Genomic DNA, 114,497 nt, shown 5'->3' on the forward strand with positions numbered 1-114,497 from the left:
ATGCTGAAGTAATGCCAGAAAAGGAAACATTTCATGACACCGGTAAGCAACGTAAGATTGTTTACTATTTAAAGTGTGCAGTGTTTTGTTTTAAGTCGATACTTGAAGTGTGATGGCATATATTTTGTGAATGTTTTTACTCCTAAGTTGTAATTTAAGTTATGTTTATCCAGTCTTATTTGTTCTTTACTTAATCGATTGCTAGACGAGGCAAAGCAACCAGTTCTTATCGAGATATGCATATCTTAAAACTCCTTGTTTCAACTGAGTTGAAATGGAGGATTTTTTCATATTTTTCTGAAAATATGAAGCAAATATTAAGGACAGAGCTGTATTGAAATCAAATGCAGTGCAGGATTAATTAGTGAGCTCTTTGGTACATGTCGTACAATAAAAAATACCTGTATTAAACAGCAAACCTGGACAATTTGACAGATTATGGACAATCATAATGATGGTGTGTAAAGGTTTGCTTTATGCTAAAAGTTTTATAAATCCAGCCATCTGGTGTTTCTGTAAATGAATTGTTTGCTACATAGTGTAGTAAACAGGTTAGTACATCAAAATCAAGATAAAAACTACTTTGTTCAATAATGTGCCAAATTTTGCTCCTACCTTGAAATATTTGCTCAAGAAAAGCTTATCATGACATGCATGAAACATTAAATACAGTACTGCATCATCTGACAAAGTCCACATGTTTTTCAATTCCAGGTGATTAAAAATTCACATAAGATGCATCGGTTGCAATGAAGTTGAATGTGGAAGAAGCAAAAATTGATGGCAAAGAACTTTTTATGTCTTTTGAAGAATTACGATATCATTTAAAAGAATAAGAGTAGCAATCTAGTAAAAGAAGCGACATCTGTCTTCAACATGAGACTTTTGCAATTATGTTTAGTTACTATATACAAAATACTATTTTAGATAAACTTGATTTTTAAGTCATTCACTGATATTTTTACCAAAAGACAAAAAGAACAATTCAAAGGCATAATGTAAAATTCAAAAATTTGTCAAGTTGTTTGAACCTAGAAAAAATTAGTATAGGTACTAGTAATTTGTAAGGACACAAGAGAAAATAGTGCAAGAAGGTTAGCATTTTTGAGAATTAATAAGTTCTTGACATACATTACACAAAGCCATAATATTATAAATAATGTCTGTATAATAACAATTATACAACATGCTAAATATCTTCACCTACATTATAATTATTTAAACAGGTTTGCCTTCATGCAGCAATAAGAAAAGTGTTATGTCAGAGAAACCAATGCACTTTGATTTAAGAAATAGTATTTTCAATGGGAAATTAATGTAGTTCTGTTCAGTAGTAGATCCATGGTTGTCAATAAAAATCCATTTTCTAATATCTTGGCTCAAAACAGAACCAGCAACATGATTATAGAATTTCTGAATTTCGTTCTTTTGCTCTCCTAGTTCAAGATATTTTCCTCATAAGTTCTCAGTAGATTTATCAGAATATCATAATACTTTATAAGACACCCAGAATCAATCCTACCAAAAAACTCAAAAAAATTACATACCTACTTATAATATATTTCCAGTCGACTTAAGTCGTAGGGGTAAGCTAACTTTTCTAACTCCTTTTTGGACATTTTAACTAAGATTTACCCATCTATTCAAGAAAGACAGTTGCACCAAGCTGTTCACAAACAGTCAAAAACACAAGTCATGCGCATGGGATTATGCATTAAAGCTTAACAACACATTGACAGTGTAAAGATTGCCGTTTGATATTTATTTCTAATATAGCTAAAGCATTACTTGACAAAATATACGTTATTTTACAGTAGATTTACCTCATTTAAATGTGTGTGTCTATTTCACAAAAACCTGAAGCATTATTTTCCATATTTTATGCTTACGGTATCGTGGTTGTCATTATTATGAGCAGTAACAGAGATCCGTTTCGGGAGGGAGCGAATGTTAAAAATTTTTCTCAAAGTGGAAGTTTTGACAACCAAAATCCGCCATTACCGCCATGTTTTTGACCACGGGGTCCAGGCCCCTTTGCCCCTCCAGGTCTTTTAGAGCTCAATGGGCGGAACGCATAAGGAACTCTGATTGGCACATGATTGGCCATATTCGCACGTGGGATATATTTTTGAATTTGATTATTTATATTTATTTACACTTTGAAATTGCTACCATTCCGAAGGCTGTTTCTCTAAACTATGTCAAAACGAAATTTCAAAGAGTATTTTGCAAAGTTTAAGGAGCGAATCTCAAAAAAGAGAAGAAAAAAGTTCCAAGTCGGACATGGACTATATCACAGTTCAAAGATTGTCGTCTCATGTCGAAGGAAGGTATCAAAAATACGCAAGGATTGGGCCGTTAGCAAGTGTTCCTTTTGGTGGAGAACCAACAATCGAAAATATTAAAGAGGCATGCAAGCGCTATTTCAACGTGGAAGACGGGTCGTGCTGTGATGTACTAGCTGGGGAGAGAGGGCCATCTTGGACTGAAACGAGTCAGATAAATAACTGGAAGGTAATCCATGTTCGTTTTATTGAGGGAAGTGATGAGAGCCAATTGTGTCATGAAAAGCCAATAGAAATCAGTTTCAATCAACGGTGGAAATCTCATGAGACCCCAACGAAAAAGCCTCCATCAATGTTCACGAAAGTTGCAGCCTCTGTTCCTCTGAGTGCTATGCTTAAACTTGGTAAAATAATTCAACCAACAGAGGAAATAGTTACACTATATATTGAAGAATTCAAAATACGTGATAAAACATGGGCTCAGCCGTTTGAAGTTACACTCTCTATTTCCAAACAGAAATTTGCAAGTGGAGGTTGCAGAGATGCATACATTGCCACCCCCATATCAGGGTTGCAGCCAGGAAAATATGTGCTAAAAAGAGTTTGAGAAGAAAAAGTTGGGGAAATTAAGCAGCTGTTTAAATCAATTGAGGAGCACACAAGAAAAGCAGTGCAAATGAATGCACTAGTTAGGAACTTTGCCATAACATTAGCAAGTGAGGCTCCCGTTGAGTATGGTCATGTTCTAAATTACACAAATGTTTACTTTGGAAGGCTTTATAGTGAGTTTGTAACATTGGAAAATTATATAGAGGGTGAATTTCAAAAGTATGTGAACAACACTGGTGAAGTTTGTGGGAGTTGTGAGGTAACACTCAAGGCAGAATCATTCTATCACTATACCTATGAGAAGTCTGGACAACAGCTAATGGTTTTGGACATCCAGGGAGTAGATCATAGTTTGTTTGATCCAGAGGTTGCAAGTTCAACTCTTATTGATGAGATTGACAGGACAATTTTCTTTTGCTGTGGCAACCTTTAGACAGATGCCATTGATAGGTTTAAGGTAGAGCATGTTTGCAACAAATTTTGCCTTATGCTTAAGCTCAAAGAAATGTAGATAATATAGTTAAGTTTTGACTGACATTTTAAATCAAGTTTGATTGACAGTAATAATGTTTTTGTTCAAATTACTTGATTAAGTTCAGTTTTCAAAATACGATTTTAATAAAGCGAGTTTCTATTGTGTCTTAAAAAATATTCACATCAACATGACTCTTTAAGTATAAATAAGCTTCCTTAGCATCATTGGGATTAATTTCATGTATTTGGGGCAAATGCTTCTTACACTCTTCACGAACAGCTGGTCTTAAATAATCATCATTGTCTTCCAAAACATTTGATAACTCAGAAACCTCAAGCAGTTGTTCTTCTGTAATATCAATTCCACATTGTTCACCACCATACTTCTCTGGAAAATGGAATATGTGTTCTGGAATTCCTGCTGGCAGTTCTTTTCCTCTCTGTTTACGTGTTCTGTGGTTATTCCAAACACACTCACGAAAAATATCTAGTTCCTTTTGAATTATTGGGATGTATACATAAGCCAGTAAGTCTCTTTAAGAAACAAGTAGAGTGTTTGCATGTTGTCAAATATATTGTATCAGTACATACAAAGATATAATACATTTCTCCGGATTTTACCATTTAAATTTACAATTAATTTCTACAATTTACACAAAAGCACTAACATCAGGCATGACTTGAAATAAAATGCATGCAATTATCATAAGTACCTGTCATTTTGATCACTGGAATCATAATCTCCACTTTCAACCAAGCATTTAAGTTGTTCCTTAAAAAACCTTTCCATTCTCTCAAGAAGATCCCTCCACCACCTTTCAATCTTGTTTTGAGTGGAAGGTCCATAAATTATAGCATCTAAAGCGTTATGCAAATCACCTCGTAGGAAGCAATGAATTGTTGCCATGACATCAGTTTCTGTCCCTCTGTCTAACCTTAATGTTTGTGGCAAAACTGGACAAAAAAGATAATACAGACTTTAAAATTTTGATTGTATTCTCACTATTTTCATCCAGAAAACATATGGAACATAAAAAAGTGAACAATATAAAATTGAAATTCAAAATATCTTACCCCTAGCCTTAAACAGATATTCAAAATAGAATCGTCCAATAACCAATGGGTTGTTGTTAGTTGTCCACACTTTCAGAAAGTTAACCCTGCCACTGTATACATCAAGTCCACCATAGATGCACAAAGGAAACATAGATTTCTGATAGCCACAAAGCTTATCATGCCCATCTAAGGACATTGTAGAGTTTGATCCCTGTTATAATTTAATAAAATGAAGGCTCAAGTTAGCAGTTTTCAGAAGTGGCATTGCTAAGGGGAGATACATGCCTCAATAAAATTTTGTTGTCCACCCTCAAGTGCTCCCCCTCCTTTAAACTTTGAAAATCAAATTTGCATGGTGATTTTTTACTACAAACTTTTTCTCCACCCACATAGTGCAAATTGTTGTGCACAGAAATTTCTTTTAGCTTGTTCCTTACACCACTCATCAAATGGTAGAAACAAAATACTGGTTTTTAGAATAAAGCTTAAGATGATGTAAATTTTCATCACAAAAAAGCCGCATAGTTTTAAAGAAATACTAGGAATATCCTGAAACAAAGCAATTAATACTTTACTTATCGCAACACAAATAAAATAAGATGGCTGACTTACTCGACTAACAAACGCGTTTGTCCTACGTGGTCGTTTCGGTTTTCCAATTCCACCTCGTGATTGCAGTCCTTCTGGGTCAGCTTCACCCATTACAGCGTAAACTAAGTCGCGTGAGACATTGAGTCCATGCACCTCTCTTACCTTTTGCTGAATTGCCCGATAACCTAGAAGAACGCCAGGACCGTTCAACTCCTTTTTGACAGCTGTTTTAACGTCTTCCAATGCAATGTCGTAGTTTGTGTATTTAATATTAAAATGTTGAAGCCTGCGACTTAAAGTGCGAATGCTCCATGCATACATGGGATAATCTGCAGACATAAAGTCTAGAATCTCTTTTCGTTTTAAATTTCGCTGTACATATTTTTCAAGATCATGTCTCATCTCTTCATCATTTTCCCAATCAGAGTTCCTTATGCGTTCCGCCATATTTATAAAGTATAGAGCCCACTTCATGTAATATGGAAATATAGGGTTTATGATGTAAGAATTACAGGGAATTGTGGGCTATGGCACTCATAGGCCATGGCATTTGATTGATTCAGTTTATTTTTGGAAAACTGAACTGATTTGGAGAAAAAGCCAAACTTAAACAAAACAAAACTGGAACAAAACTATAATTGAACTGTTAAAAAAATAATTAAACAAAACAAGACTGAAACAAAACTATAATTGAACTGTTAAAAAAATAATTAAACAAAACAAAACTGAAACAAAACTATAATTGAACTGTTAAAAAAATAATTAAACAAAACAAAACTGAAACAAAACTATAATTGAACTGTTAAAAAAATAATTAAACAAAACAAAACTGAAACAAAACTATAATTGAACTGTTAGAAAAATAATTAAACAAAACAAAACTGAAACAAAACTATAATTGAACTGTTAAAAAAATAATTAAACAAAACAAAACTGAAACAAAACTATAATTGAACTGTTAAAAAAATAAATAAACAAAACAAAACTGAAACAAAACTATAATTGTAAAATAATAGAAATGAAATAATACCAATAATGGAGTGGAAACACTAGAAATTACTATGGCACTCATAGGCCACCATAGATATCTTTTGAAATTGTGAGGAATCTTCTTCAAGCATTGATATACTTTCTTGCTGAATTTGCTGAATTTATCTCCTCATAAAAAATGCAAAAGTCAGGATAAATCACTCTCCGACACAAACACGCACTTTTTGAAACGGATTTGCGTCATTCAACGGATTTGAGAATTTCACAGCACGTTCTTGAAGACATTTACGTAGAAAAAATTCCCCAAAGACAATGTGATTGGTAAAATTCAATTTTCGGTAATTTTCACAACTAATAGCAATGCAGTAAAGGTATTTAAATATTAAAATCACCCGTCTTAAATTATTTTGAGTTGCTCTTTCTCCGCTACAGAGTTAAGACCACTTGCATTGAGGAAGTTAGAAAAAAATCTAAAGGTTTTTGTTGCTTGTTCATCGTCTCTACCAAAACCTAAATCATTGGCGAAAACGATATTGGAAAATTTTAATTTGGGCACTTTAAGCGCTTACAACAGACTGTATTTTCTTTTAGTGGCACATTGAACAGTTTTAATTTCATAGTTTTTACAACAATCCCTATATGTAACTTTTGTTTGATAGGATATCTGTTGAAATTGTGAGGAATCTTCTTCAAGCATTGATATACTTTCTTGCTGAATTTGCTGAATTAGCCTCCTCATAAAAAATGCAAAAGTCAGGATAAATCACTCTCCGACACAAACACGCACTTTTTAAAACGGATTTGCGTCATTCAACGGATTTGAGAATTTCACAGCACGTTCTTGAAGACATTTACGTAGAAAAAATTCCCCAAGGACAATGTGATTGGTAAAATTCAATTTTCGGTAATTTTCACAACCAATAGCAATGCAGTAAAGGTATTTAAATATTAAAATTACACCTCTTAAATTATTTTGAGTTGCTCTTTCTCCGCTACAGAGTTTAGACCACTTGCATTGAGGAAGTTAGAAAAAAATCTAAAGGTTTTTGTTGCTTGTTCATCGTCTCTACCAAAACCTAAATCATTGGCGAAAATGGTGATGACAAGAAGTACTGCGATTGGGTCCATTGTGACAGGATCGATTATGCTTGGTTTTGCTATCATCGCTATTATTTGTGGTGCGATTTCGGCCAGCAAACTCTCCGGAAGAGCCGCAGCGAACGCTGGCCTATGGTCGCTTTACGTAAGTGTATTTTAAAAGTAAGATAAGTGAGCAGTTTTATGGTTATTCTTGCACTTAAATGCATTCAATTGCCTCTTACCATCGCAAAATTTGCTTTCGTTCGTTGAAATGTGGCTAGGTTGCTTTGTTTCTATCTACACACTATAAGATAGGCTTTCTTTGTACAGTGACGCCCTACATGTCAAGTGTGTGCTATTTCCTCATAGCTACAGTTTGAAACTTTTTCAACGTAGAGCTAAGCATGAAAGACAAGGCCTCTCCACGCGGTAAACACCTTAAAAACTTACGAAAATAGAAAGACTTACGGAATGAAAATCACTTTAGAGCGACGAATTTATCATGAAATTTTGGACTTTTTTGTTTCATTATACTCAAATTAATTATTGATTGAAACCAAGGGACACAATGTGTTTGCTTATTGTTGTCATCACATTTTGATTTACTATTCTAAAAAGTGTCGGAAATGAATAACTATACTTTTTCAATAATTCTTGCTCGCGAAATGAGCGCCAAAGAGTGTTCTTTTGTAAATTACAGCGTGCTTGATGTCAAAATCAGTAATAATCTCGACTAAAGAAGATTCTCCACATATTTTCTAAAGGAATGGCGACGATTGGTGCGGTCGAGTTTAATTGTCAATTTTTGAAATAGTTTTAAAAAAACGACAATAGTTATTGTGAAAGTGATCTTATATTCTAAGGATTAGTTTTATTAATGGCATTTGTGGTTGTGTTTCCATGGGGATATTAAAAGTCAAGTATGTGGAAATTCTGCATTGGGCCCCTGCGTATTGTCAACGTTTTAATTAATGCAAACGTTTGTATAAAATACTTCAATTAAATTAACGACGAAACGTTTTGGTATAGTTTCTGCGAATATTGAAAGTTTAGTTAACTGATGTTGTAAAGTTGAAAACTTTTTCAGATAAACGACAATTCTTAACTGCGAGAAATGAAGAAATACTTTACCTGTAGATGTATTTCACGTAGAAAAAGGACCTGCTGTGCAACAAGGATATTATTATTAAAAATGCGGAAAATAATTACAATGAGTATTTGTGCATGTTTGAATAATGAGTTATTTTCAAAGTATCGACGGAGATTATAGGTCCAGTCCGGTATGACACGAATATGTTATTATGATAATATTTCAAACCAAAAGTCTGTCAAGGTCTGGTTTGTCTTTAATGTGTAAACTTGCCATGAACTATCGTGAATTTGCCAGTGTTTTTGTGAAATTGCGTGAGCTTAGGTAAACTTGCGTGAGTTTGTGCGAACATGCGTGTAAATAGACGCGTGAACTTGCGCAAACTAGTTTAAATTGCCATAAAAAGTAGATGTAGTGTTTTGGTTCGTAGAATTTATTTCTAAATTTTGTTATCTATTTCCATAATCGAAGTTCCAGATGTAAATCGTCTTTTCTAAGTTCTGTGTCTTTGTATGCTCGTGTCCATATCTAATTATACAATGCTCCTACGTCAAACATATTATTCTGAAACAACTATTTACGTAATAATACTCATTAAACTTTTTATCATGCTCTAACTATTTTACTACATTTCTTATACTAATTCTCTATAGATTAATTACTATACTACAGTAGATCACGTGTAAATAATCAGTAGATCACTTTCATATCGTAGCTAACATACACGTTTGCCGATTGGTGGGTTCCAACCATCCCCTGGAAGTAAGAGAAGAATGGAATGTTCGCCATGTTCGATGAAATTTGCATTTTAAATAAGGAAAATACTTTGTTAAATCATCCAACATGGCTGCTATGACGTAGCTTGCTAACCAAGAAACATGTTTACATTTTATGACAAACATTACTTTTTTGATTTTTATGATCATCGAAATTGTTTTTTATTTTGTCTTTTTACATCATCAGAAGATTGCTTAGTACTTCCTTTTCCATTTTGAGAGGGATAGTTGGTGTGGGTGTTGACTGATGTTTAGACATCCTTACAGGTAGTCATCTTCACATCAACACCAACATTAACACCAACCGTCCTTATCAGTGCTGCCCTAACGTGGACGATCCATATCAACAAATATCTTACAATGCTCATTTTCGTTTTGTTAGTTTACCGTACCTGGAATCTTGAGTATTGTGGCAGGGGTTAAGAAAAATAGCCTTGTGGTAAGTTTGAGCTAACCGGAGTTCGGTGTAAAACATCGGATAGATTTAGTCGACTGTCGGAGATACTTTGTCAGGTAGTAGAAGACTATCGCATGCACAGCACTTTTCAAAATGACGAAGAAAAATTAATGAAATAGTTGCTTTCAAATTTCTCCATTCTTTAAAAATGCTTTCGAAAACAATACATGACATTGCACAACATTTCAATTTGATTTGTGTATTTAGTAATGGATTTTTTACGATTGAATGTAGTAAAGGGTATGTAGAATATGTTTGGTATGCAAGACGTGTGGGGTATGTTTGTCATGTGGGATATGTGGGGTATGTTTGTCATGTGTGATATTTGGGGTATATTTGTCATGTGGGATATGTGGGATACATCTTTCTAAGCGTTTCTCAAACAAAAGTATAGAGAATTTCGAATGGAAAACCTTTTTCTTATAACCATGATTGTTTTGAATCCTAAATGCATAACAATCTCAACATTTCGAACATATTTCATATGAGGGTGTTTGAAAAGTCTTAATTGGTTTCTCAAAAATGGAACGCTACCTGAAGAAAATAATTGAAGCCAAATCTTATATCAGACACGCGAGATTTACCCAAGACACGCGTGTGTAGTGTTTCGTGATTCTCTCGCGGAGTAATAATTGATTTACTACACACGCGTGTCTGGGGTAAAATCACGGCTTCAAAAAATTATTAGGGTTTTGTATTACGCAGTAATTTTGAACTCTAGTGATTTGGACGTGACGTGTGACATGCTACATCCAGGTGATTGATATATAGGTCAGTTTATCGACGCTTGGGGAATGCAACCCAAAGAATGGAGAAAACAATTTCACGAGACATAACTTGCAAAAGCAGATAATTCAGAAAGTTGCATGTAACTTGGGTTCATTTGTTTTTTATTCAAAAGCTCATTTTTTGTGTTTTTCAGATGGCGTTTGCTCTTTTCTTCAACATCATCGCCGTTATTGTTTCCAGCGTAGCAAGTGTTATTCTGATAATAATAGTAGTCCTTATGAACGAAGTGAGGTCATCCGGACATTATACTTGCAGCGACGTGGGTGATCAGTGTTATTGTACATCAACATCTATCTACTCTGATTATAATTCAGTAAGATGTAAGGCGTGTTTTGTTGCTTTCATATTTAACATTGAACGTTCTTCGGTATGGAAGAAAACTTAATGCTATGTAGAGCAAAGTCGTGCGTTGCTAAGCCCTTCTACTAACCAAGCTTGAGGTCTTAACGGAGAAATATGGCACCGAGGTGTTTTTGTACATATCGAGGCCATAGGGCGAGGTTAGTACTTAGAGAGAGAGGTGCGATATTTATTTTTAAAGGCCGAGCAAGCGAGGTTAATGAAAGGTTTATTATACGGCTTTAATTAACCTGAACTCAAATATTTCTTTCTTTTTTCCCTATTGATGACAAGTGCATTTAGCACATGACAGAGCGACCCTTTTTAAATAAAGATTTCCATTCATTGATTCATTCATTCTCGGTGTTTGGCAAAGAGTTTCATTTCTCTAGTTTTTTTCAGTAGAAAATAAATCATTTGATACTATGTTCCTCCAGATAACAAAACCCGCTTTCCGAGTGTTCTTCCATCATCTAGCATTTGTACGTGATTTTCTGTTTTGTTTTTGCGTTTTCAAAACTTTGCTTACGTGATTTTCTGTTTCGTTTTTCTTGCGTTTTCAAAACTTTGCTTTACGTGATTTTCTGTTTTGTTTTTGCGTTTTCAAAACTTTGCTGACATTTGCTTATAAAATTACGTGTAATGGAAGCTCAAAAATTTTTAATTCATATGTTGCCATTGATAATCACTGCATTTTACATGAATGTTATATTTTCTGAAATTATTGCCTGGTAAAGGACAATATGGGTCATCGAAGGATAACATAATCAAAAGATGTATAAACTTCGCCTTTTAATGATTCTGACAGTCGTTGACATTTGTTATTATTTACATATTTTCTTTCAGGGAACATGAAATGCGACGATATTGACACGGTTTACTCTGTTTTTGTCGCTGTTCTTGTCGTCTACATCATTCTCACTATTGTTACATTCACTGCGTCCATATTTGGATGTATGGGAACATGTTGCGCACCACGTGTAAGTATTTTAATCTGTGACTTCATAGCTTAGCCACCACATGAGTCACGTGAGGATTCCTGGAGAATGTGCTCTCAGTGAAAAAGTAGATTCACTGTATCTGTATTTTGATGCACGGATTGGAAAATGTGGTGCTCCGCTTGTTCTCAGATCTTCCAGCTTCCAGTGCATATTTGAGCGTGAAGTGCAAATCGTGTAGTGTAACATGAAGTCCTTGCCGTTTACCGCCATGATAGTTTGATTACGTTTAAAGTTAAACACATCGTGTAACCGTTTCCACTTTTCAAAGACCGTTTTTTAATGAAAAACATCAACTGGCAAGTTCTATATAAACTTTGTGCGTTTAACAACGCTAAGGTATTCAAAACAGCGGGAGATTATTTTTTAATAGCGTACATAGGTAGCCTCGGTTATTGTTGGATCCATATTCATGTATTTTAAATTTACTGTGATTCGCCAAAATGTATTGTCCTTCTCTCGCCAATCACACTTGACATTTTTACTGTAGGATCCTGTCGTGGTCATGACCACTGGTGTACCCGTTCATAACGCAGGCGCCGTAGTCGTGACGTCCAACCAATCTTCAATCCAACAAGGTTATGCCCATGGCTATGTCGCGCAGCCAATGCCGTCCCAGGCCCCAGGGTATGGTTATGGCGCTCAACCACCTCCAGTCTATGCTACGCATGAGAACAAGGTGGCCTTGGCGAATTAAGAAATCCATTCAGCTAATCATTATTTTGCTACTCCTTTTCATGCTTGATGTTTACGTTTAATTAGTAATTAATATTCATTTTTAAGTTCAAACTAATCAATTTACCCAGATGGCTTTGTCCGAACTACTTATTAGTTAAAATAGTCTACTACAAGAGAGCTGACAGGTGATTTGTGAATATTCTATCTATTTAACTACAAAACACGTCGCTCAAACTTAAATACGTTTACGTAAAATACGTAGAAATAGTGTCATAATTTAGCACGAAAAAGCTTGTTTTAAAGTGCACAATAACACTTTTTTTAAGTTCTCTTTGAACTGGAATAACTTGCTCTTTTCTCTTTGTTTTTCTTTTCTGATTTTACTTTCCGGAGTGTAGGAAGCTGTATTCAAGGAAGTTGGAAAGTATCACTTACAATCACTGATATGTATATTTCACTGGATAACGCATCCCATGTAGAAAATATAGTAAGATAATTGAAGCCGGAAGTTGGCTCATCTGATTATGACCCTCGTGGGGGGTATCGGTCCCCCACTTTACTATACTTTTGTATTACAAAATCACAGTTTTTGCGTTTTTATCCGTTCTACAAACTTTTGATTCGAGCAGAATTTTTGTGAAAGGGACAGAACAACCGGCAAAGATATTTAATCCTAAAAAGTTCGTCTTCTTAGCTTTATAATGGCAGAAAATTGAGATGGTACAAGGTCGACCTGCATTGTTTTAAAACACACTGGAGATTATATGATGCTGCTGCTTCTTAAATAATGTAGAAATATTACAGAATCCTACTACTGCTTCCAAAATTTCAACTGGAATGACGTTTATAGAAGATTGCTACAAATTTACTGAATTAATAACACTTTGTTATTCACATCGCTAATATCATAATAATTTCAAATTACGTCTTTATTATATCAGTGAAGAAACAAAACAAATCGACATAGAAAAATAATCAGAAAGACATTTTGATGAACAATAGTAAGTTGCATTAAAATATGCGAATTAATGTACCTCTGTTGTCATTAAGCAAAGCAAAGTTTTCAACCAATTCCTATGTGAACAACTTCAATATCGATGAATATGTTGAAGATATGAATACCTTTGTTCTTATTTTGTTGTAAATTTGTAATTTCAGTATTCACCTTCTAAAAATGCCTCGCACGGCTGAAATTGTCCTCGTCACTTTCAACTTTCAAATTTAAATACAATTTGCCATCTTATTTTTCCGTCGTTACCAAGCCAAAAAATCAGAGCTTCAGGGTTAAAACTCTCTACCGGTTTTCCTCTAAATATCATAGAAATTTGCCTTAATCAGAAGTTTGTAAAAGGAATAAAAACGCGAAAACTGTGATTTTGTAATACAAAAGTATAGTAAAGTGGGACCGATACCCCCCATGAAGCCAGTAGCAAATGATTGATCTTCCGGCTTCAATTTTCGTAAGAGATGCGTTATCCAGTCTAATTAATATACATATAGTGGTAACTACGGAAATGTCTGTTTGATGGTGGTCATTTCTATTGCGGAAAATTACTTAATGGGGAGGGGAGGGTGGGAAGGCACTCACCTAAAAGGTCGTATGTAAGCTTATAGCAACAGTATAAGGATTATTAAGTTAGGATCACATTATTGTACAACTTGTTGCCACCACGTTGCTAACGTTTACTGTTTTACAATAGAGTTACCAAGAAAACACTCGAGAAATTTCCAATGCGCATTTTCGCAACAGGGGAGAGGAGAGAGAGAAGTAATTTTTGTATTACGTCACTCACGTTATTTGTTATTTGTGATTGGAATTCCGGTGTATTGGCTTCGACTCCGAATCTTAACAGTTCGACCACGACTCTGGGCGTTCGAAAGACCTGTTCTTAACTGAAGACTCTCTTGTGAATATTTGATTTTCGTTGTGTGTACAAGAGCCTTAACTTTCAAAATGGTGATGACAAGAAGCACTGCGATTGGATCCATTGTGACAGGATCGATTTTGCTTGGTTTTGCCATCATCTCTGTTATTTGTGGCGCGATTTCAGCTAGTAAAATGTCCGGCGCAGCCGCCGCGAGTGCTGGTCTTTGGTCGCTTTTTGTAAGTGTATTTTGAAAATTTTAGGCTGTTAAAACAACAATTGTTTATCGCAATGTAGACGACATTAAAACTAACGCATTATAAATCGAGCGAACTGGGTTGTACATAAAAAACCATGACCAGCCGACAATTTAAAGAAATATAATGTAAAACAAATTCCGAAGAAGGAAGACATCTTGAGATTGCAAAATATGAATCAAAACAAGACGAGAAGTGAAATGTAAATTTGTGACCGACTATATTTCAAGTTTGTATATGATTATGAAATGTGTTGAACAACCTCGAAATCCCAAGCGCGTTAGCTGAAAACAGCAAAGATTTATGACGTAATTTACTAAGGATTTATGTTGAAAATAAAGTCGTAAATAGGCAATAAATGCTCGTTTGCTGTCATTAAAAATGTGACGTGCCAAGAAATTCCACTTAGCTTATTGTCATTTCAAAGCCAATATATTAAATTAATGTGTGACGAGTGAACAGAAATTTTGTTTCCCTGACTATTTGTTTCTATGGTCAAATACCATTTGATGTATGAACTTGCAATGCTTTTACAGATGATTCACAATATTTCGTCTGGGAAAATTGTTCTCTACACGTATTGCCGAACATAAATTACTTTCAACGCGTTCAGCCATCCATGTCAATTTTATGCGACGTTGTAATTTCTATTCACATGCGACGAACGCAGGCTAGATTAATATTTTAGACAATGAATATTTAATTATTTTACTTAAGAATAATCTTTCTAAAAATTCAGGTCGTTATAAACGTACATTTTTTCTTTCTAGTTTGCAGTTCCTGGAATCTTAAGTATTGTTGCTGGTGCAACTAAAAATGGCATAGTGGTAAGGCTTTCTTTTGTATATTATGTCATTTTTTAATTTTCCTGGTAACCATATAAGCTGGCCTTACTTAAGAGAGATCCAAATTTCCTTAACATTGTTTCGAAGCTGTTTCTGCATTAATTGTTTATACATATAAGTATGTTTAAAGATTGGTAATCCAGGCATTATATTGTTTACAAATAAGAGTTTCTCCGGATTTTATAAATAATTTTATTGAGCTTTCGACTCGTTGCTTCGAGCCTTCATCAGAATGAGGATATTATTTATTTACACGTGCTTTTAGCTTGTAGACGCTTAGAGCGTCTAGTTGGATAAGCATGTGGATTAATTTAATTGGATGGGGTGAAATGCGTTGCCATGGGTTTTGGTGTATTGTGAATGTGATCGGTGTTAATATGTGTTACCTGATTTCTTGTGATTTCTCACCCTAAAGAGTGAGAAATCACGAGACGAAACAGGCTTGTCGGGATGAATCTTTTTTCAACATCAATACATATACATATAAATATATACACAACACACATGTCACTGACAATACCAAATATGGTACTACAGGAAGTATATCTTGAATATAACTCTATTATATGATAATTATTCTGACATTTCAGAGAGTTTCAAAAATATTCAAATCCACGCCGGCTATTTCACTGAAAAAGCAATCTGTTAGCATTTTTTGCAAACTTTTTTTACTTGACGCCAATTGAACAGTTTTTAGTGTAGTATTTAGAACGGAAAGTTAAAATGATAAGTATGCAAAAAAGTATGCCCGTTCTGCTTTAGTTGGAATGAATGGATTTCTTCTGTATATTGGAAAGAGAACCTGTATGAAAAATTGCGCTCCGTTATTTTCTTTCAGATGGGATTTGCTTTGTTTTTCAACATCATCGCTGTGATTGTATCGAGCATTGCAACCCTCGTTCTTATCTTGGCCACCATACTTTTTGCTAGTCTAAAATCGAAATGGGAATCGAATGAGTGCTCGTCATCGGGAGAAGGTGGATGTTCTTGCGGCGACGAAACATGTAGGTTCACTATTTATCAAACTTATATTTTCTTGTATAACCAAAAAAGCATTATTTGCTACACATGGGGACATTTATTGCTAATCTGTTGATGTTTCCTCACTTCTATTGCCCTGTTTTTCTACAGTTAATTGATCGCTAACGGTGGCCCAGGCAGTTCTCAATCTGATTCTGAGCCATCCCGTTTTTAAATGAAATGTGTTTCTGACTGTGCTAAGTGAACAAACTTAGGGCAATATTTTCTGGTGAAAATCGTTCACTAGCTAACTTTTTCCGTCCGCTTCTCATTTTCCAAAGCTGTTTTTTTTGGGAGGCGGAGGTTTCAAACAGTTCTTGTTTGAAAATTGGTCATCTCGTCTAATCGAAAAAAGAAAAATGAAGAAATTGTTATGTTCACAGCCTCGAAAAAACACGAGCTATTTTTTTCCAAGTTTCGTCATTTTCAAAATCGAAACATTGAAGATACGCTCTTCGGCATAACTATATATTTTTTTTATTTTATCTTTAAGTGATGTTTTTACAATGTTTTTACATCCTAGATACTATGGACTGTGGTGACATCAACACCATTTTCATTGTTTTTATCGCTGTTCTTGTCCTCTACATCATTCTCACCATTACAACGTTCAGTGCGTCAATCTTTGGATGCCTGGGAACATGTTGTGCTCCACATGTGAGTATCTGTAATGACGTCAACAGGATGCATTTGAATTCTTTCAACGAGATCGTTAAAGTAGTGCTTCTGCATGTACGCTATATAACTACAGTGCTTGTTAATCAGAGAAATTTTTTTTCATAAAAGGATCCAGTATTTGTGGTGAGCGCTGGTGTGCCTGCTCAACCCGCGGGTACAGTTGTGGTGACATCAAATCAATCTTCACTTCAGCAAGGCTATTTCCCTCAGCCAAATGTCTCCCAACCACCTCCTCCTGTGTACGGTTATGGCGCTCCACCTCCATTTGATCATGATAAGGCGGGCTTGCTCAAACATGAAGCCATGTAGCTAACATGGCCAAAGTTTTGCCCTTATTTCATTGGTTTTGTGTAGAAGTTCATTAAAAATAATCTTTTGTTTTACTTGAACTTATGTATCGTAGTGTTTTTAGCATATTAAACTTTGTGAAACGTTCGTGAATGTACTTGTTTTTACTCTCTCATTAAAGGAAGATCTCAAAAGACATGCCTAATGCCCGTCCAATCTCTCAGGGCAAGAAATAAAACTGAGGCGAATTTCCTACTTAATGCGTGAATACCTCTCACAAGGAGAGCGTATTTTTCCGGAAGAAAAAAAAACGAGTTGTATTTTATTTAAGAAATAAAAAATGTTTGCAGTGATTGCACAGGCTTTTTTATTTCTTTTATAAATGTCAATGTTGCCAAACAGGTAAAACTGAAGCAAATGTTTCTGTTTTTCATCTTACATGCATTGTTGCCAATGAAGTGCCAGGCGGGAAACGGATTCTCAATATAAATATTAGAGCCCAACAAATAATTTTGAACATAGTCATAAACAATTTGGTTTTATGAAATTTATTAAAATAGTGACGTTTACATGTATTGATGAGTGATTTGCAAATTCTCTTTAGTTGATATTATTGATTGAGCTCAAAACGGGTTTGCATCAGAAACATTTGCCAAAAAACTTCCTCAAAAATACTTCCCCATAAATTTGCATTCCCGCTGACACCATGAGAGATGTTTATCGTATAAACAACATACAGGAAGTTATTAAATTTCATTTGTATTGAGATATCGTGTTCGTGTTGATTTACGTATTATGAATCCACGTTTTATTCTTTGTTTTCGGAATTCCGTGTTTTCTTGCCCAGAGTCAATTTCCGACATTTGCAGTATTTCTATTCGTATTTGATGGCCAAAATTACCCAGCTCTTAGATGAGTATGATTGCGTTTGTTTTGAAAATACTAAACCCATGCACAACATCTTGAAATAACGATTAAACTGAAATAACAGAGATTTAGTTGGACCACGACAACATTAAATAAATGTCACGAAAGCGTTGAGTTAGCGAGACGAACACTAAATGTATAAGACAAACATGGCGAAGATAAATGCATTCACAATTACCATTGGATATTACGTTGGAACACCATTTATATTACTGGCATTTGATGATGATGTTTTTGGCGAAGAAGATGCTGTCAGTTAATAATAACGCTAAAACCACCAATTACAAGGTTTTCAATGACTTCATTTCACATTGAAAAGCTATTCATAGCGACTTCCAAAAACAAGCTGCTTTCAGGAGTGGCGACTTTCATTACTCGTTTTTTCGTAAGCAAAACGCATGCGCTTTACATTTTTTAGCATTGGTATTTGTATAAACACAATCACTATCTACACTCTATATATTACTCTCTATTACTCTTTAATTACAAAATTACTCTTAATCAAAATGAAACTTAAACCCTCTGTTATTAATACAACGGTTTGCTACAGCTAATTTACGTATGTAGCCAACTGTAATACTTTTTTTTGAACGATTTGTGTTCGATTAAAAATGCGAAAAAGGCCGTCATATCCAAATTTATGAACTAATTCACGATGTGCAAGGGGAAATGAAGCGACGTACATCTTCGTTTACCCTCGTAGATATGAAAACTCAAAAGGTCCGTGCTAATATCCAGTCTTTAGTCCTTTCGAAACAGCTGTATCCCGTCTAATTTTAATCAGGTGACTCGGCCCAGGGACACTATATCTGTGAATTTGAAGTCTCTCTGTCTCTGACGCATTTGTAAGAGGAAGCCTTCGCTTGGAGCAAGAAGACGCGTTGAAATTTTAAGTTCACGAAAACCTAAATCATTGGCGAAAATGGTGATGACAAGAAGTACTGCGGTTGGATCCATTGTGACAGGATCGATGATGCTTGGTTTTGCTCTCATCGCTGTTATTTGTGGCGCGATTTCAGGCAGTAAACTGTCTGGAAGAGCCGCTTCACACGCTGGTCTATGGTCGCTTTATGTAAGTGTTCTTCGATGTGAAATCGTCAAAATTTTTACTGGTTTTGACTGAAAACTATGTGACTATGAACTGATGAAAACTTGTGTTAAGCTATGGAAAAAGAATTGTGCTAAACTCTGTTTCTATTGAGACCAAAAACCATGACCAGCCGACAATTAGAAGTATAATATAAATCAAATTCCGAAGAAACAAGACATCTTGAGATTGCAAAATATGAATCAAAACAAGACGAGAAGTAAACTGTAAATTTTCGACTTTATTTCAAAGTCATCCTCAGACAGAATGAGGAATTTGTCTTATATTATACTGTTTCTATTGATCCGTCCAGTTAAACATACTTCTTGTTTGTCTAAAATATACAATTTATCAACATTATCTTACTTGTAGCTATCCATCAGGACTCTAACAGCTATTTCATGCAGTTTGTATAAAGACATACGTGGATTATAATGCATTTACATGCAAGTTAATTTAAATAAATTGTGATCGAAGTTGGGCGGGACGCTGGAATGTGCTAACATCAGCTGTTGCGACCAGCGTCCAGCCGTGTAACTTGATATTTCTTTTATTTTTTTATAAACCCTGCTATTTATCACACTTTGCAAAACAACTCTTATTTTCTATTATAAATATTTATTTGTAATAATGTATAAACAGAATTTACTTTATAGTTGCCTAAAAGTGTTGGAGTTTGTTGGTTTTCACATTTCATGAAATTATTCTGCCAGAAACGGTTTAAGAACAGTAATAAAAGTTTATACTTACTGTGTTTTAACTGTTTCGTCATTTTATTAGCTTGGTGTTCCTGGAATCCTGAGTATTGTGGCTGGAGCTACGAAGAATGGCATTGTGGTAGGATTCAATATTTTACATCGAGCGACTACGATGACGTAATTTATTGCTATTTATTAAGCCACTGGATTGCTGGAACATTGCTGTTTATAGACTTCTGAGTTATAAAAACATGATGAAATTCACCCCCCGGGTTATTCAAAGCAATTTTTTGGTAAAATTCAGCAAATCTTTGGGTCGATCTTTATTCACGTAAAAATTGGAAGAATTATACTCGTTGAATCATATTTTCCCAGTGCCTTAATTAATGGACATTTTCTTTTAGATGGCCTTTGCTTTGTTCTTTAATATTCTTGCTGTTATCGTAACAAGCATTGCTAGCGTTGTCGTTCTCCTCCTTACGATCGTTTTTAACGAGTTCCAGAAAGTCGATTGCCATCTAACTGATGATAACAAATGCTCTTGCTATAAAGGCGAGGAATCAGGTTAGTGTGGAATAATGAAAATGGGGGTTAGTAGCTTCAAGCAGTCTTTGGCGACACTAGAGGAGGGGGGGATATTCATATACTCAGCTCTGCCCTGCGGATTTCTTTTTTTTGCGATTTTAATATCAAAAGAAATCAGCAGGGCAGAGCTGAATATAGGAATATTCCCTCCCCCTCCACTAATTAACGTCCTAGTTTCGCCCCTGCGCGCAGTGTCCAATCTAAGAATGTAAAAAATATTCTGTTTTAGGGACCTTTGACATGAAGTGCGATGATCTTGAAACAGTTCACTCTGTTTTGGTCGCTCTTCTTATCGTCTTCATCATTCTCACCATAGTAACGTTCACTGCATCAATCTTTGGATGTATGGGAACATGTTGTGCACCACATGTGAGTATTCTAATCTTTGACGTCATAGCTTAATCACTATATCACGTGGTCAATGTGAACTACGATGGAAAATGTGCTCTAACTACTTGAATTAATTCCCTAACATCACTCTTCTCTTCATTGAAATCATGGTGTTTACACTTCATTCTCTCGTAGACCTATTTCCATTCTACATTTTTTATAACAAATATGAACTTTTTATTTCTGATTTATCACAAATTATTTTCTTCAATCATCTTCAATTGTTATTATCATAATTTATGCCTAAACATATTCTTATTAGGATCCAGTTGTGGTAGTAACTGCTAATGCACCTGCTCAGTCACAAAATACTATTGTCGTGACGTCCAACCAATCATCAGCCCAACAAGGCTATTTTGGCCAACCCATGGTCCAACCTGTGTCTCCCCAGTCCCCTCCATATGGCTATGGTGCGCAACCTCCAATGTACAACGAAAAGGGTGGCTTCGAAAATCCGATGAGTTCTTAAAATGGGAAGGAATTCCGTCTTTTTTTCTTGTGTCTATTTTGAAAACCTCCATATATTCTTTTTTTATGATTTGAAACTGACTAGCGTAAGACTTGTTTTTGAGAGATTAGGAATGCAATGATATATAACAATAACGCGAGATTGCTTTGAAAGTGGCATATGTGTGTCATTTTTATTTGCCTAAACAATCTAATAAATTTATATTTGAAGCTTTATATTAATTAGTGCAATAAAATCAAGTTAATCAACCGCTTGAACCCTGTAGTATTGTTATTATTCATCTTTTCAACGTTCTTTGTCTACCTTCATGTCTACTTTTTCGTCCTCCTTCATATCAACATTAATGTCTACCTTTATGTCTACCTTTATATCTATCTTTGCGTCTACTTTTTATATGTCTATCTTTATGTCTATCTTTGTGTCTTTCTTTGTGAATTTGTGTCCACAGAAAAAATCCAAACAGAAGACGTGTCCTATAAAGCAAAAATAGAGAACGTGGTGGCGTGTGTGGGGGATTGGAGGTGGAGTTCATGGTGGATTCGTTGAATTAAAACCTAGACTGGGTGTCCCTTGGAGTCCATTAGTGGCTATCTTCCTAGACCCAGATCTCTCGCGAAATATTGACGACACCATTCAAAATGGCGTTGGAAGTAGAAAGTGCAGAGTAAGTGTTTAGCATTGTTTCTTCAATTATTCCACATGTTTTCTTGACGTTAAAAGACTTATGTTGCGTTGATTGTGTACCATAGTGTTGTTAGATTGATCGAGCAGTACCTAAAAGAAAATAACCTGTCAAGAACATTGGCTGTTTTGCAGGTAAACTTTTAGTAAGTTCGACGTTCAATCACATTCTATTGTCAGAACTCCGTGCTTTCTTTCCTAGAGAATGGGTTTAGTAAGTGTATTTCTCTAGCAATGCTGGGGTTTTTGATAAGAAATTTGTATTCATTTTTCAACAGGAAGAGTCTGGCATAACGTTGAATACTGTTGACAGCGTTGAAGGATTTGTAACAGAAATCAATAATGGACATTGGGATACTGTACTTCAAGCTGTGCAACCTTTAAAGTTACCAGACAAAACTCTCATTGAGCTCTATGAACAGGTAAAAAATTGATTTGAGAACTGTCAGGCAAAGTACTGTATGGAAAATGTTAAAAATTTAACAGTCTACTTTTAATGAGCAAGACGAAAGAGTTTTCAAATATTATTCTATCTTATCACCATCATAAATTGATGATATAATCTAAAACCATACTTTTTCGAAAAATGTATCGGCTTGATATTCCTATAGCATCAAATATTCTGAATAATATTGCAGATTGTATTGGAATTGATCGAGCTCCGTGAGCTTGGTGCTGCAAGATCATTGTTACGACAGACGGATCCAATGATCATGTTGAAAGCACAACAACCTGACAGATATTTGCACTTGGAAAATCTTTTGGCAAGGTCTTATTTTGATCCAAGAGAGGTATTATGACCCGAGTACATACCTACAGTGTGCGAATTAGTTCAGAAAAAACGATGTGCAATTTTTTTGACAAAAGTGTTTCTTTAGAGGCGTAATCAAAGCAATATTATGTTAATTATAATATAGCGCTAATTGCTAAATTAATATTTTTAAACTTGAACAAATTCATATGATTTACAACAGTGTTTTTGGTTAAAACCGCTGATTTTTGCTCAACATTTGAAAAAGTGATGTACAATTGCTTTCATTTTAGCTAAAACGATGTGCAAATTTCACATTGCACAAATTCGCACACTGCATACCTAGTTTATTTTTAGTACAAAGTAACCAGGCAGCTTTGCTGTGTTGTTATGTGTAGTGCCATAAATATAAGAAGGATGCATGTCGGACAGCATTAATTTTTTCAGACTTGAGTGTCGGACATTTTCCATGTAGTTTATGTTTTTCATGTAAATGTATGCTTTGAGATTGCAATCCTTTGCCTACGGAGGGTTCTATTATTTGATAATTTATACAATCTAGCTATACTATTGCTTTGATTCTTTCATATATTTCGTTGATTGATTTGAATAAGAATTTTTATTTAGGGCCTTTTCATATAAACCAGGCTGGCCTGGAAGTAGCGAGATCTCACCTCTTACAGTATTTGCATATAATTTCAAATTTTGATTCACATGAGAGGGCAGGCTGGCCCGTCTTGCCTGGATCTTGCTTGAGCAAAGTGGGATCTTCGCATAAACAGGTTTATGTGAATGCGCAAGGCATGGTATACCTCAGCATGCTGAGACAAACAATGTACTAGTGCCCATGCTCATGAAACTCCATTCGATGTAAAATGGTAGGCAAGCAAAAGAATAACTTTTGGTGGACCATAAGAATGGTATATAGTACATAATCTCGTTCAGTTTCTTTCAGTGGATAAAATTGACATGAAGTATCGGAATTTAGACTTTTATACTGCATGTGTGATTAATTATTTTTGTATTTGCCAGGCCAGCCTGCTTCTTGTAGGTCAAATAATAAACTGGTCCAGCAAAGCAAGCCAGCTTGCTGAAGCGGGTCAGCCAGGCTCATATGAACAGGCCTTTAGATATGTATGTAAGTATGTTTGAAACACATAATGAACAAATGCAACCATATTGACATAATCTTTTAATGACCTCTTCTGTCATTGGAATGCAATTTACATCTGAATATTTGCAATATCCTACTGTCAATTGAAACATCAAAGCAACCTTGATAACAATATATGTTGATGCGAAGTTGTAAACTTGTCAAATTCAATGAAAATTAATGTTGTAACACTTGCTCTGCAAAAGGTAGACATAAAGGTAGACATAAAGGTAGACATAAAGGTAGAAATAAAGGTAGACATAAAGGTAGACACAAAGGTTGACATAAAGGTAAACATAAAGGTAGACATAAAGGTAGACACAAAGATAGACATGAAGGTAGACATAAAGGTAGACATAAAGGTAAACATAAAGGTAGACATAAAGGTAGACACAAAGATAGACATGAAGGTAGACATAAAGGTAGACATAAAGATAGACATGAAGGTAGACATAAAGGTAGACATAAAGGTAGAAATAAAGGTAGACATAAAGGTAGACAAAGGTTGACACAAAGGTAAACATAAAGGTAGACATAAAGGTGAACAAAGATAGACATGAAGGTAGACATAAAGGTAGACATAAAGGTAGACATAAAGGTAGACATAAAGGTTGACACAAAGGTAAACATAAAGGTAAACACAAAGGTTGACACAAAGGTAAACATAAAGGTAGACATAAAGGTGAACATAAAGGTAGAAATAAAGGGTAGAGAAGACATAAAGGTAGACATAAAGGTAGACACAAAGGTGACATAAAGGTGAACAAAGGTTGACACAAAGGTAAACATAAAGGTAGAACAAAGGTGAACAAAGTTAGACAAAAGGTAAACATAAAGGTAGAAATAAAGTAGACATAAAGGTGAACACAAAGGTATACAAAGGTAAACATAAAGGTAGACATAAAGGTAGAAATAAAGGTGAACATAAAGGTGAACAAAGGTGAACAAAGGTAAACATAAAGGTGAACATAAAGGTAGAAATAAAGGTAGACATAAAGGTACACATAAAGGTAGACATAAAGGTAAACATAAAGGTAGACATAAAGGTAGACATAAAAGTAGACATAAAGGTAAACATAAAGGTACACATAAAGGTACACATAAAGGTACACATAAAGGTACACATACATAAAGGTAAACATAAAGGTAGACATAAAAGTAGACACAAAGGTAGACATAAAGGTAGACAGTACTTACTCAGACAATTTTTCTGTGATTAAAACTGCATGGATAAGAGGGAATAGCCTGAAGTGATAAGTGAAATTTGACGTAGTACCTTGTATCAATGAAGAAAAGTGGAATGGATAGTAATGTATCACAATGGATAAAATGGGTAAGGTGTAAAATAATCTTTATCGCAGCTTCATGATATTTTAGGCATATCCCGAGGGCAGCAGCAAAGAGAGGAGAAGAGCAGCCATTGCCCAAGCTTTATCTGGAGAGGTTTCTGTTGTACCACCTTCTCGGCTGTTAGCCTTGTTGGGCCAGGCATTAAAATGGCAGCAATATCAAGGCCTTCTCCCCCCCGGAACCTCCATTGATGTCTTCCGTGGTAAAGCTGCCGTGAGAGACGAGGAAGAGGAGAAGTATCCAACACAACTCAGCAGGACCATAAAGGTATTAAACTACGATAAAATTGCCTAAAACACACCTGCTAAAAATATTCCGTTAATTTTGCAACGTCAGCAAATCAATAATTATTGTAAATACACTCTACGTGCATAATTTCTAACGTCACTCGATAAATTACATCCTCTAAATTATATCCTAGTAGACTACGCAGCATAATGCGGTTAGTATAGCAACTGCTAAGTTAATGATTTATGTATTTAAACTTATATAATAAAATACCCTGCGAAATTCAACCTGTCACTACTACAACAGCTGCATGTTACGAACTGATCATCGACGTGTTTGGATCAGATCATCTGGATGTTTGGATCAGATCATCTGCATGTTACGATCTGATCATCCACATGTTTGGATCCGATCATCTGCATGTTTGGATCATATCATCTGCATGTTTGGATCAGATCATCTGCATGTTACGATCTGATCATCCACATGTTTGGATCAGATCATCTGCATGTTTGGATCATATCATCTGCATGTTACGATCAGATCATCTGGATGTTTTGATCAGATGATGTAGGAAAATTGTTTAATCACAAGAGTACGAGTGTACGCCTGAGCTTGCGTCTCGTTTGTCTTTCAGTTTGGCACAAAATCTCATGCAGAATGTGCATTGTTCTCTCCTGACGGTCAATATCTTGTGTCTGGTAGCGTGGATGGTTTCATTGAGGTTTGGAATTTTACTACAGGAAAGATTCGAAAAGATTTAAAATATCAAGCTCAGGATAATTTTATGATGATGGACGACGCTGTGCTGTGTTTGACGTTCAGTCGAGATAGCGAAATGTTAGCATCCGGTGGTCAAGATGGAAAGATTAAGGTAGTTACGTGTACAAAGACTGATCGTTCAACTAGTGGATATAAGATGTCAATAACTGTTAACGCCTTACCATAAATGTCTGGATCTATCAATATGAATGTATTAATTACGCAACACGTATTATCGAACTATTCATGTAAAGAAAAAGGTTTTTCTAGGCTTTAGAGTTTGGTTACTGAAGCCTTCAACCGGAAGTTGGTTACTGAAGCCTTCAACCGGAAGTTGGTTACTGTAGGCTTCAACCAGAAGTTGGTTACTCAAGGCTTCAACCAAAATTTAGTTACTGTAGTCAGAAATCAGACGTTGGTTATTTTAGTCTTCAACCACAAGTCGACAACAACATTTGTGTTTTTTTTATGTTTTTTAGGTTTGGAAAATGCAAACTGGACAGTGTCTACGACGTTTTGAAAGAGCTCATGCAAAAGGTGTCACGTGTATAAATTTCTCCCGTGATGCAAGTCAACTTCTCAGTGGTTCATTCGACATGACCATAAGGTTTTTTGTTTTTACAGTGTTTCTTATGGAAAGTCAAATAAAGAAGAACCAAATAGGTCTTTTTCATTTGATTAATAAATTTGTCATCATCGTGTTGTCGCATTATCCTCCCTTTCATTGAATTAAAGTAACCTCTTCTTCCCTGGAGTAGAGTAAGGTATTCTCCCCTTCATTTGGGTAAGATTTTCTCCCCCTTCATATGGGTACGGTGTTCTCCCCCTTCACTTGGGTAATGTATTCTCCCCTTCATATGAGTAATTTATTCTCCCCTTCATATTGGTACGGTATTCTCCCCCTTTATTTTGGTAAGGTATTCTCCCCATTCATATGGGTAAGGTATTCTCCCCCTTCATTTGGGTAAGGTATTCTCCCCTATCATTTGGGTAAGGTATTCTCCCTTCATTTTGGTACGGTATTCTCCCCCTTCATTTGGGTAAGGTATTCTCCCCTATCATTTGGGTAAGGTATTCTCCCCTTCATATTGGTAAGGTATTCTCCCCTATCATTTGGGTAAGGTATTCTCCCATTCATATGGGGTGTTCTCCCCTTTGGGTAAGGTATTCTCCCCTATCATTTGGGTAAGGTATTCTCTCGTTCATATTGGTAAGGTATTCTCCCCCTTCATTTGGGTAAGGTATCTCCTATCATTTGGGTATATTCTCCCTTCATATTGGTAAGGTATTCTCCCCCTTCATTTGGGTAAGGTATTATCCCCATTCATATGGGTAAGGTATTCTCCCCTTCATTTGGGTAGGTATTCTCCCCTATCATTTGGGTAAGGTATTCTCTCCTTTATTTGGGTAAGGTATTCTCCCCCTTCATTTGGGTAAGGTATTCTCCCCCTTCATATGGGTAAGGTATTCTCCCCTTTCATTTGGGTAAGGTATTCTCCCCCTTCATATAGATAATGTAATGTTCCCTTTCATTAGATTAAGATAATCTTCCTCTTCAATTGGGTAATGTATCCCCTTTCAGTGGATCACAGTGTTCTTGCCCTTCATTAAAATAATGCTTAATTCATATGACTTTCTACTTTCACTTTCAGAATGCACGGTTTAAAGTCTGGTAAAACGCTGAAGGAATTTCGCGGTCACATTTCGTTTGTTAATGACGTCGTTTTTACCGTAGATGGACATAATATCATTAGTGGCAGCAGTGATGGCACGGTTAAGGTTCGTGAGATTGCTTCACGTTAGTCTTGATATGCGCTGTATGATTGGTTGGCAAAATATAGTCTGACGACATCACTGTCTAGCTGTGACGTAGCCAGCCTCTAACTTTGCTTGGGCTATGTAAATTTCTCTTGCTGTGTATGAAAATTGGCATTTTTCATTTCTTTGTTTGTAATTCCATCGTTTTTACAATGAGTGAAATTTACATACATAGCACGAGACAACTGGGAGCAAAACCCGGGTCCTTCACCCCGGGGCTTTGTACATCAACCTATTAACAATGTGTGTATGGAAATATATGCATGACTTGATTAAAATTTCATGCTGGTTTTGTCACTGCAATCTGCTTTTGCATTCTCTTTTCACCTTTAAAGGACACGGTAGATCATATTTATGATTACACTTTTGAAAAATCACAAAAAGTTTTATAAATCATGTGTAGGACTGCGTTAGTGATTTATCTTTGATTTAATATATTTTGATATGTTAGGTTTGGAATGTAAAAACGACTGAGTGTATACACACATTTAAGCCAGCGGTTGGCAGCGTGGCTACAGATATCGCAGTCAACTCTGTTCACCCGATACCGAAGAACATGGAGCAGTTTGTCGTCTGCAACAGATCAAATACCGCTGTCATCATGAACATGCAGGGACAAGTATGTGATTGACTATATCAAGCAGGGATAAAATGAGATTGTTCGTCCTGACTTTATGGATATTTTAGATCGTTCGCAGTTTCACAACCGGTAAACGCGAAGGCGGCGATTTTGCGTGTTGTTCTCTGTCACCGCGAGGCGAATGGATCTACTGTGTCGGTGAAGATATGATGTTGTACTGCTTTAGTACGGATACTGGCAAACTGGAACAGTCATTACAGGTATTATTTGCAGTCAAATGTGTTTAATGATTTGAGCGTTATTTACTGCAATATGAGATTAATTTTCTTAATGCATATCAGGTCCATGAAAAAGATGTTATTGGTGTAAAACACCATCCTCACAATAATCTCATCGCAACCTTCAGTGAGGATGGCCAACTGAAGTTATGGAAACCGTGACGTCATTTGCGTGGAAGAATTCATCTGGAAATCATCGCTCGTATGGCTGTTGCGTCACTTTCTCACGGTTTCAATATCTCGAAGTTGGCTTTTCTATCATAAAGTATATAAAGACGACTTTCTCGTTCCCTTGGAACGTGTCAATATTTTGCATGATATTTCAGTGCTCAAATGCTCTGTGTCCGGTTGCATTAAGTCTGGATACGTAGCGTTATCAATTTGATAGCAAAAATTGTTAAACTTGGAGAAAAGGTGTTTATGTTTGTTTTTAAAAGGTTTGTAAAAGTTCAAAAAAACCTGCTATCCAATATATAACGCTATCCTCGCTTCGTGCAACCGGCCCCAGGCTGTTATGTCATTAATCATAACGAAAAATTGTGTTTTATACAACATGAAGTAAGTTTCCCAAAAAAATTTTCCTTGAAAAAAATTAAAGTAATGAAATGCTATATGGCACTCTGTGTGCTTAGCATGTCTGGCATTGTATGAAGTGTTTTTTAAGTACACTGTAATTTATTAAGTAAGATTGTTTTCTCGACAAATAAGACAATCAAGCATGGGGGTTTTGAAAGAAAGTTTTTCTGGCGAACGTCGGCTGGTGCCAGTAATGGCTTAATTAAAACAATGAGACCACCAACATTCCAAAGGCCAAACCAAATCAAGAATTTGAATAACCACTTATGCGCCCGCTGTGTGTGCGATAAGCCCGTACAGCGAACGTTATACCACAGAATAAACACGTGTTATTTATTTTCACCATATAACTTACGCTCGTTAAAAGACAGTTACAAATATTTCTTTTCTGTTGAGACACATTTCAAAATTTAATGAATACCCCTCCGAGAGCCTTTGGTCGAGGTCGCCGAGGGAGGGCAACTGCTTTGCCGAGTGCTGGCCAACAGGTTGCCACGAAATACGTGCCTTTGAAACCGTCAGAAAGCCAAGTTGTTGATTCTTACAAAGGTGTTAAAGAAGCAATCGAGACAACTCTACGAAACGTTTCTGATGATAATCTGAAACGTTGCTTACGGGAGGCAGAAAAATATGCAACAGACGACGAGAACATGGAAAAGGTTGTTGCAGAGCTTTTTAAAAAATCTTTAGAAGATAAAAATATGGCTTACAATTGTGGCCTCGTTGCTGCAGCCATGTTTTCTTTAGAATCGAATGGTAATAATTTCAGGGGTAAATTCTTCAAAAAGGTGAGCACCTTGACTTTGTATCGATTTGTTTGGATGGCGTCTTTGTATCATCAAAATAATAATGCGTAAGTGTGGGTTTCTACAAAAACGTTTTCTACAAAACGTAAAAAATTTGTTTTAAAAATCGGCCCTGCATCTAAATCTGAAAGTTCATATTCTTTGTGTTAGATACAGGATACTTATAAAAGTCGCGAGGCTATGAAGAAAAAAGCTTTCGACAAGTATATTGCCTACACTTGTCTGATGACTTCCATATTCAAATATGTAAAGATCAAACATGAACCGATCAAAATACTTGTAAAACCCATGTACACGATGCTTTGTGAACTTGTCGAGTCAAAAACAGAAAATGAGTTGGAAAGAGAGCAAGAAGTGTTTGCGTTTCGCGATAATCTGTTGCATGTTGCGATGCTTCTTCAATCCTCAGACAGGGTCAGTGTGTTAAACTTTTTTGCTTTGGATGTTTTTGGATTTAAAATGTATTCATGATGTGTCACTTTGTGTCTCTTTCCCTCAGGAGGAAATGGATGCCCTTTTCAAAACAGTCCGATGCAGTATAATAAGCGAAACAGTTCCCAAGATATCTTGTGTGCTTCTTGAGATGTTCGAATTATATTGTTGTGGTGACTGGACTGCCAACATGGAGATGAATGAATTTTACAATCACTTAATGAAAGATATAAATGTAAAATCATGATAATTTCTTTTATTTTGTTTCACTTTAAGTTACTGTGTTGTTCAAGTGAGACAGAAATCTCAAATTGTTGTGTATAATATAATGGATCAAAGTTACATATTTCATCAAATGTGCAGCATTTGCTGCATTCATATTTATGACCAGAATGGATTAAATTTATATTTCATTTCATTAATAATGGGAAAGTCTGCTGAACATTTGCTGCAAATACAACATGTGTTCAACAATGTCAAATCCATGTTTGTAAATGTAGATTGTTCAGGTTGATATAGCCATATTTTTTATCTGGTTCTTACGTCATTATATTGTGTGTACAGGAAATGTGTGGGTGTCAATTGTGTATTTTCATTGTGAATTAGTGTGAAGTGTAATGTTTTTAAAGTAAATGGTTTGAACCCCGGAGTGTTGTTACATGTTTGTAAATGTCCTTCTCAGGACTATACCAACCTGGACGATCTACATTTACAAACATGTAACGATACTCCCGGGTTCAAACCATTTACTTTAATGTCAAATCCAGGATTTTTTGCCGTAACCTAGACAATTCTCATCAGCAAATATATAATGATACTCCCAGGATAGCCTTAAATTATGAAATTGAGACACCTACGTTATTCAACAAGTATTCATATAATAAATATAGAAAATCTAATGCATATTTAATATTTTTGCATGTACTTAGAAGAATGACAATGACAGACAGGCATCTCATCAGTGTAACCGCTTACATCAAGTATTGGGTAATACCCTAAACGTCACTAATTATATTCAGGGTTTCCCCAAAGTTTCTTAGAAGATAATTGTGTTTACGAAGAAAAAATGTCATTTTTCATCAATACACGTCCATTATTTAAGCATATTTCTGCGCAAAACATATTATTTGCTCTGAAGTTTGATGTGGATAGATAGTTTCGGTTGTTTTTACCTATAAAGTTCACTCCACAGTGCGAAGGATTTTCATTAATTGGTAAGAGAAACATTAATTTGTTTTTTATATTGAAGCAACTAATATTTAGCCCTGTTGACTGGCATGACGCAACGCAAATTGTTGAATATTTCTTTGCTCTTCTTTTTAGTTCCTCGGCCAGCGATATGTCTTTTAAGGTGAAGGTATAAACGATTTGTCGTATTCGTTCGCCATGAGTAAAAAGACTTCGAACTTGTATGGTCAAGTTTATAACTTCGCTAAGGAATGTTTGACGTCGTTGGAGCACATATTCCCCGGTGATCACATAGCCTACGAGAGAGTTTATTTGTACTGGCATCATTGCATCGTTGAAGATGTCGATATTGAGTCCAAAACGGTTAAAGTTATACATTATCACAACAATGTGAGAGAATTTTTTGAAACGACTTTACAGCACGGCTCTATAGCTCAAGTAAAAAGAAGTTCTTTGGAATTTTGGCCCAAAAGGTTGGTAGCATTCTTGTTAGAATAAGTTTAAGAAAAAGCTTCTATGGATTGGTATTTAACGGCATTTGGTGATGACTAAAATAACTGCTCGACCGTTTGTCAATTCCAACAACAAAAATTGAAACTGCTTTTGCCAGTTATTTTTCCATCACAATAGTTGGCCAATACTTGAAAACGCTTCATCCAATCCCCCCCCCCCCGGCAAGTCTTGTCATGTATGTTTACAGTGATTTCAACCTAGGTTTTATCGGATTGTGTATGATGCCAATGAAGTTCATCCTCCTGAAGTTGTATTGGAGAATGCGGTTAAGAGACTTGGAGAAAAGAAGTACAATCCATTTACTGGAAACTGTGAACACTTTTGTACAGAATGCAAGATTGGGAAGAGCATTAGTATTCAGGTTAAAAACATTGACAGTTCATTGTGTTTTCCAAAAAGTATCACCATGTTTGCTTTTTAAAATTAATTAAAACATTCCACTTCACACATTTTTTCAACTGTTTTCAGGTTGATACGCTTATAGAGAATATGATGGTGACTGTTCTACCCACCATTACTAGAGGCCTTTTGGAAATTGTTTTGAAGAAATCAGTGGAAAATGCTGTAGAGGAATTTGTTCAGAGAACAGCTGTAGTCTATGGCAAGGAAACATTGGCAGAGCTTTCCATGGCTGTTTTTCGTATTGTCTTGATGAAGTGCATTCATCATGTTGGCACGCAAGAGTCTTGGGGATCTTTGAAACAAAACACTTATGTTATAGTGCAGGGAGTTGTCATTCAAGAAACAAAAAAGCTCTGCTTTTTAGGAATAAGAGAAATGTTTAAAAATGCGGGGAAGCTTGGCGGAAAGAAAGCACCCAAAACACCAAGTCCTCATAAGGCTGTTCGTGGTATGACAAAATCGGGTGTGCTGGCAGGTAAATGAATGTTAAATATGTTCATTTAGATTTCTGAAGGTGATTTAGGGCTTCAGTTTTCAACTTTCATTTGGTTTCAGAGAATGAAACTATTTCTTTTCATAAACTTAATGTAGGTGTTGCAGTTGAACTGGCATTTCTTGGCAAAGATATCTGTGATGCATCAAATAAAAAAAATGATGGCAGTATCACAGAGCAAGAATACGAAGAGACAGTTATAAAACGTGTGGTTGGGGCATCCGTGAGCACACCCATGTCATTAGCTGGAAGTATTGTTGGTCAGTACGTGTTACCTGTCCCCTTTCTTGGCAGTATGGTGGGGGGTGTAACCGGAAGTGCCGCAGGGAGAATTTTAGGAGCTGTTGCAAGTACTCAGCTGATAAAGAATAAGAATGAGATGGGAAAGCTGAAGAACTTTTTTCCATGGAAATGATTAATGGTCGTCCTTGGCTTCAAGTATGAGTTGTCTAAAGACTCTAAACCATTTCATTTTGAATTAAATCTACTTTTTGTTTTTGAGAATGTTGACATTTGCACAGCTACTGCACAGTGACTTGGGGGAGGGGGGGGAGGGAAGATTTGCTCACTTTTGCTGCAAAGTTTTGTTATCATTATTAACAAGTGTAAACTGTACGACTTAGTGTTAACAAAAAATTTTTACAATTTTTTTCTCACTGTATAAACTCTAAAATGAAAAACGCCAGCCTGAGGTCATGCGTTCTGGCTTGTTACCAAAATAAAAGCGTATTTTTAAAGCGTCATATGCAACTTGTTCCTTATCTAACTTACCAACTATCCAACTTTACAAATAATCCAACTGGCTAAACTCTTTATTTACACTTATGATTTAATTTCCTTTAGTTAAAAATCTACTCATAACTGTCTTATCTTGCAAATAGAATTTCTTCTTTATTCGCTACATTTTAAGCACGTTCTTGTCCTAAGAAAGAAAGTACATCAAATTAACTCTACTGTTCTAAAAAAATTATTTAATCTTTACTTTGTCGATCGTTATGTTGCAAATTGTTCTGCGTTGTACTTAAAATGGAAATATGAAGTAGTTCACCCATCAAGTGATAGAGTTATACGTAAATGACTGCATTTCTTCATTGTTTATCTTGCCACCATAGCAACAAAATACTGCAACCACAACAATACTGCAACAACAACAATGACGCATGCGCCAACTGTTACTCCTTTCCACCACGAATCATCAAGTTTTTTGTCTCGGAGATAACGAGAGGTTGCTGACAACACCCAACTATCTAAAGTATCCTCTGTTATGTCCACTCGACCACCTTCGAGATTACGTCACATCTCCCCTGCAAACGTGTAGCAATTATGACCTGTTGTTTTGCCTTTCGTTTTACCTGATGAATGAAAAGCTTTCGTGTTCCCCAACACGTTGTATTTAGGTGGGCTTTTTGATGCGGATTCAACATTTTTCAAAAGAATGTTTGCTGTGTTTTTTTTTCAATTGAACACGTTTTGAATAGCAGGCGATCTCCATTTCTATGTCCATCATATTTCCTCTACATGTGAATAACAGTTTCTTAGAAGCGTCGATTGTTTGTTTAGTAAACACTCTCACCCAACCATCTTGTTGTCCAAAGGCACCAAGATTCGATTTATTATTTGAGACAAAATCTATGAAGCAGATCTTTAGGGTTCCGCCAGTTTTTCTTTCAAGAACGAGAAAGGCATGCTGGTGCTTATTCCTGTCTGGTATGCGCACCAAAGAAACAAGTCAATCTTCGTTTGTAATTTTTCAGGTGGTGTCTACCTCGCTGTACTTTGATTTCTGGGTTTGGAATAGTTACGGTTTCAGTTCATGCAACGGTACGTCAGCGTGGTAACTGTTGCCGCTCATTGACTTCTTTATCAGATTCAATTCTGCATCCACCTCAACGCCAATTTTCATGGCACTTAATTCTAACGCAGTCAATGCATTATCTAATGCTTGCGCTAATTCATTGGACAAATTCTCTTCACGTTCCCTATGTTCCCTACAACGAAAATGTGCGTAAGACATATGATGAAGTTTGTCACCAATATCGTACATTTATTGAAGGATTTATCTTCGTCTTCAGAAAGACGTGTGAGTGATGTGCTTAGCGTAGAAGTCTTTCAGCTCCTTCAAATTATTTGGATCAGTCTGTTCTTCAGGAAAATCTATCGGTGGATCTATTTCCAATTTACCAGCAAGATCTTTACACTGCTTATAGTTTTCTGTGAGGATTTTTCTATTATGAGTATTGAAACTTTCACCGCATGTATTTATGTATATATTCATCATTCTGTGCAGTCGGCCAAGCTCAAAAAGAGCATCTTGAAGCTCCCTGGAAATGTTCAGCGTCGACGTCGATTCGCCTGTTGCCATGAACGCCTTTTGATTTTTTCTAATTCCTTCGATATCAAATTGAACGTACTTTCAGTATTTATAAACCAAAAGGTTTTTCAAAGAAGTCTTCACAAGAAGAAACTGCCATCAAGTGTTTATTTGATGTTGACTTACCAAGATCTTTGCCAATGATTCTCTAGTTTATTGTACTTTTTCACAAGTGCATCAAGCAGGTGAATCGTTGCAAGTTTTTCCTGTCCCTTGCACCTGTTAAAACAAATGGTGGCTGACCAAATGACACGTATGAATAACTTATGTAAATTCATTTCTTATGTTCTCAACCAAGTATCGACAGTGTTCATTTCAAGGAATTCCCAGGATTCCACAGTTCTAAGTTCTATTTTAAAGAAGTTGGATTAGATTGAAAAAAAATGCGGTTATTTCAAATCGAACAGAAAATGCTAAACAATTGGAAGTATGTAAACTTTATTGGGCAGCGTATTTTGGATAATGCGTCAGTTATCGTGTTGTGTACCAGTTGACTTTGTTTTTTCTTTCAGGATTGGGACTACATGCTAAAGACTTTTTTGGAAATGCATTTACAAAACGTGTTGGGTGTTGTTAAAATTGCCGGAGGCAGAGTGGCATACTTATTACTACGCCAACTTATCGATATTTTTACCGCATTTCTTTCTAAAGTTGCAAAACCTTTCCGTTTCGTTTATAATTGCCAAACTTCAATGTGGTAAAAATAGAATTGTTTGCTTATATTACAGTGATAATATATTTATGACCAGCATAAAGCTTTAAGTTGAAAATGAAGTGGATGTATGAACATAGGAAATAATATAATTTGCTATAATCTAACTGCAGTTAATTTAGGATACCCGAACAGATGTCACGTGACATGACAACTTCTTCGTGTCAGGAAGTAAAGACGGTTTCCCTTCGATTCGAACTGAAAATACATGTGTTTCCGCGAGGTGACCGGAAACCGAGAAATATTCTGTTTTACACCGCAAAATAGCAATTTCTTCACGAAAAAGAAGCTCCAGCAGTATCTGCTTTTTATTTATAAAAGACCAGCGAAGTTTTAAGGTAGGAATGATAGTCCTATTGTTGATTTTATTTGAATGAATTTTGACTTCCTTTCAGCAAAATGCCGAACGTTTTCCGTTTGTGACATCGCTAACTTTGCGCGGGAACTATGCATATTTACATCGTCTCTATTCATATACTAATGTTGTAAATATAAACTGCAAAATAGGTTATACTTAATAGTGTTTTTTTTTGGCTTTGTCGCTTTGAGATGGATGAGTACGAAGGCGAATGCCTTCGTTGCGTCTTAGTTTACGAAGAAGCCCAAAAAATATGGCGGTCTTATAACTTATAAGATATTCTCATGCAATGTCAAGGTAACTTGTTATGAAATTGTGTCTTTCCCAATCGCCTTCGTTTGTATAAATTTTAAGTTATGCTTTTTGAGTATATATCTCAGTCAGAGAAATGGCACATTTTGCTTTTCGAGAATTCAGTCGACGGATTAATGGTTATTTGTTGTGTTTAGCGCCGTCTTGACAACGGGTTAATTGTAAGTGTTTTTGTATTCAACATCGCTTTTATGTGCCCTCTTTATCATGAAATTCAACTAACTTTTCTGTTCCAAGTCAAGGGTGCTTGTTGATGATTTTTTTCTAATTGTTTTGGGGAATTTTTTCGACCATTTTGTCATTGCAATATCTACGGAAGTCGTAAAAACGTACTTCGTTCATTTGGTCAAAATGATCTTTGTACCATCTGTTTTATTTTTGAACAGTCTGAAGTAGAGGAGATAAGTTTGTACAAACATAACAAAAGACGTCCGCCCTGATTTTTCTTTTTTTAGATCTGGCTTGAATATCAACCATAATGACGTCGTTGGCCGATCAAGGAAAGCGCTTGCTTGAAGCATCCAAGAGGGGTCAGGCAGACGAAGTCAGTATGCTAATGACATCAGGAGCACCATTCACAACAGACTGGGTGAGAATGAGAATTTCATTTCGTAGGTATTTGATTCCAAATAGATGCTTTGAATTTCAATGTTTGTTTAGCTTGGAACCTCGCCGCTACATCTTGCAGCCCAATATGGTCACACTACGACAGCTGAAGTTTTGCTCAGAGCTGGTGTAAGTCGTGATGCAAGGACTAAGGTAATAACAACCAAATGCTTACTTTTTATATTCACCCATACACAACTGACTTACAGTACATTTTCATTTAGGTTGACAGAACACCAATTCATCTTGCAGCACAAAATGGCCACATTGATATTGTTGATTTGCTCATTGCTGGTGGCGCCAGTGTCAATCACACTGATATGGTAATACAACTGTATTTTACATTTTTGTGTTGTGTCCTCAATGATCATGACAACTTTGTGAAATGTGAGTCACATGACTTGATTTTACATCACTATTAGTTAAACATGACTCCCCTCCATTGGGCTTGTGACTCTGGTCATGTGGATATTGTACGACTTCTACTCCGCAATGGAGCAAAAATGGACGTGGAAAGCAAGGTTATTGTCCATTTTTATTGCCAGTGAAATTTTGAATTATTCCACGTACCTTGTGCAATTTTTATTGCAGTTTAAACAGTTGCCAATCGACATCGCAAGGCAAAAAGGATTTGTGGAAATTGTCAATGTACTTTTGGAAGAAGAGGTTTGAAATTGGATTTGTATTTTAAATCAAAGAAGTAAATGAATTCTTTTTGAAATTCCTTAAGTAATCGATGAAAATTGTATCATTTTTTCCCAAGGCATCTGATCGTAGTCAAGGCATCAAACGTCAAAGTAAGTGCTACAAAATCCTGTTTTATAATTTTAATCTTTGAAATTTCCTCGTTTCTGATTAATCAATTTTAATGCCTGAAAAAGCTACATACATCAAATCTTTTTAGTTATGTATTTAATGATTTACGTATTATGCAGCTTTTTCATAATACAATATTGTTTGGTTTGCACTGTGTCTTTTACTGTATAAAAACATGGTCTCTGACTAATACCAATGAACCGATACTATGTATTGTGGCCTTAAAGAATATCAACAATTCGTATGCGTTTTTAAAGGTCAGGCAAGTTTGACTTTGGGCACCATAAAAAAGCGGCAAAAGACAAGGAAATTTCCAATGACAGCAGGTTCTTGGACAGGAGTTATGGATACAAATGCTGTTCAGAGTGAGCACAAATGCTAAACTTTGTTAGGGATTGGTGATGTTGATGGTTGTTCTGTGTAATGTAAATATTCATGTTGATCATACTTATTTTTTTGTTTAGATCTTCAGATGTTGAGAACTCATTCACAGACTATGGCACCATTGGTCTCAGCTGCTGCTCTTGCCAGCTCTGCAGAACTTAATACAAAAAGTATGTGCTCGTGGGAGAATTTTTTAAGCACTCCTATTGCAGTTCTTACTCCATATAGCATTGTGAATGAGTTTGTCAACCACTTGAAAATGTTTTTAGAAGCAAACATTGTGAAAGTGGAAGCAACATCTTCCCAGGATTCCAGTGTCCTCGATGCTCTTGCAACTCTGGCAACTGCCACACTAAATCAGACAACATGCACTCTGTCAGCTCCGACGAATTCTATTGCCATGGCGATGTCTACAGTTGGGAAGCAAAATGTTACCCTCTCACCATTGACCATTCCACCCAACACACCAAGTCAATTATTGACCAACATTACCCCTATCACACCCCCCATGTGGGGGAATGTTGGCCCACTTCAGTCTCCTCTTGCAGCCCTTTCAACCATATCAGCACTTTCACAGCCTGCACAACCTTCACCTTTGAACATACCGATGCATCAACTTCCTTTTGCTGTTCCTATTGGATTCAACAGTCAGTCAGGTGGTACAGGAGGTAATCAGTTGATTATCACACAAGTACCAATCGCTGGTCAACAGAATGGCACCTCATTGTCTAGCTCCCAGTCCACTGTGACTGTCTCATCTATAACAGGATCTGGTAAATTGATCCTTAAAGAGTTCGTTTATTCTCTGACATCGTGATTTAATATGGAGCTATATTTTATTCAATGTTTCAGCTGTGTCATCTGTTGTTGATCAACCATCTGTAGCGTCTGGTGAAACAAGTCAAGCAAACACAGCGGCTACAACTTATCTTGTTCCTATCGTCGGACCAGGCTCTGCTGCACAAGGTAGACTATTTCCGTTAACATCACGTGATCCGGGCAAAACAGTACGACTGGTGACGTGTACACGGATTTCTTACTCATTTTATTTCAGGTCACGTGCTGCTATCTGCACCTGATGGAACAACGCAATTGATTGTCGACGGCAATCAACTAAGCCAGCAGTCTGCAAGCGTCGAAGTTGCGTCAACGGAAAAAAGTAGCGTTCAACCTCAGGTACATTGTCATGACAAAACATTTTTGTGCGGAGAGTTTGTGCAAACTTTTATCTCTGTTTACCATTTCATACGCAGCAGGAAGGTGTCCTTCAGGTTCAGCTCACTCCAGCTATGATCCAACAGCTCAACCAGAATACTGTAGATATACAAACTCCGCGACCAAATGTTGTCCATAGTATTCTGGCACAGCCGTTGCATATCACTGGTCAGGTGCCTGGTCAGTTGCAAATGGCGCTCGCTCAGGTACTCGCCGGTCAGAACACGAGTCAGACGCAGACTCCCACGACACTGCATAACACACAAGTAGTGGTAAGTTTTTCGTTTGTCTAACTTGGCTGAATCAAATGTGAACTGGATGGAGTTTTAGTCGGTAGCTAATACCGTTAACCTTCGCTATAAGCATAAGCCCCACATAAAAAGGTCCACCCGCGTATACGTCAACTTGCCTAAACGTCCACCCGCGCATACGTCAACTCGCCTATACGTCCACCTGCGCATACGTCAACTCGCCTATACGTCCACCTGCGCATACGTCAACTCGCCTATACGTCCACCCGCGCATACGTCAACTCGCCTATACGTCCACCCGCGCATACGTCAACTCGCCTATACGTCCACATACGTCAACTCGCCTATACGTCCACCTACGTCAATCTACGTCCACCTACATACGTCCACGCCTGCGCATACGTCAACTCGCCTATACGTCCACCCGCGTATACGTCCACTCGCCTATAAGCCTAATCTCATGTATTTACTGGTGTAATGTTCACAAATCGTACAGTATTTAGTAGTCCATTCATTACCTTCCCCATCATTATAGCTACGTAATTCCGTGTTTTCCAATTACGCGACATTGATTCCGTAACCCGAACCTTATTAATCTTATGGCATTTGGCTATGGCCGATTTATTCGTTAGAGATTAGGATTAGAGATTACAATTATTACCCTTTGGTCTACCATTTTGTAATGTTTGCTAGATCCAGACAGTCCCGGTGGCTACGACGTCACAGCAACAAGATTCACAACCACAGACGACGCATGCTTCATCTGAGCCCGTCGCAAAGACTCATCAACAACTATTACAACAACTATTACAAGGTTATACTCAGTGACGTAGCCAGCTCGGCTTTTTACTTCCGCCATGCAAATATTTTTGTGTTCAAAATACGCCCTCAAAATGAATCATGATCGAAGTTCAAGCAGAAAAACTCTCTCTGTCAATTTCATCACTTTTAGGACAGGGAAACACTCAAGCAACTGATTCTCTTCCTGTCACTACTGCCCACGCGAACAGTCAATCGACCACCATTAGTTCCCAACTTCCCGCTACGGCCGCGCTGCAAAATTTGCTCAGTCAAAGTTTACAAGGTACATGGATTCTTTCACAATATTCGGGACTCAAAATGACGGCCGGTCAGCGGACAATGAGTGGTTAAAAATGCCTGCTGACCGGCCTGATTTTTTGCCTTGTGTGTAATTTTGACCGGCCTGATTTTCAGGTTTTCCACAAAAGCTACAAATCGGTTTTTCTTTCAGTATTCTTTTGAAATATTGAGCGTTAATTTTTTTGTACAGAAAAACCGTATTTGCTCTTGTAATTATGTGCTGGGAGGTAAGAATCAGCAGTTTCGAAAATAGGTATTTTTTTACGTTTCCATCTTGACCGAATACAATTGGGCTGTTATTTTGAGCCTTGATATTTCCGCTTGAATATCGCTCTGGGCGTGCGCGTATCGATCGTGATATTTGGCTCTTCTAGGTGCAACTAATACCCAGTCCCCGTCCGCTCAACCTCAACAGCAGCCAAAGGTTTTGGTTGATCTACAGAAGATCGTAGAAACCCAGGAACGGGAGATGCGCGCGCGCAGGAGTTGGAAGAGATTAGAGCAGGCTCGTCGTGATAGCCGCAAATATCAAAACGAGCTGCAGCAGGCTCAGAAAGAAGCAGAGTCCTATAAGGATCGTCTTCAGGCATTTAAAAAAGATGATGAGCCCAACGCTCACAATGACAGCGGTGTTGGGTCTAACGAACAATTAACTCATCAATTATTTTTGCAAACTGGAAGTCTTGAGGTATTCGTGTTGTACCTTTTGGGATCATTGATTGGGATTTATTTTTTTGGGGGGGGGAGGTGTGCCAGGTTGGATTAAACTTCATTGGCTACTGGTTGCCAAAGCATGTCAGAGGTCTTTGTTGAATTCTTTAATCTGTTACCTTCATTATTATGATTGGTGCTCCATTAAACACTAACCACAATTATTTGTTTGGTATGCAAGCATTTTGTTCGGAAATCATCACCCTTCCTGCACCCCTCCCCTAAACTCATTCCTGATCTTCACGAAAACATTTGAAGATTGTCATTTTTCGATAAACCGTAAGCGGAAGCTGCATGTTTTCGAAATTGCTCATTTTTGAAACGTTGATCTTTTTCGTTTTATAGGGTCTTACATCAAGTAATCTGATGTCTACTGATGCTGTCGACATGCTCAGTCAAGTTGCTCAACAGGGAAATGCCGGTACTGAAGGGGATGTTGACGAGACTGTCGTGGATGAAGGAGATATTTAAAGCATCAATAGAATATTATACTGTGCATGTTAAATCCAAAATACACTCTCGAATTGCTCCAAACTGTGTACGTCGGAATTTTAAATATGTATAAAATTTGTAATATTTTGAACCTCGGCAGTAAAACTTTGAGGTTTAGAAGAGGTAGATATATTGGCCCAGCAGTTGGGTCAATCAAATGTGAATATTTCAAAACATTATTTTTCTTTTGTAGTTAGCTAATTAAGATAAATATATATTCGCGAAGTAGGTGGTCACGTGCTAGGTGACGTCTTCATTCATTGCTGCTATCGCGCTCTAATAAGCGGTACAAGTGTGCCGGAAATAGCTGTGTGTGATATTGTTTTGTAACATGTTTACATTTAGAACATTATTGGATGATTGAGCAATTTTAATGATGTTTTCACTTGCTAGTTGTAGATTTTAACTTCTGACAGGAGTTCCAGTATTATGCCTTCCGAAATGCCAAATGGAGTTCTACCATTGTTTGTACGAGGGGAAGTCGTCAAAGGATTCGGTCGAGGGAGTAAAAGTTTAGGAATTCCCACAGGTAGAAATTTCATTTAAATATGTCTTGTCTTGTGCTTTTGAGTAATCATTCATTACTGTATATGAAAGTATCTCCCTATCCCAAGAAGAGCATATTGTGTTATTATACTGTTGTGTGTTGAAATTGTAGCATTTTATGGTATGGAAAATTAATGATATTTGATTATTTCTCTGGTTCTCTTCGTTGTATTAGCGAACTATTTAGTCGAAACTTGAAAATGAGTGTTCTGTGCTCGGAACTTTTCCAAAACCATCGAATTACGATGAAATATGTTTTTTAAATAGAGGTTTTGTACAAGAACCATTATCAATTACTATCCAAATGACCAAATCTCAATTTGAAATGAATTAAGTTATGCAACTCTGATTGACTAATTAAGAAGTGACGCCAACTGCTTGTTTTAACTGTAGCAAATTATCCAGATGAAGTGATCTCGAAACTGCCCGACTCTCTTGAGACCGGTGCATATTATGGCTTTGCTAGTGTAGATGGAGACGAGGTTTACAAAATGGTGTTAAGTGTTGGATGGAATCCATTCTTCAAAAATACCAAAAAATCTATGGTAGGTAATCTGTCTAAATTGGAAGCCAGCAATTCAATAAGTTAAATTCACCCATTGGTTAACAAAAGTGCTTCAGGACATTTTGCTAAAATTTGAAACTTTACATGGATGTCTGAAGATGAAATTTGGCTTTAGCAAGTTTAGGGATTTTTACCCATTCCAATTTAACATTAAAGTCAATGTTATAAAGTCAGAGTTAGCATTTAATTATATAAAATGTAAGCAGTTAAGCTAAATAATTTGGTTTAATGGTTTTATGCCATTGTGCTTAATCTGAATCAATTTATTGAATAGAAAAAACATTTGACCTTTTAACCTTACAGCCTTGATCTTTATGTAATTATCTTATGATAGGAGACGCATATTTTGCAAACATTTCCTGAGGATTTTTATGGAAAAGAACTTCGCATTTGCATTGTTGGTTATATCCGACAGGAAAGATCATATCCATCATTAGGTAACATCGTCCATTATTTTGAAATTTCCTTTGATATTTTGTCATTCGTTGCTTTTTTTTTGTTAGAATCCTTAATAGATGCCATTCGTAATGATATTTCAGTGGCAAAAGAAGAACTGGACAAGCCTGAAAATCAATTGTACTATTCAAATCCATTTTTAACAGATAAGTCACTGGCTAGAAAAAATGAAGTTGTTTTATCGTAGAAAATAAACTTTGAATAATGTATCCTATAGTTTCTTGTATGAAATGTAATGTCTGCATAATTTATAATAGCTTTTTCGACTGGTAAGGGAAAATCTTAATGCTGTACAATTAATTGAGTTTGAGGTACTTTGTTCCTTTTTCCTAGCCAAATAATATTAATATATCAAAAAATTAGGCAAAAGCAATTGTGATTAGTGCAAAAGCAAAAACAATCTCTCAATCATCATAAAAAGATGACAGAATTTAACAAAAATGTTTGCTGTTATACTGCAATAAGGAGCTGTCAAAATATAATCTTAACTACAACACCCCAACTGCCCACTATGAAAGCTTCATGGATCCATCCCTGCACAGCATTAACACATTTTGTTATTGCCAGGTTTTGATTTCTTTTATGCTTTCCTCTAATGTGTTGGTACTTATGTAACTTTAAACTAATTTCATGCTATCTTAGAGAGCCACATAAAAATGGGAGCTCTTTGTTTTGAAAGAAAACTTCTCAAACGCTCTTGGGAAAAATAATGACGATGTAAATGTTTTCCTATAGACTTTGGCTACACAGGCCAGCAATTTTAAAACTACATAAAGAATAAATGATGTATAAAGAATAAAATTACTGCAATGCTTGCAGGTTCAATCATGAAGAGACATCTTTTCGTCATTTTTATATAAATTATACACTATAGGCGTATGTCAGGAAATGAGCACGATTAAAGATTACAAAATGGATGAGATAACATAGAATTCAATGGAAATAACCTGCTCAAGTGGAAAAAATGGGGAAATGTGATGTCTGAAGTATATACGAGGCAAAAAAGGCAACATTATTTGTTGTCACCACTGACCGTATAGTATTACCGTAATATTATAGAACTCAATGGTTGTCACATTTTAAGAAACACGTTCGCATCACATGATTCATTTCTGGACAGTTGGCGCCATTGGGCGCCTTGTGTCTTGTGCTTCGATGACCTTTGTGTGTGGTTCATGCTCTCACAAAACTCCTCAATATTTGTATGTGAAAAAGAAAGTTTTCGACAAAGAAGAGTGGAGTTTTCGAAAATACAGCTTCCTTTTTAACAGCTGCTTGAATATACGCCTGGATAAAAACATTTGTGGATACTTTTTATCACTTTTAGATAAAGTCATCGTTCAAAGACGTGTGGAAAAGAAATAAAAAAAAACCCATCAAATTACCAAGGTATGATACAAAGGAACTTGTAATTGTTCAAACAAGATATGTTAGTTGTTTTTAGAGATTAGTTTTTACTGTTTCGAGTGCATTCCTATCTGCTGAAAGACGAAAAATATAACTAATGAATTTTTTGTTTTTCCGTGTCTTCTGTACTTCATTATTCATCTTTGCTATAAGGCTAACGGCTTAAGAAAAAGTGTTCACTTAGAACTGACCTAGTTTCACTTAGGTTTACGTGAGAATTTTTTTTCCGAACAAAAAAAGAAAAAAGGCTAGACAGTGGTCTTGGACTTTGAAAAAAAAACTTTCTGTCAATGTCGTCCATCTTATGTTGACAAATTAATTCAAAACTTGTGCTTCCGAGATCAAAAATCGTCCAATCAAATTGCGAACTCAGATTGAAAAACCATTATGATTGGTTAATGCATGAACTTGGTAAAAAATATTTTGTGACAACAATAATAACAAAAAAAAAATTTACTGGCTTTGGCAGTTTGTACTTGGTAATTATAGTTTTAAAATCAGATATTTAATTGAAAAATAAACAGACGTGTTGATTGGAAATTGCTAGGTAATCATTTGAACTCTTGTTGTAAAATTAGATTGAAGAAACTAAGTTTTGATATAGTAAATAAAACGTCATGTAAGTTAAGATATATTTATCTGCTAAAATATTTTTTGTGATTTTATCCTGCTGAGCTATTTTTGTGACGTAATTCTTCTTTCACAGGGGGAAATGCAGGGAGACCTTGTGAAAAATCAACTTGATCAGACTAGTTCTGATTACGTTTCTTCCTCGACACCACCACCCAGCAACCTGTCACTTCGGGGTTCCGTGAACTTTGATCGTCAATTCACAGAGAAAAGACAATATTTCCTTGTCACAAATAGACATTGTGTGAACACTTCAACCAAGTATACGGACATCTTATTTCCTTCGAAACCAACAACGACGTTACCACAACCACAGATCACATATGCAGCAGGCTCCAATGGTGAATCGCAGATTTCAGTCGTTAGATTTTTACAAAATGGAAATGGACAAGATTCCTTTCTTTTGTGTTGCGTAGAAAGGCCATCTGACGCATTACGCTGCGAAAATTCTGTACGATCATCTCGTGAATGCAGTCGAGCTGATCAATCGTCTCTCGCTCAAAATCAACTTAGTCAGTCATCTTGCTCTTCTAATAAATCTCACCAATTATATCGCTCTCCCAAGGAAAGTGGCCATTCAAATTGCTCTTCTAATGAATCTGACCAATCATTTCGGGGTACCAATCCAAAGAACCAATCGTTTTCTACTTCAGAAAGCAATGTCAATCACTTCAAGGCAAAATATAATCGATACTGTAGTCCAAAAGCAGATAACACAGTAGCGTCAAGCACTGATTCCTCTGCGACAGTCAATAGACTGGATTGTAGTACAAACGTTATTGGTTGCTCTTTATCTACTGATATGGTACAATCACCATCAGGTCACATATTCAAATTGACCTGTAATTCCTATCTGAACAATGAAAACGGTTTGCCTCCAATATCCACAGATGACCCTATCACAGCCAACAACCACCTTGATACCATGGATCATATGCAAGATAACTTTGATGACGACGAGGTATATACCTCGTTACCACGTGACCTATGGTATCTTGAAAAAAGCGAACTCCTTGCCATGCCCGACGGAGATTTTGCAAAGTATTTGGATGACAAGGACCACGATCTTCTTGCACCACAAATAGAGAGATCAGCTGGAGAGGATGGCGTCGTGCCCTCCTCACCAATAAGGTTGCTAAGCAACCCGTGCACTCCCGACATAAGTGTGGTAGACAGCCAGGAGTTGGAGTTGTTCGATTGTTGCGATGAAAGTATGGTATGTGTACAGAGTTGGAAGAACGAAATATTTATTTTACCTTTACTTTTATATTTACGTAGAAGCACAATTGAAATAATACATTGAATATAGAGAACAAACTTTAATACAGACATATTTCGGCAAACTGATACTATCATCTGTGTGAATGAATATGTTACAAAACATGTCTGGGGCCGGTCGCACGAAGCATGGATAGCGCTATCCATTTGATTGCAAATTTTTAAAAAACTTCTTAAAAAGGAAAAAATAAAAGGTGTGAACTGAACTATCACTGAAATAAAATATTGCTTCTAAAATTACAAAATTTCTTTGTCGTAACGAAAACATAAACACCTTTTTTCACAAGTTTGAAAATTTTACTATCCAATGGATAACGCTATCCAAGCTTCGTGCAACCTGCCCCGGTATTACAAAACATGTTTGTGTTAAAAAAGTTTGTTCTCTATATTCAATGTACTTTCACTTCTATCGTGTGTTTATAACTGTTGAATTTGTTTCAGTATAAATCACCTTTACCTGTCATCACGGACTCTCCGCAATATGGTACATTAAACTGGGGCTTAAAGCCGACTATTATTTATAAAACACCGGATGGTTCGACGTTTTTGGAAGACGATTGCAATAATTTCAAGAAGTACAGCATCAGTGCTGGTAACGTCCAAATACTGACGCCATCTCCGTCCAGCGACGACAAGTCACGAAGGATGTCGTGTCGGATGAAAGATAAACGGCCACGTAACAAACAAAGAGTTTACCGAAAAAGTAAATACTTTAAGTTGATAAACTTTCGTTTTGATATAGTTGTGCCTGGTGATGACTTTGCAGAAAGGAAAGTAATTTGTTTTCATTTATTTTTTCTTTTTCTTTTATTCCAAAACCATCATCAGAGAATGACAACACGAATTCATGTTCTTTTTCTTTTACCCATGGCCTTGCTTCCAGACTGTCATATGGTCTGCTGCTCGCATTTTCCTCCTACTAGATTCCCAATCTTATCTGATGCCAATCTGTTATTAAATCTTCCTTTGCACGATGTACACAATCTCACCATAGGTCTGCCTTGTTCTCTGTTACTTTCTATCTTAAGTTCCATTATCTTTGTAATTATGTTCCTCCCTGGTTGTCCTCCTTACATGCCCATACCCTCTTAACCTTGCTTCCTCTCTACAATATTAACCACATCAAATCATCTTCCGATTCTTGTCATTTCCTACTCCATTCTTCAATAACATTCCTAGAATCCGTCTCAACTTCTCATCATTTCTTACTCCATTCTTCAATAACATTCCTAGAATCCATCTCAACTTCTCATCATTTCTTACTTTATTCTTCAATAACATTCCTAGAATCCGTCTCAACTTCTCATCATTTCCTACTCCATTCTTCAATAACATTCCTAGAATCCGTCTCAACTTCTCATCATTTCCTACTCCATTCTTCAATAACATTCCTAGAATCCGTCTCAACTTCTCATCATTTCTTACTTTATTCTTCAATAACAATCTTTGAATCCATCTCAAGTGACCATGTGTGATAATTACGGCCAGACTTAGTTTGTGCTTTTGACTAACCTGCGAAAACAAGATGGATACACAAGTATTCATTCATCCATAGCGTTGTGATTTCGAACATAAAACATGCCACTGTAATGTATTCTGACTTAGCCTGCATACACCACTAGTTTAAATCATTCTAGAACTTTGCAGTCTGCAATAGAGATAACCCCAATCCGTATCCTTTCTCGTAGAAGTTTTGTTTACTTTAAAGGAGATGAACGTGTCGAAGATGTTCATGAAGTTCCTGCAAATGAATCAACTGATAATAAGGTACATTTACTTATAATAAGGTACATTAATCATAATAAAGTACATTTACTCATAATAAAGTACATTTACTGATAATAGGGTGCATATACTCGTATCGTAGTGCGCAGAACATTCAACCAAAATTCGTGTTTATTGCATTTATTATTTTCAGAATATCGGAAAAGTTTTCGACTCAAATGAGGATCCAATGTGGTTTGAATATGAAAAGGAGAAAAGGCATGGTTTTATACACGACCATAAATAATTGTTTAAGTATTGCGGCATGTCATTTTTAAGCTCACATGATTTCTACGTGATCGTGAGGTCGTTAGAATTCGATAAAACTTTTATTTATACAAGCTATTACTACAGTAACTAGCTTGTATAAATAACTATATATAACATGGCAGTGTAGAAATTAGCTTGACAACAACTTTTTTAATCCTGCTGTTATACGTTTTAGCCTTTTATGCGAACAAGAATTTTCTTTTCCCCATGGACAAAATAGCGAATCGGGGGCTTCGGATAATCACAAAAACTACGAGACGGTTAGTGAATATTCATGTATACTTTATTTATTTGAGATTATTTTGTTTTGTATACAAACAGCTGTTTGTTGCTTATCTTTAGTGTTTCTTGTTTGGATTTAGTTTATCTTGTTTACCTAGTTTCCTTTTATTTCATTCCTTTTTACCAGTCTTGTTTTCCTTTTTCCTCTAGTTTGTCTTGTTTTCTTGTTTACCTCCACCTTTTTTTCTTCTAGTTTTCTTTTTCTTCTAGTGTTTCTTTCTAGTTTTCTTGTTTACCTGTAGTTTTTCTTGTTTACCTATAGTTTTTCTCGTTTACCTTTACTGTTTGTTGTTAACCTCTCTCTTGCCATCTTCCCCATGTATTACCGTCACATTAGTCACTCTTTAAACGTACGCGCTTGAACATTTTGTGCATTTTATCTATGCTTGTCTTTTTTCTCACTAGCTCTCAAAGTTCTGAAACTTCTAGTCTAATGCTTTTAAGCTTCTAATCTAAATAGAGATGTTTGAGTACCAGTTTTTGTCGATTAAGTAAAATGTAAACATTTGTATCTGTTGATTCTTTAGTACCTTGATCTCACCAATGTTGTGAATTCTATATCTCAGGAGCCATTAGAAGGTACGTACAATCGTATTAATGGCCAAATAGTAATCCTGCTTTTTCTTGACTAACTTTTGGTCTTTCCTGTTTCTACTTATTGACCAATTGACAGTTTATTGTTAGTGAGTTTTCTCAAATCAAAAATAGTGATTTCCACATTTTTTTTGAAAAATGACTTTGAAAAAAAATTTCACACGGACGTCTGCTATTTACAGAACCAAGCGGCACTCTGAGTTCGACAGTGGATCTTGGGGTATCTTGTGAAGGGATGCCAAGATTACGTGACCTCGAGGTGATCCAACCAGAGAAAAATTTAAGCGTTAGAAAACGCAAACGCTCTAGGACCTATTCCAAAACGACGAAAGCAAGTAAAAGTCGGAGAAAAAACACTCAACCAAAAAAGAAAAACGACTTTCAAGACTCATACAACGATAGGTAACTGATCTGGACTTTTGGACGTTAACTAACACACTCTGGTGATATGCGAGTCTAGAAATTTGAATTGTGCAAATTGTGGTACTTCATATAGAAGCAAGAACGTTCCTATCGAAAACATTGACGGTTATTCTCCATCAAATAACCAATGCGTTACGCCACTCTTGCCAAGCTGTCTTTTCTCGGTTCCATGGTCAACTATGGATGACGTCTTATACAATAACGACAATCTGTCATCAGTCTCAGATGGATTTTCACACGGGTGTCCTCAGATGGTCCCTACGCTTCAAACCACGCAAACCTCGTCACAAACATTTGAAAGACTTGCTTCTCAACCTATGGAAGGGAACACGAAACCAAGAAGTGACTGGTTCCACCAGTTGGGTGATCTTGTCCAGATGGAAATGCTGCCAGGTCGTGCAGAAAGATCGGATGTTGAAATCAACAGCTTCGAAAAGAATGCAACACCTAATGGATTAATGTCGTTTTTCACGGAGAAACGAAATTCAGTTTTGATGTATGTTGATCAACTTATATAATCCTATATATGCTCATTTTACTGTATAATGTATTATTTGTAGTGATAATCCTAATCTTCAATCTAAACCTTACGAAATCACGAAGAGATTGATTGAGATGTGGAAAAACCTGAGTAGAAGGGAACGAACACATTTTGCGTAAGTACAAAACGTTTTAAATGTTATCTCAAGAGATTGAGCTATTGCATGCTGTTATTTTTTAATTAGAGAAAAAATTCACATTAATCGTTGCATTTTCATATATCAGGCAAAAGGAGACGCAATTAAAGAGAAATTGATATTATTAATAAGGTAAATTGTTTCAACCACATGTTAGTATTTTATTTCACAATGTTAATATAATATAATCAGCACTATTAAATGGATCTATTTATAACTAATATCTAATATGACAAACCATAATAGTCCAATTTTTAAGACGTTGTGTATTTGTAAAGGCGTTGTGTATTTGTAAAGGCGTTGAAATTGTTGTGGAATAGCATACTAATTATATCACATTGTTTTGAAGTTACAAAGATTCAAGAATAATATCGTTACTTATATATGACCTGTGAAGTAGTCTTGACAGGAATAACATTGCAGCTAATTTCCATCATCCTGGTGGCCAGTTCATTAAACGGCCACCCATAATGTGAATATGCAGGTGATAGACTGACTGTGCACCATCATCACCATCATTGATCACTTCAAAAACAAAATACACAATCTTGAAATCATTATTCATTGGATTGTAAGGTAGACGTAGAACTTACCAATTCGGTAACCAGATTCTGCCAAACCCACTTTTTTGGCAATTTTTTTTGCAGTGATCAATAAGTGTCCAAGCAACTAAAAGGCAAAATACACCTGCATTCAGTTGTTTCAATTTCATTATCACTAAGGATTATTAGATATTAAATGAGAATACAGTCAAACCTGTATTAAGAGGCCCTGCATCAAGCGGACACTCTGTGTTAAATGGACACTTGGTAAAGTCCAGAAATATATCTCGTATAGTTTGTAGTAATGAAACCTCTATCATGCGGATACCTCCATTAGGTGTATGCGGACACAAAAATCTGTGTTCAACGGACAATTTTTTCAAAATAGTTCATGTTGTTTACAGACATAAATATTAGTCACAAACATATTGTCACAACAATTATAAAAACATTTGTCATAATTTAAGTGTGTTGAAGATAAATGAAAGATTACACAAAACATGAAAGTGTTTACAAATTATTAATAAACATAACTTGTCCATGTGAAATCAAGCTTGTTGTTGACTAAAAGATTTACATGAGATCACATTACACCAACAACTTCTTAAAACCTCTTATTACTTACGAGATATAACTATATATTACTGATGATAATTTTCAGTTTTGATATTACTAACTGACGTCATTTTTAATTATATCTGTGTAATTTAGTTGTTGATTCTACTATTTATGCTATTTTTTCACTGGGAGAGGCCTGGTGAAGAAAACCTCCATTAAACAGACACCAGTTCATTCCCCAAGGGGGTCCACTCAATTAATACAGGTTTGACTGTAAGTGAAAAGCCTACCTGAGAATCCTCATCAGTTGACTGAGAAAGACGAGCTATTGGTTTTCTTGGAATGACCAAAATGTGATGTGGGGCAACAGGATTGATATCCTTAAATGCAATACACTAAAAAATGATAAAATGCATTCTTATCAGAGAATGGCCAGTTTGCAATCATTGCCATTTCATGCAAACTTCTAAACATATTTCATTTCCTCATTACCAATCATGCACAAATAAACATTTACATAGCACTTGCTGGATATGTCCTAGTCTTGTTGTATGGTGAAGGTGAACATAGGATATCATTGGATACATCTTTGTCTCATTATACCTTATCATCCTCATAAATAATATCAGCTGGGATTTCCTTCCGAAGTATTTTAGCAAATATTGTATCTCCAGTGTTATATTTCCCTTCTGTGGAGTTGTCAATTGGTATCTTTAATTTGATGTTACCATTTAATCCTTCATTCTGTTTTGAGCAAAATTTCTGTGCCTTCACAACTTGTGGTATGTAGCTTACAGCTGTAATTGTTGTGACAAACAAACGCCTGGTGATGGAAGTGATGGGATGTATTGCGTATGACATTGTTTAGCTAATGGTTGCATTTGCTTTGGTCACCAGGTCACTCGGTCCTGGGGTAAAAAGACTCTTCGTTCAGTTGAGTGATACCTCCCCCCTGGAACACAGACAATTGGGATAGTTAATATTTGAAATGAAAAAGTAAACATATGTTTCTGGCACAAAAACAACAAAGCAAAGTAAGCAACACAAGTTTATTAACAAAATAACGAATGAAAACGATTATTAACAAAATAAGTTATTAACAAAATAACGAATGAAACGGTGAAAAATGAGAAAATTCTATTTTATTGTCGATTTCAGTTAACTTTTCAAATGGCGGTTGCCAAGTTACTTTCTGATGTTGCCAACTACATTTCCAAATATGGAATATTCGTTATGAACTTGTCAACTTGAGTTGACAAGTTGTGTACTTGAGTAGTGAAGTTGGGAACTTGAGTACTGAAGTTGGGAACTTTAGTACTGAAGTTGTGAACTAAAGTTGCGAAGTACAAGCAAACGCGAAAGGTCTTTGTACCCTGTAGACATTTGGCAATGAATCCGTTCAGTAAGCAAGGGATATTCGAGTTGACAAGTTCATAACGAATATTCCATATTTGGAAATGTAGTTGGCAACATTAGAAAGTAACTTGGCAACCGCCATTTGAAAAGTTAACTGAAATCGACAATAATTTATGTGGGCGTTCGCTTTTGAGTTCCACGTTGCTCGACTGAGGTAAAAGTGGACTGGAAACGACTTGGAAACACGTGGCATTACAAACAAGTGCAATGGCGGATTTTTACGTTCGATATTATGTTGGACATAAAGGCAAATTTGGTCATGAATTTCTCGAATTTGAGTTCAGACCCGACGGTAATATGAAATTAAATTCGTAGTGCTTCAGTTGGAGTTATTTCATTTTTCAAAACCGTCGTGGCTTCAATAATTTTGCTTCTTTATTTTTCTCAGGGAAGTTGAGATACGCGAATAATTCAAACTACAAAAACGACACCATGATAAAAAAAGAGGTAGAAACGATATTAAAAGTTCAATTTTGAATTACTCAGTCGTTAGTAAATAAACGAATGGAAGGAGAAACGTTGAATGAATTTAATGTGAAATAAATTGTAATTTTTTTAGGCTTATGTCTCCAAAAGTGTGATGGACGAATTGAAACGTATTATTGAAGACAGTGAAGTAAGTAGAAAACTACTTTCAGATAGTAAATATATTTTTGTTGCAGTGTTGTTATATTATCCTTTCCTAGCTTACACAAAGGCTTCAATTTTAATCATATTTTAGGTATTATATCTTGACAAATTTTTGTATAGTTGTTTTGTATTATATCTTGACAAATTTTTTACATATCCAAGGTAAGTGGAGGGTGAAATATATGTTTCTGCCAAAGACATCAATATGACATCTCTCACAAACCCCCCTACCCCCTACCAAAGAAGTCGGGCTACGATAGTGATAATTGTTTGACTTTATCCACTATAATTATTTATCGTTTGCCACTGATTACATCAATTGCTTGTGTGCATTCAATACACTCATAACTGGAAAAAGTTGTTCAACAAACACAGCACTCAACATCTCTTATCAACTACATTTTTTTGTGGTAATTAACTCATATTTGCTGTCATATTGGCTCTCAAAATTCTTAGTACTCAGTGTTTATGTGCATATATTTCGAGAGAAAAAAGACTTCATGTCTGAAAAGCCCCTCTCTCCCAGATGTCATATTACTTCTTTTTGGCAGAAACATATTTGTCCCTTCCCTTAACTTGTATAAACTGTACAGTTGTGTGCAGTCCATTTACATGTGTTATATTATTCAGGTTATTGCCATTACTAAGGCCTTTTGAAACTGCTGAAAAATAACTATGACATGCTTTTGTTGTTCCTTTGTTAAGAAAATGACTTTAATGCATGTAACTTCCTTTCAACCACTTGCAACAGTTAAAATTTATATCCCACTTGACCATAAACTTATGTGTCTTGACTATAAACTTATTGTATTTGTTGTCTTTCCAGATTTTGAAAGAGGATGATTCCCTTTGGCCCCAACCTGATCGAGTTGGCCGACAGGTATGTGTGTGTGTGTGACTTAATAGTTAAAGATGGATGTCATGTATTATTGTCATAGAATAAGTAGATTATCACATTGAAGTTTTTGCCCAAGTGTTTTGTATTTATAGCCAAAGTCAAATTGACCAATTTAAAAGACTTAATAAATTTTTTTTTAAAATCATGTTCAATAAAAAATGAACTGTTTTTAAAATCATATCAATACTTTTCTTGTTTTCTCTGAACTCCCACCGAGGCAAAAAAAATTAGTAATGACACATTATATGAAAGGGCACTTCATTGTGTAACTTGGTGCTGTATATTTAATTAGATAACTGTCTGTGGTTAGCCATGATTTAATGGTTCCTATTTATTAAAAAAGAAGATTGACTAGCTGTCTTTAGTAAGATATCAATGGCACAAAAAATTTTCAATAGAGCAACACTTGACTCTGAACATGACTACTTGTTAGGTTGTCAAAACTTGCACATCTACACCAATATTCCTTCTCAGGACTCTACTAACCTAGACGATCTACATCTAAAAACATGTAACTTTAGAGCAACCTTTTGTGTATTCCTTATTCTATGTTTTGGTTATTAGTCTTTTTTAAGTAGATTAACTTTTTCAGTCCAGTGTTGTCTTATAATTGATTTATTGAATCATTTGTTGTTGTAGGAATTAGAAATAGTCATGGATGGCTTACACATCGCATTTAACACTTCAAAAATTGGTTCCCTGGTGGATGTCAATCAGTGCAAGTAAGCGATAATTAATTGTTGTTACAATGTACACACATCATGAACAGTGTGCGAATTAACGGTGTGCAATTTGCACATCGTTTTAGCTAAAATGAAAACAATTGCATATCACTTTTTCAAACGATGTGCAAAAATCAGCGGTTTTAACGAAAAACACTGTCGTAAATCATATGAATTTGTTCAAGTTTAAAAATATTAATTTAGCAATTAGCACTGTATAATAATTACTGTAATATCGATTTGATTATGCCTATAAAGAAACCCTTTTGTCAAAAAAATTGCACATCGTTTTTTCTGAACTAATTCGCACGCTGATCATGAATATGCAGGATTTGATAAATTAACAAATTCTGTGTTTTATCAGTCGACAGAAAATTGAAATCGTTGTGCACTCTTTGATAGAGATGCAAAAAACTTTCACACATAAGTTGATAGGAATTTTGCCTTTTAAGACAAGGATCTAAAACACAGTTTTAATTTTCTAGCGATGCAGATGGTTTGAGGTGTCTATACTATCTAGTTCAGGACCTTAAATGTCTTGTCTTTTCACTTATTGGTTTGCACTTCAAGATTAAACCAATATAGTGAAATGACCACTTCTCCGCACCTCGCTTCGATTTGTATGCAGTCTGATAACATCGATATGCAAGTTGAAATAACTATGGATTGTGATTTCTACTTTTAACCCTAAACATCTTCATAAAACCTTTGTTTTGGTGGAAGGAGTCTTTTCTCTCACAAAGTGAAAGAATTTTAATTTAAATCATTGTTTAATATTATAATAAATTTGAATTCTTTTACTAAATCAATCTCCATTATCATTTGCATGGGGGGGGAGGATTTCACACAAGTCTTCCTTCAAAAAAAATGAAAAAGGCATGCATATACAATAGGCTGTTATAATAATATTATTGGGTAGAAAATTGTGCAGATAGGACTGAGTCAAAGTGGAACTTATAAGTTCAAAGTTGGTAGTAATATCGAAAGTCTGCAGTGGAAATTGCATGCCTCTATAAACTAGATCCGTCCCTAATCGTGATTTCTGGAGTGTGTTTACTTTATAAATTCCACGATGGGAACAAGTATGATGTATTTAGTTTGTAGGTCAACATTTTTAATATGGTATTGATTCCTCAATTCGAGTATACATTTAATTGAATTTTGCAAAAATGTAAAATTCAATTCATAATTAATACCTAACTACGTTCAATTTTAAAATGATCTAATTATTATTTAAATTTATGAAGTTATTGTATAAGATCACAATGCATGCATGGTGATATACTCTACCATTTACATGATTTTGGGTGATGTTTTACAATGTTAGTTTTATCAATTGCTATAATGAATGGTTACGAATGATTTTCAAAAGCGAAGGCCAATTCAACAAAAAAATTTTTGCCTCTATTACCAATTCATTTATTTGCAACTGACACAAACGTTTTTGGAAACATCCCTTTACGATGTTTGCATTCCCCAAACCACCATGTTTCATCTTCTTCATGTAAGACTTTTATCATGTCCCCTTGTTGAAAACTAAGTTCTTCATCACCCTGTGCTTTGTAATCAAAGTCAGCTTTCACCCACTTTGCACGTTTGGGTGTCTTGAGGTCACTCACTGTTGAGTAGTTTGGGTCTTCCTCGTCATCATCTATTTAATATCCATAAAGATTGTCAATGCGACAACAACTGGTAATTTTCCTGAAGTGATTACAAAATTACCGTTGATTTTTGATGAATTGCTTGGTATTGGTGGCAGGTCAACTCCATTCTTATGATGATTAGCTCGTTGGTGTGTGGGCAGGGCTATTTTTTGATCGTTTTGTGCAGTGTAGAAGTTTTCATAAAAAATTTCAGCTGTAAAAAAAATGAAATCATTTTATAGCAATAAAATTTTTTCTGTTCTACAACAGTGCATCAAAACAGCATGTACAAGAGTGAGTACCAGGCCTTTCACTTCCAGTTTGTTTGGAACTGACAAAAAAGTATATATCACTGTCAATATCACAGCATTCCAATGATTTACGAATATCTTCATAGATCTAAAACAACAATGACTTTATATTTTAGCATCACAACTTTTAGTTACAATTGCAAAACTGCAGTTAAATAGCACACTAGGGAGCTTGAGTTCGAGCCCAAATTACTTCTGGATGATGGCTTACATCGTCTGTTTTGACACAGTTTCCTGATCCAAGGTTTGTGTATGTCCACATACTCTCCCTGAGAAATGATATTCTTTCCTCCTCAAGTTCTTGAAACACCTTAAAGCAGGTAATGTTTATTCAGTTGCTTCGATACTGTACAAGTCACTTTGTTAAGTACTTAAATATGTACATACATTGCAACAAATCTCCATTTCACGCTCCCATTCTCTGCGTGCTTCCTCTAATTGCTTTATTGTTGTCTGATAGTTGGTATCTTTGGAATGAAGAATTCATTTAGAATATGAAAGAACTGAGGAGAATTTTATTTGTAGAAACCTACCTGCATTTTCCATTGCTGTTTTTGCTTTCGATAACTTTATCCGTGCCTGAAGTAAAAAGTTATCACTAAGCTTGCAATTTACATTATACCTCAAACTTATCTCTTTCATGGCAAACATGTGTGTTTTGTGACTGAGACATTTTATGCGCAAACTCATCTTTGTGGCTCAATTTGAGTTTACCTTCTCTTCATTATTGCTCTGAGCGGATACCAATTTCTTGTGGTTATCTTCACTAGTGTCGTGTTCTTTGCACTTATTTTCATAATTTCGCTTGGCCTTAAAGTGAGCACATAAAGGATGCAGTTCATTTTGTGAAACAAAAGTTTGAAAAGTGCACATTCATTGTATTCATTTCCTAATTCACTAATTAGGAAAAGATAGAAGAAAAAGACATACAGTCAAGTTTCTATCATAACAGTTCTTTTTATCTTTCTGGCATTTCTTTATTTTATCTTCAATCTTCAGTGTGAAATCGAGGAAGGAGAAAGACATGTAAGCAAGAGGGAGTTAAGAAGTTAAAAGTGAAAACATAATGACAGACACTTCATTCATACCTCTTTTCGTTTAGTCCTTTGACTCTCTTTGAACTCATGAAGTTTTCCTAATTGCTCTGTCAATTGTTGACTGAGCTGCAAATGAGCATGGCCAATATGCTCTGTTTCTATGTGGAATCATTTGAACATGTTTCAATAATTTGGGGGTACAGTAGCCAACTAAATTTTGTTACCTCAAACCATGGTACATATATATTGGCCTTTCAATACCCACTGACAAAACTACTGTTTTTAACCTACCTTGTCGCAGTACATCCCATGATTGTTTTAATGTTCTAATGGTAAAAAAGTTGTTTAATATAGTTGTTAAGCTGGTTATTGCATTGCATGATCAATCACAAGCCTATACCCAATCTCAGGCCCATTTTCTCCAACTTTTGCAAGTCATCAAAGATCTTCCATATCTTTCTTCAGCCTCCGCTCTGTAGAAAAAGGCAATTTGTAATAAATATATATAAAGTATAAATATGACACAGTATAACCTTTTCAATTTTATAACATATTTATATACCTTTGTTTCATAAATTCTTCAAAATCTGTACAGACTTGCTTGCCATCTCTCATGCGTTTACATAGGACATCAAATCCCAACGTGCTGTTGAATTCATTGCCCTACAGTGTTAGAGGAACAAGAATTGAGGATACCATGGTAGAAATGTGCAATATCCTAAATATTCAACTTCCTGTGTGCAGATGGTTGAATTTTGTAAAATTGACAGTAAAATGCACACTCTAAGTGGTGCTCTCTAATTTTACTTTCAAATGGTTGAAGCTATAATCACTCATTTGAAATTCAAAGTACGCCTTTTAAGTTGTCACGATAATAAGGAAGTAAAATACGCAAGTGAGGAATATCGAATTACGACAAAGAATGATTTTAGATTTTGAAGCTTGCTCTTTCAACCCTTTGTCCTAAAGATTCTCTCACTCGGTCCGTTGTCAAACATTAACAATATTCCACTGTAAACATAAGTCGAATTAGTGTCGTTTAAAATACATATCAATTTTCACATTATCAACATAATTATGCTAGCTGTTGCAATATATGAATGTACATTTTTACTCTCCCCTGTTTTTGACAATTTTACGTCTATTTACTCAAATACTACTAAATAAAGCTAAATAGTGGAATTCCAGTTATAACGTCTAGCAATATTTGGAATTACTTCCTGATTTGAAAAGTCAGGGGCATTTTTACGTATAAATACCATCTAAGGTATTTTTTTGATATTTTTCTATACGTTGTTGTATACATTAAAATCCGTAAGCATTGCACTTACCCAAAAGCAGTCAACAAATCGTGTTTTTGTCATTACCGGTCAATGTTTAAAAGTAAGATTATAAACCTCTTTCACCTTCGAATTTCATTATACGAGTTCCAGTTATTCTATAGTTTATACTGTCGCAATTCGCAATTGAATAAATATACAACAGCTTCCGGTTGAACATACCGACTTTGTGGTCCACTGATCTGGTGAAATCCGAATCCACAGAGTTTTAATCCAGTGGCGGATCATTTGGGTGATCTAGTGAAGGTCAAAATAATTTATCGAAGCTCATTTTAAATTTATTTACAAGACTTTTTAACGACGCTGTTGGTTCGTAATTTCTAAAAAAATTTGAGATTAAAATACTCACGATAGGATTTGCTCCAAATTGTTTTAAAATGGAATATGTTTTTAGTAATTATTCTAAATTTCGGACCTACCCTGGATTCGCTACTGTAATTTAATACGAAATTCCATCGTTTTTATCAGTGTTAGGTTCCTGGAATCTATTTTGCCCGATTCGCTGTTTTGTGAAATAGTAAATTAGTAAAAACGACGGTTTGATTTCCAAAGTTTTCTTTTTCTTATTATTAAGCACTTTATATACAAAATAAAATATATATATATATATATATTACATTGGTCCTTAATTTTAGGGGGGAGAATATTATTATTGTGAGTTTCTGTCACAATAGTTTGTTTAGTTTACGTTCATTTCCGCTGTTGGTTCATGTTTATATGAAAGAGTCTTTGTTGCGTGTTTCAATGTTTGTATCTGTGAATGAAGAATGTCTCTCATTCAAAGAAACGTGAACTTCTGTTCACTTCTTTTGACTCAACCTCAATCGACATTCGTTCGCTCCTATAATGTTGCGAAACGTGGCCTCTTTGACCCAGTCTCCACTGCGCTCTCTTGAAAATCTCCGGGATCGTCTCTAAAGTATTCCCGTATCGTGTTTGATACGGTAAACGCATTGTTATTTTGTACTGGAAGATTTCTTTCTTCCGCACGAAAGTTTAGTCGCGGCAAAGTGTTGTAGTTGACTTTCTTTAGTGGTTGTCTTGGGTTAGGTTTTTGTTCCTGTGAATTTTTCGGTTTCACTTCGTCATACGTCGGCAAAACGTCGTGCGATGCCGTTTGCATGTCTATTGTATAATGATCTTGTGATACGGATGTTTTGCTGGTCTTAATGACTTCCTCTTGGGAATTGTTGGCAATATGGTCGTCATGTCGAAGTACCGAATTGAGAAAAAGATTCCATGTTCTTTTCGTGCGTTCGTTGTGCACTGGTGAAGTTGGAAGTCGGATTTTAACATCGGTCCGTTCTCGGTCGCGATCGTCAATCTCCGCTAGATCAACTGTAGACGACAACGGATATAACTCGGGGCTTTTCATAACTAGAAAGACAAAGAACGTTTTAGTCTTTCATCGCATTATTTATGTATGTTTTATTGCGGTAACTAGGTTGTCGTCAACGCTTGAAGGCGTCTTTTTGTCAAGAATAACTTTATAGATTATAGATATATGTTATAATATAGATGCATATTACATGGATATACATTTGAAGTAATAAAATTTGATACATTGAAAAGCAGTAAAATGTTGATTAATAGAAGTGAATTACAGCTGAATTCATGAATTTCTTGTGGAACAGTAGGCATACTGTGCATTTTATTTCCGTGTTATAACGTTGCTAGACAGCCATTTTTAATGCACACATACGAATTGTGAAAAAAAAACCTTGATCGACATTGTTTTACTGTTCCTAAGTAAATTTTCAAATCCTACATACTACAGTGAAAACTCGTTGCTTTATACGATAAGGTCTTTTGTTCCTTGCCTTTTCGTCGATATTCGACTTTTCAAATCGCTTTTAGGTTATCTATACGAGAGTCCGACAGACTAACGCTTATCACAGAGATCTCAATCACACGTTCAATTCACGTATTAAGGAAGATATTTTGTCTTTTTTTTCGCAAAGTTTTCGTCAAATATAACGCTTAGATTCATACCTTGTAAGTATGGTGGCGGGCCATTTTTCAAAATAAGATCATTTGGATAGTCCAACGCGACTTCATCCACGCTATCAGAAATTGCATTTTCAATTGTGATGTTTTGAGTTCTGACGGCATTCCCAACAACGATCTGTCTTTTTACTCTTAGTTGAAGTAATGCCAGTATAACGAGGGCTGCAGCGACTGCAACTATTGCGACAACGATGATAAATATCTCCATTTGAGCGAGTAAGATGTCTTCGGAGGCAACTGTAATGAGGATGGAGCATGCGCATTAGACGCTGAGGTTTCGATTTATTGATTACTATCTTTTTGTTTGTTTTCGATATTAAATAGCGAAAGTTCATTAATTTTATGTTTATTTCACATCGTACCGATTCCCGTGTATTGAATGAGCGACAACATGACCGTTTTGCCTGATTAGTTTAACTTTCATGAAGAGATATTAGAACTTAAAACTGTTTCAAAGAATATATTTTATGTTATTACTTTATATTATTACGTCGCTAAACAGAGAAAATACCTGAACTTGCTATGAGATGCCGACTTGTCCGTGTTACGAGGCGTCTTACGAATTATGTTTATCTCGAATTGTGAATATTGGGTGAAATTTTACAAGTTCATACAAGGGCATATTTGTATAAAATACATAATGACAGGAACTGGAACTTTTCTCTCGTGATTTTTTAAGTGGAAACACGGCTAAGTCCGCCAACTTGTCCTATTATGAATCGCAAAATGCCCTAATTTGTGTATTATTTTATGCATACCATAGAGATTAGCACGTTTTTGTCGCGTAACGAAATTGCATCAATGCTTGCTTAGCATAATATAATATAATTTGGACATTGAACTAGTCTTGTGAAAAGCCCACGTAAATGTTTTTTGGTGTCGATATTAGTGCGTATCCTGTCTGCCATTCTTGGTAATGGTTCGAGGATAGAATTATTATATTGAATGTATGTTAAAAAAAACTTCCTTCACTCTTGAATTTTTTTATCGTGCTACATGTCGAAGTATTGATCAAGTTACAGGAATTGAAAATCGTATTCTATGTCGAAATAACAGAGGTATATTTTATATGTCGTACGTTTTCAAGAAATTGACTTTTTGCTAGCTGCTAGTCTCCTTGCTCATGACACGTGAACAAACCACGAGAAACAACTTAATTGCGTAACTCATAAAATCAATAAAGAACTATGACAATCTACTCGGTGTCATAGAGCCGGAGGGCAGGGGGTATTGGCATCTTAATAATGTTTCATTCATTTTGTCTTGTTTCAGTGATACAAAATGTTCCTTTTAAAGGGATTAGTTTGCCTAGAAGGAAAAAGTAGCCGTTTAGTCTTTTCGAAAGATAAATTTCCTCATTCCTTTAAGCATTAGGAAATAGTTGAAACGCTTCTTTCCTATTGCAATTACTTTTTCCTAAATTTATACGAGACATCAATCGAAAGTCACATAATTATCATACTTAGCCCACATAACGCGTATCCTCATACACTTATCTGATATAAGTATTATCGTATAAGTAACAAATTGATGTCCTTTTTATTACCAACATATAGATACTATATAAATCTTCGGAGACTATTCAATATTGTTCACAAAAATGTGATAAGCACGTGTCTATCACTTGAAAAACATGCTATTTTGTCAGCAGCAATAAGAAGCGATAACGGTGAAACACGAAACGTTTTTGTTTTTTTTTTATCAAAATTGAAACTTCCTTGCTAGTGATTATGATTCCTAAAATTTATTCGTATGATGTGTTTGCTAAAGAAGTGATCTTGAAGTTTGAACGTATGAATTACTGAAGCTAACTTGCTGGTAACATCATATATAGCTAAGCTATTGTCTGATAGAATAGTGTAATAAATATTTAATGTTCCCGAACTGGCCAAAAATTCAGTGACTTTAAGTTGTAACTAGCTCCAAAATTTTTGAAAATCTCACGGAACAGTTTCGCGGATTAATATTGAATTTCGCAGCGAATCACATAAAATATTACAATTATAAAGCGCATTGAAAGTTACGTCTCGAATGACTTACCACAACTCTTTTTAAAAAAAACTCACCTAGGAGGCTGTATTAGCTTAAATATGTCAAAATTCACTCCATTGCAGCCCTGCAGCGTTTTAAAGAGTCAAATTTGAATGTATTTGTTGATGAAAAGTGCGAACGTGCCTCATCATGGTGTGTTATGATTTTGCGTGACTTTTGCAAAGACCCGTCGCGATCATTAGCAACTGCTATTGAAATTAATTCTAATTTATGTGAGTTTCAGCGTGAATATCATTGGCTCGTGTCTTTGACGTATGTAGTAATGGTTTTGACGTAAAGAATGGAGCATATACCTTGATTTATGATTCTTCGTCCCCGTCGTCTCTGACGGTGGCGTAAAGTTTTGTCGTGTTTTGTTGAGACCAAATAAGAAAATTGCATCTCAGATATTACTAATATAAACAGTGCTACAAGAGAGTCAACTGATTTAGACAAATGTAAATTGACGTCACAGGAGCACTTCCTATGGCCGGAGACGAGAGAAAAAGCAATACGACGACTGTCTCCAAATCCAAAAGAAACAGCTTTGTTACTTTATACCTTAATGTAACTCTCGTTTTTGGTAAAATTGTAGGGAAGTTGTGATGTATGAGAGAGTCGACTGAAACAGTAAAAGTCACTAACTTTTTTCAGTTCAAATGGGTTATTAGCTAGTTCGTGGAATTTTATCAAACTCAGTTTACGTAAAATGACGTTCGGAAAGCTTTACAAAAATCTTTATTTTAATGATAATAGTTTTCACTCTAGAAACTGACGTTGTCATGAAACATTTCACTGTCAATACATAAGAAATATGAACGTCATTGGCATGAGTTGAATAAGGGTACGGTTAAATTCCTACATAACGCTGCCATTGGTTATGAAGCTCTGAAGAATAAGTTCAAATCAATCAACGGCCTCTTAAAGTAAATGGTTTGAACCGGGAGTATCGTTACATGTTTGTAAATGTAGATCGTCCAGGTTGGTATAGTCCTGAGAAGGACTGTTTTGTTGTTGTTGACTGACGTTTCGACAACCTTAGCGGTAGTTGGACTATACCAACCTGGATGATCTACATTTACAAACATGCAACGGCCTTTGTCGCTTATTTCGCCTTACTCTGAACGGCGACTGTTCATTGGAACATATTTCGTCCCGTTTTACCGATAGTTGCATATGAAATTTTCATTTTATTTCATGAGACCCTTTCCTTGCCATCTTTTGGAGCTTGCCCGAATTCTTTTAAGCTTTCTCTTCAGTCTGTTGTAGTAGTCAAACTGCAGTAGCTTGTTTGTGAGTCGAATCACACCTTAGGTAATCTTATTGTGTCAGTGGACTGGGAACTTATGTGGAAAACATGAATGTTAGTACTTGATTCCCCCAATGGCTGGGGTGACTATCTTGCGTTCGCATTTCATTGCATTTTAGTAGTTCACTCTTAGCAGGTGAACACGGATAGCGTGTTATAAAGGGAATTATTGCGTGCTATTGTGTGTAGGTTTAGTCTAGCGATGGTTTGCAATGATAATGTGGAATTCAAATTACCCGCTGATTGTGTACAGACAATAGATGTTTCGACGCATATTTTGATTGTTATTTTTGTCCTGTGTATCTCGATCTGTATCGCAGTGTTTTCCTAATATCTTCCTCTCAGGAATAAAAGAATTCATTTTGAAATCTCCGCATGCGTAAATTTTAATCGAAACTTGCGAAAATATTCACTTTAATATATTGGAAATGTGAGGTCGAGATTTTTCGATGATTGCTTTTCAAATTCAAATTTTTACGTTGTTTGACTGTACACATTTATCATGGAAGTTTATTGAAATTTTAGTTGGAAAAAGTGAATGTTTTAGAGCTTCGTAATAATGGAATTCACATCAATAGGAAATTGCAGCTTTTCCAATGCCTGCAGGGTAGAGATTGTGAAAACCTGCAGGGGAGGGTTGTGAAGATCTGCTTGGGAGGGGGCGTGAAGAACGTGTAGAAACTGTTCCGTTTTCTAATGTTACAATATAACTTATCTAGGCACTATATAGACACAAGCGAGAAAAAAACATGACGTTTTAAGAGAACGAAAACTGTTACGATTTACAGTATAGGCTTGGACTGTGATTTACATAAACTGCCTTACTCTACTTTGGCGTGAATTATTTGAAGTAGGAATCATCTATTATTGTCGTATATTTTATCTTTTATCACATTGTCTTGCATGACGAAAAATATTTTTCAAAAACTATCGATCGACAATACAACGACAAAAAATAATTTTTGATGTCTTGATAAAGGTTAAACATGAAAAACGCGTTACTATTCTTTTATTCGACTTATAACGCAATATGTGCATCAAGTCATTACATTAAACAACTTGACTGTTTTTCCTCAACCAAACTTCAGCGTTTACATTTTTTACGGTGAGGATATGGTTTACGGTTTCATTTTGTGGGACACGACACAAGCACTTGCCGTATTTATAGACTTCAAAAGGTTTTAAAACATTAAACGCAACAAATAATATATGTTTTACTTAACTTACCATCAGGCGATGATTCGTTCTCATCGGTACTTCTGAAGGACTGGGAAGAGTTTCCAAATGGACTCATTTTCAAGTTAACGGTATAATGTATTTACGTAGTTGCGAGACAAGTCTTCAAGCGTCGAAACTTCAACTCAACAGCACATAAACGACAGACTCGCTGTCAACGTAATATTGTTATTATGCTGTCGCCCACAATAAGCCCTAAGAAAAGGAAAACACCATAATGCCTACTTAAATCGTAAAGGATGCTAAGCTGGGCATGTCCTTCCGTCATCCGTGCTTCCTTGTCAAGCATACGTCAGGATAATGGCATGGACACGCCTTTAATATTTTCTTAACGCCATCGTGAATAACGGCAGAAACACTTAAAATGTGATAATTGGCTTTGTAAGTGAGATACGTAAAATGCTTTTTTGACAGCACTGGCAGAGATGATAAAGCTTCCAGACGTGGAGTTGCTGATAATTGCAAAGTGCAAGCTTGCACGCATCGCAAATTTGCTCACCGAACTGTAGTGTATAACTGCGTGGTTTTATTGCACAATGTGCTTTTGGTTGGAACGACTGATTTTGTTACTGTGGGTCAATCTGCTTCGATAGTTTTGAAAATAGTTTGACTTCTTTGTGTCTTTTAAGTAAAGACAAACAATCGTGGTATTTAAATAACGAGTTGTGAAGGTATTTTAAGTGTTGAAGGTATATAGGCCTTTAGGTGCGGTTAAAATTGTGTTTATTCAAAGAACAGAAAGCGTCAAGTCCTCACGACACATGTCACGGCATATACAGTAGCTATGAAGTTCGAGCGACATGAAATACCATGAATATGATTGAAAAATGCGATTCAAAACATTGATTTAACGTAACCATTAAACCATTTTGATCATCATGAAAACAATTGTGTTGCCATCTTGTCGCTTGCAAGATAAATAGTTTGTTGATAAATGTTGGATTAAAGAAAATCTCTGCGGATGTATTTTAATTCGCTTGGAATTCACATATGAACATTCTGTGTCACCTTTCACTGTTACCAAGCAGACTGCCCTTACTTAAATCAGGTAATTTCCTTCATCCTCGACCGGCTTCAGCCGTAAGCAGGGGCAAAACTAGAACGCTAATTGGTGGTGTGGGGAGGGGTGAACATTCATATATTCATCTCTGCTCTGCTCTGCTGAATTCTTTGTTTGCGAGTTAATTTCAAAAGTAGTCAGCTGGGCAGAGCTGAATATATGAATATTCACACCCCCCTAAAAAGCGTCCTAGTTTCGCCTCTGGCCGTAAGCTATCGTGGGTGTCTTTCGTATTTGTGCGCAAGCTCGTTCTCTATTTGAGGAAGTCGGGCGACGTTTATTTATGCCTCTAATCACCTACCCAATTCACATGAAATCAAACCTTACGTGTTGAGTTGCATCTAATCCTCTCTAGCTCGTGGTAGACGTGGAAAGTTGATGGTGTGATGTCGATTTTGTCCCATTAATGATGGCGAAAACATTTTCATTGCAAGCTATTTTTGGTAGCCTAGCCCTTTCACTTTCAGATACAATTAACTTGATTTGTTTTCTGACGTTTTGAAAGACTTCAACACTTATATTTGTGATGCACATAAACGGCTCCCTCGGTTGGCCAACGAAAATAGAAAACCTCGGTTGAGTTATGAAAACTTTTCAATTGTAAATACCGAGTGAAAACATGATGTTACAATGTATGCAATGCCGGGGTCGACTATATTTCGATTATTGGGGAGAGACTAAACTAGTGCGCAGACGCTGAAAAATATTTTAAATTTAAGCTAAACTAATTTACAGCTGACATCATGATGTAGCGTATTAGCGCATTACAAATTGTCTAGTGATGTAATGTACAAAAGGGGACTGTGTGTGAGAAATGTCTCGCATTCCTTCTTTTAAGCAGATTGTACGTTACTCCAGCGAACCGTCCTCGTTGCACAATCTATTGGAAAAAAGGGGACGGCTTAAACAAGACCTGAGACTCACTCCTATTTACCCAACTCTTTATAAGTGAACTTGATTTCAATACATTAATGTCGAAAATACGATTGTCTTATGACTATTGTTCTCAAAACATTTAAAGAGTGATATTATTTGAGGGTCAAGTGTCAGTCACGGCATTACACCATGTCCATTGTAATGGTAGACTTGAACTTTGGCATAAACATTTTTGATCTTTTCATCGTCAAAATGATTGCGTCATAGGAACTCTGTTTGACAATTTGCGGAAGTGAAAGACAAGCAGTTGGATGATTTGTTTCAGATCAATTAAAATTTTTTCTCAATTTCCCACCATCCAAAAGATGCGCGCTAAATGTGTCCTGGATTCTAACCTCCCTATTTTCACAATTACGCTTCCTAGTTGACCATAAACTGCAAAAGGGCTTTCTGCAGAATATATCTTGTGCGAATACGAACTGCGAAATAAACTCTTGGTGAATGGTAATGTAATGCATGTTTTACGTGGGGTCGTGTACACAGCGTCCTATTGTGACGTACGCGCATGCGCAATGACTAGGAAACAATTTAAAAATTAAAATGATCTTTTGTCAAAATTAATATACATTTGGAGTGCAAAAAACAAAAACGTAAACCGGGTCGATTTAAGTTAAACAAAAATTATATTTTTTTAGCTACTGGCCTATAAAAAGAGTTTTTAACGTCTTGTTTAATTGAAAGTACATCGTTGGATAAAACGTTTCATTATTGAGTCCAAAGGTCACATTTTTGTTTATCGCACGTGGATAAAAAATGTTTTGTTTGGTGGTTATTATAACACATGTGCTTTTGCCACTCTTGCAAGCCGTTATTGTCGCCGTACTGAAAAAATTGCATCAAAATATTTATACTGTTTGTAGTCAGAAACTAAATGCAATCATTTTGAACGACGCACTCCTCCCAAGCAAAAATAAATCGAAAATTATTTCATGTGTCGTTTCTTCGGTTGCGAAATGTTGTTTGCAAAACATGTTTATTTGTTTCGTGCATTTTGATTATCACACGAACGATATATCTGTTATATTACGAGTTGTGAATTTGCCATTTATATTTATTAAATACAGTAATTACACCTTGAATCATAGTGAATAATTTGAGGCGGGTTTCAACGACGATTTTCTTGACTGTTGCTACTTGTTGAGACTACGTTTAGAACAGAATGTCGAAAAAAAAGGAAAGTTGGAGCTCTTCTCAAAGATGCAAACCAAAATATGGTTCCACAGGGCACAGAGGTGGTTGGTGAAACTAATTTGTGGCTTCTTTGCTCTGTATTTATTAAAATAAACATTATTTTCGCAATATTGTGCAACTATATATTATAGCCCAGAGTAATATTTCAAACGTACGTTGCGCAAATGAACTTGTTTCGAAAACGATAAACTGCTAAATTAAATGATCAATGAATGAACGCTGTTGAAAAATATGCATCATTTTGGGATAATTCTTTTATTCGATTTGACAGTGATGGATAGCTTTACTTTTACAAAATTTATACACCACTTTTCGTTGCCCGAGTCGAAATATCAAAAAGTTATCATTCAAGGGTCCCCGTACCTTAAAAGGAAGCACCTGCCTTTACTTCATTGTTATGCATTTTCCCGCCTAAGAGTCATGTGACTAAATAGTAATTCAAGCGCTTTGTTTACGTTTGCATTGAGTGTACAAATGAATTAAACGATCAAGACGTCGTACATAGCGGACTGCCACGTTGCTCTATATCAAGTACATCCTGTTCTTCACCTTTTCTCTATACGTTTACGAAGTGTAAAAAAATATTCCAATTCCTAAAAACGCGATGGAGTTGGACGAAAGCTCGAAGAAATACGATGTTGAAACGGCCGGCGAGCATGACAAGGACAACGAAGAAAGAGGTAGCTGGGGTCGACACATCGAGTTTGTTTTGGCGACTATTGGATTTGCTGTTGGTCTTGGAAACGTCTGGCGTTTCCCATATCTTGCTCAGAAGAATGGAGGAGGTTTGTTTAAGTCATTTTTCGTTGTGTGTAGATGTTTATTGTTGTATGTACTATCTTCATGTATAGCGTACACATGTCTTGTCAAATGACCTCTAACACATATATTCGATAGCTTTTTTTAAACGAGTAAGATTTTAACCAATGTACATTATGAAAACGTTAAAATATTTGTACGTTTCACCATTTTGTCATGATAATACTTAACGACCACGTGCGAGCACGGAGTAAACAATTGTTCTTAAAATCAGTTTTCCATCTAGTTTTTTACTATTTTTGAAGTATGAATGAGTTTTACTCAACTATTACCGGCGAAATTCTCTCTTTAACCGCGCAATTAAAGAAAAAATAATTCTAAGCGACGAGCAAATATCCATTGCGTAGTATGCAGTCGCGTATTCATTTTATTGTAAATTAACATTTTTAATATCCTCCGTTAAGTTGTCTAGGAAATACAATCGAGGAGCAGTTAGTATTCGAGCAACTTTTCCTTTCCATTTCAAGTAGGGAAGTCATGTTAAAACGAAAATGATAACTGATAGCCGACAAAAGGGCTTGAATATGAAAACCGTGACTATTTCTTCTGTCGTTTTGATCATTGAACTATGAAATAACTGAAGTATTGTTCGAGTGCCAATTAAAATCTCTAACGGATTAAAAGTCTTCCTGTTTCAGTCATTTGAAAGCTCTCTTATGTTATTATTACTTTCACAACCTCATATTTTTTTGTGGGTCGCTTGCAATCTTTGATCTCCATAAAGTGTTTTGTATTATATACTAATGAAGCGTTGCCCTGTCTGTGAAAAAGATCTTGTGCACGAGAGCACAAGTGTTTTCCTGATTTTTAGGCTAGGTTATTTCTACGGGAAACGCCGGCATTACTATTTAAATTCGATTGAACTTTTTGTTTAGTAACTTTGTAGAGCCAGGCAGATGTTTAATGCGAGAATCAATATAAATAGTAAGGTTATGCATGCGTTGTAAGTAATGCAATATGCTAATATTTCGGTTGTTATCGTTGGGTTAACCGCGCCCTTGTGAAATATTTTCTACCGACTGTTATTTACCGTGCTATGAACCCTTTTTGGGAAAGAGTGTTTTCGTACTACAGTTGTGAAATTCTTGTTGAATTGTTGTCGTGACTACAATTAATTTAGAATTACTAAATTTAGCCTTCCCAATTTCCTGTTAGAGATTAATATAAAAAATAGCGTTGTTTTTCGACCTCCAATCACGGCGAGTTAGTCTCTTGTGTTTGTAAAAAATCGACGAATCGATTTGAAAACTTAGTTTAATTACGGCGTATCCAACTAAGTATTCGAGGTTTTCTTTCCTCCAAATGACTAAAAGTCTTTAATTGTGTAACGAACGACTTGCTCACACGTGTCACAACGAATCTCTCAGCACGTCAAAACTTCTCTCAGTTGCTCATTGTGAAAAATGGCTTTGCCAAGATGAATCTCATTGGTTCTCAGTAAATGTATTTATGGAACAATGGTCGTAGGGTCGACTATTGTCTTTTTAAGGCATGTCATGGCTTATTTTAACTTAAAGAACAATGGTTATTTCTCCCAGCGTTGTTATGCCATTATCAACGATATGATCGATCCACGATTCTTAGAAGTTCCTTTCACAACACAAGTATGAGCACTGTTCAATTGCCACGTGAGAACACGTTGCGAAACTGAGATAAAAACTCTAAGACTCCAGAAGGAATTTGCTAGAATTCTGGCAACCGCATGTACAACTTCTAATAACCGTTGATCGATCAAATCATCGTCAATGAATGATATTGTACAACTGTAAAGTAATAATGTACAGTTTCGAAAGTGAAACAGTTTTTGGCGTGAAACACGAGGCGCCTGAGAAAATACAATTCTTGAGGAAGTAGATCCTACTGGTCATGCTGTTTTTTGATAAGAATAGAATAATAACCTGATAGCGTGTCGTACAAAGGTCGTCATTACTTGTGCTACGTTTCACGTGATTGTTACAATTGAACCGCGTGTAACATGCCATTCATGTCATTCATATTTTATTGGAGATATTTGTGATTGTGTGTTTTTCAACATTTTTCTCTGTCATCCTTATGAATACCTACATAGCCAGCAGTGTATCTTTTCATACATGCTGTGGTTGAATATGAATTCTAGTCTTCCACTACAAATAAACACCGTTGAGTAAATATGAAGAGCGCTTGTCTGAGCATGTTAAGACAACTTTTAAGATCTAAACAAACTCTTTTTCATCAATTTCCTGACTTACCTCCCACGAAACTCTCGACTATCCTTCACACCACCCCGCACCAAACCCCCCACCTTACCCTACACCGCCCCCGCATCGCCGATTTCTTTTTAACAATTTTTTTGCATATTCATCGAAGACCTTGTTTTTCAAATCCCAATAACTGACTGTTGTCATTATCCTTCTCATTAAAATATTTCAAATTCTTATTCAGTTTGCTTTTACTTTTGTTTGCCTTAAAGGTCTGCTGTACTATTTACATAAAATGAAAAGTACTCGAACTATGTACACAATAATCCGTCTACACTCGAATCTACATGTGCATCATTTCCATATCTCATATGAAATCTTGTCAATCACGCTTTTCACAGGTGCCAAACACCAGTCATAATAATGTTGTTCATCCATTTCCCGCGTTTGGGCTATAGTACATTGAAGAAGGATAGCCTGGGTGTTATATTAATAATGTAGAGGTATATGGACTAGCGTGTTGGGAAACATACTTGGAGGGTAGCCTGGGTTTTTATATTAATGATGTAGAGGTATATGGAGACATACTAGAAGGATATATTAAGGATGTGGAGGTATTGGGAGACATACTTGAAGGATAGCCTGGGTTTTTATATTAGTGATGTGGAGGTGTATGGACCAGCGTGTTGGATGTTGAATACGGCACACCCATCTATTCATAACATATTTCAGTTTTAACAAGAATTAGTCCCATTCATTTATTATTTCCACGACAAGACAGAACAGTGTAACTTAGAAATGTGTGACATAGAACAGTGTGACTTAGAAATGTGTGACTTAGAACAGTGTGACTTAGAAATGTGTGACTTAGAACAGTGTGACTTAGAACAGTGTGACTTAGAACAGTGTGACTTAGAAATGTGTGACTTAGAAATGTGTGACTTAGAACAGTGTGACTTAGAAATGTGTGACTTAGAACTGTGTGACTTAGAAATGTGTGACTTAGAACAGTGTGACTTAGAAATGTGTGACTTAGAACTGTGTGACTTAGAACTGTGTGACTTAGAACTGTGTGACTTAGAACAGTGTAACTCAGAACTGTGTGACTTAAAACTGTGTAATTAAGAACAGTGTAACTGAGAACTGTATTACACGGAACATGTTACAGAACAGCGTAACTTGACTGCGTCGTTGTATATTCTCATTTCAACGAGGGGATCAACTCTTTGGCTTTTTTGAAAGTGAAAGTAATTCATATCTCAATTATATAATATTGGACTCTTTCCTTCGTAGACGATGCTGCTTTTTGAACAAAAACTTTTTTCTTTAAAAAAACAGCATGAGATTTTCTACAATATTGTCTTGGTACTAAACAACTGCTCCGTCATCTTTCATTGGTTCTGAATGGTGCTGAATATGCGACTGAGTTGCGCTGAATTGTTTTTGAACATGGATTTCGAATCCAGTCCATATTTTCACAAACATGCAGTGTTGACACTGCATGTTTCACATCACATGACTCCTAAGTTGACGTAGTCTTGCGAATAAATAGAATACCACCCTGTTTCGTCAATTTGAATCGGGCTAATTGGCTTATGCTTGCAGACAAACGGGGGGGGGAGCTCAAATTCACGCATACATATTGTGACAAAACGGCATTTAAAAACGAAAAATCCAAAATGACCCAAGATTTGGATATAGAACGTTTGCATCTGCAGTAGCTAAATTTCTTGAGACATATTTTTGCTTGAACAACATGTGCCATATTTCAAGCCTGTGTATTCCAGTTGCCTTTTAGCTTTGTCATTTTTGTTTTTGTTCACAAGCTGTTTCAAAACTGCTTCTCGGTAACACAATTCTCACCGTAAATATGTTTGCTATTTGCGAGTTTTTTTTGTCAAAAGAACCAAGACGAACCAACTATTTCCACCATAAATTTTGCAATTTTGCGATCTGATTATTTAACGACTTTATAACTCGTGGTGAGAGATTAGCCAGGCGGAAAGCGAATTTTCAATATGAACATAATAGCCCAACATAAGACTTTTAAAAGCCATCACAATAATAAAATAGAAAGATTTATTAATAACGTTTCGTCTTTAATTTAAGACATCTTCAGATTATTTGAGATAATTACATACATGAGGTCTTAAATACAAGCATATATTACTGGTGTTAAATTACATATGAGGGAGTAGGAAGTTTAGATGACGGAATTAAATGAGAATGGCGGTATATTAAAAAGAAGTGAAGGGGATTGAGTTGCCTTGGGTGTTAAGAGAGGTTTAAGTTTGGATATAAGAAGGCTTTCATGAATCATAAGGTCGTAATTGTCGGAGGAGAAAGAGAGAATTGAGAAGTCATTAAAATTGGCAGAGTGAGATGTATTTCTTATATGAGAAAAAACTGCAGATGGTGGTGGACATCTTCAGGACAGGGAAACCTTCCTAAAAGTCTTATGTTGGGCTATTATGTTCATATTGAAAATTTGTCATAACTGTTTAATTGGGTTTTTTTTATACACCCAGTAATTTGGATAAGATTTCAGCGGCCACTTGTTGCCATATACTGTTGCCACTTTACCATTAAGATTCAGAGATTTTTAGATGTGCGCTCCCATTAAACGTTTGTCACCATTGCTTTTGCTGAATTGTTTGGTATTTTACTATTTTGTGCAGAAATTGTCACCCCTTCTGTACCCCTTCTAAAGAAAGCTAGGAAGTACGAACCTCCACACACCCCTCTCTTCTAAAGCTACGAATTACAAACCTCACACATCCCTCTCTTCTAAAAGCTAGGAGTTACAAACCTCCACACATCCCTCTCTAAAGAAAGCTAGGGATTACGAACCTCACACATCCCTCTTCTAAAAGCTAGGGATTACAAACCTCCACATCCCTCTCTTCTAAAAGCTAGGAGTACAAACCTCCACATCCTCTCTTCTAAAAGCTAGGGATTACAAACCTCCACACATCCCTCTCTTCTAAAGAAACTAGGAATTACACAAACCTCCACACATCCCTCTCTTCTAAAGAAGCTAGGGTACAAACCTCCACACATCCCTCTCTTAAATGTATCTCTGAGATTATTACTGACTTCGACATTTGTATGACATATAAAATTTTTCACCACCATATTATGTTTCGTGGTGAATAAACATCATCGTTAACAAGGCACCTTCCATCTTCCACGGAAATATGGCTTATATTTTCTTTTTTGTACACTTTGTTCATTCACTGATTATTAATTCCTACGTATCATATAACGCTGTAAACCCAGAAATGGAATATACAGAAGGTCACTCGTGTCGGAGCCTTTGATGTTTTTGTCGTCGCGCATGTTGTGCCGCGCATATCGGCAGCCATTATTCCAGAAAGATATTTAGGCCTTTTCACTTGTTTCCAACAACTAAAATGATCTGACGTCATTTCTTATATTGAAATATTTTCGATTTCATTGTGAAGAAATGACGTCTTGTAATGCAGCGGTTGGAAAGTAGGAAACCTAAGTATCTTGCTGGATGTAATGGTGAACTAGGACGAGTGCACACTTGTGTGGCCCTTCTGTATAATTTTATTCTGTGCTGTAAATATCTACTTCATTCATACTGAAAATGACTTCGTCTTAAGTGGAAACATGTTTTTGTTCTAAAAAATTTTATCGTTTATTTTAAATGTTTAATTAGTCCAGAGCTATTGAGATCATACGGAACTAGCAACTAGTTTCAACATTCGTAATTTGATATTTTTGTATAACGTATATTCTTTTTTTCCCACCATGTTTACTGGTGAAAAAAACACAGTCATTACCAATTCTCCTTTTCATCCTCAAGGTGCATTTCTCATCCTATTTCTTATGTCTTTTCATCGCTGGCATTCCAATTTTCTTCATTGAATTGGGCATTGGGCAACGTCTTCGCCGCGGTTCAGTCGCATGTTGGAACGAGATCTCTCCGTATCTTGGCGGTATTGGTATTGCCTGCCTGTTCGTGTCGTTCTTCGTTGCTGTTTATTACAACATGATCATTGGCTGGAGTTTTTACTATCTTTTTATCTCGATGCAGGAAGATTTGCCCTATGCAAAATGTGACGATGTTTCTCCAGGTAGTTGTGACATTCTGTCTGAGCTCAATGTATTCGTTTAGATTTTATATTTTCACTACTTTGTGTTTCAAAATATCAGGAAAAGACAATCAGGAACACATCAGAAAGTCATGTTTGTATTTTCACCCGATGTGCTTCGAACTTTGTTTTCTCGTCTCAAATTCATTTCGGGGTTTTTAATTACGTTACGCTGTTTTGATTTTGGATATTCTTTTTAACTAATCATAAAGAGAGGACTGCAAATCTGCCCTCATATGTGCGATAGTCTTCATACTCAGCGTTAAAATGATTTTATATGAATGAAAATGTAAGTGATCATCTTATAGTGAATAGAAAGCGCAAATAAGAATCAACGTTAAAAATTTTTTATATGAATGAAAATGTAAGTGATCTCATCTTGAATAGCGCAAATAAGAATCAACGTTAAAATGATTTTCTATGAATGAAAATGTAAGTGATCTTATCGTGAATAGCGCAAATAAGAATCAGCGTTAAAATGATTTTATATAAATAAAAATGTAAGTGATCTCATCGTGAATAGCGCAAATAAGAATCAACGTTAAAATGATTTTCTATGAATGAAAATGTAAGTGATCTTATCGTAGGGCAACAAAGTAAGAATGTCAACGTTAAAATGATTTTCTATGAATGAAAATGTAAGTGATCTTATCGTGAATACTAAAATAAGAATCAACGTTAAAATGATTTTATGTGAATGAAAATGTAAAGTGATCTCATCGTGAATAGCGCAAATAAGAATCAACGTTAAAATGATTTTCTATGAATGAAAATGTAAGTGATCTTATCGTGAATAGCGCAAATAAGAATCTCGTTAAAATGATTTTCTACAATAAAATGCATAAGAGAATCTTATAAAGTGAAAGCGCAAATAAGAATCAGCGTTAAAATGATTTTATATGAATAAAATGTAAGTGAATACGTGAATAAGCGCAAATAAGAATCAGCGTTAAAATGATTTTATATGAATGAAAATGTAGATCTCATCGTGAATAGCGCAAATAAGAATCAACGTTAAAATGATTTTCTATGAATGAAAATGTAAATTGATCTCATCGTGAATGTATATAAGAATCAACGTTAAAATGATTTTATATGAATAAAAATGTAAGTGATCTCATCGTGAATAGTGCAAATAAGAATCAACGTTAAAATGATTTTCTATGAATGAAAATGTAAGTGATACTTATCGTGAATAGCGCAAAATAAGAATCAGCGTTAAAATGATTTTATATGAATGAAAATGTAAGTGATCTCATCTTATCGTGAATAAGCGCAAATAAGAATCAGCGTTAAAATGATTTTATATGAATAAAATGTAAGTGATCTCATCGTGAATAGCGCAAATAAGAATCAACGTTAAAATGATTTTCTATGAATGAAATGTAAAGTGATCTTATCGTGAATAGCGCAAATAAAATCCAGCGTTAAAATGATTTTCTATGAATGAAAATGTAAGTGATCTTATCGTGAATAAAACAAATAAGAATCAGCGTTAAAAATGATTTTATATGAATGAAAATGCTAAGTGATCTCATCGTGAATAGCGCAAATAAGAATCAACGTTAAAATGATTTTCTATGAATGAAAATGTAAAATGATCTTATCGTGAATAGCGCAAATAAGAATCAGCGTTAAAATGATTTATATGAATGAAAATGTAAGTGATCTTATCGTGAATAGCGCAAATAAGAATCAGCGTTAAAATGATTTTTATATGAATAAAATGTAAAGTAATCTCATCGTGAATAGCGCAAATAAGAATCCAGCGTTAAAATGATTTTATATGAATGAAAATGTAAGGTAGATCTCATCGTGAATAGTGCAAACAAGAATCAACGTTAAAATGATTTTCTATGAATGAAAATGTAAGTGACCTTATCGTGAATAGCGCAAATAAGAATCAACGTTAAAATGATTTTCTATGAATGAAAATGTAAGTGATCTTATCGTGAATAGCGCAAATAAGAATCAGCGTTAAAAATGAAATTTTCTATGAATGAAAATGTAGTGACCTTATCGTGAATAAGCACGAAATAAGAATCAACGTTAAAATGATTGCAGCTATGAATGAAAATGTAAGTGACCTTATCGTGAATAAACAAATAAGAAGAACGTTAAAATGATTTTCTATGAATGAAAATGTAGATGGATCTTATCGTGAATAAGCGCAAAATAAGAATCAGCGTTAAATGATTTTCTATGAATGAAAATGTAAGTGATCTTATCGTGAATAAGCGCAAATAAGAATCAGCGTTAAAATGATTTTATATGAATGAAAATGTAAGTGATCTCATCGTGAATAGCGCAAATAGAATCAGCGTTAAAATGATTTTATATGAATGAAAATGTAAGTGATCTCATCGTGAATAAGCGCAAATAAGAATCAACGTTAAAATGATTTTCTATGAATGAAAATGTAAAGTGATCTCATCGTAGAATGGCGCAAATAAGAATCAACGTTAAAATGATTTTCTATGAATGAAAATGTGATGATCTTATCGTGAATGGCGCAAATAAGATCAACGTTAAAATGATTTTCTATGAATGAAAATATGAAGTGATCTTATCGTGAATAGCGCAAATAAGAATCAGCGTTAAAATGATTTTATATGAATGAAAATGTAAGTGATCTCATCGTGAATAGCGCAAATAAGAATCAACGTTAAAATGATTTTATATGAATGAAAATGTAAGTGATCTCATCGTGAATAGCGCAAATAAGAATCAACGTTAAAATGATTTTACTATATGAATGAAAATGTAGAGTGATCTTATCGTGAATAGCGCAAATAAGAATCAGCGTTAAAATGATTTTCTATGAATGAAAATGTAAAGTGATCTTATCGTGAATAGCGCAAATAAGAATCAGCGTTAAAATGATTTTATATGAATGAAAATGTAAGAGTGATCTCATCGTGAATAGCGCAAATAGAATCAGCGTTAAAATGATTTTATATGAATGAAAATGTAAGTGATCTCATCGTGAATAGCGCAAATAAGAATCAACGTTAAAATGATTTCTATGAATGAAAATGTGAGCGATCTCATCGTGAATAGCGCAAATAAGAATCAACGTTAAAATGATTTTCTATGAATGAAAATGTAAGTGATCTTATCGTGAATAGCGCAAATAAGAATCAGCGTTAAAATGATTTTATATGAATGAAAATGTAAGTGATCTTATCGTGAATAGCGCAAATAAGAATCAGCGTTAATATGATTTTATATGAATGAAAATGTAAGTGATCTCATCGTGAATAGCGCAAATAAGAATCAACGTTAAAATGATTTTCTATGAATGAAAATGTAGTGATCTCATCGTGAATAGCGCTTTAATAAGAATCAACGTTAAAATGATTTTATATGAATAAAAATGTAAGTGATCTCATCGTGAATAGCGCAAATAAGAATCAACGTTAAAATGATTTTATATGAATAAAAATGTAAGTGATCTTATCGTGAATAGCGCAAATAAGAATCAGCGTTAAATTGATTTTATATGAATGAAAATGTAAGTGATCTCATCGTGAATAGCGCAAATAAGAATCAACGTTAAAATGATTTTCTATGAATGAAAATGTAAGTGACCTTATCGTTAATAGCGCAAATAAGAATCAACGTTAAAATGATTTTCTATGAATGAAAATGTAAGTGATCTTATCGTGAATAGCGCAAATAAGAATCAGCGTTAAAATGATTTTATATGAATGAAAATGTAAGTGATCTCATCGTGAATAGCGCAAATAAGAATCCAGCGTTAAAATGATTTTATATGAATGAAATGTAAGTGATCTCATCGTGAATAGCGCAAATAAGAATCAACGTTAAAATGATTTTCTATGAATGAAAATGTAAGTGATCTCATCGTGAATAGCGCAAATAAGAATCAACGTTAAAATGATTTTCTATATGGGTGAAAATGTAAGTGATCTTATCGTGAATAGCGCAAATAAGAATCAGCGTTAAAATGATTTTCTATGAATGAAAATGTAAGTGATCTTATCGTGAATAGCGCAAATAAGAATCAGCGTTAAAATGATTTTATATGAATGAAAATGTAAGTGATCTTATCGTGAATAGCGCAAATAAGAATCAGCGTTAAAATGATTTTCTATGAATGAAAATGTAAGTGATCTTATCGTGAATAGCAGCGCAAATAAGAATCAGCGTTAAAATGATTTTATATGAATGAAAATGTAAGTGATCTCATCGTGAATAGCGCAAATAAGAATCAGCGTTAAAATGATTTTATATGAATGAAAATGTAAGTGATCTCATCGATAATAGCGCAAATAAGAATCAACGTTAAAATGATTTTCTATGAATGAAAATGTAAGTGATCTCATCGTGAATAGCGCTAATAAGAATCAACGTTAAAATGATTTTATATGAATGAAAATGTAAGTGATCTCATCGTGAATAGCGCAAATAAGAATCAACGTTAAAATGATTTTTGTGAATGAAAATGTAAGTGATCTCATCTTATAGTGAATAGCACGAATAAGACTCTTTGCGAGCGACTGGATTCCACCAAATACTATTGGTATCATGAGAATCTTCAGATAAGCGAGGAGATGACCGGAAGTAGTGCTCTCCTCTGGCATCTATGTCTCGTTCTCCTCTTTGCTTGGGTTATCGTATTTTTCGTCATGATGAAAGGCTTTGCAGCTGCAGGAAAGGTATAGCAACGATTAAGCACCCTTACAGACAAAAAAATTTCTATGAAAAATGCTAGCCCGTGTGTACAGGCAACAAACTTTATACGACTAGTTTTTATGTGGCGAATCAACATATGTTTGTACGTATCAACATATCACATTTGGTTGATTTGTCATACAATCTTTGTAGACCTTACAGACAAACAAAATCAGTCATGAGGCAAATTTTCTACGACAAATGCATTTGTTCTAAAGCTGACATGCTAGCATTTGAACAAATGCATTTGTCAAAGAAAACTTTGGTAGAAAGTCCCATACAGACGGGCAATTGGCATTTGCCACATCCAAATTTGTCGAAAAAAAAAATTGCTCGTCTATTAGCGGCTTTACCCTTTGAAACCTCGGAAAACTCGCTTTTGCAGTTGTAAGAAACAGTTAGGCCCCGTTCACACTATACCGGATTTCTATTGTAGTAGGTTGAATATTCTTTATATTAAAAGGAAGTGAAACTGTTCAACGTTAGAAACACAGTCAAATAGACTAAATCTATCAGCTTAATAAGTTTTTACGCCGTACAGTTACACCTTTTAAGCAAATGAAGATGTCGTGTCAGCGGTTCTGGCATAGTGTAAACGCAGCCGTAGTTTGGCTTTAGAAATAAACACCACGCCAAAAGAAAGCTACCCCTCCCCGCCGACCGAAGTATTGTGGTAAATTCCAAATAAATGAATCCCACATAGTTAAACACAGGGATGGACTCAGCATGATTTTCTTGTTAATGTAAGGGGTTGTCTAGTTTTTATAAGATGTCAGTCAGTCTGTAAAGTTTGGATTTGATTTCAGTGGCTCGCTTGAAGATATTTTTATGTAAATGCAGCCGAGGCCGGGAGGTGCATACGCCCCCGCATTCCTCCTCTAAATCCATCCCTGGTTGAATATAGATTCATTGTCACTCTCATCACCTGTTTACTCGTCTTTTAGGTGGTGTATTTTACATCGTTATTCCCGTATTTGGTTTTATTTATATTTTTAATCCGCGGTACAACGTTAAAAGGTGCTGGAGTTGGTCTCAAACACATGTTTACTCCAAAGGTAAGTTCTTGGCCTGTTTATTGCGTTATATGTGGAGTGAGAAATAAGAGATTTGAATAAAACACGAAATCTTACATTAAACGTGTCAATTATATGTAGAGTGAGAAATAAGAGATTTGAATAAAACACTAAATCTTACATTATACGTGTCAATTATATGTAGAGTGGGAAATAAAAGATGTAAATACAACACGAAATCTTATCTAGATGAAGGCTGGATTCTTTGCAATTCTGTATCAAGATTTTCTCATTTACATTTATGTCTATTCATTAGTTTGAAAAGTTGAGAGAGCCCACCGTGTGGCTGGAAGCAGCAACTCAGATCTTCTTCTCTCTCAGTCTGGCGTTTGGTGGCCTAGTCTCCATGGCCAGTTACAATCCCGTGCACAACAACTGTCGTCGTGATGCTGTCGTTGTCTCATTGGTGAACTCTTTCACCTCCTTGCTTGCGTCAATTGTTGTGTTCTCCGTCCTTGGTTTTAAGGTGAGTATTCTTCAGCGAGGATAATCGCGTCATCTGTGTTTCTTATATTTCTTGAGAGGGGGGGGGTTCGTGGTTATTTATATATTTAATTTTGCCCAACTGACTTCTTTCGTAAGCCAATTCACTTTCAGAAGACATAAGTTGGGCACAATAGAATAGAGGACTAGTCAACCTTTCTCCTAATTAATGTTCAAACGACTGCCCTCACTATGACATACACTACCATCATTGCTGTGGTGATTGCTCTTAGTTAAATTAATGCATCCCGACTTCCAAAAGTAGTTTAATTACTTTCATGAAATCAAGTTACGTCTTATGAAACTTCGTAATGTCTTCATTTGCCTTGCTTGTCGTGAAATCAACTTGTATAATATGAATGTGTTTTCTCTAGGCTACAAGGTCTTGTCCATATCCAGAGAAAATGGATTGTACCGTTGAGGGGGATTTGGAAAAAGTAAGCATTCAATCATTCATCTCATGTGTTTCATTTCCACAACTTTGTGTAAATATTTTTTTCTCATCTTACATTGCGCATGCTCGGAGGTGAAACTATAAACGAAATCTATCATCCCATGGCTGCTGGCTTGCGTTAATGATTTTTTTGTTTACATGCTTGTTTAAGGCTGGATCAGGTGCTGGTCTAACATTCATCGCATTTACGGAAGCAATCACTCAGATGCCGGCCCCTCACATCTGGGCTATTTTATTCTTCATGATGTTAATTACGCTGGGCTTTGGAAGTATGTTTGGCACATTGGAAGGTGTCATAACGCCACTCTTTGACGCTAAACTTTTCAATATTAGAAAAGAATACATTACAGGTTTGTTGTAATGTTGTTCTATGACAATTTCTAGAACTTTCCCACGCAATGAGTTACATGCATTTCTTGAATTTAATGCGCTCTTATGTATTCGGACTCAATAGCTGCCGTTTGTCTCATCTCGTATTTGATTGGTTTGTCGTTCTGCACAAAATCTGGCGTTTATTGGTTGGAATTGTTCAATGACTACTCGGGAACAATACCGCTGCTCACAATTGCCTTTTTCGAGCTGATAGGCGTTTCTTGGGTTTATGGACTTGACAAGTAGGTTTTAAATTCACTGTATGCGAAGGAGAAAGTTGATTTTCTTTCTCAGAAGACAATTTCAGAAAATATTATGATAAAACATACTCCCAAAAACAAAGATATCTTGCAAAGTCTAGATATGAGTTGAATAGAAAAATGTTGAGTATATGTTTGGAGTATGGTACTAATGGGTAGTTTTAACAATTTATGTTTAAACGTAATGTTGAGTATATGTTTAGAGAGTGGTACTAATGTGTAGTTTTAACAATTTAGGTTTGAACGTAATGCTGAGTATATGTTTGGAGAGTGGTACTAATGTGTAGTTTTAACAATTTAAGTTTGAACGTAATGTTGAGTATATGTTTGGAGAGTGGTACTAATGTGTAGTTTTAACAATTTAGGTTTGAACGTAATGTTGAGTATATGTTTGGAGAGTGGTACTGATGTGTAGTTTTAACAATTTAGGTTTGAACGTAATGCTGAGTATATGTTTGGAGAGTGGTACTAATGTGTAGTTTTAACAATTTAGGTTTGAACGTAAAGTTGAGTATATGTTTGGAGAGTGGTACTGATGTGTAGTTTTAACAATTTAGGTTTGAACGTAATGCTGAGTATATGTTTGGAGAGTGGTACTGATGTGTAGTTTTAACAATTTAGGTTTGAACGTAATGCTGAGTATATGTTTGGAGAGTGGTACCAATGTGTAGTTTTAACAATTTAGGTTTGAACGTAAAGTTGAGTATATGTTTGGAGAGTGGTACTAATGGGTAGTTTTAACAATTTAGGTCTGAACGTAAAGTTGAGTATATGTTTGGAGAGTGGTACTAATGTGTAGTTTTAACAATTTAGGTTTGAACGTAATGTTGAGTATATGTTTGGAGTATGGTACTAATGGGTAGTTTTAACAATTTAGGTTTGAACGTAATGTTGAGTATATGTTTGGAGAGTGGTACTAATGGGTAGTTTTAACAATTTAGGTTTGAACGCGATATTGAGTATATGTTAGATGAAAAGCCATCTTGGTATTGGAAGATTTGTTGGAAGTTTCTCGCACCAGTTTTTCTTATCGTCGTTTTCATTGCCAGTTTGATTGGAATGGCGGTGAATGGCATTAGGTACCAAAGATGGGACTACGCTGCGGTAGGGCTTTTTTTTGTTATTCTTGTCAGTGTGGCCATACATGCCGATTTTTTACTAGATTTTATCTGATGAGCTTCTACTCTCCCACCTGCTTTGTATGATTGAAAATTTAAGAACAGGGGGGTGTTTAAGCTCATACTGAATAATTGCGTATCTATATGGTCACACCAGTAAACTGTAACATCAACTGGAACGCTAACTCCTATACTAGGGCTAGAGGCCAATTTGAAGCCAGCTATAATGCCTTTTTATCTGCGTTTTTATGTATATTACCCAATCTTGTGAGGTAAAGCTTATCATCGCCATTTTTGCTTCTGTATTTTATGTATATTTTTGTTTATTTGTTAAAATGATATCGTGGGACTTCTCTAAAAACGCAGAAAAACTAGCATCAGTATTGGCTTCAAAGATGGTGGCGCAATTAGCGTTCTAGTTAATGTTACAGTTCACTGTATCACCTGCAGTCACTAAATCACTGTCTTTATAATCTGTTATGTTTAAATTATTATTAATTATTGAATTATTAAGGTTATGCGTTTTTTTAAACTGTTACGTACTATGGCACTGTGATAATAGTACTGGGTCTAAACTCTGTCTTTCTGTTTGGGAGCAAAACTGAAGAGTGACACTTAAGGCTCACTGTAGTAGTGTCAATAGTATGTATATATTGTTTGAAGTTGTACTTTGTACAGTATATACAGCTATATGCACTGCTCGCACTATGTAGAAAAGTCCTTTTGTTAATCAGTTTAATAAACATGGTTCTTTAAAAATGTTGAATTTCTGGGAAATTTTTCACCCGCTTTACTACAGTTGCAAAGTTCAGAACGGGGAGGGGGGGAGTGTTAAAGCTCATCCAACAATCTAATGAAAAAAAATTCCATATATGGTCACGCTGGAACTATGTTTCCAGGTTCCGATACTTTTTCCACCACTCCCCGACTGTAAACATCGGTTAAGATCGTCTTTCATTTCAACTCCATGAGTACAACACTGTTATCATATGGAAAAAAATTGTATTCTCCGATATCTGATTTTTGCAGAATAAAAGAAATCCAACAAATTTCTCTGGATTGGCTTACTTTGTCATCGTCTTGTTGATCCTCGTACCGCTGGCATGTATTCCCGGCGTCGCAATTGTACGGTATTTCGGTTACTGTCCGTACAAGAGACGCGGAGCAGAAGTGATCGACGTGGATGTGGACGATGAGGCTACTGGTACTATCACATCAAACCTTTCTCGAGTTCCTCTGACGAGCAATGAAGAAGCACCCGACACTAAGGACGATAGCGATGAGGTAATTTAAGGTAATATTTCTTGATTTCTCTTATTTTATATTTTTCCAATTTATGAGACCTTTCCATAATTTCGTGAGAGCGCAATGGTTATGAGACCATTTAAAATAGACGACAAATTTCTTTATAGCAAACATGTTTCGGCATACTTTAGTAAACTTAAACATAAAGAAGCCTTTTATATCAAGAAGCGTAAACCTAACCTCGACAAACAAATACAACATCTTAACACTATCTTTGACCTGTAAATAGCAATTACTACTTTATCAGGTATTATTCATTTTCTTTGTAGTTTTTTTTTTCTTTTACAAAACCTAACACAAACATTTTATAACACCTTATTCAACTGTAAATAGTTATTCATAACTACTGATACTTCCGCTTTATCACTATAACATTTTATTACGATCATTTGGACGACAGAGCGAACAACTTGCTAACGACTACATACGTTTTGCAAGCAACGTCAGACGCATACGCCAATAACATATTATCATGTAAACTTCCTATATTTATTCACTTCGCGCTGAAGATGGCATAAAGTGTGCCGAAACATGTTATAAAGAAATTTGTTGTCTATTTTAAATGTCTTATGAGACCTTACTTAAACAACCATAAAGTTAGTTACAATGTCCTCAGCAGTTGTATGTTTTGAATTGATATAACTGGAAGTCATATGCAGTTCAAAAGACCGCAGTAAACTGAAATGCGTGTGTGAATGAATGCCCAAAACTCTTTGATTGAGCGTGTCTGGATCTTTGATTTTTGCATTGCTTCATATAAAGTATTTTCTTTTTTTTAGGAAAAATCTTTATTAAACAATCACAAAGAATCTGGGCGCGAGTCAGTGTTGTAGTGTAATATCGATTGCGTAACTATTTCAAATCTCGAAACTTTTTATTGATTTTTGTTTGAAAACAATCAAAATTCAAACCATTGCTTCGAGGATTGAATATAGTTCTATAGGGTTGGCGGCTGTCATGAGAAGATGGTAGAGAGAAATTGGATTCTACTCGTGCAAAATTCGGCGGGAAAGTTGCTTATACGTAAGGGAGATGTGGGGTCATTGCACAGTTTACCCTACGTTATCCCATAACGTATGGTAATAAACCATATATACAGTTATATACTGTACGATAATGTATTGAGAAATCGTCCAACTTTTCTCATGTCTTTGACTTCATGGAAATGTTTTGCTTGTTTTTCGTGTGCGATGGCGTTTACTGTCGTGTATGTTTGTAGAAGATTTTACAGTTCGAATTAGTACTTTCAATCTATTGTTCAAGACATTTACATGAAGTCAAAAGTCGTCGTTGTGCTCTGGTCATTTGACATATTTGTCTTTTGTAAGATGTTTTAACGAGTGCGTCAAAGAATAACGAGGGATAGTCATGTTAAATGATTAAGTGCAACATTATCTTCGATTACTTCGTTTAACTTTTATCTTCGGTATAGCCAGTGCTGTAGAAGTGGGGGAGGGGCGCTTGTGGGAGGAGCCCCCCTTCTTTCTTTGAAATGGGTAATTTTAAAAGGGCACTATTGACAAAAACGTCAAGAGAGCCCCCCCCTAGTTCTACAGCACTGGGTATAGCTCGCTTTGTTTTTAGTTTATTCTAGGACTGATTTATGTTTTCTTTTACGCCATGATCATATTTTAGTTTTATTTGCGAATGCTTTGTTGCCTTGATGATAAATACAGAGAGTTCCGATCGTTGTGTTTAGTGCAAATTTCTAATTAATCACGGGTCTGTGTTCTATCTTGTTTAAAATTATCCAAAATCCAATTCCAACAATGTTACGACTGTAAAAATTCCATTATAAGTGTTGCAATTACAAAACTGTTGCAACATCAACAACCACTGTTGCATGAATACTGTTTAAGAACACGCTATCACCTCTCTTGAAATTTTCCCCGCATGTGCAGGTGCTGGCGTGAAGAAACATATTTTTTATTTATGGGCAAGGTTATATATACACCAATTTTAAGCTCAATTTTATCTGTAAATTAATTAATGTTGTGTAATTACTTTAAAAGTTGGGTACGATTTGTTGATATTTTACGCCCAAGATAAAGAACTGGGGAGAGAAGAGATCTTCAGTTCTACGCGGGAAAGGCTCGTGGAAGATGTATTTCATACTTCATAGCTTGTAAATTTTCATTATTTGATGTTATTGATCTTCGCCTTATTTATCCGCAGCCTTTCCCTTGAAAAACTGATTTTGTTATTTTTAAATTGTTAATTTGCGATTTTATGGTGGTGGATCTAGCCTCACATGACCCACCAGACCAGTAATGTTCGTGCAACTCTTTTAAAATTCCGCTTTCTCATGGCATGGATCAAAGTTTTGTGAATGCTGTTTATAGATCAAGGCTCGTGTTCAGTATAATTTTGATCTTCAATGCATATATATATATATGTATACATTAGTTGTTAAATATGAGCGGTTTGCGTCTAACGTATGCTGTAAATTTAGTTCTTAAATAACCGTGTATAATTATGTGTCAAGAAATAAATAGTTTGTCCCAGTTATAGCTGTAGTTATTTACTTTGTTTTGTAATTATCTTCACTGTGAAGACTTCATAACGAAAGCAATATATTGAAGAGAATTAAACGGAATACCACCTTCAAGAGAAATACCTGTAATCCCAATTTAAGTACACCAAATCATTATCCCCAAACACGCGTGTTTTTACACTCAGACACGCGAGTTCACTGTTTCGCGTTGTCTGTCGCGGGGCTTAATTGAACTGCTGAGCTTTTTTCGTCGGTGGTCCGTGAAGTCAAGCTTAGAAGCAAATTTTACACAAAGTGGTGAAAATACGACCATGAAAAGACGAGATATCCATTATTATGCTGAATATTTCACCACTTAGCTTAGAATTATTTTCTTTGAGCGAGTAGTTAATAAGCAAGCTGAGGCTATTGACTTGATTGGCATGTTTATAATGTGCTTCGAAAGGCGCTTTTCAACATGTCTGCCAAACGTTTAGTTCCGATTTGAACTTTGAAGACAAACTCTGTTTGGGGCTGTCCGGTGAGTTCGACTAGCTACGACCATTTTCTTCAATTTCTTGATGCTATTTTTTCAATAGTTTCGATATAAATAGTTGAATGCTACAATATGTATTGAATGCAACGATAAAATCTGATATATCAACTTAAATTTACATTAACTTTTATTCAGGACCGATAAATCATTTATTTTGACTCTTATTCGCTGCGAAGCTCTAACTCTATGTATAATTATTTGTGTACTCTGTATGTTTATATTTCACTGTATTTACTTCAGTATAATAATTTTAAAACTACTCTACCTTTAGCTCAAAGACTAAACTGCTAATTGACTATGGCCGTCAAGCCTTCATTGAATATAAGCAAGATCAAAACTCATAAGGAACAGTCAGTGCAAGTCTGCTTGAATACTGAAGTCAAAAGAAAATGATAAATAAGGTAGGAGTGTTGAGTAATATTGTGTGGATAAAGTTTTATACCTTAACTGAAGGGTAAAAGTTTCGTATTTTTACAAGTGGTTTGAGAAAAGCCGTGAAATCGAATGAATTCTTTTTACTTTAGCATAATAAACAAGAACAAAAGAAATTCGTTTCTTTTGTTCCTACATTGCACTTACGTCATTTTGAGTTTTATATCTTTCGCTTTTATATTAAAATTTATGTTTTATGAATTATTTAATATACTTGCTCATGATTGCGTTAAATCTACACACTTTACACTGGCAAACTTTCTACGTAGCACATTACAATTATTTGACTTAAATGAAACAGCTTCGCTACCGTTGAAGGCAACTATTCCCGACTTTGAACAACAGTGTTCATTGATTTTGGATGTTGAAAATCTTGCGTTTCTGACGCATTCCATACGCTTTTATCTTCATCCATAAACTCGGCATTTTCGACCATTTCTTCAGCGGTCTTTTCATCCTTTTTCTCTCCATAGTCCATCAAATTATAGCTTTCAAGCTCCGAGTCAACAGTGACATTTTGCTCTTCTGCTTCGTCGACGCCGACATCGACGTTGTTATTCTCTGACATCTCTCGTCCATTTTCATAAGTTGTCATCTCGGACATTACCGTTGAATCATTGCGAGGAATTTCACCATCGCCGCTTTCGATTACATCATTTATAAAATTTTCCATGGCGTCTTCTTCCCTTTCTGAGATGTACCCAGCGTCATCGAGGGATTGCTGGGATGTCTCGGGTATCATATTATCACTCTGGGATAATCCTGGATAAGGTGGAAGCTCTTCATCGATACTCGTTGAATCTGTAGTCTTTGGATACTTGTCAGGCGAAGCCATCACTGATGAGAAACACGTTAGAGGACTATTTAACAAAAATATCATAAGTTTAACATGAACGTACCTTCACTGTATGTAGCGGGGCCTTCTTCCTCCACAACATCTGCTTGATCAGAATACCTGCGGACTTTAGTTTGCAAACAACGTAATCTACATCTTCGTGAGTGGCATAGAGCTAAGAACGTCAGACAAAAGAAGACGAGACCACATCCAGTTGCAATCACCACTCCAGTGACCTGGTTTGTTTTACGGGTTTCTGTAAGGATATAAAAATCATCGCTTTTAAAAAATTTTGCGCGTTAACCATTAGAAATTAATAATTTGAAAACAAAGTATAAAAGACCTATCGTAGTGTATTAATAACAGGGCAGTAACAAGAACGTTCATTCCGGTAGGCAAGGGGGTAAATATTCATATATTTAGTTGTGCCCAAATGTGTTCTTTTGAAAGAGAACTGGTTTTCACAAAAAGTCAGTCGGACACCATTGACTTTAGGAATGTCCCCCCCCCCCGCCCTCAATTAAGGTTTTAACTTTGGCTACGATTGATGGTTAACGCTAAGACGTATGACTAGCTTATGTAGCTTTTGTCAATGGCAAAGGACAGGCAGGGTCAGTGGCGTAACTACAACGTTAATTGGGGGTTGCAAATTCATACATTCCGTTGTGCCCTACTGATTTCTTTTGAAAGTAATTTGAATTTCAAAAGAAATCAGTAGGGCACAACTAAATATATGAATATACACACACCCCCTTAATTAACGTTTTAGTTACGCCTCTGCGTAGGGTAAGCACTTTCCCATATTTTAGTTTAGGTTAGTGAGATGAGCCCTTTTCTCTAACCAACTGAATTTACGAGAGACTAAACGTGCCATCTACTTGTCACGTGATCCAATAATTCAGTGACAGAGCAAAATTATTTTTTTCCATATGTTTATACATATGGTCTCGGTTTATGCATCAGTCGGTCCTATGATGTTAATCCATTGAGCTGAGAATACGTGACTGAATGGACGCTTTCGAGTGTTGGCAGGTGGTAACATTCCAGTTACATTCAGTGCAGTGTGTATTGACTTTATTTGTGCGTCATGTGTCAACACACCATGTATACAACTTTCTAACATTATTCGATAATTGTTTATTATTAAACTAAGTGACGCTTGCTTTATAATGAAGCATAGATATGTTGATTGATATGAAATTGTGCTTCGGTTCAACACACAACCACATACTCTACGTAATGTTCTTATCTCATGTGAAGCTCCCAACCTCTCCAACCTTACATATCCATTCTTACCTCTGCTGCACCTTACCCATCCTCATCTTCCTAATACTATCTTACTGTGTTGTATCAGACCACACATTATCTTACTCCCTTTCATCCTATCTCTTCACGCTTACCCCTTTCCCATAAACGTCATAACCATCCTACCATTTTATACCTGAACAAATACTTTCTTATCTCCTTCCCTTTCATGCATACTTTCTTACCCGTGGAATCTTCACAAGGCCAATATATTGCATTGAAACCTCTGAAAGTCTCGCTGTCATCGCTGAAGAACCTCAAACTGAGTTTGCTATTGGTCGACTTTATGGTCCTTGTAATATCTTTCATCGAGCAGATTTTAAAGAGGATTTGACCACGAATCCAAACCGTCCAAAATCTTGATATAGTCTCTATTGTCATCTTTACATGGTGTATTATCGTTTTCTTTTTGAAGCTCTAAATCGCTAATTTAAATAACATGGAGACTTAAGAAATTAAGTGCAAGCTACTTCAGAAGTTCCCATCTACACAAGGCTTAAATACTATATTTAAACTGTGATATAAACAAGTAACTATGATTAGCGTTATCAAGGATATGTTTTGTATACTGCGCATATTTCAAAGTTATTTATCTTTCATATTACATCAAGTGTCTACAGCCGACTCTTCAACATTGTTGTATTTAGAATTTCATACATACGTGATATTTAGACAAACCCTCTTTCTGCTATCAAGCTTTATCTTGTAAAAGTAGTCCACGTTTGTTGGGTAGTTATTTGGATAGTTAAGAGACGAAAAGCTTCCAGATTGCTTCTTTGAGAATGTTTCCTCTGTAAGTATAATTGCAATGCATTTATCAATTGCAACATCTGAATCCCACCGATTCGCAATCGAGTCGTTCCCTGCTGTTTTTCTATGTTTAGCTACTTATCTATGGGCAGCGAAACTCCTATCTTCGAGTCATGAACTTTGTATGAAAGGAACGTTCACAAATATTCAAATATGCGAATAATGTCATAATCGTTTTGTTTGTATCTTGCTTAGTAATGTTATGTTTATATTGTCATGTTCTTGTTGTAGTTTCTTCTTGTTTTAAAGTCATGTTATGTCATGTTTATAATGTCATGTTCTTGTTGTAGTTTATATGTTGTTTTCAGAAAACTAAATTTACATCAAGTCATGTTAAGTCATGTTTATATTGTCATGTTCTTGTTGTAGTTTCTTCTTGTTTTTAACGTCATGTTATGTCATGTTTATATTGTCATGTTCTTGTTGTAGTTTCTTCTTGTTTTTAAAGTCATGTTATGTCATGTTTATATTGTCATGTTCTTGTTGTAGTTTCTTCTTGTTGTCATGTTATGTCATGTTTATATTGTCATGTTCTTCTTGTTTTTAACGTCATGTTATGTCATGTTTATATTGTCATGTTCTTGTTGTAGTTTCTTCTTGTTTTAACGTCATGTTATGTCATGTTTATATTGTCATGTTCTTGTTGTAGTTTCTTCTTGTTTTAAAGTCATGTTAAGTCATGTTTATATTGTCATGTTCTTGTTGTAGTTTCTTCTTGTTTTAAAGTCATGTTAAGTCATGTTTATATTGTCATGTTCTTGTTGTAGTTTCTTCTTGTTTTAAAGTCATGTTATGTCATGTTTATAATGTCATGTTCTTGTTGTAGTTTCTTCTTGTTTTTAACGTCATGTTATGTCATGTTTATATTGTTATGTTCTTGTTGTAGTTTCTTCTTGTTTTAAAGTCATGTTAAGTCATGTTTATATTGTCATGTTCTTGTTGTAGTTTCTTCTTGTTTTTAACGTCATGTTATGTCATGTTTATATTGTCATGTTTAGTTTCTTCTTGTTTTAACGTCATGTTATGTCATGTTTGTTGTAGTTTCTTCTTGTTTTAAAGTCATGTTATGTCATGTTTATAATGTCATGTTCTTGTTGTAGTTTCTTCTTGTTTTTAAAGTCATGTTTATATTGTCATGTTCTTGTTGTAGTTTCTTCTTGTTTTAACGTCATGTTATGTCATGTTTATATTGTCATGTTCTTGTTGTAGTTTCTTCTTGTTTTAAAAGTTGTTATGTCATGTTTATATTGTCATGTTCTTGTTGTAGTTTCTTCTTGTTTTTAACGTCATGTTATGTCATGTTTATAGTGTCATGTTTTGTTGTAGTTTCTTCTTGTTTTAAAGTCATGTTATGTCATGTTTATATGTCATGTTCTTGTTGTAGTTTCTTCTTGTTTTTAAAGTCATGTTAAGTCATGTTTATATTGTCATGTTCTTGTTGTAGTTTCTTCTTGTTTTTAAGTCATGTTATGTCATGTTTATATTGTCATGTTCTTGTTGTAGTTTCTTCTTGTTTTAAAGTCATGTTAAGTCATGTTTATATTGTCATGTTCTTGTTGTAGTTTCTTCTTGTTTTAACGTCATGTTATGTCATGTTTATATGTCATGTTCTTGTTGTAGTTTCTTCTTGTTTTTAAAGTCATGTTAAGTCATGTTTATATTGTCATGTTCTTGTTGTAGTTTCTTCTTGTTTTAACGTCATGTTATGTCATGTTTATATTGTCATGTTCTTGTTGTAGTTTCTTCTTGTTTTAAAGTCATGTTAAGTCATGTTTATATTGTCATGTTCTTGTTGTAGTTTCTTCTTGTTTTTAACGTCATGTTAAGTCATGTTTATATTGTCATGTTCTTGTTGTAGTTTCTTCTTGTTTTTAACGTCATGTTATGTCATGTTTATAATGTCATGTTCTTGTTGTAGTTTCTTCTTGTTTTTAAAGTCATGTTAAGTCATGTTTATATTGTCATGTTCTTGTTGTAGTTTCTTCTTGTTTTTCATGTTATGTCATGTTTATAATGTCATGTTCTTGTTGTAGTTTCTTCTTGTTTTTAAAGTCATGTTATGTCATGTTTATAATGTCATGTTCTTGTTGTAGTTTCTTCTTGTTTTTAAAGTCATGTTATGTCATGTTTATAATGTCATGTTCTTGTTGTAGTTTATATGTTGTTTTCAGAAAACTAAATTTACATCTACTGTAATTTAACGTTCAGGGAAAGATTAGCTTTCAATGAGCTCGCCTGTTTTTATCGTAGGAATTGTGGTAGGCATTGTGGTAGGCCTTGTGGTAGGAACTGTAACGGGCTTATGTTTCCTGTTTTCTGTCCTTGGGTGATGCTCTTCATAGCGATCAGGATATTCTTTGTACTCATGGCAACCTTCGACCCAATCTGTAAATATCAAACAATCATTTAAACAACACGGGCTTCTTAACTGTCAAATGTCAACCGCATTTTAAATTAATTAACAGCTTTTTGTGTGTTATCGATGTCGCCCACACCAAAATTGTCAATTTCAGAAATTTCGACTTTTCGATGACGTTACAATCTGGAAATTATTTTAGCTATATATTCGCCTCGCTGATTCTAGTTAAAATTACCCCAGCTTATGCTACATCCGGTCCAACTATAGAAAATCATGGTATTATTTACATGAATTGAAGGACGGAATCGTGTTCTTTGTTTAGTATGACGTTACTATAATGGATGGCCCGCACACAGGCTAAACACAAAAAAGAAAAAATGCCTCAAAAAAAGCAATGAATATAACAATGTTTAGTAGATAAAAATCTTACAACATGTATATATACCAACTCGACTTTTAATGGATCCGTTTGTTCGTCTATTGCTATGATTCGTGTTCAACCAATCAACCGTTCACGTGTTTAAACACATGGGATGAGTTAGAGCACGTAGCCAGAACGATAATTGGTGGGGGAGAGGGGAATATTTATACATGCATGACATGCCGTGTATTAATTTGTTATGAAATCCCTTGTTTTTTATGGATTATAAAATGAACATATGAATACTAATTGTCGTTCTTGCGAGGTGTCTCATTGAGTTTGTTTGACATGATTTTGTGTTGGTAAAAATTTCCACTCCTCGATAAGATGATATTTAGAAAATAGGGGCGAAAAGCGATACTTGCGGGTGGCTACCTTATTATAGTTAGATGAACGCAATTCTATTCTTGCTCGTAAACTGGAATGAATATTATAAATTTCATTTGCGCAAATATTTGATAGCCGAAAAATTGAAAACGATTACAATGTATTTGATTGATAACCGATTCTTTAGAAAAAAATAGGTACGCACCCCGCACAATGACGTAACACCTTTCATATATACATGGGTATAAAAAGAAGCGGATTCACAAAGCGGAAATCTACGCCATTGCTGAACCACTGCCGTTTCAAAGGTGATATGCTGGTTAACCCGTGAGTAGGCTATCCCTAAAAAACCAACCAAAAACAGGCCTGAATTGACTCCGTGCATGCGTTCAACTTACCTTTTTCCCGACATGTTGCTTAACCTGTGTGCAGGCTATCCTTAAAAACCAACCAAAAACAGGCCTGAATTGACTCCGTGCATGCGTTCAATTTATCTTTTCCGATATGCTAATTAACCTGTGTGCAAGCTATCGTTAAAACCAACCAAAAACAGGCATGAATTGACTCCGTGTATGCGTTCAATTTACCTTTTTTCCGATATGCTGATTAACCTGTGTGCGCTATCGTTAAAACCAACCAAAACAGGCCTGAATTGACTCCGTGCATGCGTTCAATTTACCTTTTCCGATATGTTGGTTAACCTGATCCTTAAAACGACCAAAACGCTCAATTTACCTTTTTCCGATAAAATGCGGAAAGTTAACCACCGTTTTATCCGGTTTTTATGGCGAAAAACAATTTTTATAGAGTTTGAGGCTCGCGATCTCCATCGTAGGTATCCATTGCAGTACTCATAATGAATTATCGACGCCGTATTACATCCATCGTAAACATTGATGTTAGGAGACATTATTAATAATATGAACGATGGACTCCTTAGTTCAACGCGATCCGATTTCTTTGATGCTTTTATACATTCAACGTTATTCCATGAAATAATTTCATAGGGCACTCCTTCTTCATCTGTTGTAAATGTCGTACTCGTCGGGTCTATAAAATAATTTCATTGTTACACGTCATATACATTTTTTTTATCACGATACACAATTTTTCTTATTATGCGTGACAAAAATCAAATTGCAGAGTTAATTTTCGGCGTCACCACACAGGTTACATAACAGATTTAAATTTGAGTGAACTCTGCTATAGCAACTATAATGTTAGTTATGTTACAGCCAGATTATCCACAATGCACACCTGCTGTCCTTGGGATTGGGATCATAGATTAGATAGACGGTTGATCCTTCATCAAAACTCATTGCTCACCCGATTAAAACAAAAATCATAGCCACATGGTATTTAGAAGCAAATTACGTTGGGAGGGGAGGAAGAGAGAGATAGAAATCAATATTTAAGGAACTGGCTAGAAAGTTTTGTGTGCTCAATTTTCCCAACAGTTTAACGCAATTTTGAAGTGCTACAGCTTGTCTATTTCCTTCCACAAATACCCCCGCCCCTACCCTCTTAAGACGCGGCTGAACCATATTGAACGCTATGCAGCCATAAAGTCAGTGTATAAAAAGTTTCTAAAGATATCCGGTTATATTTTTGTAGCAACACTATGCATGTTGCTACATGCATAATGTAGCTACATTATGAGAAGAAACTAACAAGAAGAAACTACAACAAGAACATGACATTATAAACATGACTTAACATGACTTTAAAAACAAGAAGAAACTACAAGAACATACATGTTGACAACTACGACACATTGAAGTTATGTTTTACTCGACTCACCTCCTTTTATGGTAGTACTTGGTGTTGTTTTAGGCGAGAATGGAGCTCTCTCGAGTTCTCTGCTTGTATTGTTGTACGTACAATCTGCATGTTTGACGATAGAGAAGTATAATACATGAATGTTATGTCGTACGCTATATGAACAAGATATATAATATTTTTACTTACCGGAACTGACAAGAAGATTGATGAAAACTGTGACCGCCATGAAAGTATTGAAAAGCATCTTCAGTTAATTCTACAATGTGTCGATATTAGAATGTTTAAAGTACTTCAAAAAAACGTGCATTATCAATACAGCAAACGAATTAAGCGTTGATATTACTAATTTTAAAATACATCAGAAAAACGTGATTATCAAAACAGCAAACGAATTAAGCGTTCATAATAGAAAGTTTAAAATACTTCAAAAAAACATGGATTATCAATACAGCAAACGAATTAACATATAACTTTACTTCGTTAAGTTCGGTTTTTTTAATTCATGTTATCTTCGCTCTATGTCAGTAACATATATGTTGCCTGTTTATTTCTTAATCATTTTAATTTTATAGCTGTTTATATGATTGTAGATTTGAAATATTCGAAAAACCAAATTGTTAGCCTCATTTTTACGCAACTCACATCCTGTGTTTACAAAAAATGCATTGGTTTCCAGCTTGCTTCAAATGTGATATCTCTACAACTATCCGCTTGCAAAGAACTAGTTTTACATAGGCAGGGCTTTATCGCAGTTTCTCTCTTCTCCTTCATAAAAATCCTAACTATGTTGAAAATATGAAATTTATCGTGAGTGTTGCAACCCTTATTCGTTGAAAATTATTCGAAAATTACCTCAATAAAACAATCCTAATGAAGGCAATATCAGTTAAATAACGGTAATAAACATATGTCGGTCATACCTTAAATGTCGTATCTTGATATCGAATTTATGCTCCACCGCATAGATAACGTGCAGACATTGGAAAATGTTAGCTGCTTGTCTAACTCCGATGGCTACTGAACCTAGCTTACGTTTGACTTAAAGACATCTGGCAGGCAGTTAGTGTCATATTATGTGTTCAAGTGGGTAATCGTTTTTGCCATGACAGTTAAGAATTTAATAGATTTTTAATATTGGTCGTAGAATAATTATTACTTAGAACCATATATTTACAACATCTTGCAGCTTGAATGAATGAATGAATGAATGAATGAATGAATGAATGAATGAATGAATGAATGAATGAATGAATGAATGAATGAATGAATGAATGAATGAATGAATGAATGAATGAATGAACAAATGAATGAATGAATGAACGAACGAATGAACGAATGAATGAATGAATGAACGAATGAATGAATGAATGAATGAATGAATGAATGAATGAATGAATGAATGAATGAATGAATGAATGAATGGAATGAATGAATGAATGAATGAATGAATGAATGAATGAATGAATGAATGAATGAATGAATAAATGAATGAATGAATGAATGAATGAATGAATGAATGAATGAATGAATGAATGAATGAATGAATGAATGAATGAATGAATGAATGAATGAATGAATGAATGAATGAATGAATGAATGAATGAATGAATGAATGAATGAATGAATGAATGAATGAATGAATGAATGAATGAATGAATGAATGAATGAATGAATGAATGAATAAATGAATGAATGAATGAATGAATGAATGAATGAATGAATGAACGAATGAACGAATGAATGAATGAAAGGAGTGAAAGGAATGAATGAAACTTTGAAGAAGATAATACGTGACTCAACATTCGTGAAAAAGTTGTGACACTATTATAATCGTAACTTTTACACATTTTCCTTGGTGAAAAACTGACCAAAGACAATTTTTAAAATTAACTGAAATTTAACAACAAATATGGTATAGAAAAATAGAAACATTCATATTGAGCACTCTCTTTACACGATGTCATATAATTATGTACACTTATATACACATACTCAATTACTTATGAATTCTTTATAAACCTACTATTGCGTGCATCATTCGCCATATTTGAAGAGTTTCAAAACTTTTACATATATAGTATTACAAAATAAACTTTGAAAACTTTACTATCCTCAATTTCCATGTTATTCGTCGATTTATACGCTAAACCTTTACAATCTTAAACTAATGGTAATCAACAGCTGTAGTTTTAGCACAGAATACATGTCTTACAAGAAGGTACACTCGTTTTGGAGCCTTTCATGCTCGTGTCCCCCACTTTTCTGAAGCAAATTCTAAGAGGACGCGCCTTCCAGCAAGATACTTCAGCTAGATCGGAATAGAAAATGTAGATGTTTTTACAAATATATCGTTTTGCACTACAAAAGCTTGGAACCTTATCTCTTTCGCAAGATGATAACTCTTTGAAAAAATTTCGGCAAACTTTTGCTTTAAACGTGAATTATTAGTAAAATAGCATTCTCGTGCAATACTATTACATATTGATTTTGTGAAAGTATCTTGCTGGGAAGCCACGCATGCGTAGTGAATTATGCCTATAAATATATACTTGAATATTAGACCCATCGTGTCAAGTAACTCCATATACATCAAAGTCGCATATTTATATAAATGTACCTAGAAACATTGACGTACATAAAGATTGCTTCAAAATACGTCACACAACGTTATGCCACACCACCGAATCCCTTTTCTCTCTAGTTCAACACTCATAAACATTATTTTACCATGTACATGATTTTGTGAGAAATGTTTATCTATCTGAAAAGAGAACATACTACCATGTACTTCAAGGCTGACACAAAATATGTTCTTCATGTTAGTTTGTTCCAAATCATTGTAGATTTCAAATATTGTGTTTAGAAGTATCGAGTTTTTGTGTCAATAAAAGGCCAAACCAGTTTATTTTTGTTCGAACTCCTTGGGCCTGTTGCACTGAGGCCGAACAGCGCTATCCACCGGCCGGATAAAAATTTTAATTTTGAATGCTTACAAAATTTCTTTAAAAGGGAAAATACACGATTTGAGCTGAGCAATCGCTGAAATAAAGTATCTCTTCTTAGATTATAAAATTTCTTTGCCGTAAGGGAAAAATAGACATTTGTTTTTACAAGTTTGAAAATTTTGCTATCCAATGGATAACACTAACCGTCTCCTGGATTCTAAAAGCTCCCTCACACAATCACACTTATAGCAAAGTCATTTTTCTATGGCGATGGCAAGATTTTTTTAAAATATTCCAAATCAAGCAGTCAGTGAAATGAAAGTACGATCTTCGGATAGTTACGAGATGATTATTGATTTCGAAGCTCAACTATGTGAGTGTCACTGTGAATGAGGTTTTAGTATGCAGACGAAGCAAGACTGCTTGTATATTGCAGAGATGGATACAGATATTGCAGATATTGATTGCTTCAATAGATACGTCGTTAAATGTATCGATAATAATCACATTTACTCCAATGCTGATAACCACATTATTGAAGCTGAGACTGTGGCATTTAACTTGTATACTGTCCATATACTTGTCAATTTTCTTAAATTGCTCTACAAGCATTGCCAAACAGGGGCATTGCGATCCGGGGGATGCCAGACCAGACCCCCCAGACTAATAAAATACCCAGACTATTAAAATATTTTGTATCATTTGCAGGAGAAATCTTATCCTTCGTAAAGAATCTCATGCTGACCAAATCAATGATACTGACCGAGAGGATGGCAGTTTGAACGATGGAAATATGCGTCACATGATTTTGACATTGAAGTTTTCTTTGAGCAAGTTGACTGGCTGCATATTGTATGCAAAAATAGTCTTAACCTCAGCTAAAAAGAAAGTCTGCCTAAAGTCTAACATTTAAATTGAAGACAAATGTCGGTTGGAGCTTACTGGTGAGTTAAACTAGCTATGAATATTTTTCTCAATGTCTGGATGTCAATCGAAAGTTGAGCAAACGAAAACAAAAGAAATTTTCTTTTGTTCTTAAATTGCACTGACGTCATTTCGAGCTTTATATCTTTTGCTTTTATGTTAAAATATTCTATGCGCCATTTATACTCTATCTTATACGTGATTGCGTTAAATTTAGACGAACTTTATTATTAATTATAGTAAATTTATGCCTACAAATATTTTACGTAGTAAAGTACCATTAATTGAATATACTTTACCCCCGTTGAAGGTTACTATTCTTTAAACAACAGTGTTTATTGATTTTGGATGTTGAAAATCTTGCGTTTCTGACACGTCCCATGTGCTTTTATCGACATCGATAAACTCGGCATTTTCAACCTTTTCCTTGGCGGCCTTTTCATCATCGGCAGCGACATTAGTCTCTTCTGCTTCTTCAATGCTTACCTCGATCTCCTGTTCATTTGCCGAAATCTCAGGCAGTCCCGTTGAGGCATTCTGCGAATTTTCACCACTGCTTTCTGTTGCATCAGTAGCAGATTTTTCAAGGACGTCTTCCTCAATTTCTTGTGAGATGTACCCAGCGTCATTGAGGGATTGCTGGGATGTCTTGGGTATCATATTATCATTCTGCGGTAACCCTGGATAAGGCGGAAGCTCTTCGCTGTTGTTTGTTGAATCTGTAGTCTTTGGGAACTTGTCGAGCGAAGCCATCACTGTTGAGAAACACGTCAGCAAACTAATTAACAAAAATATCATAAGTTTAACATGAACTTACCATCACAGTATGCAGGAGGACCTTCTTCATCCAAAACATCTGCATGATCAGAATATTTTTCGACATCTTTTTGCAAACAAAGTCGTCTACATCTTCGTGAGTGGCATAGAGCTAAGAACGTCAGACAAAGGAAAACGAGACCACATCCAGTTCCAATCACCACTCCAGTGACCTGGTTTGTTTTACGAGTTTCTGTAAGGGAATAAAAATCATTGTTTTCAAAAATATTTGACGTTGTGATTAGAAATTAATGTTTTAAAATGACAAATATTCAATATCTATCGTCGTGTATTAATTTACGCTGAGCCGAGTGACTAATTGTTTATATTGATAGCACACGGGTTGAAAACCTTTCAACATTTCTATAGCTGTTTAGAAAAGAACTATAGAGCTATAGAAAAGAACTATAGAGCTATAGAAAAGAACTATAGAGCTATAGAAAAGAACTATAGAGCTATAAAAAAGAACTATAGAGCTATAGAAAAGAACTATAGAGCTATGGAAAAGAACTATAGAACTATAGAAAAGACCTATAGAGCTATAGAAAAGAACTATAGAGCTATAGAAAAGAACTATAGAGCTATAGAAAAGAACTATAGAGCTATAGAAAAGAACTATAGAGCTATAGAAAAGAACTATAGAGCTATAGAAAAGACCTATAGAGCTATAATAAAGAACTATAGAACCATAGAAAAGAATTATAGAACTATAAAAAATAACTATAGAATTGTAGAAAAGAACCATAGGACTGTAGAAAATAACTACAGAACTTAAAAGACTGTGGTGAAAAGAACTCTTTTCGCCAACCAACAAAATTTTTGAGACTAAACTCCACCTCTGAACAACTTGTCATCTGAAGCGTCAATGCATTGGCACACCAAATTTTTTCAAATGACGAAGCTGTCGATATTTACTCGTGCTAACGAAGGTCAGCCCAATGTTTTAAAATTCGAATTTTCTTGAATTGTTGCCAGATTACACAACAAATCACGCGTGACTGACACGAAGTTCTTGAGACAATCAATATCTTTCTGTAATGACTTACTGACAATACATTGCCCCCATGCGAAATTACATTGAATATTTTTTTGTGACATTTGGCAACTATTAAAATACGCAAATATATAACCAAACACTGTTTTTGAGCAGCCCATGCAGATGAACTCCTGACATGCATCTTGTTCAATATAAATCATAAACTCGTTAATAAGCTGGAAGATTATTACACTTTATACTTTCCTTAGTATTCTTTATATGATGTTCCATCCTAATTAGCATTTTATACATGGGACCAATCAAATTTGATCGATCTAGACGTTAAAACGCAAACGAATCACAAGCAGATCAAAAGTTTTGTTCTTTTAATTCTGTTGCTATTTAGAGTTGTTATGTCGTGCAGTCTTGCTAAGCATCATTTAATGCGGCACACAGGTCGTGAACATTTGTGAAATGTTGTTACTCTTAGACCCTTTGGAGCCTCTTGCGATCGATCCTTGCCTTTTATGAGAATAGTATATATTAATTAATGCCTTTGCTGTAAAATTATTTTATTTGTAGACAGCTTATAGAAGCATTAGAGCGTCTAATTGGATTAGCGGATGGATTAATGTGATTGGATTGGGTGAAATGCGTTGTCATGGGTTTTGGTGTATCGTGAATATGATTGGTGTTAATATTATTAGAGTGTAATGTTGTAGTTTTGGTGTTGTTTGTAGTTTTTTTGTCCTACCCTCTAACCTCTACCCTTCCTCTATCCCCCTTCTGTACCTCAAAACCCTATCCATTCTTTGGCACATGCTATACGCATACTTTCTTACCCGTGGAATCTTTACAAGGCCAATATGTTGCATTGAAACCTCTGAAAGTCTCGCTGCCATCGCTGAAGAACCTCAAACTGAGTTTGTTGTTGGTCGACATTATGGTCCCTGTAATATCTTTCATCGAGCAGATTTTTAAAAGAGGCTTTGACCACCGTTTCAAACCGTCCAAAATCTTGATATAGTCTCTATTGTCATCTTTACATGGTGTATTATCGTTTTCTTTTCGAAGTTCCAAATCGCTAATATAAATAACATGGAGATTTAAGAAAATTAGGTGCAAGCTACTTCAGAAGTTCCCATTAACTCAAGGCTTAAATACTATATTTAAACAATGGCATAAACAAGCGACTATGACAAACGTTATAAAGGATATGTTTTGTATACTGCAAATATTTTAAAGTTATGCATCTTTCATAATATATCAAGTGTCTATAACTGACTCTTCAACATTGTTGTATTTAGAACTTCATACATACGTGATATTTAGACAAACCCTCTTTCTGTTATTAAGCTTTATCATGTAAAAGTAGCCCACGTGTGTTGGGTAGTTATTTGGATAGTTAAGAGACGAAAAGCTTCCAGATTGCTTCTTTGAGAATGTTTCCTCTGTAAGTATAAATGCAATGCATTATGGTAACATGTGAATCCCACCAATTCACAATTGAGTCGTTCCCTGCTGTTTTTCTATGTTTAGGTACTTATCTATGGACAGCGAAACTCCTATCTTCGAGTCATGAACTTTGTATGAAAGGAACGTTCACAAGTATTTAAATATGCCAATAATGTCATAATCGATTTTTTTTGTATCTTGTTTAGTAATGTCATGTTTATAATGTCATGTTCTTGTTGTAGTTTCTTGTTGTTTTTAAAGTCATGTTAAGTCATGTCTATGATGTCATGTTCTTATTGTAGTTTCTTCTTGTTTTTAAAGTCATGTTATTCATGTTTATAATGTCATGTTCTTGTTGTAGTTTTTTCTTGTTTTTAAAGTTATGTTAAGTCATGTTTATATTGTCATGTTCTTGTTGTAGTTTCTTCTTGTTTTTAACGTCGTGTTATGTCATGTTTATATGTCATGTTCTTGTTGTAGTTTCTTCTTGTTTTTAAAGCCATGTTATGTCATGTTTATATTGTCATGTTCTTGTTGTAGTTTCTTCTTGTTTTTAACGTCATGTTATGTCATGTTTATATGTCATGTTCTTGTTGTAGTTTCTTCTTGTTTTTAAAGTCATGTTATGTCATGTTTATATTGTCATGTTCTTGTTGTAGTTTCTTCTTGTTTTTAAAGTCATGTTATGTCATGTTTATATTGTCATGTTCTTGTTGTAGTTTCTTTTTAAAGTCATGTTAAGTCATGTTTATAGTGTCATGTTCTTGTTGTAGTTTCTTCTTGTTTTTAAAGTCATGTTAAGTCATGTTTATAATGTCATGTTCTTTTTGTAATTTCTTCCTGTTTTTAAAGTCATGTTAAGTCATGTTTATAGTGTCATGTTCTTGTTGTAGTTTCTTCTTGTTTTTAAAGTCATGTTATGTCATGTTTATATTGTCATGTTCTTGTTGTAGCTTCTTCTTGTTTTTAAATCATGTTAAGTCATGTTTGTATTGTCATATTCTTGTTGTAGTTTCTTCTTGTTTTTAACGTCATGTTATGTCATGTTTATAATGTCATGTTCTTGTTGTAGTTTTTTCTTGTTTTTAAAGTTAGGTTAAGTCATGTTTATATTGTCATGTTCTTGTTGTAGTTTCTTCTTGTTTTTAAAGTCATGTTATGTCATGTTTATAATGTCATGTTCTTGTTGTAGTTTCTTCTTGTTTTTAAAGTCATGTTATGTCATGTTTATAATGTCATGTTCTTATTGTAGTTTCTTCTTGTTTTTAACGTCATGTTATGTCATGTTTATATTGTCATGTTCTTGTTGTAGTTTCTTCTTGTTTTTAAAGTTATGTTAAGTCATGTTTATATGTCATGTTCTTGTTGTAGTTTCTTCTTGTTTTTAAAGTCGTGTTAAGTCATGTTTATAATGTCATGTTCTTGTTGTAGTTTCTTCTTGTATTTTAAAGTCATGTTAAGTCATGTTTATAATCAGTGGCGTAGCTAGCGGTCTGGCTGGTCGGGCCCAGCCCGACCAAATATTTTCCCAAAAATGAAAAATTTGTTTTCTTTAAAATTGGATTTGCGAAAATTTTAAATTCTGCTAGTCTTTTTGGAATAATCCACAGTCTATTAGTGTAATATTTGTCAAATTGCGTCGTTATTAGTAAAATTATCATATTTTTAAACGTTACTTAGCAACAATGACTAGTGCATTTCTAGTGCCAGGCATTACGCAGTTTAGTCGGGCTCTGAAAATTCAGCCCGACCAAGTAGTAAAATCTATAGTGCGATTATCTGCAATCTGATTGGTTGACAACAACCGAGCAAACTCAAATGCGCTGTTTCGCAACATCTAGTCGGGCTCTGAAAATTCAGCCCGACCAAGTAGTAAAATCGATATAATAAGTGAACTACAAAAGAAGCCATTTTCTGTTCGACAATCAGGCGAGCAAAATATACTCGTAAAGCAGCGGCCAATTCCAAATTTACAAGCGACTACAGGCAATAGAAGCTTTCAGGAAAGTTGGTACTCGAAGAAAGATTGGCTTTGCAGTAGCTCAGAAAAGAATGCATTGTTCTTTTGGCCTTCTCCTTTGTTTTGCCCTGGATCGTCATCTTCATGGACGCAGACGGGATTCAAAAACATGAAGAATTTCCTATCCGATTGTAAGAAGCATGAGAAGGCAAAATCGCACATGGGTGCTTACAAGACCTGGAAGACCTACGGTTTTCAGCCATGCTTACAACCATGGTGTCGCCTCGTGAGCCCGACCAAATGTTTTTCGCTAGCTACGCCACTGTTTATAATGTCATGTTCTTGTTGTAGTTTCTTCTTGTTTTTAAAGTCATGTTAAGTCATGTTTATATGTCATGTTCTTGTTGTAGTTTCTTCTTGTTTTTAACGTCATGTTAAGTCATGTTTATATTGTCATGTTCTTGTTGTAGTTTCTTCTTGTTTTTAACGTCATGTTATGTCATGTTTATATTGTCATGTTCTTGTTGTAGTTTCTTCTTGTTTTTAAAGTCATGTTAAGTCATATTTATATTGTCATGTTCTTGTTGTAGTTTCTTCTTGTTTTTAACGTCATGTTAAGTCATGTTTATATTGTCATGTTCTTGTTGTAGTTTCTTCTTGTTTTTAACGTCATGTTATGTCATGTTTATATTGTCATGTTCTTGTTGTAGTTTCTTCTTGTTTTCAAAGTCATGTTATGTCATGTTTATATTGTCATGTTCTTGTTGTAGTTTCTTCTTGTTTTTAAAGTCATGTTAAGTCATGTTTATAATGTCGTGTTCTTGTTGTAGTTTCTTCTTGTTTTTAAAGCAATGTTATGTCATGTTTATATTGTCATGTTCTTGTTGTAGTTTCTGCTTGGTTTTAACGTCATGTTAAGTCATGTTTATATTGTCATGTTCTTGTTGTAGTTTCTTCTTGTTTTTAAAGCGATGTTATGTCATGTTTATAATGTCATGTTCTTGTTGTAGTTTCTTCTTGTTTTTAAAGCCATGTTATGTCATGTTTATAATGTCATGTTCTTGTTGTAGTTTATATGTTATTTTCAGAACTAAATTTACATCTACTGTAATTTAACGTTCAGGGAAAGATTAGCTTTCAATGAGCTCGCCTGTTTTTATCGTAGGCATTGTGGTAGGCATTGTGGTAGGCATTGTGGTAGGAACTCTAATGGGCTTATGTTTCTTGTTTTCTGTCCTTGGGTGATGCTCTTCATAGGGATCATGATATTCTTTGTACTCATGGCAAACTTTGACCCAATCTGTAAATATCAAACAACCATTTAGACAACACGGGCTTCTTAACTGTCAAATGTCAACCGCATTTTTAATTAATTAACAGCTTTTTGTGTGTTATCGATTTCGCCCACTCCAAAATTGTCAATTTCAGAAATTTCGACTTTTCGATGACGTTACAATCTGGAAATTATTTTAGCTATATATTCGCTTCGTTAATTCTCGTTAAAATTACCCCAGCTTATGCTACATCCAGTCCAACTATAGAAAATCATGGCATTATTGACATGAATTGAAGGACGAAATCGTGCTTTTTGTTTAGTATGACGTTACTATAATGAATGGCCTGCACACAGGCTAAACACAAAAAGAAAAAAATGCCTCAAAAACAGCAATGAATATAACAATGTTTAGAAGATAAATATCTTACAACATGTATATATACCAACTCGACTTTTAATGGTCCGTTTGTTCGTCTTCTGCTATGATTCGTGTTCAACCAATCAACCGTTCACGTGTTTAAACACATGGGATGAGTTAGAGCACGTACCCAGAACGATACTTGTTGGGGATATATGCTTGACATGCCGTATTAATTTCTTATGAAATCCCTTGTTTTTTACGGATTATAAAATGAATATATGAATATACCCCCCCCCTAATTGTCGTTCTGGTGAGGTGTCTGATTGAGTTTGTTTGACATGATTTTGTGTTGGTAAAAATTTCCACTCCTCGATAAGAGGATATTTAGAAAATAGGAGCGAAACGCGATACTTGCGGGTGGCTACCTTATTATAGTTAGATGAACGAAATTCTATCCTTGCTCGTAAACTGAAATGAATATTATAAATTTCATTTGCGCAAATATTTGATAGCCGAAAAATTGAAAACGAATACAATGTATTTAATTGATAACCGATTCTTTGAGAAAAAATAGGTACGCTCCCCGCACAATGACGTAACACCGTTCATATATACATGGGTACAAAATGAAGCGGATTCACAAAGCGGAAATCTACGCCATTGCTGAACCACTGCCGTTTAAACGATACGTTGGTTAACCTGTGTGCAGGCTATCCTTAAAAACCAACCAAAAACAGGCATGAATTGACTCCGTGCATGCGTTCAATTTACCTTTTTCCCGATATATTGGTTAACCTGTGTGCAGGCTATCCTTAAAAAAAAACGACCAAAAAACGCTCAACTTACCTTTTTCCGATAAAATACCGCAAGTTATCAAGCCTTTTAGCCATTTGTTATGGCGAAAAACAATTTTTATAGAGTTTGAGGCTCGCGATCTCCATCGTAGGTATCCATTGCAGTACTCATCATGAATTATCGACTCCGTATTACATCCATCGTAAACAATGATGTTATGAGACATTCTTAAAAATATCAACGATGGACTCCTTAGTTCAACGCGACCCGATTTCTTTGATGCTTTTATACATTGTACGTTATTCCAAGGAATTTCATTGGGTACTTCTTCATCTGTTGTAATTGTCTTAGTCGTCGGGACTATAAAATAATTCCATTGTTACACGTCATATACATTTTTCTTTATCACGATACACAATATCTCTGACTATGCGTGACGAAAATCAAATTGCAGAGTCGTTTTTGGCTTCACCACACAGGTTACATAACAGATTTAAATGCGAGTGTACTCTGCTATAGCAACTACAATGTTAGTTATGTTACAGCCAGATTATCCACAATGCACCCCTGCTGTCCTTGGGATTGGGATCATAGATTAGATAGACGGTTCATCCTTCATCAAAACACATTATTGCTCACTGGCTTAAAACAAAAATCATAACCACAGGGTGTTTGGAAGTATATTACGTTTGTAGGGGAGGGAGGGAGCGATAGAAATCAACATTTAAGGAACTGGCTACAAAGTTTTGTGTGCTCAATTTTCCCAACAGTTTTAACGCAATTTTGAAGTGTACAGCTTGTCCATTTCCTTCCACAAATACCCACCCACCCCCACCCTCTTAAGACGCGGCTGAAACATATTGAACGCTATGCAAACATAAAGTCAATGTATGAAAATTTTCTAAAGATATCCGGTTATATTTTTCTAGCAACATTATGCATGTTTGATGATAGACAAGTACGATACATTGAAGTTATGTTTTACTCGATTCACCTCCTTTTATGGTAGTACTTGGTGTTGTTTTAGGCGAGAATGGAGCTCTCTCGAGTTCTCTACTTGTATTGTTGTACCTACAATCTGCATGTTTGACGATAGAGAAGTATAATACATGAAAGTTATGTCGTACGCTATATGAACATGATATATAATATTTTTACTTACCGGAACTGACAAGAAGATTGATGAAAACTATGACCGCCATGAAAGTATTAAAAAGCATCTTTTCAGTTAATTCTACAATGTGTTGATATTACAAAGTTTAAAATACATCAGAAAAACGTGGATTGTCAAAACAGAAAACGAATTAAGCGTTCATAATAGAAAGTTTAAAATACTTCAAAAAAACGACGATTATCAAAACAGCAAACGAATTAAACGTTGATACTACAAAGTTTAAAATACTTCAAAAAAACGTGGATTATCAAAACAGCAAACGAATTAAGCGTTCATAATAGAAAGTTTAAAATACTTCAAAAAAACGTGGATTATTAATACAGCAAACGAATTAAGCGTTGATATTACAAAGTTTAAAATACATCAGAAAAACGTGGATTATCAAAACAGCAAACGAATCAACATAAAACTTTACTTCGTTAAGTTTGGTTTTTTTAATTCATGTTATCTTCACTCTATGTCAGTAACATATATGTTGCCTGTTTATTTCTTAATCATTTTAATTTTATAGCAGTTTTTATGATTGTAGATTTGAAATATTCGAAAAACCAAATTGTTGGCCTCATTTTTACGCAACTCACATCTTGTGTTTTTAAAAAATGCATTGGTTTCCAGCTTGCTTCAAATGTGATATCTCTACAACTATCCGCTTGCAAAGAACTAGTTTTACATAGGCAGGGCTTTATCGAAGTTTCTCTCTTCTCCTCCATAGAAATCCTAACTATGCCGAAAATATTAAATTTATCGTGAGTGTTGCAACCCTAATTTGTTGAAATGTATTCGAAAATTACCTCAATAAAACAATCCTAAAGAAGGCAATATCAGTTAAAAAACGGTAATAAACATATGTCGGTCATACCTTAAATGTCGTATCTTGATATCGAATTTATTCTCCACCGCATAGATAACGTGCAGACATTGGAAAATGTTAGCTGCTTGTCATACTCCGATGGCTACTGAACCTAGCTTACGTTTGACTTAAAGACATCTGGCAGGCAGTTAGTCATATTATGTGTTCAAGTGGGTAATCGTTGTTGCCATGGCAGTTTAGAATTAATATTGGTCGTAGAATAATTATTACTTAGAACCATATATTTACAACATGTTTCAGCTTGAATGAATGAATGAATGAATGAATGAACGAATGAACGAATGAACGAACGAACGAATGAATGAATGAAAGGAGTGAAAGGAATGAATGAAACTTTGAAGAAGATAATACGTGACTCAACATTCGTGAAAAAGTTGTGACACTATTATAATCGTAACTTTTACACATTTTCCTTGGTGAAAAACTGACCAAAGACAATTTTTAAAATTAACTGAAATGTAACAACAAATATTGTATAGAAAAATAAAAACATTCATATTGAGCACTCTCTTTACACGATGTCATATAATTATGTACACTTATATACACATATTCAATTGCTTATGAATTCTTTATAAACTTACTATTGCGTGCATTAAAGGGCTTCGCCATATTTGAAGAGTTTCAAAACTTTTACATATATAGTATTAAAAAACAAACTTTGAAAACTTTACTATCCTCAATTTCCATGTTATTCGTCGATTTATACGCCAAACCTTTACAATCTTAAAGTAATGATGGTCAACAGCTGTAGTTTTAGCACAGAATAGATATCTTAACAGAAGGTCTACTCGTGTCGGAATCTTTCATGCTCGTGTCCCCCACTTTTCTGGAGCAAATTCTAAAGCAGACGCGCCTTCCAGCAAGATACTTCAACTAGATCGCAATAGAAAACATAGATGTTTTACAAATACATCGTTTTGCACTACAAAAGCTTGGAACCTTATCGCTTTCGCAAGATGATAACTCTTTGAAAAAATTTCGGCAAACTTTTGCTTTAAACGTGAATTATTAGTAAAATAGCATTCTCGTGCAATACTATTACATATTGATTTTGTGAAAGTATCTTGCTGGGAAACCACGCATGCGTAGTGAATTATGCCTATAAATATATATTTGAATATTTCACCCATCGTGTCGAGTAACTCCATATACATCAAAGTCGCATATTTATATAAATGTACCTAGAAACATTGACGTACATAAAGATTGCTTCAAAATACGTCACACAACGTTATGCCACACCACCGAATCCCTTTTCTCTCTAGTTCAACACTCATAAACATTATTTTACCATGTACATGATTTTGTGAGAAATGTTTATCTATCTGAAAGGAGAACATACTACCATGTACTTCAAGGCTGACACAAAATATGTTCTTCATGTTAGTTTGTTCCAAATCATTGTAGATTTCAAATATTGTGTTTAGAAGTATCGAGTTTTTGTGTCAATAAAAGGCCAAACCAGTTTATTTTTGTTCGAACTCCTTGGGCCTGTTGCACTGAGGCCGAACAGCGCTATCCACCGGCCGGATAAGAATTTTATTTTTGAATGCTTACAAAATTCCTTAAAAAGGGAAAATACACAATTTGAACTGAGCAATCGCTGAAATAAAGTATCTCTTCTTAGATTATAAAATTTCTTTGCCGTAAGGGAAAAATAGACATTTGTTTTTACAAGTTTGAAAATTTTGCTATCCAATGGATAACACTAACCGTCTCCTGGATTCTAAAAGCTCCCTCACACAATCACACTTATAGCAAAGTCATTTTTCTATGGCGATGGCAAGATTTTTTTAAAATATTCCAAATCAAGCAGTCAGTGAAATGAAAGTACGATCTTCGGATAGTTACGAGATGATTATTGATTTCGAAGCTCAACTATGTGAGTGTCACTGTGAATGAGGTTTTAGTATGCAGACGAAGCAAGACTGCTTGTATATTGCAGAGATGGATACAGATATTGCAGATATTGATTGCTTCAATAGATACGTCGTTAAATGTATCGATAATAATCACATTTACTCCAATGCTGATAACCACATTATTGAAGCTGAGACTGTGGCATTTAACTTGTATACTGTCCATATACTTGTCAATTTTCTTAAATTGCTCTACAAGCATTGCCAAACAGGGGGCATTGCGATCCGGGGGATGCCAGACCAGACCCCCCAGACTAATAAAATACCCAGACTATTAAAATATTTTGTATCATTTGCAGGAGAAATCTTATCCTTCGTAAAGAATCTCATGCTGACCAAATCAATGATACTGACCGAGAGGATGGCAGTTTGAACGATGGAAATATGCGTCACATGATTTTGACATTGAAGTTTTCTTTGAG

The 114,497-nt window shown here is 35.2% G+C and overlaps 17 protein-coding genes across 26 annotated transcripts; 11 read left to right on the plus strand and 6 right to left on the minus strand.

Moving 5' to 3' along the window:
- Nucleotides 1-3,341: 3,341 nt before the first annotated feature.
- Nucleotides 3,342-5,504, minus strand: LOC124450234. The gene is made up of 4 exons (XM_047000834.1): nt 5,037-5,504; nt 4,443-4,635; nt 4,082-4,322; nt 3,342-3,902 (listed from the first exon to the last, which is right to left on the minus strand). The coding sequence occupies exons 1-4, from the start codon at nt 5,487-5,489 to the stop codon at nt 3,536-3,538; spliced, it is 1,254 nt and encodes a 417-aa protein (XP_046856790.1). The 5' UTR covers nt 5,490-5,504; the 3' UTR covers nt 3,342-3,535.
- Nucleotides 5,505-6,432: 928 nt separating this feature from the next.
- LOC124450235 lies at nt 6,433-12,558 on the plus strand. The gene is made up of 6 exons (XM_047000835.1): nt 6,433-6,519; nt 7,086-7,248; nt 9,334-9,390; nt 10,331-10,517; nt 11,383-11,516; nt 12,025-12,558. The coding sequence occupies exons 2-6, from the start codon at nt 7,099-7,101 to the stop codon at nt 12,229-12,231; spliced, it is 735 nt and encodes a 244-aa protein (XP_046856791.1). The 5' UTR covers nt 6,433-6,519; nt 7,086-7,098; the 3' UTR covers nt 12,232-12,558.
- Nucleotides 12,559-14,011: 1,453 nt separating this feature from the next.
- On the plus strand, nt 14,012-17,312 carry LOC124450236. Of its 2 annotated transcripts, none has more exons than XM_047000838.1 (5): nt 14,012-14,316; nt 15,105-15,161; nt 16,018-16,183; nt 16,723-16,856; nt 16,986-17,312. In XM_047000838.1, exons 1-5 carry the CDS (start codon nt 14,167-14,169, stop codon nt 17,184-17,186), a joined length of 708 nt encoding a protein of 235 aa, XP_046856794.1. In that variant the 5' UTR covers nt 14,012-14,166; the 3' UTR covers nt 17,187-17,312. The 2 variants fall into 2 exon arrangements, with proteins under 2 accessions (XP_046856794.1, XP_046856793.1); XM_047000837.1 differs by having other exon boundaries at nt 14,042-14,322.
- A 1,604-nt stretch (nt 17,313-18,916) lies between these two features.
- LOC124450239 lies at nt 18,917-21,578 on the plus strand. The gene is made up of 5 exons (XM_047000841.1): nt 18,917-19,164; nt 19,960-20,016; nt 20,282-20,441; nt 20,692-20,831; nt 21,115-21,578. Exons 1-5 carry the CDS (start codon nt 19,015-19,017, stop codon nt 21,319-21,321), a joined length of 714 nt encoding a protein of 237 aa, XP_046856797.1. The 5' UTR covers nt 18,917-19,014; the 3' UTR covers nt 21,322-21,578.
- A 238-nt stretch (nt 21,579-21,816) lies between these two features.
- On the plus strand, nt 21,817-31,158 carry LOC124450238 (WD40 repeat-containing protein SMU1-like). The gene is made up of 13 exons (XM_047000840.1): nt 21,817-21,985; nt 22,071-22,137; nt 22,281-22,424; nt 22,641-22,793; nt 25,284-25,523; nt 26,122-26,358; nt 26,726-26,853; nt 27,899-28,025; nt 28,516-28,683; nt 28,752-28,904; nt 28,986-30,286; nt 30,455-30,718; nt 30,804-31,158. The coding sequence occupies exons 1-11, from the start codon at nt 21,960-21,962 to the stop codon at nt 29,082-29,084; spliced, it is 1,542 nt and encodes a 513-aa protein (XP_046856796.1). The 5' UTR covers nt 21,817-21,959; the 3' UTR covers nt 29,085-30,286; nt 30,455-30,718; nt 30,804-31,158.
- LOC124452241 (MIF4G domain-containing protein A-like) lies at nt 29,912-30,983 on the plus strand. The gene is made up of 3 exons (XM_047002824.1): nt 29,912-30,286; nt 30,455-30,718; nt 30,804-30,983. Exons 1-3 carry the CDS (start codon nt 29,912-29,914, stop codon nt 30,981-30,983), a joined length of 819 nt encoding a protein of 272 aa, XP_046858780.1.
- Nucleotides 31,159-31,777: 619 nt separating the features above from the next.
- LOC124450334 lies at nt 31,778-34,075 on the plus strand. The gene is made up of 5 exons (XM_047000990.1): nt 31,778-31,950; nt 32,060-32,397; nt 32,639-32,798; nt 32,906-33,314; nt 33,431-34,075. The coding sequence occupies exons 2-5, from the start codon at nt 32,123-32,125 to the stop codon at nt 33,745-33,747; spliced, it is 1,161 nt and encodes a 386-aa protein (XP_046856946.1). The 5' UTR covers nt 31,778-31,950; nt 32,060-32,122; the 3' UTR covers nt 33,748-34,075.
- Nucleotides 34,076-36,001: 1,926 nt separating this feature from the next.
- LOC124450336 (serine/threonine-protein phosphatase 6 regulatory ankyrin repeat subunit C-like) lies at nt 36,002-42,889 on the plus strand. 5 transcript variants are annotated; one of them, XM_047000992.1, is made up of 18 exons: nt 36,002-36,130; nt 36,216-36,753; nt 37,541-37,674; nt 37,746-37,844; nt 37,916-38,014; nt 38,114-38,212; nt 38,283-38,357; nt 38,455-38,488; nt 38,765-38,872; nt 38,972-39,061; nt 39,161-39,664; nt 39,744-39,857; nt 39,946-40,067; nt 40,145-40,378; nt 41,051-41,171; nt 41,310-41,441; nt 41,833-42,146; nt 42,515-42,889. In XM_047000992.1, the coding sequence occupies exons 3-18, from the start codon at nt 37,564-37,566 to the stop codon at nt 42,638-42,640; spliced, it is 2,382 nt and encodes a 793-aa protein (XP_046856948.1). In that variant the 5' UTR covers nt 36,002-36,130; nt 36,216-36,753; nt 37,541-37,563; the 3' UTR covers nt 42,641-42,889. The 5 variants fall into 5 exon arrangements, with proteins under 5 accessions (XP_046856948.1, XP_046856951.1, XP_046856952.1 ...); XM_047000995.1 differs by having other exon boundaries at nt 40,148-40,378; XM_047000996.1 differs by lacking the exon at nt 41,833-42,146 and having other exon boundaries at nt 42,515-42,675.
- A 56-nt stretch (nt 42,890-42,945) lies between these two features.
- Nucleotides 42,946-45,060, plus strand: LOC124450339 (putative riboflavin kinase). The gene is made up of 4 exons (XM_047000998.1): nt 42,946-43,190; nt 43,601-43,752; nt 44,107-44,209; nt 44,276-45,060. The coding sequence occupies exons 1-4, from the start codon at nt 43,091-43,093 to the stop codon at nt 44,413-44,415; spliced, it is 495 nt and encodes a 164-aa protein (XP_046856954.1). The 5' UTR covers nt 42,946-43,090; the 3' UTR covers nt 44,416-45,060.
- Nucleotides 45,061-46,341: 1,281 nt separating this feature from the next.
- LOC124450335 lies at nt 46,342-51,909 on the plus strand. Its single transcript, XM_047000991.1, has 10 exons — nt 46,342-47,481; nt 47,985-48,246; nt 49,252-49,310; nt 49,462-49,526; nt 49,753-49,837; nt 50,387-50,438; nt 50,636-50,855; nt 50,950-51,372; nt 51,437-51,532; nt 51,642-51,909. The coding sequence occupies exons 1-10, from the start codon at nt 46,348-46,350 to the stop codon at nt 51,670-51,672; spliced, it is 2,427 nt and encodes an 808-aa protein (XP_046856947.1). The 5' UTR covers nt 46,342-46,347; the 3' UTR covers nt 51,673-51,909.
- LOC124450338 (uncharacterized HIT-like protein Synpcc7942_1390) lies at nt 51,694-53,560 on the minus strand. The gene is made up of 4 exons (XM_047000997.1): nt 53,257-53,560; nt 52,944-53,048; nt 52,147-52,222; nt 51,694-52,078 (listed from the first exon to the last, which is right to left on the minus strand). Exons 1-4 carry the CDS (start codon nt 53,512-53,514, stop codon nt 51,987-51,989), a joined length of 531 nt encoding a protein of 176 aa, XP_046856953.1. The 5' UTR covers nt 53,515-53,560; the 3' UTR covers nt 51,694-51,986.
- A 682-nt stretch (nt 53,561-54,242) lies between these two features.
- Nucleotides 54,243-57,124, plus strand: LOC124450911 (protein mago nashi homolog). The gene is made up of 6 exons (XM_047001562.1): nt 54,243-54,361; nt 54,458-54,516; nt 54,629-54,685; nt 55,526-55,579; nt 56,237-56,319; nt 56,805-57,124. The coding sequence occupies exons 1-6, from the start codon at nt 54,277-54,279 to the stop codon at nt 56,902-56,904; spliced, it is 438 nt and encodes a 145-aa protein (XP_046857518.1). The 5' UTR covers nt 54,243-54,276; the 3' UTR covers nt 56,905-57,124.
- Nucleotides 57,125-57,411: 287 nt separating this feature from the next.
- LOC124450909 (proline-serine-threonine phosphatase-interacting protein 2-like) lies at nt 57,412-60,841 on the minus strand. The gene is given in 14 exon segments (XM_047001561.1): nt 57,412-57,970; nt 58,042-58,176; nt 58,265-58,361; nt 58,485-58,583; nt 58,661-58,740; nt 58,807-58,852; nt 58,988-59,083; nt 59,204-59,266; nt 59,362-59,468; nt 59,602-59,636; nt 59,711-59,746; nt 59,748-59,783; nt 59,873-59,973; nt 60,642-60,841. Coding segments are annotated over 14 exon segments (1,200 nt in total). The 5' UTR covers nt 60,675-60,841; the 3' UTR covers nt 57,412-57,734.
- A 385-nt stretch (nt 60,842-61,226) lies between these two features.
- Nucleotides 61,227-67,414, minus strand: LOC124450412. 3 transcript variants are annotated; one of them, XM_047001067.1, is made up of 3 exons: nt 67,225-67,414; nt 62,643-62,894; nt 61,227-62,027 (listed from the first exon to the last, which is right to left on the minus strand). In XM_047001067.1, the coding sequence occupies exons 1-3, from the start codon at nt 67,289-67,291 to the stop codon at nt 61,492-61,494; spliced, it is 855 nt and encodes a 284-aa protein (XP_046857023.1). In that variant the 5' UTR covers nt 67,292-67,414; the 3' UTR covers nt 61,227-61,491. The 3 variants fall into 3 exon arrangements, with proteins under 3 accessions (XP_046857023.1, XP_046857024.1, XP_046857025.1); XM_047001068.1 differs by lacking the exon at nt 67,225-67,414 and adding an exon at nt 64,724-64,888; XM_047001069.1 differs by lacking the exon at nt 67,225-67,414 and adding an exon at nt 63,169-64,043.
- Nucleotides 67,415-70,894: 3,480 nt separating this feature from the next.
- On the plus strand, nt 70,895-89,808 carry LOC124450411 (sodium-dependent neutral amino acid transporter B(0)AT2-like). The gene is given in 12 exon segments (XM_047001066.1): nt 70,895-71,205; nt 77,249-77,273; nt 77,275-77,519; nt 82,029-82,219; nt 83,180-83,290; nt 83,565-83,774; nt 84,166-84,228; nt 84,397-84,595; nt 84,700-84,859; nt 85,819-85,981; nt 87,025-87,279; nt 88,080-89,808. Coding segments are annotated over 12 exon segments (1,857 nt in total). The 5' UTR covers nt 70,895-71,024; the 3' UTR covers nt 88,134-89,808.
- A 1,121-nt stretch (nt 89,809-90,929) lies between these two features.
- LOC124450843 lies at nt 90,930-98,849 on the minus strand. Of its 2 annotated transcripts, XM_047001506.1 has the most exons (6): nt 98,787-98,849; nt 98,619-98,702; nt 97,554-97,868; nt 95,947-96,096; nt 93,563-93,692; nt 93,180-93,326 (listed from the first exon to the last, which is right to left on the minus strand). In XM_047001506.1, exons 1-6 carry the CDS (start codon nt 98,842-98,844, stop codon nt 93,221-93,223), a joined length of 843 nt encoding a protein of 280 aa, XP_046857462.1. In that variant the 5' UTR covers nt 98,845-98,849; the 3' UTR covers nt 93,180-93,220. The 2 variants fall into 2 exon arrangements, with proteins under 2 accessions (XP_046857461.1, XP_046857462.1); XM_047001505.1 differs by lacking the exons at nt 95,947-96,096; nt 97,554-97,868; nt 98,619-98,702; nt 98,787-98,849 and adding exons at nt 90,930-91,598; nt 91,661-91,852 and having other exon boundaries at nt 93,087-93,326; nt 93,563-93,629.
- A 3,822-nt stretch (nt 98,850-102,671) lies between these two features.
- On the minus strand, nt 102,672-112,242 carry LOC124450698. Of its 2 annotated transcripts, XM_047001332.1 has the most exons (9): nt 112,142-112,242; nt 111,271-111,342; nt 111,103-111,186; nt 110,160-110,468; nt 108,827-108,976; nt 105,583-105,712; nt 105,104-105,345; nt 103,287-103,478; nt 102,672-103,224 (listed from the first exon to the last, which is right to left on the minus strand). In XM_047001332.1, exons 2-9 carry the CDS (start codon nt 111,326-111,328, stop codon nt 102,791-102,793), a joined length of 1,599 nt encoding a protein of 532 aa, XP_046857288.1. In that variant the 5' UTR covers nt 111,329-111,342; nt 112,142-112,242; the 3' UTR covers nt 102,672-102,790. The 2 variants fall into 2 exon arrangements, with proteins under 2 accessions (XP_046857288.1, XP_046857289.1); XM_047001333.1 differs by lacking the exon at nt 111,103-111,186.
- Between the last annotated feature and the right edge of the window lie 2,255 nt (nt 112,243-114,497).

Source organism: Xenia sp. Carnegie-2017, unplaced genomic scaffold (assembly GCF_021976095.1).
Source record: "Xenia sp. Carnegie-2017 unplaced genomic scaffold, XeniaSp_v1 HiC_scaffold_24, whole genome shotgun sequence".
Classification (NCBI taxonomy): Eukaryota; Metazoa; Cnidaria; class Anthozoa; order Malacalcyonacea; family Xeniidae; genus Xenia; species Xenia sp. Carnegie-2017.

What these genes read in the sequence shown, in the direction of transcription:
- LOC124450234 (XM_047000834.1), bottom strand. Translation starts at nt 5,489, where the DNA reads ATGAAGTGGGCTCTATACTTTATAAATATGGCGGAACGCATAAGGAAC. An exon ending in ATATCTGTTTAAGGCTAGGG is followed by an intron (nt 4,323 to 4,442) that starts GTAAGATATTTT and finishes TTTTTTGTCCAG; the next exon opens with TTTTGCCACAAACATTAAGG. An exon ending in TCCAGTGATCAAAATGACAG is followed by an intron (nt 3,903 to 4,081) that starts GTACTTATGATA and finishes TGTTTCTTAAAG; the next exon opens with AGACTTACTGGCTTATGTAT.
- LOC124450235 (XM_047000835.1), top strand. Translation starts at nt 7,099, where the DNA reads ATGGTGATGACAAGAAGTACTGCGATTGGGTCCATTGTGACAGGATCG. An exon ending in TGATTATAATTCAGTAAGAT is followed by an intron (nt 10,518 to 11,382) that starts GTAAGGCGTGTT and finishes ATTTTCTTTCAG; the next exon opens with GGAACATGAAATGCGACGAT. An exon ending in GAACATGTTGCGCACCACGT is followed by an intron (nt 11,517 to 12,024) that starts GTAAGTATTTTA and finishes TTTTTACTGTAG; the next exon opens with GATCCTGTCGTGGTCATGAC.
- LOC124450236 (XM_047000837.1), top strand. Translation starts at nt 14,167, where the DNA reads ATGGTGATGACAAGAAGCACTGCGATTGGATCCATTGTGACAGGATCG. An exon ending in TTTGGTCGCTTTTTGTAAGT is followed by an intron (nt 14,323 to 15,104) that starts GTATTTTGAAAA and finishes TTTTCTTTCTAG; the next exon opens with TTTGCAGTTCCTGGAATCTT. An exon ending in TTCTTGCGGCGACGAAACAT is followed by an intron (nt 16,184 to 16,722) that starts GTAGGTTCACTA and finishes TTTACATCCTAG; the next exon opens with ATACTATGGACTGTGGTGAC.
- LOC124450239 (XM_047000841.1), top strand. Translation starts at nt 19,015, where the DNA reads ATGGTGATGACAAGAAGTACTGCGGTTGGATCCATTGTGACAGGATCG. An exon ending in CTGGTCTATGGTCGCTTTAT is followed by an intron (nt 19,165 to 19,959) that starts GTAAGTGTTCTT and finishes TCATTTTATTAG; the next exon opens with CTTGGTGTTCCTGGAATCCT. An exon ending in CTACGAAGAATGGCATTGTG is followed by an intron (nt 20,017 to 20,281) that starts GTAGGATTCAAT and finishes ATTTTCTTTTAG; the next exon opens with ATGGCCTTTGCTTTGTTCTT.
- LOC124450238 (XM_047000840.1), top strand. Translation starts at nt 21,960, where the DNA reads ATGGCGTTGGAAGTAGAAAGTGCAGA. An exon ending in GTCAAGATGGAAAGATTAAG is followed by an intron (nt 26,359 to 26,725) that starts GTAGTTACGTGT and finishes TATGTTTTTTAG; the next exon opens with GTTTGGAAAATGCAAACTGG. An exon ending in TCATGAACATGCAGGGACAA is followed by an intron (nt 28,684 to 28,751) that starts GTATGTGATTGA and finishes TGGATATTTTAG; the next exon opens with ATCGTTCGCAGTTTCACAAC.
- LOC124452241 (XM_047002824.1), top strand. Translation starts at nt 29,912, where the DNA reads ATGAATACCCCTCCGAGAGCCTTTGGTCGAGGTCGCCGAGGGAGGGCA. An exon ending in GGGGTAAATTCTTCAAAAAG is followed by an intron (nt 30,287 to 30,454) that starts GTGAGCACCTTG and finishes TCTTTGTGTTAG; the next exon opens with ATACAGGATACTTATAAAAG. An exon ending in TTCTTCAATCCTCAGACAGG is followed by an intron (nt 30,719 to 30,803) that starts GTCAGTGTGTTA and finishes TCTTTCCCTCAG; the next exon opens with GAGGAAATGGATGCCCTTTT.
- LOC124450334 (XM_047000990.1), top strand. Translation starts at nt 32,123, where the DNA reads ATGAGTAAAAAGACTTCGAACTTGTATGGTCAAGTTTATAACTTCGCT. An exon ending in GGAAGAGCATTAGTATTCAG is followed by an intron (nt 32,799 to 32,905) that starts GTTAAAAACATT and finishes AACTGTTTTCAG; the next exon opens with GTTGATACGCTTATAGAGAA. An exon ending in AAAATCGGGTGTGCTGGCAG is followed by an intron (nt 33,315 to 33,430) that starts GTAAATGAATGT and finishes AACTTAATGTAG; the next exon opens with GTGTTGCAGTTGAACTGGCA.
- LOC124450336 (XM_047000992.1), top strand. Translation starts at nt 37,564, where the DNA reads ATGACGTCGTTGGCCGATCAAGGAAAGCGCTTGCTTGAAGCATCCAAG. An exon ending in ACCAGGCTCTGCTGCACAAG is followed by an intron (nt 39,858 to 39,945) that starts GTAGACTATTTC and finishes ATTTTATTTCAG; the next exon opens with GTCACGTGCTGCTATCTGCA. An exon ending in TGCAAACTGGAAGTCTTGAG is followed by an intron (nt 42,147 to 42,514) that starts GTATTCGTGTTG and finishes TTCGTTTTATAG; the next exon opens with GGTCTTACATCAAGTAATCT.
- LOC124450339 (XM_047000998.1), top strand. Translation starts at nt 43,091, where the DNA reads ATGCCTTCCGAAATGCCAAATGGAGTTCTACCATTGTTTGTACGAGGG. An exon ending in AAGTTTAGGAATTCCCACAG is followed by an intron (nt 43,191 to 43,600) that starts GTAGAAATTTCA and finishes TTTTAACTGTAG; the next exon opens with CAAATTATCCAGATGAAGTG. An exon ending in AAGATCATATCCATCATTAG is followed by an intron (nt 44,210 to 44,275) that starts GTAACATCGTCC and finishes TTTTTTTGTTAG; the next exon opens with AATCCTTAATAGATGCCATT.
- LOC124450335 (XM_047000991.1), top strand. Translation starts at nt 46,348, where the DNA reads ATGCAGGGAGACCTTGTGAAAAATCAACTTGATCAGACTAGTTCTGAT. An exon ending in ATCTCAGGAGCCATTAGAAG is followed by an intron (nt 50,439 to 50,635) that starts GTACGTACAATC and finishes TGCTATTTACAG; the next exon opens with AACCAAGCGGCACTCTGAGT. An exon ending in CAAGACTCATACAACGATAG is followed by an intron (nt 50,856 to 50,949) that starts GTAACTGATCTG and finishes TACTTCATATAG; the next exon opens with AAGCAAGAACGTTCCTATCG.
- LOC124450338 (XM_047000997.1), bottom strand. Translation starts at nt 53,514, where the DNA reads ATGTCATACGCAATACATCCCATCACTTCCATCACCAGGCGTTTGTTT. An exon ending in TTATTTATGAGGATGATAAG is followed by an intron (nt 53,049 to 53,256) that starts GTATAATGAGAC and finishes ATCATTTTTTAG; the next exon opens with TGTATTGCATTTAAGGATAT. An exon ending in CAACTGATGAGGATTCTCAG is followed by an intron (nt 52,223 to 52,943) that starts GTAGGCTTTTCA and finishes TTTGCCTTTTAG; the next exon opens with TTGCTTGGACACTTATTGAT.
- LOC124450911 (XM_047001562.1), top strand. Translation starts at nt 54,277, where the DNA reads ATGGCGGATTTTTACGTTCGATATTATGTTGGACATAAAGGCAAATTT. An exon ending in ACACCATGATAAAAAAAGAG is followed by an intron (nt 54,517 to 54,628) that starts GTAGAAACGATA and finishes TAATTTTTTTAG; the next exon opens with GCTTATGTCTCCAAAAGTGT. An exon ending in GTGGATGTCAATCAGTGCAA is followed by an intron (nt 56,320 to 56,804) that starts GTAAGCGATAAT and finishes TTAATTTTCTAG; the next exon opens with CGATGCAGATGGTTTGAGGT.
- LOC124450412 (XM_047001067.1), bottom strand. Translation starts at nt 67,291, where the DNA reads ATGAGTCCATTTGGAAACTCTTCCCAGTCCTTCAGAAGTACCGATGAG. An exon ending in GAACGAATCATCGCCTGATG is followed by an intron (nt 62,895 to 67,224) that starts GTAAGTTAAGTA and finishes TCCTCATTACAG; the next exon opens with TTGCCTCCGAAGACATCTTA. An exon ending in CCCGCCACCATACTTACAAG is followed by an intron (nt 62,028 to 62,642) that starts GTATGAATCTAA and finishes TTGTCTTTCTAG; the next exon opens with TTATGAAAAGCCCCGAGTTA.
- LOC124450843 (XM_047001505.1), bottom strand. Translation starts at nt 93,282, where the DNA reads ATGACAATAGAGACTATATCAAGATTTTGGACGGTTTGGATTCGTGGT. An exon ending in GCCTTGTGAAGATTCCACGG is followed by an intron (nt 91,853 to 93,086) that starts GTAAGAAAGTAT and finishes ATATCCTTACAG; the next exon opens with AAACCCGTAAAACAAACCAG. An exon ending in CCCCGCTACATACAGTGAAG is followed by an intron (nt 91,599 to 91,660) that starts GTACGTTCATGT and finishes GTTTCTCATCAG; the next exon opens with TGATGGCTTCGCCTGACAAG.
- LOC124450698 (XM_047001332.1), bottom strand. Translation starts at nt 111,328, where the DNA reads ATGCTTTTTAATACTTTCATGGCGGTCATAGTTTTCATCAATCTTCTT. An exon ending in CGGTATTTTATCGGAAAAAG is followed by an intron (nt 108,977 to 110,159) that starts GTAAGTTGAGCG and finishes TGATATTTACAG; the next exon opens with ATTGGGTCAAAGTTTGCCAT. An exon ending in AATGCCTACGATAAAAACAG is followed by an intron (nt 105,713 to 108,826) that starts GCGAGCTCATTG and finishes TTATACTTACAG; the next exon opens with AGGAAACATTCTCAAAGAAG.